Raw genomic sequence first — 144,179 nt, forward strand, 5'->3', positions numbered from 1 at the left:
ACCAACAACGCCAGAGTCGGAGGAGTCTCACAGCAAGCTCTATCAAAGTTCCTCAAACCTCTCCTGGATGCCATCATCAGCTTGGCACCCCAGTACCTATACTTCCCCCACACTGCGCAGGAACAGTTCGGACCAAGCAAGGCTTCTACACCATAGCTGGCTTCCCGCACATGTTGAGGGCAATTGACTGCACACATGTCGTACGTGTGCCCCTTGCTGACACTGCACACAATTACCGCAACAGAAAGCACAAGCATTCCATCAATGTGCAAGCAATAGTGGACAACCGGGGAATCTTCACCAACGTCGTCACCAACTATCCAGGCAGTGTGCATGATTCCTACATCTTCCGACAGTCCATCATCAACCAACGCTTCCGGGCTAGCATCTACGGAAATGCACTGCTTGTTTGTAAGAACTAAATGAACACACCACACATCTCAAATCCACAATCATGCAAATCACAACTCTGGGAATGCACACGTCATAAAGTCACATACAACATGCCAAACAACATGCCAACCCACCAGACACAACAGCACAACTTACTGTGGGAACCTGGGCTAGCCATGTACATAAGCCATCAACGGCATAGCACCTCAGATACACAATCGCAGAATGTGGGGAGAGGTGGGAACCAGACATTTGCGAAGGAGGCAAGTGACCAATGAATGAGAATGTACACAATGCCAAGTGAGGCGTGAATGTGCTGGACAGACTGCAGTATGCAGACAACAGACATATCCATATCTACATACACCGCTGGTGTATGGAGTGTAGTGGACAGTGGACGCAACCATTTCACCCCAGCCAGTGGGGGAGATCCCAGAAACGTAGCTTTTTACGTCCCTCCTGTAAGCGTGTGCGGAATGGGCTAGCCCCTCATACGACAGGCTAGCGTAGGGGTGTGAATAAAAAGCACGTAGCCCTGGGCGAGGTCCTCTTCCAGAATTGCTAACATCCTTGCCAGGTAGGCGCCTCTCACTCCACGGCCGACACATTGAGCGGTGGTGCCTGCGATCCTGTGCGACTGCTACACCCCGTGCTGCTGGTCCTCGAAGCTGTCTTGCCCGCCCCTGCGCATCCAGGCATCACTGCTCACCTGCTGATGCCGGCGTGTGTCACAGAGGGCCCACCACGCGCTGCTGCAAGCTCCAAGCCCAAGGCCCCTGACCTTGGCAGCCCCCTGACCATCACCGACACCGCAACACTGGCCCGCAGTACTCCTTTCTCGTTCACATACTTCACCGGCTGACACAGCGGACCAGTAGGTCACACATTTGGAACTGAGTCTTGATTACACTATGGACGGGGACATTTTATTATGGCTGAGTTTATATCACTATACTCCTTTCGATGTAGTGCCACCAACGCCATGCATAGCATTCCAACCACATGTGTCTGTGAGCCCATGCTGACTTCGGCCTTCGGCCTACACTGCGGTCATGCAGGCCTCAGACCGATACAATGCAGTCTGTATCTGGCAGGACACGGCATCATCACCGGCTGCACACCCGCTCAGCTCTGATGATACTACCTCCGTCAGCCAAATATCTCCTCCACATGCCATTCTAACATAGCGTGTTAGAAATCAAGAAGGAGATGGCTGGACAGCGGTTGACCCGCGCTGACCGCTGCCTCTGGCCTACACTGCGGTCAACTAGGTCACACATTTGAAACTGAGACTTGATTTCTTCAAGACATTGTGCATGTCACAGTGCGCAAGGAGAGGAGTAAGAGGAAGGCGAGCTTCAGTCCGGAGGAGAAAAGGGTCTTCATTACGGAGGTGATGGGACACTAGCAGCAACTGCACTGGTGCCACTAACTCTGTGCATCGCAGGCCTACGACACGTGGCTGTGGGTCACTGCTGACTGTTGCCTCTGGCACGCAAAGCGGAGAAATAGGTCACACAATTAGAACTGAGTCCTGCTTCCTTCATGGCAGAGTTCATGTCATTGTACAGGCCTCATCGCAGACTGCATCCCCTTACTGCTCTGGTGCCACTAAGTATGTGCCCCGTAATTCATGAGCACTCTCTGGTTGAACTTTTGTGGTGTCTGAGTCCATAGGCTGGGGGTTGGCTTCATCATCACGTAGCTGATACTGACATGTTGGTAAAGAGGAGTCTGTAGCATTCAACTTCGCCATTTGCCTGTTTCTGCTTGCTTCTGCCCTCTCCATCATGCCCTGGAAGGACACCGTCCCGTGGCGGTGTGCCTGTGGCGGCCGCAGTGCATCCGGGGCCACTAACTCCGTGCAGCTCAAGTAATGGACCCTTGCTGTTTGAACTTGTACTGCTGATTGTCTGATAACTGTTGTGGTTGTTGCCACCACCAACCAACCCCTGAGGGGTGGCTTACACTACCCAACACCCATCCAGCACCGGCGTCAATGGAAAAGTGACCCTGGCAATAAAAGGGACTGGGCGCATGAGCCCAAAGCCAGTTCCACAAACTCACTCAGTATGTCCGTGTTGTCATTGTGCATGCATGAGGGCCCGGGCCATACCACATTACATTGTGCTGTGAACAGCTGGCACAACTATGTCACCACAGGCAGGGGGGTAGACCTGGGACTTGTCGCCTTTTTGTACCTTCCTGTGAGCATCAGCGGAGTGGACAGGTGTACAACAGTACAGAGTAGGGGCGTGGCTCTTCCACATGTGGATCTCAGTGTGGTTAAGTTTAGGCCTTGCCAAGAAAGTGACTAATGCTTGTGTCTCTGTTGTAGTGTCTGCGCCACCCGTCCTGCAATGGACGGTGTTGCTTTGTAGCATGCCCCCGGACTGCGGGCTCTGTCGAAGGGGTACATGAGCCCGCTCGGGGTCAGGGATTACACATGCCAACTGTTGTGTTTGTCGCTATTAGCACAGCATGCACCAAATGTCTACCATCAACCGCATGGGGCATATCAGCCAGGCAGGTGCTCTACATCTGTGTCAGCCCAGTCCTTACAATGGGCCTACACACACGTGGCCGGCTACTTTCAGCGCACACCATCACTGTGTCGTAGTCAGGCTTGTGGACATGCGCAGTCAGGACAATGGTGTGCCATAGGGGTGCAAGTGATGTAACCGAGCGGCGCACGCTAGTGACTATGATCGGGGGAGGGAGGAGCAGCAGTGAGGCTATGTAATACACAGTGATGCCGCTCATTTGCAACAGGCAGGTCATGTCATACAGGAATCACTTAGTCACACATATCACACACCAATGGAACAGTGAGCCTGCCAATACATCATGCAGTGCGTAGCCTTGACTTATGTTTCTCTGCACTGTAACAGGTGACCAAGGATACGCACTCTGCGCTTGGATGATGCCCTGAACACACAGGCCCAGAGGCAGTACAATTTGACACACAAACAACGTGGAGTGCACACTTGGCGTGTTAAAGTCACCTTTCAGATGCCTGGACGTCACAGGTGGAAGGTTCATGTACAGCCCAGACATCGTGTGCAAGATGCATGTTGTGTGTTGCACAACATATGTGTACGCAGCAATGCCCCATGGATACGAGTGCCAGATGCACCGGACGATGATGATGTAGAGGAGGCAGGTAGACCACACCCCACTGCAGACGCAGCAGGAATTGCCCGTAGGAACACAATCATTGACAATTTCTTCTCATGTTGACTTCACATTGTGACGGTCCTTAGCAATCATGGGACAGGACGATAAATGACCACAGGTACAGCATGTGCAAGTAAATGCCTTCCAAGACACATTCCCTGCGTGCATGTCAAACATATGTACAGGCACATCACTCAGACAAGTGTGGGTGCAACATGTAGTGCTAGCAATTTTCGAATTTGTTAATGGATGGTGGGTTTGTCACCTCTGTGCAGTGAGGCTGTTTAGGGTGTCACGTATTCAAACTGCCAGTTCTGTGTGTTTCAGTTGGTACGGTATCCCACTCTTCGACGTTTCACATGTGTCCCAATTCATTCCATTTTGGCTGTCATTTGTGGTCTACAAGTGACAACAGAGGTTCTTTTGGGCTCTGATATGTGCCGCCATGATACAGGGATACACCCTGTGACCCAAGTCCCACGACATGGGCAACATGTACGTAAGGGGGAGTCACTGCCCCTACATTAGTCCATGCTTTCATTATTATTTGATAATGGACATGGCACGTCTGTGTGCAGGGGGTGGTGATTGTCCCTCTGCAATGTGAAGAGGAGATGCGGTTTCACAGTGTGTTTCATGTATGCTTCCGCATTGGCGCAGGTTACAAACAGATTGCATGGTTTGTGAGGAGATGCCTGTCTGTTGCTGGACAATGGTCATTTGTTGTATATCACAGCTGTGTGGTTGTGCTCGTTTGTTGTCATCTCACCGTATTTTTTACTCTGCTTTTATGGAGCATTTTCCCGCATGACGCGTGGGAATTGCAGGCCTGTCGCTGGTTATCACGGATGTTTGTATAGCGATTGGCCTCATCACTACTATTTACGGGTTGGTGTTTCGCATTTTTTCGGCATTGTGTTGGTTTTTAACACGGACATTTGGGGCCCGATGTAGGTGCCCTAATACCGGTCGGAAACGGCCGAATTCGGCCGTTTCCGACCGGTATTACGGTTTCCAGATGTAGGGCATGCATTTACAGAATCGGTATTTTACCGATTCGGTAAAATTACCGAATCGGTAAATACAGACTCGGTAAAATACCGATTCTGTAAATGCAGATGTAGCTGGCACATGTCAGAGTGCCACAGGGCTTTAAGAATTGGTATTTTACCACCCAATCCTATTGGGTGGTAAAATACCAAATACAGGTGTGCATGCACATGTGTGCATGCACACCAGTGCCACGTAACACACAGACATGCCCTTAGGGCATGTCTGTGTGCCACATGGCACACGTGCCTGAATTCAGGGTGCTAGAGGGTGTCAAAGTGACACCCCCTGCACCCTTGCAAAAATCGGTATTTACCGAATCAGTAAATACCGATTCTGTAATGACCATTGATTCCTATGGGCTGCAATGCCCATGGAATCAATGGGCTTTACCGATTCCGTATTTACAGAATCGGTAAATACCAAATCTTAACGATTCGGTATTTACCGAATCTGAAATACCTACATTTCCCCCCTTCTAATTTACCACTTCTTAAATACCGAATCGGTATGATTCGGTATTTAAGAAGTGGTAATTTAGAATTACCTACATCGGGCCCTTGATGCGTTATTGTGAGCCTATTGCATGGTACCGCTGTGTTGTGAATACGCCGTTAACATGGCGTTATTTTCCAGAGATAGACTGTGCAATGTTGCATTATGCTTATTTTGCACTGATTATCACACGTACTTGAGAATATCCCCCAAATTCTTTTAACACTCCCTTCACAGTAGTATAGCTTTGGATTTGTAAAATTCCATCCAAGCCAACCTGGAATTAATAAAAGCAAAAGGCTTTGTTACTGTCTAGCTCGGTGTGTATGACACTTTGCTAATCCTTAAAAAGTCTGCCAGAGAACCAGTCATTTGAGGTGAGCAGATTCAGGGGATATGTACGATGGAAGTGGGGAAGTGACATGTTAGCCTTCATGACTTAACCCTTCACTTCTGCACTTCAGAAACACAAGGCTGTACCATATTTACAAGAATATGGTGCAGTCTTGCATTTCCCCCTGCACTGGTGCTACACTTAGCAGCCAAGCGCCAATGCAGGCACCCTTGCACTGTATTGCAAGGGTGTCTGCATGCAGGCGAAGATTGTTTATCACAAAAAGTGCACATCGGCGGCGCAAATGAGTTCGAAGGCCTCATAAATAAGGCTCGTAGTGTGTCTGAAATTTCTTTGTTCTGCATGGGAGTAATTCTTATTTCACTGGTTAATGTGTTCGACCTCCTGGAGAATCTTACAAGAAATGGAAGTCCTCGAAGGGCATTAAAACAAGATGCTATAAATAAGTCACTGTGGTGGGGAAACCACATTATTGTCACTCGGTTTTCTTTTATAGTTATGTTCTCTCATAATTCTTACCCTTGCAGTACTTCCGCATCACTCACATTCTCTTTGCAGCCCTGCAGACTTGCCAGAGGTTGACTATACAGCCAGATATAGGTAATTTTTTTTTCACAGCACAGCTAGTGAGCATGGCAAGCTGTGCACTATTTAACTCTAAGTCCGCTCACCTACACACCATGAGAAATGAAATCCCTGAAACTAAATCCGACCAAAACCCCTAGTTTCTCCTCCTCCTCTCCTCATGGAAATATCCCCTCCTATCCAAGCATGCCTTCTGCAACTCGGATACCTCTTCACTTCCAAACTGGTCCAGTCTGCTAAAGCGCTTGGTTTAACTTTCATACACCTTTTCATAATGACACCTCATATTGTGAAACATGCGAATACTGCGTTCTTCCTAAGAGTCCAACAAAACAAAGTGTGGGGCATATGTACAAGTCCCTATCACCATGGGAACGTAACTTTTTGTGATGTTCCCATGACGATAGGTGCCTTGCCTTATTTACAAAGCAGAGTTAAGTCACTGAAAGTGACTTAACGCTGCCTTGTAAATAAGGCCCCCTTTCACTATTCATAGCGTGAAAGGGGTGGGCAGTGGGTGTTGCGGTGGGCGTTCCACCACAACACCTATTGATTTTGACGCTGCCCTCTATTGACAAGGGCAGCGTAAATAGGAGGCAGTGCCAAAATTAAGACCAGGAAAAATCTGGCCTCAATTTAGCGAAATGAGGAGAAATGCTTTATTTCTCCTTGTTTTTGCTTTTTCCATGTGTGCTGCCTTGTGCAGCACACATGGAAAAATCAAAAAGCCTTGGATTGTTTATGTGCCGGAAGGGCCACCTTCCTACACATAAACAATCCTTAAAAAATGCCTTTTTGTAACTTCCACAAACGCTGCATTAAGCAGCGCACATAATAGTGACAAAATGGCATTTCAGGATTGTTTATGTGCAGGAAGGGACAAATGTTCCATTTGGACCATTTCCGATCCCATTTCTTCGGACACCCACATGCAATAAACACTTCTTTCTCAGCTATCATGCATTTATCCAACTCCCTCATCCATATTGCTACTCCTGGCGGCCTGGCACCCCCCATCCCCTCGCAATTTCTCTCGTAAATATTGTGAAGCCCAGCGTTGCAAACTGTTATTCCATCTCCGTAAGATCCGTAACCTCACATATGTTTAGCAGACCCAGTCTGGGCGCCAAAGTAATTGTCTTACCTAGGGCAGATCGCATATACGTCACAATCCTGTCCCATCGGTTCTGCACCAACGGGCATTCCCAGATCATATGATAGAAACTAGCTGTCTGCATCCCTTGAAATATAGATCGTCTGGCCTCGACCCAATCTTTGCCAGGGTGATCCCAGTCAAGTATGAACGATGTGGAATACGGAGCTGAATAAGGCGGTATCTAAGTGTGATGGCAGCCTCTCAGGGAGACATCAACGTTTGCCTCCAATCCTCCTCTTCTATAGCCCCTCAGTCTCTTTCCCATTTCTCCTTGAGCTGTACGAAGGAATCCGGCATTTTGTTGCTAAGCTTCCTATATGTGAGGGAGATCGCCTTGGTGTGCAGTTATCCATCTAATAGACGATCTTCTAAGGGAGAGTACTCTGGTATATCTGCACAATCAGGAAACACCGCCATCAAAGCATGCCTGATTTGCAAATATCGAAAGGCTTCACTGGGTGCCAATTGATACGCTTTCTGTAGCTCTTCGAATCACAGAATCCCACCTTTTTTAATCAGATCTCCTACCACTGAGATACCAATCATGTCTCATTTGTCGAACCCGGGATGGTGACAGAGCATACCCAGCTTTTGTGCAGACCATAAAGGCGTCATAGTAGTGAGCCTATTTGTCCAACCCAGGCGGGAGTTAGCCAGCCTACATATTTGAAGCGTGTGCTGGGTGGGGCCTACAAACTGCTTTCTCCGTGGATTTATTATTTTTTTTCAAGAGTTTTATATAGCGAAGGTATCAGAGTGCTTTACATGAGAATCAACAATGTAACAGAAAAAAGTTCAACAATTTCACAATACATCAAAAAATAGGCAATACAATTAGGAGAGCAGAGAAAGGAGAGAGAAAAGTAGTGGAGGGGGCAGGGGAGTTGAAAAAGGGAGGATAAGGGATGAGACAACAAGGAGAGATGAAAGGAAGTCTTGTCTAAAGACCGACTGAGTAGGTGACGACCAAGGAGGGAATCCACAGCCCATCTCCCCTATAGCTAAACCAGGTAGCTCCATCGGGCATCAGACAAAATAGTTCAGTCACAATACATTGATAGAGGAGAGAAGGAGCGACATAAATAGATGGAGGATGCGGGAGGAGACGACAGGAGCGACGAAAGGAAGTGCAACAATGTGGTTCAACAATATAACAGAAAAAGATCTACAATTACACATTACATCAAACAATCAGCAATACATTAGGAGAGGAGAGAAAGGAGAGAGAAAAGTATTGGGGGGTAGGGGAGGTGAGAAAGTGAGGATAAGGGAAGAGACAACAGTAGAGACGAAAGAAAGTCTGTCTAAAGACCGACTGGGTAGGTGACGATCAAGGAGGGAATCCACGGCCCATCTCCCCTATAGCTAAACCAGGTAGCTCCATCGGGCATCAGACAAAATAGTTCGGTCTCAAGTGGCGAGGGAAGAGGTTCACAGAAAACAGGGTGGGTACAAAGGGCAAGGGCAGGTGAGGGCAGAGGACAGAAGCTGGAAAGAGTAGGAGCGGAGAGGAGTGAGGGTTGGAGGAAGGGAGAGGGGGTAGATACGGTCAGGAGAGACGCAGAAGCGTTTGCCCGAAGTCCGGCTGGGTAGGTGATAGTCAAAGGAGGAAGTCCAAAGTCCATCTCCCCTCTAGCTCGCGAGGTAGCACCACCGCACATAATACAAAAGTAGCTAGGTCTCAGCTGTCTAGGGAAGTAAGCAGGGAACAGGACCAGGTGGGTGGGCTGGGACAGGGACAACGAAGGCTGGTTGAGGTCCTGGGGAGATCAATGATTAAAGACCAGGGGAGGAACGAAAACATCACTGAGGGTCTCACTGAGTCGGCCATCTAGAACTCAGGCAGGGGGTACACACTTGAGCGCAATAGGCAATTGATAAAATACACTACAAAGCCAAAGGCGCAGTTTGTCATTGTTTCCCATGGTTTCCGCAGGAAAAGATTTAGGGCCCGATGTAGGTAATTAAATGTTAGCACTTCTTAAATACCGAATGATACTGAATCAGCATTTAAGAAGTGGTAAAATAGAGGGTGGGGGTGTAGGTAATACAGATTCGGTAAATACCGAATCGTTAAGATTCGGTATTTACCGATTCTGTAAATACCGATTTGGTAATGCCCATTGTTTCCTATGGGCATTGAAGCCCATAGGAATCAATGGGCTTTACCGAATCGGTATTTACCGATTCGGTAAATACCGATTTCAGCAAGGGTGCAGGGGGTGTCACTTTGACACCCTCTGGCAACCCAATTCCGGACTTGTGTGCCATGTGGCACACATACATGCCCTAAGGGCATGTCTGTGTGTCACATTGCACAGGTGTGCATGCACACCTGAATTCGGTATTTTACCACCCAATATGATTGGGTGGTAAAATACCGATTCTTAAGGGCCTGTGGCACTCTTAGGAGTGCCACCTACATGTGGATTTACTGAATCGGTAAATATACCGATTCGGTATTTTACCAATTCTGTAAATTTACCGATTCGGTAAATTTACAGAATCTGTAAAATATAGGCCCCCTACATCTGAAAACCCATTTACCGGTCGGTAACGGCCGAATTCGGCTATTACCGGCCGGTAAACGGCCACCTACATCGGGCCCCTAGTCTCTTTGAAGGCCTTTTGTATCTGCTTATTCAATGTGAACCTTAAAGAAAGTGTTGTTGCACTCTAGGTAGACCACAAAAGATACACAGTAGCTTCAGGTTTGGGATTTTTGAATCTGCAGTGGGCTTACTCATTTCTCAGACTCTGCCCAACAGTGGACGTGTCACATATTCTACTCTCTCAGTCCTGGATAGACCAGGGATATTTTGCACTTTTTCATAGAGTAAGTGATCTGGTGTGCTTTTCTTTCTAATATGTCTCATGGCAGGCCACAATTTATTTTGTGGTCATATTTGTTCCTGTTTGGTTGTATTTTCTAGTCATCAGCTTTCTGGTGAGGTGGCCAGCTTGTTCCTCAAACGTCTTATGGTGAGTACAATGACACCTTATTCTAACGTATTGTCCATAGAGTAGGTTCTCTTTCATTACTTTTTGGCTGGTAGCTGTCAAACTTAGTAAGCAGTTCTTGTCAGGGTCCCTACATTGTCAATGATGCACGGATACAACAAGATTGCCTCGGTTACATGCAGGATTTACCCCTGGGTCACGAGGGGTAGGCACACTGATTAAAAACTGATTGCCCCTTACTATACAGGCCACGTGGATTGACAAGCGAGGTAGATATGTAGGGATTTCGGGCCAATGGGAAGGGAAAACAGTTACTTTTGTCTCAGTGTTTGTCCCACCTGGCCTGCAGACAGATACGTTCAAAGACCTGAGTTAGATTTTCTTGACACTGCCACTGGGACTCTTAGCGCTGGGTGGTGATTGGTTGGTCTATGTCCCCAATAATGGATGGGGACATAGACCAACATCCGCCTCGTACACTTAGGCTCGCACAAAAGTGGCTCTCTGACTTTTTTGACACAATGGGACTGGTAGATTGCTGGTGAGCGCACAACCCACGCAGACAACATCACACGTGCATATCATGCGCACACCAAAGTTTATCGAGAATAGTATTTATATTAGTCCCGGCTGCCTAGGCCCATGCTCTGTGGGAGGTACGTCACCTGGGTTGGGGTGTCTCAGATCACTCCCCTGTATGGCTCAAGATGGAATTTGATCATGTAAACTCCCGTATGGTCTCCCCCATTAACCCATGGTATTTGAAAGACCCCAGTACAAAGAAGAAAATTGCTACGGTCACGGATAGATACTTCCAGGAAAACGGGGTACGGTTGAGGCAGCACAGACCCTGTGTGAGGCATACCCTGTGGGTGAGGCACTCTCCTTGATTACAGGGAAAAAGAGGGAACAACAAGCTGAGCTTGAGAAAGCAGAAGAGGACGTGTTAAAATCAGAAGAGGAGATGGCTCGAGCGGTAATTCCTGAAGATCTTCACCTTTTGAGGCTACGACAGGATGAATTCAATGGCATTGCCAGAGATAGAGCTAAGGTGCAAAGTAAAGAAGTTCAGAGTAGATTATATGAGCACGGAGATAAAGCGGGAAAGTTGATAGCTTAGTTGGATAAAAGGGAATGGGCATCGAGACTGGTGCCTGAAGTGCAAAGGGAAGATTCCAGAGCCATTACAGACCCGCAGGCCACAGCAGATACGTTTGCAGATCATTATCATGAGGTGTATATTACGTCGGCCAGGTTCATAGAAATAGAAAATGGGGAGATGATTAGGGATATTAAGCTACCCACATTATCAAGCGAAAACCGTGATTATTTGAAATCCCCACTGACAGACGATGAAGTGGCCCAGGCCATCAGAGGCGTACATTCGGGGAAAGCTTCAGGACCCAACGGAATCCTTATTGAACTTTATAAATTGAGGTCTAATACGCTTGCCCCACACCTCCGTTCCATGTTTGGAGAAAGCAAGGAGAAGGGGCAGCTCCCATACGACAACGAGTAGCCAACATCATGGTTATATATAAGGAGGGCAAACCTAGAACCAGTTGTGCGTCCAATTGGCCTATATCGTTGCTTAATGTGGAGCCCAAAGTCCTTGCGAAATTGCTGGCGACACGGCTGGCAAAAGTCATCACCACCCTGATCAATCGCGCTTTATGCCCCACCGCAATACGGCCCTCAATTTGCGTCGCTTGCATGGGGTGCTGTGCAGGACTCCCACAATAATGGAACCGGGAGCCCTGGAATTCTTAGACATGGTTGAGTGGCCGTATCTGTTTGCGGTATTAGACAAACTGGGCTTTGGTCCGGAATTTATGGGCTGGATACGCCTCCTGTATTCGAATCTAATGGCTCGGGTGGTGTTGAATGATCGCAAATCCCCTGATTTCCACCTGAGCAGGGGCACCCCGCAGGGTTGTCCCTTATCTCCGCTTCTCTTTGCACTGGCCCTGGAGCTGCTCGCAGCCTGGATCAGGCAGGATCGGTCCATACGTGGAATGAGGTGGTCATTGGAGTGGGAAGATAAGATCTCCCTGTATGCAGATGACATTCTGCTCTATCTCACCAATCCGAGAGTGTCATTGATCTGCCTCCTGGACGTGCTGGCAATCTTTGGCAGATACTTTGGTTTTGCGATAAATTGGTCCAAATCAGTGCTAAAGTTCTCTGGGGCGATCCACCGGTTATCCCAAATGCCTGCCCGATCCAAATTGCTTGGGCAGGTTTTAGATACCTCGGTATCTACATAACATTAGATTCGAAACTCTGTTACACTAACCCTCCCTTATAGAGACTTAGGAGAGATGTCACTCACTGTTAATTGCTTCCGCTATGCTGGGTAGAGCAGTGCTTTTTGAAATGATGGCTCTGCCTCGGTTCTTGTATGCACTTCCTAACACAATGGATCCAGTCCCAGCGTCCTATTTCAGAGAAATCAAGGGTCTCCAGAGACAGCTCTTTTGGGATGGTAAACCCCGTATGGCATTTTTAAAGTTAACTCTCAATTGGTATAATGGAGGAATCGGGTTGCCTGACCTTAAAAAATATTACTGGGTGTCCCAGCTTGCGGCTATTAATCACAGTGTCTACGGTCGGCCAAATGATCTGGGATTTGCCATGGATAGGTGGCAGCTTCCCGGGGGAGAATATCCCAGACCGTTATATGCTGGGCCCTGTAGGTTTCCGCTGACTGGACCCACGGCACACGCCGTACAGATATGGCATGCAGTCAATAAGCACCTAAAGTGGGAAAACAAGCTTACACTAGCCACCCCACTCTGGAATTCGGAGAAACTAGGGAGCCTCTGGAAATCCAAAGGTTTTCACAAGTGGAACCTTATCGGTATCTCGCAAATATAAGACATCTGGGGAGGGTGAACGGTCCATACGTTTGAAGCACTTAAGCAACAGTTCAGTTTGCATGACAGTGAATACTTCCGTTACCTTCAAGTTCGGCACGCGCTACTTTCCCAAATTCCCAGGGACACGGCATTTCCGACGCCTCTCCCCTACGAACGGACACCTTCAAGAAAAGACTATCTCTCTGATCTATCGGAAATTAATAAATACTATGGAAGATCCATTACTAAATCTCAAAAGAATTTGGAACGAAGATGGCCTGGAGCTAGACGATGAAAAATGGCAGGAGTCGGTTTCTCCCCCACGAGTAGTTGCAATCCAGGCCAGGCTGCGATTAGTGCAGCTTAAAATACTGCATAGGACATATGTCACGGGTCCCAACCTTGTTCGAATGGGCTGTTCAGAGGATGGTGAGTGTAGAAGCAGCTGTGGGGAACGGGGGACTTTTATCCATATCTTGTGGCACTGCCAACACATACAATCATATTGGAGGGAGGTTCACCACACGATGGGGGCGGTTCTCTGGATTGAATTGCAGCTGGGGGCTGGTAGATGCATATTGAATGTCTGGGAACCCACGGATGTCAACACTTACACAACGCAGTGGGCAACATTGGCATTTATGGTAGCGAAGCGGAACCGGTCAACTGTGGGGAGCTAGCCAAACGCCTCAGGTTGGGAAATGGATGGAAGACCTGGATTGGTGCATGTTCAGGGAGAAGTCAGTCTATGTCGCCAGGGGATGCCCGGGGAAATGGAATAAGGTATGGGAGGCTTGGAACCGCCATAGAGGGGATATCTGTACCCCACCAGACCGCATGAGGGAGGCGGATACGCTTGAGTCCCTGTGATCCCCCTATCACAATAATTCTGTATAATTGTGTAATGTGTAAAATGTTATTGAGAAATTATGGAGACACCTGATTGTAATCTTTTTTTATTGTGTTTTGGTCGAACTGTTTAATAAAAAGAAATATAAAAAAAAGATTGCCTCGGTTTTAGTCATGGTGGCTATGAACTGATGATTTTATCTTGGCTGTTAATCCTCTTGAGGACGTACAGAGTGGATTTATTATTCTGATTCTGGACTAGCAGGATGTTGTCCATGTAATGACAGAAAATGTCAGTCTTCTGGAAGGGAATCTGGGCATTGAAGCCGTTAGTAGTTTAAATAGAGTGCATATAAAGTTTCACAAGGCTACCAACAAAGGCGGAGCCCCTCAAAGGGCCTACTGTCTGGAGGTTAAATATCTTTGAATTGGAACAAGTTTTGGTTAAGGCTATTTTGCCACATTCTATCATAAAGTAGATGTCCTACATTACCTTCACGGGGTTCCTTCTTATATGCTCCTATAATATACTTGATATTGGGGCTCATCAACATCAGATGTCTTGGTTGCACCTGGTCATTTGATAGTAGGTACTTCAGGCTGTTCCTGAGCATATAAGGATATGCCTTCACATTTGAGACCGTGCATATGCATGTAGTGGTTTTGCCTGGCCATATGACAGCCATATGAGAGCTGTAACCTGATGTTTGATGTTGTGCTTGCACATCTGTGGATCTACCAGGGTATATGGAGATATGATTCAGTATTTGAAGCCAGGGATGTGAAGTTTATGCAGTAATGTGACACTTGCCTTATGCATTCCAGAGGTGGTTATGCCTGGACATGTCAGGCTCTTCCCTGCAATTTGAGACCGTGCCTGGTAAGTGAGTTTTGACGCGGTGTGTGCCTGGGAATTCGAAGCTATGCCTGGCAAACGATGTATGTGGTGTTCATGAAATAATGTACGCGGGCATGCAGGTAACTGTCTCTGGTAATAAAAGACTGTATTTGTGCATTTGTAATGTAAGTGTGCATTTGATGTTATATATGGGCGCATAATTGACAGTACCTGTGTGTGATAGCAAAATCCCTGGCATATTGAGGCTGTGCCCTCAGTATTCAATAGGTGCACCATGAAAAATCAAGGTTGCGAAACCAAACATGAGATTCTAACTTTCACTGCGTGTTGAAGTAATATATAGCACCCCTGGAAGGGCGTTAATTAATAAAGGTTTTAGCTGAAGCCTTAAATGTGCTGCAGTAAAATGAATGCAGCGATGTGCCTGTAGACAGTTTAACTATGTGGCTTATTATTTCAACACCCAGATAATATATGGGTGGTAGTAAAAATACATAGCTCCTAGAATGTTGTTTGTTACCTTTTTGATCTTAAACTTACTGTATTTTTTCATTCTAGTGATATCACTTTGGGTAATGTGAACAAGGTTAAATTTAACATGACATAGCGTCGTGTGATGTCATCAGGGCAAACGTCATGTGATGTTGCTCCTAAAATGGGTGGGGGGTGGAGTAGGGATGCTCGTGAGTGTGGAAGGCGCATGCGCACTGCAGGGATTTATGGCACGCCCTATCTTCATCTGTCCGTGCTATTTTGCTGAACTCCCACTTGCGCTTATAAAGATATAAACATCAAAGATATTTTGATGGATATGGGCCCACGCAATGCAAAGGTGAAGTTTTAGAGCTCAACATGGAAAAAATGTCTGTAATGAGCTTTTTGGAAGAGGGTGGATATTCGGAGCGAGTTATGAGTTACTGGGAGGCGTGAGGAAATCCTCCAGCTTGGACGCCTGTCACGGTTAGAAGCATTTATGATTTCTTCAGGAGGAAAGTGTGGTTAATTATCCTTAGCCTCCGCCATTAACCTCGGCAAATAAGTCTAATTATCGCAGATTAATGAACATAGCTCTGGAGCCTAGCTCGCGCCGAAGAGGCTCCGGCCGTATCCTCGCGCGCCTCGTTTCATTCTCCTCTTGAGTGCTTCTGCTGCTGACCCCGGCAGTCTCGGGTCACCTCTTGTTGTTATTAGTGTTTATTATTGCAGCCATGCCACGCACAGCGGGTTCAGAGCATTGTTCGGTTTTACAGGGCACGCCAAAGAGTATGCCTAAAACGCAGTTTATTGCGAGTTCTGCAGCAGCGTGCTTCTAAATTATGTCACAACAAACACTTCACTGCACAACTGAAAGACAGAAAGTAGCCCGCAAGAATTATTTTAACAGGCCCAGAGGCAGCGACTCCTTCGTTAGGGTGGAGGAGCGTCGCCCCACTATTGAGAGCATTTGCAATGCAATATGTCTCGCATTTACGAGAGTTTGAGCTATTGGCATTGTAAAAGACCTTGGGGCATATTATCAAGGGGGTTGAACTGCGCTTTTTTGGATTTAAAAGCCAAGAAAGCGGAGATAAAATTATCTCCCTATTACCTAGCTGTCGCTAACACCAGTTAGCGACAGCTAGTAGGAGATAGCGACCATCTTGGGCCCCACTTTGCATGTCAGTGATATTTATCACTAATGACATGCAAAGTGGGCGTGCCAAGATGTTAGCGACTGAAAACAGTTGCTAACATCGCTATCTCCTATTACCAACTTTTGGAGATATTCGCGCTAAGCGCAAATATCTCCAAAAGCTAACACCTGCCCTGAGCAATGGGAGGTGGGTAACATGGCTAAGAGCATTAGCTCGGTAATGCATGAATATCGCTGACTTTTCAGCGATATTCATGCATTGCGGCGATTTTTATCGCATTTGCGATAAACCTTGGTAATACCAAGGTTTATTTGCGGTAAAAATCGCCGCAGCTCAGTGGTAAATTTTTGTCTCTAACCAAGCAATAGCGATATTTATCGCTATTGCTTGGTAATATTCCCCCATGCTTTTTATTTATGTTTAAAAGAAAAAAAATAATGAAACGCATTGTCATTTACAATGCAAATACTTTGAACCGACAATCATAACAATTGCCGACCGGCGGAAAAGCGGCAGACGGACTTTCCTTCTGCCGCGATACCCATCGCCATTGTAATCTGGCGGTGGGTAAATCACGTTACAATGTCGTGACGGTCTCCACCGCTGGCACGGCGGTGGCAATAGTTACGCCATCCTAATCACCGACCTAGTCTCCAGAATCTTTTTACTCAGGCACATCCTGGGCCCATGTGATGCTTAGAAGGAGAAGTTTAGCGTGGTTTGTAGGGAGGGGCGCTGCTGGGGCTGGGAAAGCAGGGAATGCTCCGAGTGAGGGTTGGTTTGTCCGGAGAAAAGAAAATATACTCAAAGTGCCCAAAGAATGGCGTCTGTGTTGTTTGGAGCTAGAGTTAATGTCATGAGATGTTGAAACGGTCTGCTGTGACCAAGAACTGTGGACCGTTCCACTGCCTCCAACCCAGGTGGTTAGTTAAAAAAAAGGCACTGCTCACCAATCTCTTTTTTCAATCCTTAATGCTTTTAGTATGCAGCGCAGCATGCCACCTAAGCCGCACAGCTTATTAAGAGCATAAAATATTGTAAAGATAGAGTTTAGCAAGCTGCACCTTTTGTTGGACTGGGGCGAGGAGGGGCTTGCAGAATGCCCAACAGAGTTTGTCGAGCGGGGCGGAGTAAAAAGAAAGTCGCGGCTTGAGAAGCACATTTTTAAATATTTTATGCTTTCAGTGAGCAGCTCAGCATGCCGCAAATAAAAAAATGTAAACAAAGCGCAGAGCTCCCTGAAGCAGGCACCGCACTCAGCAATGAAGTTAAAAATATATATATTTGCAATACAATAGGTCTCATATTTAAATGCAAGACCTATTGCATTGGAAAAAAGTGTCCGCCATTGTTCCGGCTGCTTGAAAATAGAAAGCGTGCATGGCGCGCTGCATATAAGCAAAGCCCGTCATGCCTGCAGTAAGAGAAACTCAATAAAGAAAATAGTGCTTACAGACTAAATAAGGCATACAGTGTAACAACTGAAGTAAAAAGGACCACTCGCCATGGGAGGTTACAAATGACGACATGGCAGTACCAAGGACAGACTAACAAGCCTATTTATAATCAGAAGCAAGCATTTATGATGGACAATTACACAAGCCAGTGCCAAATATGGGTCGAGAGTGGGCGGGGTTTCTAGTCCATAATCCAGTACAAGTCTTGCAGAGCAGCGAATGCACGCTGACTCTAGGTTGGACCTAAAAATAAAATGAGGATAAAACAGTTTTAGTATCATTTTTTTTTTCATCGCTGTTTCTGAGCTGTGTCTTGGGGGCAGGCCAGCCTGACGGACAACAGCAGGGATGTGACGTTGTAGGCACTGCAAGTGCACATGTCGGTTTGGCTAGCTGTTTTTTGACAGCCAAACCGAAATGCGCATTTACATTTCTCCAATCCGAGCTATGTTGCACAGCCGGGTGGAGAACAAGCACAAGCTCCTGTCCCTGAGTGAGTGCCAAACCAACCAGCTCAAACCAGTCCCAGCGCTGAGTAATAGTATTACCAGCATGAAAGCAGCAACTGGATTGGCGTAGGGGAGTCTGGGAGCCTGTGCACTAGCCCAAGGACTGTTGAGTCAGGAGCAGAGGAGCAGAAGAGCACTGAGGCAGCAGGCAACAGGTAAGTTCTAATTTTTTTGTTTTGTTATTTTCACCAGTGCAGCCCCTCCAATTTTCATTGAAAGCAGCTGCCACAGAGGCCCAATGCTAACGTTTGTTCATGTGAGAAAATAACAATGAAGAAATTAGAATACGTACAACTAAAACCACACACAGAAACAAGCAACTAACACCTTACTACAAACTGGAAGAACTAAGGGGGTGATGGCATGCTAATGACTTGTGCATGTTAAATGGGTGTGTACCTTTTCATGACAAGCACAACTGCATTGAAAACCAGTATCATGACTTTTATTTTGGCTCTAGAGTCTTTATAAGCAAGAGTGTGATCAGAGGTTTAGGTTGTCCATGGAAATGAAAAGTGCAGAATCTGTTCTGTGACGTGGAAGCATGTAGCATTGGCCGGACATTGTACTGCTTTCCATGCCCTGGGTGTATTCTATAATGCAGTTGTTCCAGAATATTGTGATTCACTAGTGTCACAAGACATTTTTCTCTGTGTCAAAGGGAGGCACACCTGCTGGTTCCTCTCATGTAAATCCCTGCTAGTATGTGAGACCCAGAACCTATTCCTGACATCATGCATTTATGCTAAGTGTGTAATTTTAGGAAACAAAAAGGGTCTTGGCTCCTAAACTCAGCAAGGCTGAGCCAATATAAACTTAACAAAACAACACACTAGCCAGTGCTGAGGAATTAATTAAAGAAACTCTTTAACTGGTGTGCATGACATTGACATGGACACATGCTTTACAAATTGCAACTTTTTTAATTGTTCTTTTTTGTATTGTATCTATTCAATTATGCATCTTTTTGCATGGGAATACAAAGCATTTTATGTACAAATATTTACACACAACCATGAAATGAAAAGACCAACTAACAAATAATACGATATATACAATGGGTTAACAACTTACATGCAACACATTCGTGGCCATCCATTCATCCAAAAACATATAAACACACACACTGTGGTCCCAGTGTCAAAGATAAACTTTTTTGCAAATTAATGAATTTTTCGTTTTTGCTTTTTCTAACTTTCAATGGTTCAGATTGTGAAAAAAGCAAGACTGTCTTTGCGTTAGTTCATCATAATTATTGTAACGCAATCAAGGAAATGACCCGGGACCTGGTCGACGCGTTTCGAACCCTATAGTTGGTAGGGTTCTCTTCAGGACCAAATTACAACTTTAACTTTGGGTCATGGCTCCAAATTGTACTGGTATTCCCCATAGTCTCAACGTGTCTGCGCTGGCGGGGAAACATCCTCCGTGTGCGCGGTTATAAATCCAATTAACTGTATCTACTCTGGTTGTGATCAGTAACAGTCGTCCGTGTGAACTGCTTCTGGCACCGGGCGCTCCAACCCTTTCGGTCTGTTGTGGGTCACCGCGCACACGGAGGATGTTTCCCCGCCAGCGCAGACACGCATGAAATCACATTACGGACGTGTAGCTCTACTTCAAGAAACAGAATAGCATCCCAGGCACCCCCGGAACTGCCCCAGCTTTCACCAGCGCAGTTCCACTTACTTTGAATCAGTTTTGAGACTATGGGGAATACCAGTACAATTTGGAGCCATGACCCAACGAAACGCGTCGACCAGGTCCCGGGTCATTTCCAAAAAAGTTTATCTTTGACACTGGGACCACAGTGTGTGTGTTTATATGTTTTTGGATGAATGGATGGCCACGAATGTGTTGCATGTAAGTTGTTAACCCATTGTATATATCGTATTATTTGTTAGTTGGTCTTTTCATTTCATGGTTGTGTGTAAATATTTGTACATAAAATGCTTTGTATTCCCATGCAAAAAGATGCATAATTGAATAGATACAATACAAAAAAGAACAATTAAAAAAGTTGCAATTTGTAAAGCATGTGTCCATGTCAATGTCATGCACACCAGTTAAAGAGTTTCTTTAATTAATTCCTCAGCACTGGCTAGTGTGTTGTTTTGTTAAGTGTGTAATTTTTGCAGTGAGTGCATAGCACATGTGCAGTAGTAAGAATCTGTATGCTGTGTAAGCCTGAGTACCGGGATCCTCCCTCACCGCAACTTACCATTGTCAATGCTTGCCTCACACAAGGCATCTTCCCAGAAGCTCTCAAGACAAGGCAGATGCTTCCACGCCTAATGAAGCCAACACTACAACCTGATGACATCACCAACTACATGCCCAGCACTTTCCTAGTATTCATTGGCAAGATCAATGGAAAAGCAGTCTATGTTCATCTCCAAGATCATATCAGTGCTAATGATCTCCTGCACGACTACCAGTCTGGTTTGAGATCACGCTTGACCACAAATGAAGATGACCACTGTTGCCTGATACTGCTGGATCTCTCAGCTGCCTGCGGCACAGTCGCACATTCCACCCTTATATGCACCCTGGAGTTTCAAACTGGATTTACTAGCAATGCCCTTCACTAGTTCACCTCCTATCTTTCCTAACAACACCAGTTTGATCACATGGGCACCCCAAGGTCATAAAAGATTCCTATGACTTGTGGAGTCTCAATGGGTTCCATACTGTCTCCTATCAGCTTCATTCTTTAAATGGAGCCGATTGGTGATCTACCCACAGATAACAGCATCACGATTCCCCACTATGCCCATGATACACCACTCTACATGAAAGTCTTCTCTGCTACATATATCTAATGCTTGCTCATCATCCAGACCTGGATGTCAAGCATCTATCGTAAGCTCAACCCAACCAAGACAAAGTTCCTGTTATTTGCCAAGAACAACAAAAAAGATACAATACAAACCTGACTCAATGGCATTACCTACGACGGTTTTGAACCACAACTTTCACAGAATGCCAAGTCACTTGTTTTCACCCTGGGCACCAACCTCACCCTCAATGAACACACTGTAAAAAACAAAGATGGCCTGGTGCCAGCACTCTCTTCGAAAGAACGTCAAACTGTTTCTTCTAGAAAGTGGCTTCCGAACTACTTTCAAGCCCACGTCCTCTCACATCTGGATTGTGGTAACGCCCTACTCCATGGCCTTCCAGACTCCACACTGGCACCTCTTAAAAGCATCATACACTCTGCATCCTTCATCTCAACCAGGGCCTGACGAAATAGGATCACAAAACCCCTATTCTGATGGAAGTCCATTGGTTCCCCTTGACAGCACACACCATTTTCAACACCAACTGCATCATTTACAAAGCCAACACGACCAGCATCCCCGCTTATCACCATCTCTAGTGGTTCTCAGCACACCCGCAGCCAGGACACCATCAGATTGCAGACTAAGAAGTGTTAAAATTAAAAAAGACAGCATGCCTTTTCTATTGATGCACCCAGCATCTGGGAAAATATACCCATATCCCCTCTGCACCAACACTGTTCTAATTTTGGAAAGAGTTGAAGGCTCACCTCTTTAGAGAACACTAGAACACAGTGCATTATGTATTCACAGCCTGCTACCTTTCCTATTGCTTGTTTCCCTTATGCTTGCTTTGGACGATGTATGCTGCTTTGTAGCTAGGTTTATGCTATAGACTTTCCAAATACATAGATGCACATATACATACAACCTTGGCCATGTGGGATCCCTTCTGAGTATCCCAAGTTTAGCATGGCACAAGAAGAGGAGGATGAGGACAGCTTTCCCAGATAATGGAATTGTACTGCCTGCTTTACTGTGGCTGAGAAATGGTGACTCAGAAGGTAGATGGTGACAGGGCTACCATCAGATTTTCAGTGAAAACTTTGTCAGCAAAGGGCTGGTAATCAGTCCATGATACAAATTGGTTCAGAATCCTTCAACAGTAGATCCGCATTCCCATCTGAAAAATGGGTATACAGTGGGATTTAAAATGTTCCACTTTGTTAGTTAAGCTAGGGTCTGCTTGACAGCCAGTCTCCCAAAAATGAGGAGACCACTTGAAATTTGCACTTTCTGTTGGAGGAGCTGGATGTTCAAGTTCAAGTTCAAGTTCGGGCATTTATATAGCGCACTACTCACCCAGAGGGTCTCAAGGCGCTTGGGAAGGGGTTCATTATTTTTCGAATAGCCAGGTTTTAAGTTCTTTTCTGAAGGAGATGTGGTTTTGAGTAAGGCGGAGGCGAGTGGGGAGTGAGTTCCAGGCCTTGGCCGCCAGGAAGGAGAAGGATCTTCCTCCCATGGTGGATTTTCGGATGCGCGGGACTGCGGCGAGGGCTTGATTGGACGATCTTAGTTGGCGGGTGGGTTTGTAGAAGGACAGTCGAGTGTTGAGGCATTGGGGTCCTAGATTGTAGAGGGCCTTGTGTGCGTGGGTGAGGAGACGGAATGTAATTCTTTTGTTGACGGGAAGCCCGTGGAGGTCTTTTAGGTGTCCGGTGATGTGATCTTGGCGGGGGATGTCCAATATGAGTCTCGCTGATGCGTTTTGGATGCGTTAGAGTTTTTTCTGTAATTTTGCTGTGATTCCGGCTTATAGTGTGTTACCATAATCCAGTCGTCTTGTGACCAGTGCGTGGGTGACAGTCTTTCTTGTCTCGAGGGGGATCCAGTGGAAGATCTTTTTGAGAGTGCGAAGTACGTTGAAGCAGGAGGATGAGACTGTGTTGACTTGTCTGGACATCGAGAGAGAGGAGTCTAGGATGAATCCAAGGTTACGTGCATGGTCTGTGGATGTGGGTGCTTTGCCCAAGGCGGAAGGCCACCAGGAGTCGTCCCAGGCAGAGGGGGAAGATCCTAGGATGAGCACCTCCGTTTTGTCTGAGTTGAGTTTTAGGCGGCTGTGTTTCATCCATTCGGCTACTTCTTTCATGCCTTCGTGAAGATTGGTTTTGGCGGTGTTGGGGTCTTTGGTGAGGGAAAGGATTAATTGGGTGTCGTCGGCGTAAGAGATGATGTTGAGGTTGTGTTGGCGCGCGATGGATGCGAGTGGGCTCATGTAGACGTTGAAGAGGGTGGGACTGAGTGTTGATCCTTGTGGTACTCCACAGATTACTTCAGTGGCCGTAGAGTTGAATGGGGGAAGTCGGACTCTCTGAGTTCTCCCAGCTAGGAGCGAGGTGATCCAGTCCAAGGTTTTTCCTTGTATGCCGATGTTGCTGAGGCGTTGTATAAGGGTGCTGTGGCAGACTCCGTCGAAGGCGGCGGAGAGGTCGAGTAGTATGAGGGCCACTGTTTCTCCGTTGTCCAGTAGTGTTCTGATGTTGTCTGTTGCTGCAATGAGGGCGGTTTCGGTGCTGTGTTTGGCTCGAAATCCGGACTGAGAGGGGTCGAGGGAGTTGTTGGATTCAAGGAAGGCAGCGAGCTGGCTGTTGACGGCTTTCTCAATGACTTTGGCCGGGAATGGGAGGAGGGATATGGGTCGGTAGTTTTTAAGTTCAGAGGGGTCTGCTGTGGGTTTCTTCAAAAGGGCGCTGAGTTCTGCGTGTTTCCAGCTTTCTGGGAAGGTGGCAGAGTTGAACGAGCAGTTGATGACATCACGGAGATGGGGTGCGATGATGGAGTCAGCTTTGTTGAAGATGTGGTGGGGGCAGGGGTCGGTTGGCGAGCCAGAGTGGATTGAGTTCATTAGGCGGATGGTGTCTTCAGTGGTGATTGGGTTCCAGGCGCTAAGGTTGTTAGTTGGTGGAGTAGGATCTGAGGGCGTTGGGGAGGGTTGGTCGCTGGGAGTATTCTCGAAGCTGTTGTGGATGTCGGCAATTTTGTTGTGGAAGAAGGAGGATAACGCATCGCAGAGGTCTTGGGAGGGGGTGATGTCGTTAGAAGCTGCAGTGGGGTTGGTGAATTCTTTGACGATGTTGAAAAGTTCCTTGCTGTTGTGAGTGTTGTTGTCGAGACGATCCTTGAGTGCTGATTTCTTGGCGGATCGAATCAGTTGGTGGTGTTTGCGGGTGGCTGCCTTAAGGGTGGCCATGTTGTCAGTGGTTGGGTTTTTTCTCCATGTTTTTTCCAAGGTGCGGCATAGCTTCTTGGATTTTTTAAGGCCATCATTGAACCAGGGGGCCTTTTTGTTGGCTGATTTGATCTGGTGCTTTTTCAGGGGTGCTAATTCATCAGCTCTGTGGGTGATCCATTGCTTGAGATTGGTGGCCGCTTGGTTAAGGTCCAGTGAGAGGGAGGGAGGGTTTTGGTTGAGTGATGTGAGGAGTTGGTCGGAGGTGATTTTGTTCCAGTTTCTCCGAGGAATAGGTTGTGGGCGGTTGTGGGTCAGGGTGGTTTTGTAGCTGAAGTGAACACAGCTGTGGTCCGTCCAGTGGAGAGCTGTGGTGCGGTCGAAGGAGATGTGCTTGCTGGAGATGAAGATAGGGTGGAGCGTGTGTCCGGCTACATGGGTGGGGGTGTCAACAAGTTGTTTGAGTCCGAGGTTGGCCAGGTTGTCCAGAAGGGTGGAGGTGTTGCTGTCGTGTTTGTTTTCAAGGTGGTAGTTGAGGTCTCCCAATAGAATGTAGTTCTCGGAGACGAGGGCGTGATGTCATCGCTGAATTGAGTGTGGGTACCTGGAGGCCTGTAGATGAGGGTGCCTCTAAGTGTGGTCCTAGGGTCGGTGTGGATCTGAAAGTGGAGATGTTCGGCGGTTGCAAGCTTATCGTCGGAGCTGGTCGTGATTTTGATGGTGTTCCTATGGATGATGGCGATGCCTCCTCCTGTTTGATTGGTGCGGTCTTTTCGGATAATCTTGTAAGCGTCCGGTATGGCTATGGCGATGTCAGGTGCTGATGATGTGTTCATCCATGTTTGTGTAAGGAAGGCGATGTCCTGTGACGCAGTGTCGAGTAGGTCCCAGAGTTCAGTTGCGTGTCTGTGGACCGAGCGGGTGTTAAGCAGGATGCACTTCAGGCGGTTAGAGTTGGAGCTGTGAATGGAGGAAGTGGAGTTGGTGAGGGTTCTGAAGCAGTAGAACTTGCAGGAGAGGCAGGCGAATGGGCCGTGGGTACGTCCTGGGATGGCTTCGCAGCATTGTGGTGTGCGTCCGGGGTTGAGTGCAAGGAGAGTTGCGGCATCATATGTGACTCTAGTGGATTGGGTGCGGCGGGGACCAGGGGGACAGGCGCTGGGCGCGGTCCGGGCACGGACGGGCGTAGACGGGCTTACCTATGGTGCACCTTCGGCGCGCATGGGGCGCTACCGCTGCGTGTGAACGCTGCGCGAAGACGCCTCTGTCATAAATGGGTGGTGAGGGGGGAGGGGCGAGCGAGGAGCAGCTGGGAGGCGGGTGCATGGTGGAGGGGGCGGGCTCCGGGCACAACAACAACAATAAAGGCGGCTAAAACGGAAGCACCGACCGGGTTGGGGAAATTGATTAAATATTTACGCGGTGATCAGCGAGGCGGCTGAGGAGCGGAGCACACAAGCAATGGGTATCAGCAGCAGATAAACAAGCGATCAGTCAATGCGAGCAAGCACAGGCACTCGAAATCAATGCAAACAATACAGGCACTTAGAAATAATAAAATAATGCAGGCAAGGTCAAGCGCTATGAATATCAGCAGAGCAGCGCTAACGATACCCTGAAATAATGCAGGCACGAGCACTCGAAATCAATGCAAACAATACAGGCACTTAGAAATAATAAAATAATGCAGGCACAGGCACTCGAAATCAATGCAAACAATACAGGCACTTAGAAATAATAATATAATGCAGGCACGGTCAACCGCTATGAATATCAGCAGAGCAGCGCTAACGATACCCAGGTGGAATAGGCAGGAGAGAGCTGCCTATTCCATTGTCTGCTGAAGTGCCTAGAAGTATGCCTGTCAGATAAGACAGTAGTGGCAAGGCAGTAGTAGAGTGTCTAAAAAGAGAAACACAGCTTGTTGCCCATATGTGGAGCACCTACATAAACCTGACTGTTCCAGAGGGTCACGCCAGGAATGTCTTGTGCCCTGAATGGGTCCCTTAAGTCTCCTTGCCTAGTTTCTGTGTGAGCCACACTAAGATGGATACAGATCATGTATCACTGTCATGCATGGTAGTTTGAGGAGGGCAATAACTACTGCTGCTCCAGACCTGAGAGAGAGTAAAGTAGTGGCACCGAAGAAGTGGGAAGCCATGATCGGCCAGGAGGTTCCAATTGCCAAAAGGCCCATCACTGCAGATGAATGTAACAAGCTACATTAAAAATTCTAAAATTACGCAAATTATGCTGTCATTATTTTTATTTTACCCAGGCCTAGATTATTTGTTTTACATATAAGATAAGCACTGTCCTGGGCATTCCAGTATTGTCCCTGTTAGTTGACTATTGGGTTGTGAGCTCTTGTCCCCCACACTCCCTCCTTGAGAGCCTTGGACTGCTCAAGCTAGCTTATCTGAAAGCCAAGTGTGGAAAAGTTGTACTTGGCCCAGTTTGCAGAGCCTGAACACATTGTCTGCCCTGAGATCTTCGGAATGTGGTAAGAAATGGGGTAATTTAGAGTTTGCTGCAAAAGAACAATCATAGATTATGTCAACTCATCCCTTCCAACCACATTTTCCTAGCCCATATCTGTGATGCAAGGCATAGTAGACTAGTGCAGTAAAAATTATCAAAAATACACCTGCACAGGGAAAAGAAAATACAGCATGTCAGGGAAATTGATTATTCTACAACAGGTAATCCCCCTTTGGAGTTTGGTTTCTGCAGACCTGAGAGCAAAAAATATCAGTACACCCACTATTATAGTTTTGAAAGATAGTGCTACTTCTATATCGATGGAAGTGTTGCAGGGATTCTGCATATATACAGAACTATGCACAGGAAAACAGGACCTCAGTGAATAGGGGTGCACCAACCTACCACATTAGTACCCAAAATCTCAAACTGACAAGCTATAGTGTCTCATTCGTTCTCCATCTACAATGAAGCTACCAATGATTATAAGACCTAGAACACTTCACTCTATCTTGGGAACCGCAGGAGCCAGACACTCTTTTGCTCACTCACTCGTACTTGTCCACAATGCGAGTGATCTGAGACGTGGTTTAGTTTAAAATGTTTATTTCAACTAACACGCGCTATGGTGCAGTACACCTGCCAATACTAGCAGCTAAATGATTAAACACAATATAGTCAGCATTGTTACAATACCATAGAATACAAACGGGGATATCATTTTATAAAAATCATTGTAAAAGGACTAAACAACATAACCACCCTCCCCGTGGTAAGAGATAGTTTATTATGACTTTGTCAGCAGACCCACATACCTCAAGACCTAGATGCAATGTTCATATCGCAGGACAAGCACAGCTCTTCTCTTCGGAAAGGAGTCTCTCCAAGTGCGTTCAAAACATGTTGCGCTTGCAATAATACAGCATATGATTTCCAGTAGTGCAGCTGTGTGTAGCATGTTATGTCTAGGTGCAAGGGACTGCCCAGAACGGAATAACAAGGGGCATTGTTGTTTAACCTTGAACATCATGTGCAGACTCAACCTCAGAGCACAGCAGAGAACGTGTAAGTTAGACAGTTCTCATGTGAAAGGGGCATAAACAGGGTCTTGTGAAATATATTCATGCAGTGTCGTGCCCAAAAGCAGCCTCATGGCAGCGAAGCTCATGCTAAATTAGCAAATGTCGACAATGGACCTATAAGCCATACTACACCCTCCCCCTGGTAAGTCCATTGTATGTAGGCATAGGAAGAAAACAGAGTTTAAAATGCGTGAGCAGATATCAATAGGCGTGTCCATAAATTTGGAAAAAGCAAAGACGAAAGTCTATATAAAAAAACAAGTTCTGGAAGATGCAGAATAAATATGTAGTGGGAAAAAGGTGTCTGAAACCCAAATGATGCCAGCTGGCCATGTTCCTGACTAATCCATGAAGGTGTTGGTGCATAAGAATGCAAAACCCTTCAAAAGGTCAACATTTTGGTCTGTGGAAAAAAGAGCTGCCATTCAATTTAGCAAGCTGAAGGAACAAGAGTGTTCTTCATAGTCTGGTGCCTCCGTTAGCATTGCAGGATAACTTGCATGATATTCAATGTAACTATGTAATAGGAGATTCTGTGCAGCTTCACAGATATCCCATTGTGCCAAAATTCCAAGTGCAGCAGCACGCGCCATTAAGCCAATCCCAGAACAGCCCTGCTCATGAGCAACCAAGGAGCTCATCAGCTGGTCGAAATCCGGGTGCGGACATGACGTATAGGAAAGGCATATATCCAATGCCCACGTAAATTGACAGCAGAGGCATGAATATACAGGCTTCTGCTACTCCAGCTTCCGAGCAACTTTGCGAACACCGCCGAGACTTTGGGTCTCCTCTGCCTTTCGCATTCTGACCGCATTCCGGTATCTTTGAGGTCACATGACCATTGCTTTGTAACATGATCATCACCTCAAAGGACTTATCCGTCCTTCTTGACCCATTTTGGCACCTATTTACTCGTCCTCAGCTCGCCATTGAGTGAAGTACTTTCGACGTTGGAATTTTCATTGACTGGATACACTCATCCCATCGTCCTTTGTAATTCGGATATAGCCCATATCAGCAGCTATATCAGTGAAGATTTCTGATTTTTATCTTGTATATGGTCCATTTCCTGTTATCTCAGACCCTGACCGGGTTGGAATTATCACTGGCAAGGGGATCACTGATTCCCTCTATTACGACGAGGCCCTGAAGAGTCAAAGAGGGATGTGCTTTGACGAAACACGTGTCGGCTAGCTGGTCTTTATGCAAACATTGCATTAAAAGAAACAAGAATAACTCGTGGCGAACTTCTATTGTCCAATTGTATTGAATATGAATAGACACTGTTTTTGATTTATGTGTGCACAGGTCTTTGGCTTTCATGAGATGGGTTTGGTGTTCCAAGCACTAGTTAAGCGGTTATTAGGGTCACCCCTTTCCTGTTAGCACCATATTCCCTAGTCCTATGTCCACTTGACAACCGCTTATCCTGCAGAGCGCAATTGTTCCCTTTGCACTAAAATCCTTCCTACAGATATCATGATTATATAGGTTGCATGCAAGGGAAACACGCAAAACGGAAGGATATTCCATAGAACACACTGAGTGTTGCAAGTGGCAGTGTACCGAAGCATTCATGCATACGGTCACAAAGCAATTGCAGCCGACCCGGTCTGTGCAGCACCACAAGAGGAGTAGCCATTGCTTAGCAGGCATAGCAGAAGCAGGATTCCAGCGGCTAATACCAATGTTAAGGGAAAACCGCCAAAGATGCAGGAAGAGATAGAATGAATTAATGCAGGTATTACACCAAATGTATTCTGAGAAGAAGACACAAGGCCAGAACACACAGCTTTAAAAAAATGTGCTAGGCCTTGAGTAGTCGACGCATTGAAAATGCGATGTGTTAACTCCCAAAATGTATTGGAGGTTTGTATTTAAACGTGTTTGAATTTCAGTGGCGGTGCTAGCCACCTGGAGGGTGAAGGTTTCTAATGCCGAAGTCAGTGCAACTTCTTCTTGTGTTAAAAGCGCTTTTAATCTGCTCAGCTTGTTGAAGTCTGCTTTCAAAGTTGGTATCGAAGGCCAAACTGAACTATCTAGCGGCCCAGACGGGGGTGGAAAAAGCACATTATTGCAACAAGTTAAGTGCTGGGAAACCGTTACGATGTATGGTATGCCAGCAAGCAAGCCGCAGCATTCCTGGTTATTTAAAATAAGATAGCTACTGTTAGCAAGCAGAGTGAACATGGGAATGAGAGCGGCACTGATTTACCTTTCAAAACACATGCCAGGTCTGGAGCTGACAGATAACATGGTCCATGCAATTGTATGTTTTTTCATACTAGGGAATGGCCTACTGTGGAATCACAATCCTCCCCGCTAAGGTAAACTTCTGTATCTTCCCTTAAACATCGATAAGTGAAAGGCAAGGACCAAAGTTTATATAGAAAAGCAAATCAGATGGCAAAGAAAGTAAAATAGCAGAATGTTCTGGTATCCAGATGGCTTTTGAAAACATAGGTTGTATCAAGGCATAAAGCGGCTTGATACGCTGGGCATATTCGGGAATATAAGAATGTGCAAAATTGAAAAATCCCAAAGAAGACTGAAGTTTTTTCAAGGTAGTTGGAGACTGCAAACTTGCGCATTATTCCAGAAAGTGGGGAGCCAAGCCCCGACCCTCATTGTTGAGCTCATAGCCCAAAAAGAGCACCGCATAACAAACAATGTGAGATTTGGCAAAATTAAATTTGTAGCATTAGTCTGCAAATTCCAGAATTATGAGGTCAACACGGCACAGATGCGGCCATAATTTGTCGTCTGTGAGATAGATTTCATCCACATACGAGTATGCATCTGGGTCTATGCTGTCCAATAGAGAGACAACACTTGTGGCGAAAACCCCAGGGTTATTTTATACCCCATAGACAAACGTCAATATTTTTTCTGTTTTCCACCGGCCTTGAATTCGCTACATTGACTGCATTCAGGGGACAGGTTATGGATGGAAAAACCATTGGAAAAACCAAGCGTTGTTTTATATCTTTTACGAACTATGCTGTATACTAAAGCAGAGCAATGGGTATTCTCTACCGCAAAGGTCCGACAATGAGAATTCAAATGCCGGTAATCAAAAACTATGTGCTAAGACCCATCGGGTTTAGATACATTAAAAAGTGGATTATTCATTGGTGTCACACATGTTTCAATCACTCCTTGATACTCCAACTGGGTGAGAATTTCAGCAATGGGACCTTTGGCTTCCCGCTGTATGGGACATTAGGGTTGTCGTTGAGGCAAAGACCGCAATGGAATATCATGTGGCAGTGAATCTTTATCCCAGCCAACTTGATTACGGTACAGAGCTGGTGCCAAGGCTAAAGCCCACTCAGCTGCAAAAGCCTCTGCATGCTCTTTGGGGAGTAACGCGGAAAGCTCGTAAAGTATCCCTTCCTCCCCACAAGCCGTGGCTAGAACAAAATGTGGGGCCAATCTGCCTACGCTAGCAAAATGTCATAAAAAGCTGTGAGATTCTCTCAAAAAATCCCTGTGATTACATGCTCAATGTCACCCTCTATACGAAAAACCATATTGTACAGTCAATCCATGGGGCAACCCGGGTGTCAGCTGTTTCCACAGTAATGAAAGTCTCCAGACAAGACGCAGTGCCTCCCGCACTATGGTAACTTCTGCTGCTCAGCATCTAAGAAGTTACTCTTTTCTTTTGAAAAGGGGCACGGAAGCGTTGTTATTCCTCCTGCTTCCCCTTGCCGTCAAACTGGCAAGGCTGATCACGTCCCAGTGGAACAGGATGGCTCGTGCTATGATTCTGGCATTCCTCACCACCGACCTGTGAGCCTGATGAGTCCTGTGAAGAACGAGGAGAACGCTGATCAGGGAGCTGAAATCTATCAGGAGTCTTAATTTGTGTGCAGTCGTGCAAGTCATAAGTACGCTCAGAAGTATCTTGTGTCGGTGAACCAGCACCCGACCCTTGCTTCTGTTATTGTTGCTGCCCTCTTTTTTTGTTCCTCCAGTTCTTTTTAGAAAAGACTGGGCATCCATCTATGTCAGATGGAATTTTCAGCTGTGTTTGAGACTGAGTTTGCGTTTGAGTAAAAGGTTTAACCCCCAAACTATTGAGGCCAATGGTTTTATAAGCCTCTGCAAAAATTGTTGGTAATTTCCGTGGTTTGTCCACATCGGTACTACTGCCAAGCCGTTAGCGACTTGAAAGCTTACTGCATTGCCCTTGACATTGGCAAGGATCATATCAGACACCACGTCGAACACTCCCATCAGAAGCATCCCTAGTTCCACAGCCGCTTCTGCACCATGCTCATCTAGAACACGCTTAGTCATGGAGGGGGGGACTGTCATAGAGGGAGTGCCGAAACACTTCAAATACACAGCTGCAAACACCTTGCCCCAGGTGTTATAATTAGCTAACTCCGGAATCAAGTCTTTAGGCAAACTAAACTCAAAATTCAGTGTTTTTCTACAGGAGAGGTTTTAAGAAAAACAGCTTCAAGCTGTCCAAATATCTCGGTAAGCCAATAAGGTAATTCATCCTTATTTGTTGGACACTTGCCCATTACCGAATTAACCATAACGGGACATGATAGCCACACCACCAGTCCCCGTAGGTTGTGCAACAACTCCAGGTGGAGCCACAAGGAAAGTATGCAACACAAACTGAATTACAGCTCTATGTACTTGAATCAGAGAAGTATGCAACACGCGTAGCTCTTGCAGCGTAACTGTCGTTAACCCACGGGCAGTGAGGTGCATACCCAGCCAACAACGGCCATGTGGCCCCTTCAATCGATAAAGAACCTAAGTGGACCGGTGTGAAAGTGTGAGGAAGGACACCATTAAACCAAATTTGGTGCTGCCAAGCTGTTAATGGAACCTTAAGGGTCTGATAGGGTTGATTTGCAATTGAAACAGCAGTGGCGGTGTATTCATGAAACAGATTGCCGTCTCCGTTCACTGCTGGAACGGTGACCCAAGTTAAATACCTCAAACGGGTACTACGCAGGATCTCCTTCCACTACAAAAATCAGATACACAGCAGCATCAGGGGCACCATAATTTCTCCAGATGTTCCCTGAGTGGAGCCCGATTGTAAATAGCAATATTATGCCTCATCACTAAAGAATATAGGACACCTTAAAAGTCGGCAGTACAACAAGGGCAAAGAAGAGAGAGAGAAACTTTTTTTTAAAACATCAAGATTGAAGGAACCTATTAAAACATCAGTATAGGAGGTTGCACCGTCACAGCTGCCTCCAGAGACAGAAGTGAGGGTATTGTGGACAAGCACTACTCAAGCATTTCACAGTATAGAACCAGACCAAACGTTGGGCGACATGTTGCAGGGATTCTGCACATATACAGAACTATGCACAGAAAAACAGGACCTCAGTGAATAGGGGTATAACCAACCTACCACATTAGTGCCCATAATCCCAAACTGACTAGCTATAGTGTATCATTCGTTCTCCATCTACAGCGCAGTTACCAATGATTAGACAACCCAGAACACGTCACTCTATCTTGGGAATCGCAGGGCCGGACACTCTTTCGCTCTCTCACTCGTACTTCTCCACAATGTGAGTAATCTGAGACACGGTATAGTTTAAAATGTTTATTTCAACTAACGCACTCTAAAGTGCAGTACACATGCCAATACTAGCAGTAAAATGCATAAAGACAATATAGTCAGCATTGTTAGAATACCAATAGAATACAAACAGGGATATCTTTTATAAAAATCAGTGGAAAAGAACTAAACGACCTAACCACCCTCCCCGTGGTAAGAGATAGATTATTATAAAAATGAAGACCTCTGGGCATTGTCAGCAGACCCCATACCTCAAGGCCTAGATGCAATGTTCAACTTTCAGCACAAGCACAGCTCTTCTCTTCGTAAAGGATTCTCTACAGGTGCGTTCAAAACATGTTGCGCTTGCAATAATAAAGCACATGATTTCCAGTAGTGCAGCTGCTTGTAGCATGTTATGTCTAGGAGCAAGGTACTGACGAGAACGGAATAACAAGGGGCATTGTTGTTTAACCTTGAACATTATGTGTAGACTAAACCTCAGAGCACAGCACAGAACGTGTAAGGTAGACAGTTCTCATGTGAAAGGGGCACAAACAGGGTCTTGCAAAATATATTCATGCAGTGTTTTGCGCAAAAGCAGCCTCATGGCAGTGGAACTCATGTTAAAGTTGCAAATGTCGACAATGGACCTTTAAGCCATACTACAGAAGCATCGTATTCAAACTGTTAGATATGGGGGTCTCTAGTTGGCAAGGGCTTGCACCTCTGTCCAAGTAGGGACCCTTCTTCCTTGTCAGGATAAGGTAGTTACACTCCTAAAATAACCCCTGCTCACCCCCTTGGTAGCTTAGCACGAGCAGTCAGGCTTATCTTAGAGGCAGTGTGTAAAACATTTGCACATAACCAAGAGAAATACAGTGTAAACACTACAAAAGGACACCACACCAGTTTAGAAAAATATCCAACATTTTTATATACTCAAGACAAGACCAAAAATGATAACAATCCTCAATGCAATACTTAGAAATCCTCAGTTATTAAAATAGCCTTGAAAAACAATCGACATCGCAGGCCAGCTATGGTTTCGGGAAGACCCGCAAACAGTTCCTTTTAGAAATGCAGGACGTCGTGACCTCTCGTTGAGCTTCCCAAAGCACGGTGTCCGCACGTGTCAGTTCCGGAGATCGGTGCAGGAGTTGTAGGGGCCAAAGATCGAACTCCTCTTTTTTGAAGTCAGGAGCGCTGGTATCAGCAGGCTTCGGGTGCTGCGGTGCAAAGTGCAGGGGTGTGGCGTGCGGTGCCTTCAGGTCGCGGTGCGAGCAGCGGCTTGGTGATGGCGTCAGATGGCATTGTCTGTGAGTCCAGAGTTGTGGTGTGAAGCGAATGCGGTGCTCGTTGCGGTGCTGGCAGATCGCGGTGCAAGCTGCGCATCGTTGTTGAAGAGCTATTGTCAATTGAAGAACTGGAGTCAATGGCACCAGCATCGGTAGGCAATGGCTGCTGTGTGGGATGACGGCGGTGCGTCGTGTAACTTTACAAGCGGTGCCCTCCAACCATGGTGCAAGCAGTGTCATCGATTCCGACGTGGAGTGGCTTGGTTGGGGAAGCCAAGGTGTCGTCGTGAAGTGAGGCGATGCAGTGTGCAGTGCTCACAGGTCATGGTACGAGCAGTGGCTCAGTGGCGGCATCAGCAGGTGGCGTCAGTGAGACCAGGGTCACGGTGTGGCGTTGCTGCGGTGTACTCTGAGGTGCCTCAGGACACCGAGTCGGCAGCAGTGTTGTAGAGGTCGTCGGGTTGCTTTCTTTTCTGTTGCAGCACAAAAACACAGTCCCCAGTGCTGAGGGCAGAAGAACTTGAAGTATTTGCTGTTCCTCAGACGTCTTGAACAGGCGGCAAGCTCTACCTCAAGCCCTTGGAGAAACTCACAAACGTAGATTGCAGAAATTTCAGTCCAGTCCTTTCACTGCCCAAGACAGAAGCAGCCACTGCAGGCCAACCCAGCAAAGCACACAGCAAAGTGGTAGTTCCTCCTCACAGCTTCTCCAGCTCTTCTCTTCTTCTTGGCATTCTTCTTGGTCCAAAAGAGTTCTAAAGTTCAGGGGTTTGGGCCCCAATATTTATACCACAAAATCCTTTGATCTCTGGAGGCAGAGAGTGTCTGTACCCGGCCAAAACCTGTTCTGCCCTCTCTAGTGTGGCTTTCTGGCAGGAGGTGGAGACAGCATTGTCAGAGGCAGACTAGGCTCATGCAGATGCAAGGTAATCTTCACCCCCTACTCTAAATGCAGCCCAAGTCTATTCAGCCATTCCCTGACCCACCTAGACTATCCGGAGCCACTCCTGCTCCCCAGCCCCTGTCATCAAAAACCCAGACAGACAATCCACAAACCATGCAGAGGCACACTGAATGGTTGGGCAAGAAAATACCTACTTTGTAAAAGTGTTATTTTCAAACATAGAATGTAAAAATCACCTTTACTAAAAGATGCATCTTTAGATTCTGAGTCCAGGCGTACTATGCTTGGTTTTCCTACTTAGTTCCCAGGGCCAGTTATGTTTATAAGATGTTATAAACAAACTTCCCATTCTGTGTTAAGCGGAACCGGTAGTCTTGCAATAGTGAAAAACTAAATGGGCTGTAATTCACTATCAGGACACACCACACACAGTAGGGCATGTCCTACCTTTCACATACACTGAAACCTACCCACAGGGGTACCTTGGGCCAACCTTAGTGAGGACTGACATTTAAGAAAAGGGAAGGTTAGTGACTGGCAAGTGTGTGCACTTGCCAAGTCAACATGGTCATCCCAGACTGCACACAGGCATGGCAATGCCAAACAAGAGTTACATTTTACGGGCTGTTGGTGTGGGTGGCACAATTCAGTGCCGCAAGCCCACTAACAGCGTTTGATTTACAGGCCCTGGCACATGCAGAGCACTTTACTAGAGACTGATACATAATTCATACAGGCCAATTATGGAAACACCAATCCAAAACACATTTTACCACAGAAGCACTTGCAATGTACTACTGGTCAGCAGTGGGAAAGTGCGCAGAAACACTACGCCAGCAAAAACAGAGTAAAAACTGGGAGGTCAGAGAGTAAAAACTCAGGGGAAACACATCAAAAGATGCCAAGTCTAACACAAACATTCCCCATGAGAGCAGAGGAGAGCTGTAAATATACAATGCAGGCTGCTGGTGGGGTGGGAACAGTTGGAGGAAGGGCTCCCGCAACATCAGCGGGTAAGTAGCCCATCTGCCATATTCTAAATCTGCCCCTGAAATCCCTTTGGACTAAATAACTGCATTTGCGTAAGGCCAAATATTTTTTGTAGACACAGATCAACATGATGAGTACCTAACCAGACCTATCTTTACAGGTCACAAAACATTTGATCATGATCCTTAGATGTTGACAACAATCAACATTTGTAAAGCTTGAACATCCCAAAGGATTTATTTGTATTCACTGGACTGAATGCATAACAACTCCCTGACACAGAAAGTCAAAATCCTTGTACTTATAATAAGAAACAACCAAAACTTTCACTGTTTCCTAAAAGCCCAAGGAGGGTAATCAGTAGGTGGTCATGAGGAGCCCGAAAGGATATTGGGTTGCTTGTGTTCTGGTTCAGAGAGGCCCTGGCTTGGCAACTTGGGCTAGACTATTCCTACTGGAGCAGGACCAAGACGCAATCGCTCAATTAATCAAGCAAGGGTTTTAGAACACACTACTCACCCCTGAGGGTCTCAAGGTGAGGGGGGAGAGGTGCGAGCAGCTTCATTGGTCATTCGAAGAGCCAGGTCTTGAGGTCCTTTCTGAATTGGTGCAGTGTTGGGCTTCAGCGGATACAGTGCTATCTGTTCACTAAAATGATGTTAAGTTTTTAATCTGAGGGTTCCTTCCCAGGTAGGCCTATATTTTGTATGCCTTTTGGACAGGGCAGGGTAATACCGTCTTGAAAAAAATAGACCAAAGTTTAATAACAGTTTTGTTTATATACAGTAGTACAGGAAGGAAAAAAGAAGCTTTGCTTGATAAGGAACAAAGAGAGACCTCATTAACGACTTAAAAAGAATTTGTTACAACAAAATATGCGCAGGAGCATGTGGTCGATGTATACCACATTTAGAGGTGTGGGGCAGACTTTGGTTTCCCTCTCAAGATTTTTTCAGTAAGGTTAACATCTCACCCTTCAACAATGAGGAGGCTAGCATTTTGCGCTGTTCCATGCCAGAAAATGTAGGACACCAGCACCGTGATTTTCTATTATTGTTTAGTGAACTTTTCAGACCAAAATAGATTTGTCAACAGGTCTGTGCCAATGTTGGTATTTTATTTGCGTGTGCAGTATCAGGAACCATAGCTGACAAGTTTCAGATGAGGTTCCGTGACAATTGTAAGTGGTGTTTTCGACTCGCACGAATATGGTCGAGTCTGGTATCTATGAACCGCAAATGACGAGTTTAGTGGGTGTATGCAGTTTCGCTGTGCTAACCTAAACCGTTCGTCTGTTACGTGGGTTATTCTATCTGTACCCACGGGTTCCATCTTAGATATGGCATCCATTTTGTCTCTTGCCCTCAAGTAGCCAGCGAACGGACGTTGTCCGCTTCGCGACCCTGGGATTCCCAAGATATCTACGGAAGACACATGTCCTTTGAAAATGTCTTTATGACGAGGGGGATGATACTGTAAGGCAAATGGCCCCGCTCGAGGCTCATCTTGCCGTGCCGGTTTATTGTCTCAACCGTGCATCTCATTAGGCACGTCCCTTTGATGCCTGTAGCTCGTGTTTCCCCGACACCTCCTCTTTTACACTCTTTCCAATTCCCCACTGTCTCCATCTTCCTCCGCACCTGTCCTTGTTCCTTATTCGATCTGTTTTATTGCTGAATGGAATGTACTAATGGTGGGAAGATGGGTTTTTGCAGTTGGGAACCGCCAAATGTTTCCGCACTTATGTTCCGGACCTTGAATGTATCAAAGTGACCAAAGCGACCCCTCTCGGGGATAACTATGGGAACCAAGCCATAAACCTTTGTGTGCCATGTAACCCTATGGAAGAAACTTGTATAAAAGGAGCGACCCATTTGTAGCAATTTGAAGCAGTCTCCACAAGTAGCACGCGTTGTACTTGCCGTGACTTCTGTGTTCCCTGCAGTAAATAAAGCTCGAATCTTTGACGCCGAAGGAAGTGTCCCGTGTCTCTGTCACTTGTACGCCGGAGCAGGTTACCCACGAAGGTTTCAGGTGTTGTCCCCTGGCACCGCTGGGTCTTAAATAACCCAGTCCTTCAGTTGGCGCCCAACGTGGGGCTGCATCAGTGGTACCGGTCCAAGCCCGACAATCGTGAGGAACTTCGTGTGAAATCTCCGAGGGAAGGTGCACTCCGCTTCATCGATCCTGTTGTCGAAATAAGTGGCCCGAAGACTTTTCCCGCGAAGATTCCCGCCTCCTGACGACTGCGACGGACTGCTGCCCTGACTGTAGACCTGTTTTGGCGCCTGGCATAGACCTTGGTATAGCGAGACGATTGACGGGCCTTCCTGGTGACGCCATCGATCTTTGAGTTAAGTATTTGTGGGTCGCTCCCAGAGTTCTTGGTTGTGGTTACTTAGTTGTTGCATGGTTCCATTTCATTTGTGGTTCTTGGTACTTTGTTGTGATATTTGACGACTGCAGACGCCAAAAACCGAGGGTTTTTGCTCTTTGCTGGGACTTGGTAAATCCCGTAACCCTTGAAGTTTGTGAAACACGGCTAGTGTGCAAGATGCCTGGTCGTTGTACTTTGTTTAGTTGTTTCAGACGTTGTGGTACGGATTCCCGACTGGAGGACTCGTGTCCGAAACCTCCGGTTGGAACTCCCACTTATGAGCTCTACAGTAAGCATGGGCTAGGCCCGATTACTTTTAATGACTATTGGATTCGGTATACTAAGAAGGATGGTGTCCTTAGTTGGCCACCTCATGGTAGCTTTGAGACTCCAATCTTAGATCATCTTGAGGCTAAATTGTTTGCGAAAAAGTCAAGGCCGGCCATGTTTGATGCCTTTCGGTTGTGGCGTAAAGAAGCCCGACAGAAAGAGATCAGACAGACTAAACGTAATCAGAGAGATGGTGTTGCTACCATTGTAAAGAAAGCAGAGCAGTTTCAGCGTGATAAGGAGGATAAGGAAAAGGAAGTGTTTGATAGGCTACAGCGTATGTCCATAGATAAATGCTATCCTGCTTTGCCTACGGAGTCGGATAAGAAGGAAGAACCAGTTGAGGATCCTCTAATGTCTTATCTTCTGAAATCGCCACCTCCGTATGTACAGGGTACCGCCGCTCCAGTGGTTCCCCCTGTACCTGTTCCTCCACCTGTTCTTCAGCCTGTTTCTCAACCTGCACCTGTTCTTCCGACTGTTCCTGCTTCTTTGCCTACTGCTATTCCCACTGCTCCTCCACTTCCGCATACTCCTGCTCCCGCTACTGTTCCTGCTCTACTAACTCCTGTTGTCGCTTCTGTTTCTACTCCTTCTCTTGTTAGTCCCTTGTGCTATACTTCTTCAGCTACTCGTAGTCGTACTTCTCCTGTTGCGGCTAACTTCTTTCATTCTCTTGGACCTGTCTTTGGGTCCGCCGGTTCAGATGGTCCTCAGAGACGTAGTCAGCTTCCCGGTAATAGGGAACGCGTTTCGCTATATAACATGGCGATGGGTTGGATGACGCATCCTCTTAGAAATCCTCCACGTGTTGTACTTGATACGTTCTGTCAATTTAATGTACCGACACAAAGATTTGTTTTCGAAGAAATGTGCAAAGTTTTGCGTGATCAGATATCGGCCGATGCACCTGACGAGGTGTTGACCGCTTTGTCTGATCTACAACTTCAGTTCTCGAATGGACTGATAGTGGATACCAACGTTCGACGTGCTGTTGAGCGGTTGTTATCTTTCCGTCCCACTGCTATACCTCAAGCCCTGTTTGTTGAGGATGTTCAGAGGCAGTTCGATGCGTCTGGTCAGTTTCCCATGCGGGAAGTTCCACCAGTGTGGATGCCAGGCGATCCTAATGCTAACCCCATTGTTCCACCCTATTTCCAGAGAGTATGGATACATCTCCCATGGAAACGGTCGGAAGTGTTACAGGTGAAGCAATCTTTGCCTGACCCTCGCAAAAATCCTGCAGGGTACTATAAGGAATTGTCGCAGCTTGTAGATGCTACGATAATGAATCTTGCCGATATCGATATGCTGTTTGGCAATGTTGTACCGCAACCGGTATGGTCAGGAAAATCACGCAAACGAACTAGGTGGTGATTGGGCGGCCATTATAGTGGCGGATGGGTTGCAAACTGGTGGTGCTAAACCCGAACAGTTGATTACTGCTCTCCCTCAGAGAATAATTACACTAATGAAAACTCTTATGCCGGCTATGAGGGTGAATTGGGACAAATTGTCAGCTTGTAAGCAGAAAAAGGACGAGAGTGTCTCCGACTTCTTTACGAGATTTGAGGAGGAATTCATCGATCATAGTGGGCAGGATATGAGCACTGAGGGTGGTCAACGGTTGTTCGTGGACAAATTTGTCTCTAACTTATTGCCTGACTTGAGCAATAAGTTGAAAAATTCTGAAAGTGCGTGGGCCGTTTCTACCTCGGCTCAAATATTGGCTACAGCACAGTATTATGAGAATAGAGAGAAAGAGGAGAACGACCGCGCTGATAAAAAGACGAAAGAACTTAAAACTAAAGTGTTGTTACAGCAAGCGTATCCTCCGCGTTCGAACCAGAATGCTTCACAGCAAAATAGATCACAGTCACAGTCTACTCGATCACAATCTCAAAATGACTCCTCTTCTCAAAGATCTTCGTTAGGGTACAATCAGTGTGCCTATTGTAGACAGGAGGGTCATTTAAAATTCAATTGTCCTGTCCTAAACGATCGTAATAGTGGCAACTCATCTAGAGGAGGTCGTGGTGGTTCTCAGCAGACATCACGTGGTAGAGGTCGTGGTGATCAAAATGACCGCTCAGGCAATTCATCAACTTCTAATAATTGTTTCGATCAACGTGGATCATCGCAAGGACGATCTGCGCAGTACAATGTAGACGATTATTACGTCGATCAGGGAACTGACGACAGTAATTACTAGGACAGCCATAGACAAGGAGAGGGAGTGGTATCAGTTCCGGTTGATCAGAGAGGGCCTTACGTCGCAGTTGCTACATCGGGCGTCGTTGAGCCTTTTCTGTTGGACACTGGTGCAGCGAAAAGTTCCATTATGCATTCGAAACTCCCTGGCGCACCTTTGTCTGGCTTAACAAATGTTTCCGTTGGATTCTCTGGCGCCCCCGTTAGCAATCCAGTTTCACGCCCTTTGCCTCTTACAATTGGGCCACGTGAGCTTGAAGCTCCGTTGATTTTGACTACTGGTTGTGGTGAAAATCTCTTGGGTCTGGATTTGCTAAAACGTTTGTACGCAACTCTGTATTGTTCTCCTGCGGGTGTAAAGCTTACGTTAGGAGAGAGGGTTGTCTCTCCTATGTACTTGTCTCTCGACAAGCTTCCACCGGAATTGAGTTCTCTTCCTGCATCTCTATGGGCAACAGGTCCCAATGATGTGGGCCTGCTTGACATCTCTCCTTATGTTGTTCAGTTGAAATCTAATGTGCGATTGCCACGTATTCCCCAGTACTGTATCTCTCTTGATGGTGAACGAGCACTGTTAGCGATCATCTATGATTTGATCGACAAAGACGTTATTGAAGAGACTAGGGGAAACGTGTGCAACAGCCCCGTACTGCCTATTTTAAAACGTACTGATCCTTTGAAACCACCTGTTTATCGTTTTGTTATCGATTTACGGGAGGTAAATAAAATTGTGATTCCTCAGTTTCCTGTTGTGCCTGACATCACGGCGCTACTAACTCTGATTCCAGCCTCTGCGTCTTGGTTTTCGGTGATCGATCTAAAGAATGCGTTCTTCAGTATTCCGATTGCTGAAGAGAGCAGAGACCTTTTCGGTTTCTCTCTTGGTGGACGCAGCTTCCGGTTTAAACGCGCTCCTCAAGGCTACTGTGAGAGTCCATCGATTTACAGTCAAGCCTTGAAGGGTCAACTGGATGCGTTTATGTTGCCGGCTGGTGCGGCCTTAATCCAATATGTCGATGACTTATTGGTAGCTGCGGATACTCAGGACATTTGCAAAATTGCTACGGTGTCTTTGCTGCAACATCTCTTTGACTTACATCACAAGGTGTCACCTTCTAAACTCCAATATTGTTGTCAAGAAGTAACCTATCTAGGTCACTTATTGTCAAAGGAGGGAAGGCGGTTGACCCCAGAGAGAATTGCAGCAATTGCACGAATGACTGTGCCAATAACACAAAGAGATGTGCGTGCCTTTCTAGGTATCACGTCGTACTGCAGGCAATGGATTCCAAATTTTTCATTACTAGCGAAACCATTGGTGGCTCTTACGTGCAAGGATGTTTCAACTCCTTTACCATGGACGGAGGAATGTCAGAAGAGTTTTTCTGAATTACGTGATTCATTGTGTTCGGCTCCTGTCTTAGGTACTCCTGACTATAGTAAGCCGTTCACATTATATGTTCACGAGAGGGAAGGTTGTGCTTTGAGCGTCTTAACGCAACCTTTTGGTGGTAAGCAACGTCCATGTGCACATTTTTCCTCGACCTTGGACCCGGTAGCCAGAGCATTGCCGAGTTGCCTGAGAGCAACAGCGGCAGCTGCGGTGTCCATCCGACAATCAGCAGGATTGGTCATGGATAATATGCTTACGGTGATGGTTCCGCATGCAGTCGATACTCTTTTGAATCGTACGAAAACTCAGCACTTGACGAGTGCGAGGTTGTCTGGGTACGAGTTGACGCTGCTGGCAAGTCATATTCAGATAAAACGTTGTAATGTTCTGAACCCGGCAACTTTGTTACCAATTAGCACAGAATCAGATGAAATAACAGAACATGACTGTTATTTGAGGACCGAAGAGGAAACAAAAGGTCGAGTGGACCTTAAAAACACCCCTTTAGAAGATCCAGATGGAACGTTGTATGTGGATGGCTCATGTTTTAAATTGCCGAATGGCGATGTCACCACTGCGTATGCTGTTGTGACGTTGAATACTGTTGTTGAAGCTGCAAGATTGAATCAGAATTCTGCCCAGGCTGCGGAACTGATTGCGCTTACTAGAGCGTGTGTGTTAGCAAAAGGGAAACGTGTGAATGTGTTTACCGACAGTCAATATGCGTTTGGCGTCGCCCATAGTTTTGGACGATTGTGGAGAGAGAGAGGTTTTATGACGTCGCATGGTACGAAGATTCAGCATGGCCAGCTTGTGAATGATCTTTTGGATGCACTCACGTTGCCTAAGCAGGTAGCGATTGTTAAATGTAGTGCGCATCGTAAGGTGACGGATGATGTTGGACGCGGTAATGCGTTTGCAGACGAGACTGCTAAGGAGACTGCCCGGAACCTTAGCACTCGAATGTATGTGGCAAGTTCGGTTAGGTGGCCTGCGGAGACTAGTATGTGTGAGGACACTATCGAGAGTGTGAAGGCGATACAAAATGAAGCCACCGAGACTGAAAAGAAGAAGTGGAATGAAAGTACGGGAAAGTTGGATGCGAATGGTTGTTGGGTAGACTTGTCGGAACATAAGAGATGGATGTTGCCAGATGCGTATGTGCTGGCTATTGTGACAATGGCACATGGGTTAGCACATATTAGCGTGAAAGGTATTTGTAAGTTGCTGTCCCCTGTGTGGAAGAATGATGGTATCACGAAATGTGCTGAGCGTTTGGTTAAGAATTGTATGGTATGTATGTTGTACAATCCTGGTAAGGGAACCCCAACTCCTCCTGGTAGTTTTGCTCCCCCTTCGTGTCCCTTTGAGGTGATTCAATTAGACTTCATCCATATGGAGCGATGCAATAACCTGAAATAGGTTTTAGTTGTGGTTTGCGCGTTCTCCCGATGGATTGAAGCCTATCCTCTCAAGGACAACACTGCTTTGTCAACGGCAAAAATCCTACTGAAGGAATACTTTCCTCGGTACGGAATGCCTCGGGTTGTATGGTCTGATAACGGAAGTGAGTTTGTGGGGAGTGTGATGAAGAGTGTGTGCAAAGGCCTTGGGATTAATCAAAAATTCCACAGCGCCAATCACCCCCAGTCAGCTGGTTTGGTTGAAGGGTATAACGGCACCCTTAAACTAAAACTAGCGAAGATTCAGGCTACGACTGGTCTTTCGTGGCCTGACGCTTTACCCTTAGCTTTACTGTCAACAAGGGCAACCGTACACTCCCGAGTAGGGCTTAGTCCCTATGAAATAGTGTTCGGTCGCCCTGCGAATGTGTGGGGGGTCCCTAGACCGGGTGTGTTCCGCGATCTTGAGTACCCAATGTTGATTGATTATCTTCATGATCTGACTGCTAAACTGAGGTTAATTCACCAACAGGTTTACGAAGCATTGCCGACGCAGACGGAGGGTCCAGGCCACCAGCTCCAGCCCGGAGACTGGGTGGTCACCAGAAATTTTGCTCGTAAGAAGAACTTGGAGCCCAGGTTCACCGGACCCTACCAGGTCCTCCTTGCCACGAGAACTGCCGTTCGTTTAGAGGGCCGGAAAAATTGGGTACATGCCACCCATACGAAGAAAGTTCCTATTCCGTTACCGGCAGACTCGTGGGTGAGGAGGGGCATTGCTTCAGCTGAATCCGAAGGATTGCCGGCGTTTGTACCTTTCAGCGACGCACAACCTGTCAGAGAATCCCCAGTGCAGCAGAAGGATACTGTTGAACATTTGTCATCAAAAGACTCGAGACCAGAACATTCGACTGATCAACAAAACTCTGTTTCTTCAACGGATCCTTTGTTTGACGAACAGACACGTCCTGGGAAAACTCGATACTTTTTGCGATCCAGCACTAAGGACAAATAAAGTTTTGTTTTGCCCCTTGGCAATTGCATTATCCCGTTTTCCACGATCAGTCTGAACACCTGTATCATTGCAATTATTCTTGTATATATTGAAGGTTCTTTTTCTATGTATTTTTGCTTCCACAGCTGAGAGACATTTGCATATATATTGTAAATAAAGGCCGTAGGGCCGCGCGCGTACTTCCTTCTGGTTAGTAGGTCTTGACGCTAGGTTAAAGACCGTCGGTTCCTGGGAACTCCTAGGGATTGACTATTGCTACACAGAACGAAGTGCGTCAAGAAACGTTGCGGACGGTCATAGGGGATGGCGTTTTCAAAGCTGATGGACGTGGAAAAAGCACAGGCACAAAGATTTGAGCTACAACAACTTAGCCGCACGAAATGTTTTATGTTTCAGATATCTGTATTGCTTTTGACTGTTTCTGCATTATTGGCGGGTGGGGTGTACTATATGATGTCGTACTTTTCACCTTCTGCCATACCTACTCCTACTTCTGACCCTAAACTTACCTTCACTGCATCCCCTCATTCTTTTCATATCTTACCTGAACACGAGCAGGCTAGACGTGTAGAATTCCGTAATAATTCCTTTATTCAGCTCCTTCATCAGCACCAGTTAGTGGTTAACACTACTAATTGTTGAGTGTGTGGGTTGATGCCACATACCACGGATAGGGGAATTCCATATCTGGTTTTACCGTACAGTTCCCAGGGTTCCGCTCAAGCATTTCAAACAATGTTTCGAAGCGCACTAGATTCTTACCCCAGTCGAGAGCCACGTTCTCCCTACTCTGGCCCTGGCTCGTATCACAAGCCTTTGTCTATAGCGATAGAAGACTTAGATAGAGATATCTATGAGCCGTCGCTCATTCCGGAGGAAGAGGTCCAAGCCTATAGGGTCCTGAGCAGGGTTGAATATAGTTCGCTCACGAGTGATAAACAGCTTAAAAGCTCACCTCCGATATGGGTCGTACCCCACATTGGTAATTTTTGTTTAATGGGTCGTGGTCGAAGATCGAAAGCTCGACTCGGAGCAAGTGCCTGCACTGAGAATTACATTCTGCCGATGATCTCATCCCCTGTGTTTCTGGCTGCCAAGGGTACATACTTTGTCTGCCATGATCGTGCGTATGCATGGTTGCCCTCCGACTTTGCGGGCTCATGTTTTATCGCAAATCTGTTGCCGCCGACGTTTACTGTAGATGCAGACTATCACAAGACTAGAGTTGTGAGAGGCGTAATTAGCGAAGAGGATACTGCCGGTCAAGAGGCAGGAGACTTTTTCAAGGGTTTCCTCCCGTTTTGGGGGCCTATGGTTAATGGTAGGAACCTGAGACAATTGACTCGAGTGGTGGAATCGACAGCTAACATTACTGCCAGTGCCCTTGGTAATATCACCACAGAACTTCAGGTGGATAGACTTATGACGTTACAAAACCGTATGGTTTTAGACGTGATCTTAGCAGATCGAGGTGGGGTATGCAAGGTGATCCATTCGAGCTGCTGTATTTTCATTCCAGATAACGCTCCGACCGTTTATCAAGCCATCTCAAAGTTGCATAAGATCTCTGAGTCCATACACGTGGACGTAGGGGATTGGACGCTACTTGGGTGGTTTTGGGGCCTGATGTCGACTTGGGGTTGGAAGATTCTGATGATTATCGGAGTTGTTGTGGCATTCCTGTTCACGTGTTGCCTTTGCGTGCAGTGTGGTCCTGCCTTATGTGGCCTCTGTGCTACAACGTGTATAAGACAGCCGCCTGTTACCAAAGAAGCTCGATTGGACAGAGCTATGTTACAGCAACATCTAGATGGTCTGATGAATATCGAGTATGATTCCGACTAGTGCTTGCCTACATGAGGGCAAAAGGAGCGTCTGAGGTTCCGTGACAATTGTAAGTGGTTTTTTCGACTCGCACGAATATGGTCGAGTCTGGTATCTATGAACCGCAAATGACGAGTTTAGTGGGTGTATGCAGTTTCGCTGTGCTAACCTAAACCGTTCGTCTGTTACGTGGGTTATTCTATCTGTACCCACGGGTTCCATCTTAGATATGGCATCCATTTTGTCTCTTGCCCTCAAGTAGCCAGCGAACGGACGTTGTCCGCTTCACGACCCTGGGATTCCCAAGATATCTACGGAAGACACATGTCCTTTGAAAATGTCTTTATGACGAGGGGGATGATACTGTAAGGCAAATGGCCCCGCTCGAGGCTCATCTTGCCGTGCCTCAACCGTGCATCTCATTAGGCACGTCCCTTTGATGCCTGTAGCTCGTGTTTCCCCGACACCTCCTCTTTTACACTCTTTCCAATTCCCCACTGTCTCCATCTTCCTCCGCACCTGTCCTTGTTCCTTCTTCGATCTGTTTTATTGCTGAATGGAATGTACTAATGGTGGGAAGATGGGTTTTTGCAGTTGGGAACCGCCAAATGTTTCCGCACTTATGTTCCGGACCTTGAATGTATCAAAGTGACCAAAGCGACCCCTCTCGGGGATAACTATGGGAACCAAGCCATAAACCTTTGTGTGCCATGTAACCCTATGGAAGAAACTTGTATAAAAGGAGCGACCCATTTGTAGCAATTTGAAGCAGTCTCCACAAGTAGCACGCGTTGTACTTGCCGTGACTTCTGTGTTACCTGCAGTAAATAAAGCTCGAATCTTTGACGCCGAAGGAAGTGTCCCGTGTCTCTGTCACTTGTACGCCGGAGCAGGTTACCCACGAAGGTTTCAGGTGTTGTCCCCTGGCACCGCTGGGTCTTAAATAACCCAGTCCTTCACAGACAGGCCTTCAATATGCCCCGGGAGTTTTTTTAAGGCAAAACGATGAAAGGATCTAGATAATACACGTCAAGTGTGTCTAATGTGTCATCCTTACTGCGCTGGGGGAATGCTTGTGTCAGTTGTGGGCATACTTGTTTCCAAATCTATTTTTATTTCATAAGTTAAAAACAGAATGATAGAAATTTAAATGGAAGGTCTTTAGTTCAAATAAGAACTGGAGACCATAACATTAGAACACAAAACAAATTAAGATTATCATGAGCAATTCCAGGGGAAGCTTGTTTAAAGACCTCAGCAATCGTTTAAAGATTTCTCAACCATGGGCCATCAATCATCCCACTGGCACCACCAGCGTCCTCAACACATGGGCTAATGTAAGTGTTTCTACTAGTCCATCCTGGAACTTGACAAAGATCACAGCATCAAGGTTCCTGGGACTATAGTGGAGAATTAGCGAGCCAGCCTATTGCACCTGGTAAAAAAAATGGGGGCATATTCTCAAGGATTTATCGCTGAGTTATCTGCACTTTATCACAGCCAAATTGGCGATAAATTCATTGCCCCATTCACAAGCTGGTGGTAACAGCTGATATCACCAATTTTCCTACGATAGCAGCCGCCAAAAACATCAGCACAAATGACCACGGCAACTATCACTAATGAGATGCAGAGTAGGTGTTCCTTTGCCAGATCGGCGGCAAGATCCTAAAACTGGTGATAATGCGTGTTAGCAGCAGGAAATTACCACCTGGTCTGACTTGGTGTAAAGTCAGACGACAACCTGCACCCGAAAATGGAGCCTAGGACAGAGCCACACCTGAAGAACAGCATATGCCATGGAGCTACTGATCATGCAGCCCGGAGCCCCATGAGGGCAACAACACCCACTGCCACCACACCCAGGCCCGTCACCCCCCAGAACCCTCTTCCCTACCCCCGGGCAGCACAGATAAAGACAGCAGATTTTCAGAAAACGCACCAGCCTAACAGACCCAACACAAGAGGATGTCATTGCCCACTACAGGCTCAAAAGGACAACCATCCACCGCAACCTGAACATCATTGCCTGCAGATTGACGGTACCCACCCAACGGACAACCAACAACCCTCAGCAGACAAAGCTTCTGACTGTGCTGCATCTTTTGGCCTCTGGTACCTTCAAATCCAACAACTGCGAGAGTCAGAGGAGTCTCACAATCAGCCCTATCAAAGTTCCTCACAACTGTCTTGGATGCCATCCTCAGCCTGATACCCTAGCACCTTTGCGTACCCCACACTGCGCAGGAACAGATGGAAACCAAGCAAAGCTTCTATGGCACTTGTTGGGGGCAATTGGCTGCCTACATGTCCTACTTGTGCAGGCAATATTGAACACAATTGACAAACAGAAAGCACACGATTTCCATCAATGTGCAGGCAATATTGGACCACAGGGGACTCTTCACCAATGTCGTCGCCAACTACCCAGGCAGTATGCATAATTCCTACATCTTCCAACAGTCCAACATCAACCAGCGCTTCCCGGATGGCATCTACGGAAATGCTCTGCTAATTGGTAAGTACCAAATTAGCCCCCCCCCCAACCCCACAATCATGTAACTCACAGCTCTGGGAATGCACATGTTACAAACTCACACACAACATGCCAAACAACATGCCCACCCACCAGAAATGACAGGCACAACTTACTGTGGTAACCTGTGCTAGCCATGTACATGAGCCAACAACGGCATGGCACCCCAACCTCACAATAGCAGAATGTGGGGAGAGGTGGGAACTAGGCATGTCCGAAGGAGGCAAGTGACCCATGAATGAGAATGTACACAATGCCAAGTATGGCATGTGTGTGCTGGACAGGATGCAGTATGCAGACCACAGACATATGCATGTTGACATACACTGCTGCTGTTTGGAGTGTAGTGGACAGTGGCAGAAACCATGTCATCGCAGCCAGTGGGGAAGTTCGCGGAAATGTAGCTTGTTACGTCCCCCCCTGTAAGCATGAGCGGAGTGGGCTGGCCTGGCTTATGCCAGGCTAGCTTAGGGGTGTGACTAAAAAGCATGTAGCTCTGGGTGCGTTCTCTTCCAGAATACCCAACGTGTCTGCCAGGCCGGCGCCTCTCACCTCGCTACAAGGTCGATGCCATCCCCATGAGCGGTGTTGCCTGCGATCCTGTGCGCCTGCTGCACCCCGTGCCGCTGGTCCCTGAACCCGTCTTGGCAGCCCCTGCGTACCCAGGCCTCACTGCTCACCAGCCGACACCAGCGTGTGTCAAAGAGGGCCCACCATGTGCCAGTGCAAACTCCAAGCCCGAGGCCCACAACCTTGACAGCCTCCTCTGACTATCAAGGCCTCCCCAACACAGGCCCACAGTACTCCTGTCTCGTTGACCTACTCCACCGCTGCCTCCGGCCTACACTACAGTCAAGTAGGTCACAATTTTGAAACTGAATCTTGATATCCTGATGGCTGAGTTCATATGTACATGAGCTGCTTGATATCACTGCTCTCTCTTTGATGTGGTGCCACCAGGTCTCTGTATAGCATTCCAACCACGTGTCTGTGATCCCTTGCTGACTACTTCCTTCGGCCCACGCAGCGGTCGAGTAGGTCTCACATTTGGAACTGAGTCTTGATTTCTCATTAGCAGAGTTCATATCATTGCACGCTAGGAGAGGTGTAGGAGGAAGACGCGTTTCAGTCTGGAGGATAAAAGGATCATCTTTATGCAGGTGTTCAAATACTACCAACACCTTCTCTGTGCATCGTGGCTGTGGGCCCCTGCTGACTGCTGTCTCTGGCCTACACTGCGGTCAAGTAGGTCACACATTTGGAACTGAGCCTTGATTTATTTATGGCAGAGTTTATATCATTGTACAGGCCTCATTACAGACTGCATCCCCTCTCAGCTCCAGTGCCACTAAGTCTGTGCCCTGAGATTCATGGACAGCCTCTGGTTGAACTTTGGTGGCGTCTGAGTCTATGGACTGTGGGCCCTACCTCAGTGCACCGCAAGTCACCATCCTGTGGCGGTGTGCCTATTCTGGCTGCAGTGCATCCAGGGCCATTAACTCTGTGCAGCTCAAGTCATGGACCCTGTTGTATTGAATATTGATTGGTCTCTGGGTCGATGGCCTGGCGGTCATCAACGCCATGTGTCTGTGGCCCTGCACTGTCCGCTGCCTTCGTCCTTAACTGAGGTCCACCTGGGCTCACACATCAAATCGAGTCCTGACCTGCCCGCAAGAGGCACACGCACCCACCGCCAGGACCACCTCCAAAACAACAAATGCCAGATTCTGAAGAGTCTTGCTGCCAGACTACCAGAGTTGCTCACACCTGTCGTGGGTGCCATCATCAGCTTGATACCCTGCTCAGCTCTTCAGGTGCCACTAACTCAGTGCACCACAACTCATGGACTCTTTCTGATTGAGTTCTGTGCTGTGGACAGCTCATGCAGCAATGTAACCTCAGGCAGTGTGGAAGACCTGGGACGATGATGAGGAAGAAGATACAGGTGTAACACACCCCACTGCAGCTGCAGCAGGAATATCCCGAAAGGACACAATGCTAGACAATTTGTTCCCATGAGCACGCTCTGCTCTGGTGCCCTAAACTTAGTGCACTGCAACTCACAGACCCTTCTGATTGCATATTGTGTGACCTCTGTACTTGCTCCGGCTACCACCATGATGCTTCACAGTTGTTTCTGTTATGCTGGTGTTTTCTGTTTCCACTTTGATTGTGATCACTGTTCAAGTTGTTGCCAGCACCAACCACTCCATGAGGGCTGGCTTACACTCACCCCACACACATCAGCACAGGCGTCACAGTACATGTGACCCTGGCAATAAAGGTGCCGGGAGCACGTGCCCGTAGCCAGTTACACAAAATATCTGATTGTTTCCATGTGGTCATATGTATGTATGAGGGCCTGGCCCCTACAACAGTACATTGTGCTGTGTACAGTAGACCCAAACATGTCACTGCATGCAGCAGGTAAGACTTTGGACATGCAGCTTTGTCTTCCCCCACTCAGTACATAGGAGGAGTAGACTGGGCCTGCATACACAAGTTCAGCATGGGGAATGTGAACGATTATACTGGGGATGTAGGCATGATTCAGTGCTGGAAATGTGCAAATGCATGTGTCTCTGTCACAGTGTAGGTCTCCATTGGGGAGTGTAAGTGGTCCCTGATTGGACTTAGACACCCATGTATGTGATCTAGTTCATGTTCCATTAGGCCAAACCCCACTTGCACCCTTTCCGCCACCTCCTTCTGGCAGTCTGACACCTGGCCTTGGAATGCGATGTGTGCTTCAGTGGGGTGCTCGGAGCCATCTGTGGTGGTGGGTGCTTCCAGCTGTGTGGTCTGTGCAGGGAGTGGGGTCTCCTCGATGCAGCTGGGCTGCCCTGCTCCTGGAGGTGGATTGCCTATGATGTCCAAGAACTGCTTTAGGGCATCGGTGTCAAAAGGGTGGAGGTCTTCTTCAGCATCACAAATTAATTGTCTGGTCTGCTCTGCTGGAGGTGTTGTTTGTCCCTCTGCAATGTGAAGGGAAGATGCATTTTGACATTGTGTTGACATGTATGTTGATGCATTGTTCACGTTTACATACAGACTGCATGACAATGTACATTGTGACTGTTTGGGAGGAGCAGACTATTTGATACGGGACAGTGGACATTTGGACTACATCACAGATGTGAGGTTGTACACGTACATTTTCATCTCACAGTTTCCTTCTGTGTCTGGTGTGATTGGTCAGTTTCAATGCACAAGCAGGCCCAGTTGTGACCTCTGTTCTGCAGTGTAAGTGTTGCACTTTGTACCACATTGTCATCAATGTGGATGTGCTGTTTTCCTATGGTTGTGTGCTGCATTGTGGGTGATTCGCCCCCGCAGCAGTGATTTTGCTGCCCCTTATCCCTTTGAGGCAGTGTGCCTTTGACTTTTGTGCTTTTACGGTGCTGAGATGTTGGCTACTTGGGTCAATTGTGCTCTTGGACGGTTTTTGTTCTCTTGTGCATTGTTTGTCTGCAGATGTATTGTTGACGTTTAGGGTTGTTTGTGCATGTGGATGTGTCAGAGTGTGACCTGCTCCTTTCCAGATGTGGTCCACACCAAGAGTTGTGGCGTGCAGAATATCATGATGGTTGAACTGCAGCAATGCTGATCGTCATGTAGTGTCACTTGCATTGTTAGTGTGTCTCACAAATACACATTTAGCGCATGTGCATGTATTGGTTGTGAGATTGGTGATGTGTGGGGTGGGACCCCTTTGGACACATGGTGGACGGGGGCATACTTGGTGTTGGAAAAGGTGCTTCAGTGTGCCACGGGAATCAGGGACATGATCCAGGGTCATTATGGGTGTGCAGTTTGCTACACATGATTGTGCATGTGTGCCATTGTGCCCATCTCCCCACGTCACCTGGTCATTACTCACCCTGTTGATGTTGTGTCAGGTCATATAGAGCTGTATTCGTACTCCCAACTCCTTGCACCGTCTCCACACTGATGACTGTGGCCACCAATTCCTCCAGCTCCTCCTCTGGCGCAGGACTCCCACCTCCAGTCGTCGTGGCTGCCTTCCGGTTAGCAGTGGGTTTCTGCTTAGTTTTACTTTTTACATCATTCCAGCGCCTCTTGACCTCCTCCATTGACCTCCTTGACACTCTAACTGCATTCGCGTTGTCCACGATGGACCACCATGTTTCCATTTGTGTTGCCGATGACACAGTTGAGGTGACAAACAGTTGTTGTTAGTGTTCTATCTCCTCTGCGGCGAATATCAGGTTTTCCTGTGGACTGAACCCCGTCTTCCTCTTCCTCTTCTCCTTGGCCTTCCCCGACCCCGGGGTTCCCTGCTAGTGGTCTGTGGGACTTGTGGGGTTCCTGTTGGCCTCAGCACTTGGTCCGGGTGCATCCATGGTGCTACGCTGTTTTTTTTGTTCTGCTTTTATGGTGCATTTTCCCGCATGATGCGTGGGAATTGCAGGCCTGTCGCTGGTTATTGCTGATTTTTGTATCACAATCAGCCTCATCACTACTATTTTCGCATTCGTGGTTCGCGTTTTTTTAGCGTCACGTTAATTTTATAGCAGTCATTTGACGCGTTATAGTGAGACTATCACATGGTACCACCGTGTTGAGAATACCATGTTAACATGGCGTTATTTTCCCGCAATGTGAAGGTGAAGAGTTGCGTTAAGCTAATTTTGCAATAATTATCACATGTTCTTGAGAATATCCCCCTTAAGGCTTGTACAACAATTGTGACCCTGGTTTCAACCTGAAATAAGGAATGTGTTTTATAATGTTCATTTGCACATTGGTGCAAACTTTCTGGCAGACAGTATGCGTTGATTTGTTAGTGTCAACTTTTAATATCATAAAGTTCATTGTGGCGTACATACCTCTGTTCACACCGGCATTCTCAGTTTTAATTTTCAGTATTTCTACAACATTCTAAGCAGATTCGTTCAAATCAGTTTTACTTTTGATTACCAACCTAAAATAGTAATATGAGCAATAATTAAGTTCTGCTCAGTTCTACTTTATATCATAGTGCAGTTATGACACACAGGACAGTACTTCCGTCCATTCTGACCTTTTTGGGCCTACTGTGCAGAGAGCATATACCTTCCTCAACATCATCGAGTGCCCCATCTTGTACAGGACTTTGTCTGTGGCAAGGAAAAAAATACATGCTAGTCTCTGACGGCTGACGCTGCAAGACGGAATTATTTTTGCAGATTCTCTTTCTTCTGCAGGGTCATTTACGAACGAAGCACCGAGCTGGTAGAGTTGCTCTGATGGAGGTTCAGCTTGAAGCAAATGTGGAGGTCGGGACGTCAAGCCCCTCCACCCCACCCTGTGAGCATGAGATTAAGTCATACAATTCCCCTGAGGCACTGCACTCTGCGGGGTTAGAAAAGGAGGAAGCACAGATACTATTGCAACATGGATATTCTCAGTTTTGCGGGTTGTGTGAGATGTGGGGGTAGAGAAAGGAATTTCATGAGTACTGGAGTTTTTTGAGACTACATCATATATATTTTTAATTATTCCCTTTGAGGATTCCTGCTCAAATTAGTTCTGGTGTTGCTGAGATGACTAAGGAAGGGGTTCTTCTCAGCAGGGCTGTAGGTTAGCCAGCAAGATTCAGGAGGTGTGAATCTCAATTTTCCTCACTAAAAAAGTAGTGGGCTGCAGGGTGGATGGGGGATATGACCAAGGTTTGGGATGGACTGTTTCCACGAGGTACAGGGTCAGTACTGATTTGCATTTTGTGGGCCTCTGTTGATAGTGGGACAGTGAATGAAAAATGTAGGGTTGGAATGCTATCAATAGCCATTGCTTAGAATATTTGCAAACATTCATACCATCACCTTTTGGGTGTATGATTGGCAGTAGTAAGCCTGGAAACCTTAGATTTGTGCAGCTTTCGAAGCCTACTGCTGGCAATGTTTGTGAACTCCAAAAAGTAGTAATTTGCACCCATTCAAGGAGTACTACTTCTATGGGTGCAGAATTACCATTTCTTTTGTAAACCATACGAGCTTGTTTCACAAAGGTAACTTTCACTTTTGAGTAATTTACACGTTTGATTAAATTTGATTAAACTTACTGGTGGCCCCATGTAGTAAGCCCTAGTTACAAATACTACTGGGTGTGCCAGCAAATTAATAGGGTGATGTGAGCCAGAGCCGAGACAAGGGTCTGGCTTGGCTCTAAGAGAACATCCATGAGCAAAACATGAAAATGGTTGACAAGTATATCATACAACAAACATAATGTAAAAATATGATAAATCTCTTCAAAATTACAAAAAAACAAAGTGTATTTCTTTAACATGCAAAAGTGTTTTGCCTTAGTACATCAGATTATATCACTGCATACATTTCAAACGAGAAACCGTTTCAGAGACAGAGGGACAGGGAGCTAGTTTAGGAGGTCCAGAAGTCCATGCTCCTAGTGATCAGTGCAAAAGATTATCAAAGGGCTTGGTTTCCTTGGTGAAATTGAGGAGTAAGAAGGGCACAAATTCTCAAAATTGTAGAGTTTGCCTGTACTGGGTTATGGGAGTGGAAAGTCAACAAGACTGTTCATGTTGCCCTCACACCTCCCCTAGAGAACGTAATGCTTCATTATTGGACGTTGCTTCTCGTTGGGAAGGCGTTGTAATGCCCAATGGGTCCCCCGAAGGGTCGCTTTTGCAGAGATCTTTTTGTAGTTGCCGTATGGATGAATGCAAGTGAGGGGGGTTATTTTTGGCGTGGGGTATTGTGTGTGGAGTTTAAAATGGTAAGGGGGTTTTTCATTACCACACTTTATTCGTGAGAATGCCCTCCCAGAGATAATAAAAAATCCTATTCAAGGTTGTGGTTGCCTCAGGTTTTGAAAGAACCAGGTAGTCAATCAGGAGTGAAGACAGGTAAGGGAACTGCCCTTCCTGTCTGGTGAGTGAGACCTAATCGTGGTCACCCCTCAGAAAAATTGTTGTTGTCGACATGTTTTGCGCTTATGATGGTCTTTGGGATCAGGTTCACTTCATCAGGACAAAAAACATTTAAATATATAATGGATACACTACCCCACACTCAGCAGTGCCAGTTTGTACTACCTACTGACAGTTTTTTCTCCTGATGAAGCGCACATTTATGGCTCACTCATCAACAACATTGCCATTAGTGAACTAAGAGGCAAGTGAGTAGTCATGTGAACCCTAAAATTGGCCTAGATTCTTATTGTAGATTGAATAATATAATGTATTAAATAATCCATAAGAGGTGATTGTACAGAGCACATCTCAAACTCAAGTATTTAAAAGTGCTCTCATATGTGATAATAAAATAAAAGGAGGCCCTGAGAAATAAAATGTTTGACAGAGAGGTCAGTATTGAGTATAGGCTATCTGTTTTAACACTAAGGGCCTCATTACAATGTCGAGCGAAAGGCATTGGTGGCGTTCCACCCTACATCTAAGGCATCGGTCCGACTGCCGTATTATGATATGGGCGGTCTGACCCATGCCTGTGGCGGGAATCTACTCTGCCTCTGACATGCTCAAGGAGCCCATTGGGGCAGAGGGTGAATCGTAATCCCCAAAATGTAGGCAGTGCCTGCTGAGGCCCTACCAGGGGGATTACGATGCACGTTTCCTACAGCCTTTCTATGACGGTCCAAACTTCCATGTATTGTGTCTAAACATCCATGCATTGTGTCCGGCCACATGGTGCATGAATGGTAAAAGGTATATATTTCCTATTGTGGCTTGTGCTGCAGCCCGCAGCACAAGCCACAGTAGGAAATATATACTTTCTGGCCGCCGTGAAGGATACCTAATTTGGGAAAGGGGACCTCGGACTCTATGTCGGGCAGTCCCGTTTCCAACACGATGCCGGTCTGATGCTCGTCTGAACGGCATTGCAATGGAGCTATATATCTGTGTCTCTCCCTCTCTTCTGTTTTACATCAAAGGTCATTGCGTTGTTTTTTATTCTGGTGCACAATGAGAAAATTGAACATAAACATTGCAGACCTGAATAAAGGGGCCTGTGACCCAACTAATGCAACAAATGTATTTATTGCACAGGAACCACACCCCAAACACCAACCCCGGTAGGCACGTCCCTGCTTCTCAGGTTGCTAATAATTGTGCCTGAATGGATTATTCAATTGAACTTAGTGCCACTGACAAGCCCAGAGCTGTTCATAATCTTCTCCAGGTTAAATATTTGATTTTGGAGCTCAAGAAGCTAGTGTTGAAGTGTCTAGTGATTTCCTCATCTGCAACAGCTTGTGTAAAAGAATAAAACAGGTATTCAACTAAAATAGTCTTGCTTGTTCTTAAACTATTGCTTGGTGTCAGGGGAAGCAATTTAATTGTCCCCACAACGATAAATTCACTAATGCCTTAGAAAGTTTCAGGCAATTCCACGCGGGAAATGGCAGTCAATGCAGGGGGTGCCTCCCCGGTGAAATTGTGTGAGGCAGAGGATTGGCTGCCCCATCTACATTTTTTTAATCTCACAACAGGTTGTAGGCAGGTGAATAGGGAGAATGGATTTATCAACAAAGGTGTTGTCCCTGTGTGATTGTTCACTAGTGGTTTGGTGTGTGTGTGTGAAGCCAACTGCTTATAGTTTCACCTGCAGTTTGGGTTTTTTCTGTTAATGTGTTGGTTGGATCAAAAGCATGTGTTGTGGTGTGTGGCAGCCGAGCTATTTTCCTTGCCCCAAGCTGCTCACGCAACACAGTTCCCTGCTCGCAATGTGTGAGGCTCACTCCGTCTGCTCGATGGGTCTGTTATGACGGTCAGTCGATTAGCTGAAGGAGTTTGGCATCAGATGGCAGCGAGATTGGAACACCAGGAAACCTCTCTCCCTAGGGTTGGAATTCTTGCCAAATAACTTTACTTTTAACATACCTATTTCCTGTTGCCTGTGAATTGCGACTCAGCAATTTGGCGACAATTGGCAGCCCTGGAGTCTTTTCACCATGTGTGCATCATCTCAGTTGGCCATGCTTCTTTACAGGAAGGATTTACAAAAAGGGCGTGGAAGGGTATTCTCAGATGTGAGACCCTTGCTCATTGCACCATCAGGATTCAAGCAAACCGGGCCGAAGACGGCTGTAATGCCAGAAACCGGTCCCCGGGAGCTTGTTTCCTTCCCAGTGTAAGAATTGGCTTTTGTAGTTTGGTTTGCCCTGTTCCCATCATGCACTGGGACAGGAACAGACTAATTTGCATACAGCCAGGTTCTGAAACTGGGATGGTGCAGTGAGCTAAAAAACGGTGTTGGATCTAGCCCTGATCTCTTGACTGGGTGAGAGCTTTCTGCTTAATTCAGAGACTCTGTCCCTCACCACCCCTTGTTGTAAATATATTTACAGGAAGGAGCAATTCTCTATCAAGTCTGTAGTGGTGTGAGGAATCAAAACATATCACAAAGTGGTTGGATTACAGAAATAAGGTGCTCAACAGAAGGTACTGTGAAGTTAATTCTTACAACATTTGTGTCTAGTACTGCAGCGGTGATGAGCATACTTGATGTGCACACCTGTATTTAGAAGAAATAGAATGGCACATTTACACATATTCTTGTGATTTCTTGAGGCTCAGACAGTTTTGCTATTATTTTAAAAGAAAACTATCATCATGCAAGTGGTGCATCCTCCTCCTCCCTTTCTAGAGTTGATTGATGAACCTGTTATTGCTTGGAAAGACTGGTATGGGACATTTTTCATATATATATATATATATATATATATATATATATATATATATATATATATATATATATATATATATATATATATATATATATTTATACATATATATATATTACCTACTAGCGGTCGCCAGTAGGTAGTCATAGTTAGGATTATTTTCTATAGGGAAACCTCAGCATTCTATTGGGAATCACTTTGGCGTCGATTGAGGGATCTGCCTGTAATTTTCCTGACATTTGCCTCACTGCGCTCCGCTCCTTCCCTTAAAGTTTGGGGGGGATTCATCAAGCGGGGGCCGAGATAAAAGGTGGGCCCCAAAACGTGTTTTTCCCATGTTAATTTCCATAGGGCGGTTGGACTCACTTTTAGCACTCAAACTCAAAACTTGGCAAAATTGTAGGGACTGGTAGCCCGATGTGCCTTTGCTATGTCTCAAGATATGTGCTCCAGTGGATTTAGAGTGATTTAGGTTAAAAAAAATATATATAGCTATAAGCGCGCCCCGGTACGCACACCGGAGCGCGCTCCAGCGGGCTACGCGAGTTCGCGAGCGGAAAGCTGATTGGCTCTCCGGTGTCTGTCAACATTCTAAACAGTCCGGAGCGGCCGCCATCGTGTGTCTCCGTAGGATCGAGACACAAGAGGTGGCAAAAACAAAGGGGGAAATGACCAAAAGTGGGCAGGGTAGACCCCCCCCTGACCCCATAGGTTTGATGTGGGGGGCCATGAAAGGGCCCCGCGGGGCAAAACAAATGTTTTTTTTTCCCGATTTGCGAGTGGGGAGCGCCTGGTACGCGCACCGCGGAGCGTACCGGGGAGCGTACCATGGGGAAAAAAGAATGACAGATTTCTTTAAAAATGTAAAATTTTTTTATAAATTGGAGGTAGTTCTAAAAAGAACTGTTTTTTTATTCTTTTTGTTGTTTTATTTTTTTATTGTTTTTTGGAACATGTTTTACTTTTTTTGCTTTTATGAACAATTTTATATATTTTTTTAAATTTTTATGGGGACAAAGAAAAAACAGGGAATTGTTAACGGATCAAGTGGAGCAAAAAAAACCAGGAAAAAATGAAGGTTTCTTTTTACAGTTGTGGTTGTCTCCAGCACAGTTGATGAGTTTAATACTTTGCTCTCCATAGCAAATTGTAGTCCCGCAAAATTTACAAACTATTTTAAAATCTACAAACTGGGGTTGGATGTTTGGGACCATCTCCCTTGTTTCTGGACCCGATGGAGTGGGTTGTTTACTTTGGGAGGTGCAGGGAGAAGATTGGGGAGGGTTTCTGGTAAGTTCTCTGACCTCTGCCGCAGCATAGTTGTTTGGGTGCCGGCGTTGCATGTGGCGAATCATAGTGTTGTTGCCAAAAGAATACTTTTTGGCAGGGTTCCCCCTGGAAAGTACAGTGCCACAGATCAGACAAGTAACCTTTGGCGCATTAACTTTTTTTGAGGCCCCTTGGGATTTTAAAAAACGCCCAGACAATGTGCTCCTTTGGCTTATAGGGGGTAGTATCTTCAGGCAGGCACCACCTCTCCTCCTCCTCCTCCTCCTCCTCTTCTTCTTCTCCACCACTGTGGTTTTGTGGTGGTCCTTGTGGTGGTGGTGGTGGTGGTTGCGATGCTCCTGCTGCTGCTACTGTAGCCATTTCTCAGTACAAATAGGTACAAATAGGTCTGCAAACAGGTCTTCCTCAGTGAAATGACAAAGTGAGAATGAGGAAATAAGGTGGGGGCTTTCATCATTTGGAAAACAAAACTGTCCTGAACCAATGAAAAGTGTTATTTTCAGGTCACATGACCCGACGCGCTTACGCTGCACGCCCCGGGTCGCTTACGTAGCGCGATCGTATGCGCTCGGGTGCTTCTGGGTGCGCTTACGCCGTGCGTATCACGCGGACGTGGCTACGCAATACGTCACGATGATGTTTTCGTTCGCGGCAATAGCGCAAATGGGACGCTCACCGGTACATGCACCGGGGCGTGCCGCAAAACTGCGCTTTCAGGTGCGCACACCGGTAGGCGCACCGGAGCGCTCCAGGGCAAAAAAAATAAAAATAAGAATATACATATAAAAATAGTATTACATAAATATACAATATAGTATTCATTATAAAAAATATTATATTTGATAGCGATAGAAATTTGCTAATAAAAAAACCTTTGAAATTCACTGAAAAAAACGTAGGTTTGAGGCCCTATATATAGTTAGGAATTGGCATTTAAAAAACCTATGAAATTCACTGAAAAAACTATAGGTTTCACACCAGTTATAGTTAGGAATTAGCATTTAAAAAACCTATTAAATTCACTGAAAAAACCATAGGTTTGACACCAGTTATAGTTAGCTGGAAATTTTACTGACATAAAACCATTGAAATTCCCACGTTATAGTTAGTTGGACTCACTATAACTTGCGCGCCTGCAATGCACTGCTGATGACGTCACATATTACATCACTCATGACATGGTTAGTGACATCACTCATGACATCACTGATGACACCATCCTTGTGACAGAGTGACAGACCTCCTTTCAGTGTAATGTAACCCTTGCAACACATATTCAAAAATAGAAACTAACATTTTCAAAAAAATGGAGATACCCATACCAGTTACAACAAAAAAATTCAGTAATTCCACCATCTATATACACATCCACTCATTCACCAACAGTTCTATATAGTCACTCATACATATCCTCACTCATCATATGTAGTCATCCAAAAGTTACTCACACACATACTCACACATGCAAATAAACTATTGAACATCCATTTATTTGCATATACAGCTATACACACACTACCACCTTACATCTAAGGAAACTTACACATACATACTCTCTTAAAAAATCCCATATAAAAAACACATGCTGATTTCAACAGGAACTCTTACAATCTCTCACTCTCACATATACTCACTTATATGCATCAATACTCACATATACTAGATTAAAACATATGTAGTTACTGATAAAGACACTAGTGAGACAGTCATTCACTCACTAACACACACATATACACACTCATTCACCCATACAGTCCTGCACATATGCTGTCTTCAAAACACATACAAACAGTGAGTCAGTCATTGATGCATCTATGTGCTAAGTAATACCCCCACCAAACCATACAGACACTCATACTGATACTAAAAAAACATCTAATAACCCATATACACACACATGTAGCTACTCACCAACCCATGCAGCCACTTATACACAAAGTGAAACACTGATACATATATTTAAATATTTAAACATTACTCACTAATATATGTATTCACTAAGATACACTTAATAAGCCAGTTAACCAATCAATTTGTTTTTAAAAAAAACATCCATTTAGACACTTATTTAAACATTTATTCTTCCATCGACCTTTACATATACATAAATAAAACATATTTATTTTTCAGTAAGACACACATTCACTGGATGGTGTCATCAGTGATGTCATGAGTGATGTCACTGACCATGTCATGAGTGATGTAATATGTGACTTCATCAGCAGTGCATTGCAGGCTCGCAAGTTATAGTGAGTCCAACTAACTATAACGTGGGAATTTCAATGGTTTTATGTCAGTAAAATTTCCAGCTAACTATAACTGGTGTCAAACCTATGTTTTTTTCAGTGAATTTATATATATATATATATATATATATATATATATATATATATATATATATATATATATATATAGGCAATTGATTGGCTGTGATTTCATGCAGAAAGGAGTTTTTTTATTTTAGAACACTGTTTGGGCAGAGAAGGTCAACATATCTTTGAACACTTATCTATTTGTACGCCACCTGAGGAAGAAGAATTTGTTAAATTTCAGGAAGCTGTTCTAAGATTACAGAAAAGATTTGACACTCAAAAAAGTACTGTTGTCAGACTCTTAAAATACTTTTCAAGAGTACAAAAAGCAGGATAAATCAGTAGAATCGTATCTGACTGCATTAAGAATGTTAGTAGCTAATTGCAAATTTGAGAAATTTACTGTGCAACTTATACGTGACCAATTAGTAGTCAGGTGTCAAAATAAGACTATCCAAGAGAAATTGCTATAGTTTAAAAAGCTATTGCTCTCAGAAGCGATCGATGTTGCTTCTATGATTGAGTCTTCACAAGCTGAAATAAAGATTTTAAGGAAAAACACGGAAGAGTCAATTTTGGCAGTAAAGGAGCAATAGCAGGAGGGCAAAGTTATGGCCACTGAGGCTAATTCCAAAGAGGGTCTAACATCCAACATTAAATTTTGTGCTTGTTTTTATTGTGGATCCATCCATCATGAAGCTTACTTCAAGTTATATACTGCAATTAAAAAAATATGCAGCTTTTGTTGTTCAATAGGACATTTTGTAAAAGTATGCATGAAAAGAAGAATTCAAGTAAATGAAATAGTTGACTGTTAAGAAGAGGACGCATTGTAAACAAGCTTGTCAGATCTGGTGCTAAATATCACTTCTACAGATAATGATGCCTCTGAAAATCACACGGCTGACACAGGAATAGGGAATACATATGTTAGATCATTAAAGGATTCAGGAGCCAGAGTGGCTGTTATCACTTATGATACGTTTGAACAGCTATGGAAAGATGAGCCACTGGAAGATCCTGATTTCAAAACAGATTCTTTTCAAGGATCAAAATTGATCTTATTGGTTACTTTTTATCCCCGATTAGTTTTCAGAATGTGTATTTCTCTGGTAAAGTCTATGTTACTGTCAAAGGAAAGAAAATCTTAGGTCGGGTACATCAAGCCATGCTAGATATCATTTTTTTGCCAAGCAAAAGTAGACAAAGAATGTCATTTTCTGAACTCCATTCATGACATTATACAGCAACAAACAAATAGTAATGTTAATTCCATGCAGCTGTTGCTTACCTTCAACAGCTGCTTAAAAAATATGATTTTCTGTTTGAAAATATGCTAACTGAACTAAACAATTTTGAATTGAATATTACACTTAAGGAAAATGTCATACCTGTTAGGTATAAGCTAAGGAACATTCCTTTAAGTATTATAGTGAACTATGCAAGGCTTTACACGATTTGCAGGATCATGGTGTAAAGAAACTAGTGGATAGTTCACCATGGCTTTCGACCATTGTCATAACAAAGAGTTGCCCATTTGTACTGATCTTAAATCTTTAAATAAGAACATTTGAATGGATGCCCACCCGCTAACCAGAATTGAAGAGTTGATGGTAAAACTTAATGGTGCAAAAACGTCCTCAAAATTAGATTTAAAGTCTGCTTACCATCAGATTGTCTTAGCTGAGTCTTCAAAACACCTTACAGCTTTTGTCACTCCATATGATGTCTTTCAATTCCAAAAGATGCCATTTAGTTTGGCATCTGCTGCCTGTCTTTCAAAGATTTATAGAACAAATATTGGGTTATATAGAAGGCATTCTTGTATTTCAAGATGATGTATTTATTTATTTATTTATTTGCTGGTTGTATAGCGCTTGAATCGACTCCTATTGGAGTATCTCTGCGCTTTTGGAGCCGGTTGAAACAGAGGTCTGAATGAGTGGAAGCTAGATCTCATTTCTGAACAGTACAGTTTTCAGGTGTTTCCTGAATGTGAGATGTTCTTTACATTGTCTCAGAGACAGAGGGAGTTTGTTCCATAGAGTGGGTCCTGTGATTGACAGTGCTTTGCTCCCATGTCTGGCTTTTTTTGCACGGGGGACCACTAAAAGAAGATTGCTGCTGGACCTGAGTGATCGAGTTGGAATATAGGGAACACATTTCTTTTCAAGGTAGGCGGGCCCTTGTCCATTTAGACACTTATGAATCAGACAACATATTTTAAATTTAGTTCTCTGCCCGATTGAGAGCCAATGCAGTTGCTCAAGGAGGGGCTTAGATGCAGTTCTCGGGGGGACATTGAGAACAAGGCGAGCATCCGTGTTCTGAATGACCTGAAGCTTGGCCAACACGCCTTCGTTGGCAGAAAGCAACAGTCCATTACAATAGTCAATCTGACTTAAAACCAATGCCTGAACAAGAGTTTTCCTAACGGAGTCTGGTAGTAGAGGGAAAAGTTTGCGTAACAGGCTAATGGTATGGAAGCATATTCCTGAAATATAGTTAATATGTTGTTTAAGTGACAGATCTTGGTCAAATCAGATCCCCAGATTCTTCACGACCTGTTTGGGTTCTGGAACTGCTCCCAGGTTGTGCGGCCACCAATCTGGGGTCCATAGCATTTTAGCTTTTCCAAACAGCATTACCTCAGTTTTACTGACGTTGCACTGAAGGCAATTGGAAGACATCCAATTTTCCACTGCTTTCATGCCTGATGAGAAAGAGTTTCTTGCATCAGCGGAGAGAGTCTTAAAGGGGAAGAGGAGCTGCGTATCATCCGCGTATGATACTGGAATGAAACCGTACCTGCGCATCACTCTTGCCAGGGGTGCCACATAGATGTTGAAAAGGGTTGGGCTTAAACAGGAGCCCTGTGGCACCCCTTTTGAGATCTCTACTTCTGCTGAGCAATACAAATCCATGGTGACTCTCTGGGTGCGATCGGATAAGAAGCTCTTCAACCAGTCATGGGCTTTGTTCTTGATGCCAGCGTTCGACAACCGATCGGTCAGGATGGTGTGTGACACGGTGTCGAACGCTGCCGGCAGATCTAATAGAACTAGGATCACTGAGAGGCCCTTGTCCTGGTACATATGCAGATCATCAGTGACAGACAGAAGGGTGGACTCCGTGCTGTGTTTTGGCCTGAACCCTGACTGAGAGTAGTCCAGGGCGCCAGCAAGTTCGATATATCTGGGCAGATGGTGGTTTACATGCTTTTCAATCAGTTTCCCTAGTTCGGTCCATGGGATGGCAGTATTGTTCCTAATGGGTCTGACAAGGGCTTGTTTCCATTCTCTGGGGACGTTATCTGAGCTGAGTGAGAGATTCACCAGTTTTTCAATCTTGGGGGAAAGTTGTTCCGTCAGGGCAGGCATTATCCTAGCTGGGATGGTATCATCTGGACTACCACTTTTGATCTGTAATATTAATGAGGAAGTTTCTTGTAAGGAGATGGGAGGGAAGGTATCTAATGAGTATGTATCCTGCTTCAGTTCGGTATCCACCTGAGGGAGCGCCGTATCTATGGTATTGCCCTATTAGCGCAGACTATTTTATCGTAAATTATATTGATTTTGTTTATATTGATTTTAGTTACAAGTGCGAATCAAGTTGAACATATTTACAAGTTTAATGCAGTATTTGAGAAAATCAAGGTCAATAGTTTGCGGGTAAGACAAGACAAATGTCATTTTTTGCAAGATCAAATGGAGTATCTGGGTCTCATAATCAGTACAAATAGCATTAGTCCTAAACCAGACTTAGTTTAGGGCATTGAATCTGTTCGAGAGCCTTGTAACAGAGAGCACGTTATGACCCTTATTTGATTATGCACATTTTATGCAATATTCATTCCAAATTTTGCGTCGGATGCTGAACCTATTACTCTACTTCTCAAACAGAGGGTGGATTTTACATGGGAAAATGAACAAAAGGATGCTTTTACTCAGATAAAGAAGGAGTTATTGCAAGCCCCTCTACAACAACCCTATGTCCCAGGCCTCCCTGTAAGTATAACTGTTGATGCCAGTGACAGAGGTTTGGGAACTGTTATTACACAAAGATTTAACAATGTGGTTCGCATTGTGGCATTTGCATCCAGAGTGTTGAAAGATGTTGAAAAACCTTACTCTGTAATAGACAAGGAAATGCTAGCTTGTACTTGAGCAATACATAAGTTCAGAAACCTATTATGGAGAACACATTTAGATCTTGAAACAAATCACAAACCTTTAGTGTACATTTTGAACAGATCATCAGACAATTCTGAAAAGTTAACTGCAAGGCTCACTACACTTGCTATGAAGTTGATAGAATATGATTTTTCAGTGGTTCATGGTCAAAGTTTTTCCAACAAAAGGCCAGATTTTCTTTCTTTTTTTCCCAGTACTGATGATAATGCAGAATGCAAAGATAAATTGGAAGAGTGTATACAGCTTCAGTAGACTTTGGAAATCAATCATGTATTTCCATATTTGATTGGAGTACCGCATTACTATCGGATCCTGTTATGCGTAAAGTTTTGAACTTCATAACTGATGGTTGGCAGAAAAAAAGGAACCTCACAGGTGAATTAAAATGTTTTACTAAGCTCACACCAGAATATACTGTCAATTATGGTATCATCTATAGAGATGAAAATCTTGTTCCTTCAGTGTCTGTAATAAGCAAATTATTAAAGTTAGCGCATTCAGGACATGTGGGAATGACTTTAAACAAGAAAAGGTTATGTGAGCAGAATGTAAGGAATTGTGAGCTATGCTGTAGACAGATACGTATTTAGCTGTGGATTTTCTGGAGAATTTTGCATTAGATTTCTTAGGTCCTTTTTCTCGTTGCAACTGTCAGGACCCCAACTCAAGTTCTGGCAACAGTCCACATAAACGCCACAAAAACGAGTGGAGCCTTGCCAAGAAATCAGTCCTGGACAATTCTCATTGGAAATCGGCATTCCAAGATGGCCGCCGATTTCGACATTCAAGCTGCGGTCTAGTCTTTTGACCGCAGCTGCTTGGCAATCTATGTGGAGCGTGAGCGCGATGAAAATTGTGCCCTTCACTGGAGCTTTCAGCCAAAAAGCAGCCGTTTAGCGCCATTCCTAGAATTTAGTGGTAAAGAACCCAGTATTGAGTCTTAGCGACCGCGGAGGTCATTCAAGGTGTTAGAGAAGGAAAACGAGTGTTTTCTATCATCGAGAGAGAACTTACCTGAGAAACTCGCCAGTCAGTCAGCCGCTCATTCCGTTCACTGTGAGTCTTCAAACACAGCTGGTAACAAGAACGTCCTGAGGATCTAATAACTAGATATCACAGGAAAGAAAATAGAAGAGAAGCTTAGATCTTGGAAAACCAGGGTAGGTAAAATAAGATAGTACAAGAGTAGAATAGAAGAAAGATTAGAAAACAATTGATAGTTCATTGACTATTTGTTTCACAGATTCCATTGAAGTAAGAAGTCTGCGGGACAGACTAGGAACTAAAGGAACCACCAGGACCAATCTCTTCTTTGTTTGTTATTTTATCCAATTCCCCCTTCCCCCAAAATAATAGTTCAGAGGCTCAGTATAAGTTGACCTCAGGATATTCCTGAGGGTGCCTAGCATCTCTGTTCCTGTGCAAGTCAAGGTAAGAATCCGAACAACGGTTCTGATAAGATTTTGAAGGTCTTACAGAGTGAAAGGCCCACGTTACACTTAGCACCCGAACAGAGATGGCGGAAGGAATAAATTTACAAACGTTAGGAGCGGTCTTAGATACTATACAAAAGGAATTAGTCGCGGTTAGAGAAGGAAACCAAAATCTTAGGCAAGAAGTAGTGAACTTGCGAAAGGAGACAGCAGAACTAGCGCAGAGGTTGAGGCAACCATTTAGTTCTGGACGAGATACATTAAACCCAACGTTAGAAGGTACTAATAGGATGACCAAACAAGTAATCCATTCTTTGTCCCCAGTAATCCCCTTAGCTCCCCCATAACGCTTTAGTGGAGATCTGCAGAAGGCACAAATATTCATTACACAATGTTCCTTACATTACATGTGTCGCCCTTCAATTTTCCCTGACGCACAATCAAGAGTGGCCTTTGTGTTGTCCTATTTAAGTGGGGATGCAGCTTCATGGGCAATGCCTTTGATCGCCAGAGATGACTCCTTGTTGCAAAATTATGAAGAGTTTAAGCAAGAATTTCTTCGGATTTTTGACCGGAGAAGAATCTCTCAAGCAGTCGACAATGAACTGCTTGATCTACGACAAGGGAACCAAGAGTTAGTAGCCTACTTAGCGCAGTTTAATAAACTAGTGGTGGAGACATACTGGCCGGAGAGTAAGAGAGAAGCAGTCTTTTACCGAGGATTGAAGGACGAGTTAAAAGATGTGTTGGCTCAGATACCAAACAGACCTACGGAAATTTCTGCATTGGTGGATCTAGTTCTAGAGAACGATTTTCGTCAAGGAGAAAGGAAGGGCGAGAAGAGAAAAGAATTCAGACCAGTGGTACCAAAATTCGATAGAGCCCGATCGGACAGTAGTGGGAGTACAGATGGACAACCAGGTTTAGAGCCCATGCAAATTGGGGCGATAAGAGGCCCTTTGTCGTAAGAAGAAAAGGAGAAAAGGCGAACAAGCAATTTATGCATGTACTGCGGTTCCATAGGGCATTTTGTTAGGAACTGTCCAAAAAAGCCAAAGACAAATTTCAAGCTGAAGGAAAACTTATGGCACCACCTGTGTAAGGAGTTGAACAGGTGGGTAGGACTCCAAAGACAACTCCAGGAGAGCATCAAATAGCCAACACCTTGCAATCTTCAACCCCACATCTAATCTTGTCCATGCAAGTAAAGTTCCGGCACATAACCCTAACGGAAGTTTCTGTGATGATTGACTCAGGAGCCACTGGGAAATTTTGCGACATGAAATTTGCGGATAAAGTAGGAATACAAGCAATAAGGAAGATTAAGAGCGAACCGGTTCGAGCCGTGGACAGCATCAACTTATCTTCTGGGCCAATCGTGAGTCATACGGAATAAATACAATTGATTTCAAATGATGGGCATGAAGAAAAAATTCAATTTAATCTAATAGATGCACCTCAGTTTCAGTTGATACTGGGGTTTCCATGGCTTACAGAACACAATCCAACAATCAATTGGAGTACTAGAACTATTGCCATGGATTCGAATTACTTCCAAGAAAACTGTTTTGCTGAAAATGAAAAGAGTCAAGAGGGCAATCCAGCCCATTCCTTGTGTCTGGCTGAAGCTTCCTTGTGTATCATCAATGCACAAGCAATACCTGAGGATTACAAGGACTTTGAGGACGTGTTCAATGAGATAGAAACTGAACAGCTTCCCCCTCATAGGGTATATGATTGTAAGATCGATATTGAACCTGGCTCAAATTTACTGTGTAGTCGAGTATTCGCGTTGACGGAAAAGGAACACCATCATTTAAAGGAGTATCTGGATAAATACTTGGCCAACAGGTTTATTCGACCCTCACAATCCCCTGTATCCCCGCCCTTGTTCTTCGTGCTGAAGAAAGAAGGGGACTTGAGAATGTGTATCGATTATCGTGTGATTAACAAGACCACAAAGAAGAATCGATATCCGTTGGCCCTTATCTCTGTCCTATTTGACCAAGTAAAAGGGGCCCAAATCTACACCAAGTTAGACTTGAGTGGGGCGTATCACCTGGTGCGGATGCGTGAAGGTGATGAGCGGAAAACGGCCATCAGGACGTGATTTGGGTGATTTGAGTATCAAGTCATGCCCTAAAGTCTCTGTAACGCCCCAGCTGCCTTCCAGGATTTTTTCAACGACGTGCTGAAGGAATACATAGATCAATGTGCAATTGTGTACATTGATGACATCTTGATTTATTCCTCAGATAAGAGCAAACACCAAGGACAAGTCAGAGGGGTCTTGCAGAAGTTGAGAGAGAATCGGCTATTTGTAAAATTGGAGAAGTGCGCCTTTAATGTTCAACAAGTAGAATTCTTAGGATTTGTGCTTTCACCAACTGGAATACATATGAATAAGCAAAAAATTGAAGCAATTCTGATTGGAAATCCCCTGCAAGCGTGAAAGAAGTCCAAAGTTTCATTGGATTTGCAAACTTCTATCGAAGATTCATTAGTGAATTCTCCAAAAAGATTCTTCCTCTCACACGATTGTTAAGAAAAGGAATAAAATTCGAATGGACGGAAGAATCGGAAGTGGCCTTTAGATCTCTAAAGAAAGACTTCACCACGGCACCAATCCTTCAACTTGCTGACCCTTCAGAACCATTTTATGTGGAGTCGAATGCCTCAGATCAAGCTGTTGGAGGTGTATTGTCCCAACGACATAAGGTGACTGGCCAGCTACATCCAGTAGCTTACCGATCAAGGAAACTGACTCCCGCTGAAGTGAATTACACCATCTCCGAGAAAGAATTGTTAGCAATAAAGGATGCATTCAAAGAGTGGCGGCATTACCTAATGGGAGCTCAACATCAAGTAACAGTGTTCACAGACCATCGTAATTTAAAGTTTTTGAAGACAGCCAGAACGCTTACACCAAGACAGTTGCGGTGGTCATTGTACTTCGCAGATCATGATTTTGTGATCACTTATCGACCGGGAGCACAAAATGGGAAGGATGAATGCGCTATCCAGAATAGGCACAGAAAATCAAAAGACGTACACAGAGACTCAGACCATTATTCCAAGTGCTAAAATTATTGGTGTTACAACCTCGATCAATCTGGAGGAATACATTTCGGAAGCCATGAGTCCAGAGACTATGCAAGATTGGGTTAAGGAAAAGCCAGGAAGGAAAATTGTTAATCAACTACCATACTTTAAAGAGGCCTTGTACCTACCTACCAAAGAGTTGCAACAGCAAATAATGCACGAATGTCATGACGGTGTGTTGGCAGGACATAAGGAAGAAGCTAAAACAGAAGAAATAATCAAGATACATTATTGGTAGCCACACATGACCAAGGACATAGAAAAGTATGTGAAGTCGTGTGAGATTTGCGCTCAGGGAAAATCTGAACGGCAGGCTCAAAAAGGGCTACTCCAACCATTACCAACGCCTCCCTACCATTGGCACACCATTACACTAGACCTCATTGTAGACTTACCACTTAGTCAGGGGTTTAATACTATAATATTAGTGGTTGTTGACACTTTTTAAAAAATGGCACATTTCACGGCCTTGAAGGGAGTTCCCTCTGCAAAGGAACTAGCCAATATTTTTAGCACACAAATAGTGAAGATACACTGAATTCCTAAGATTGTTATCTCAGATAGGGGACCCCAGTTCATTTCGCATTTCTGGAAGGCCTTCATGGAAGGGTTGGGTACTAAGGTTAGATTTTCTACCAGTTATCACCCAGAAACTGATGGTCAAACAGAGAGGGTTAGTCAGGAGTTAGAACAGTACTTGAGACTTTTCCTTTTGAAACAAGATGGACATTGGTTGGACTATTTGTGGGCAGCAGAGTTTGCCCACAATAATGCGATAAATGTCTCCACTGGTTATTACCCATTTTACATGAACTATTGTAGACATCCGAATTCGACAATTCAACAAACTGATCTTACGGTTCCAGCAGTCAAAAAGGTTGTCTCCCACTTAGAACAAATTCACCAAAATGCCATAAAGAATCTGCAACAGGCAAAGAAGAAATATAAACACTATGCTGATAAAAAGAGAAGCGAGGGCCCTTTCTTAGAAAAAGGAGATCAAGTTTGGTTGAACACAAAGAACCCTAGGTTAAAAGGAAATAGGAAGTTCCAACCCAGGTTTATTGGATGATATCCAATCGAAGATAAAATGTCTCAAGAAACTTATCGATTAAAACTGCCTGCCAAGTTGAAAATTCATCCAATTTTCCATGTCTCATTGCTAAAAAATGCTTCAACAGAATTGCGAAAGAACTTGCCTCCAAAACCAATCTATCTAGAAACTGGAACGGAATTTGAGGTCAAGGAGATTCTAGATTCTAAAAGATCAAAAGGAAAACTCTACTATTTGGTAGATTGGAAAGGTTACGGACCAGAAGAGCGGTCTTGGGAAGTAGACACTGATGTGCATGCTCCCAGGTTGGTATGGTCCTTTCATCAACAATTCCCTACAAAACCAAGAGCGACAGGACCTTCCTTGTTGGGGGGTACTGTCAGGACCCCTACTCAAGTTCTGGCAACAGTCCACGTAAACACCACTAAAACGAGTGGAGCCCTGCCAAGAAATCAGTCCTGAACAAATCTCGTGGTTGCCGATTTTGACATTCAAGCTGCGGTCTAGTATTTTGACCGCAGCTGCTTGGCAATCTATGTGGAGCGTGAGCGCGAGGAGAATTGTGCACTGGATTCAAGCAAGCCGGGCTGAAGACGGCTGGAATGCCAGAAAACGGTCCTCGGAAGCTTGTTTCCGGTCCAGGGAAGACATGGCTTGGCAGTTCGGGCTGGACTGTTCCCATGAGGCACAGGATCAGACCTATTTGCATATAGCCATGTCTGAACTGGGGTGGCAGAGTGGGCTAAAGAACGGTGATGGATTAAACCCAGATCTTTTGACTGGGTGTGAGTGTTTGATTGATTCAGATGCTCCGTCCATCACCACCCCCTTCTGTACCGCTTTTGGCCGCCATAAGTGTGGCAGGGTATGCTCAGACGTGAGTCCCTTGCTCACTTTGCCACTGGATTCAAGCAAGCCGGGATGAAGACGGCTGGAATGCCAGAAACCGATCCTCGGAAGCTTGTTTCCGGTCCAGAGAAGACATGGTTTGTTAGTTCAGGCTGGACTGTTCCCATGAGGCACAGGGTCAGACTGGTTTGCATATAGCCATGTCTTAACTGGGGTGGCAGAGTGGGCTAAAGAAGGGTGATGGATTAAACCCAGATGTTTTGACTGGGTGTAAGGGTTTGATTGATTCAGATGCTCCGTCCATCACCACCCCCTTTTTTACCGCTTTTGGCCGCCATAAGTGTGGCATGGTATGCTCAGACGTGAGTCCCTTGCTCACTTTGCCACTGGATTCAAGCAAGCCGGGCTAAAGACGGCTGGAATGCCAGAAAGCGGTCTGAACTGGGGTGGCAGAGTGGGCTAAAGAACGGTGATGGATTAAACCCAGATCTTTTGACTGGGTGTGAGTGTTTGATTGATTCAGATGCTCCGTCCATACCGTAGTCTTTTGACCGCAGCTGCTTCGCAATCTATGTGGAGCGCCAGCGCGAAGAGAATTGTGCACTTCACTGGAGCTTTCAGCCGAGAAGCAGCCGTTTAGCGCCGTTCCTAGAATTTAGTGGTAAAGAACCCAGTATTTAGTCTTAGCGACCTCGGAGATCCTTCACGGTGTTAGAGAAGGAAAACAAGTGTTTTCTATAATAGAGAGAGAACTTACCTGAGAAACTCGCCAGTCAGTCAGCCGTTCATTCCGTTCACTGTCAGTCTTCAAACACAGCTGGTAACAAGAAAGTCCTGAGGGAAGGGAGACGACCGAAGAGAAAATGAGCTAAGTGACTTGGGAGAATTGGTTATAATAAAATGAACTTCACAGTTAATGTATAAGAGACTAAATACTTACCAAAGATATCAAGAAGAGCGAGAATATCCTTATTTCTTCAGACAGCATTGTATAGAGACCTGTAAAACCAGAGTAGGAGATTAACTTCCATAGGACAAGAGGAACAGATATCAAATAGGAGAGGAGAAGTTAAGAACCATCAAGACATATATGAGAGTAAGTTAAAACATAAAAATGAGATAAGCTTTTAGTCAAGTCTAGTCAGGGAATTAACAAATCTTATGTATTTATAAATAGGAGCGAACAAGTACAGAAAATTGGAAAAAAGATATCTAGAACAGAGAAAAAAAGAAGAACAATAAATGAAAAGACAACAAGTTAGTGAAGTAAGTAGAATAGAGAGAAGAGTATAGATAGGAAGTAGACAAAAGAAATAAGATTTAATAGAAATGATTTATCATTCCAGATACCACTAATTTGGCATACAGATCTGATAACTAGATATAACAGGAAAGAAAATAGAAGAGAAGCTTAGATCTCGGAAAACCAGGGTAGGTGAAATAAGATAGTACAAGAGTAGAATAGAAGAAAGATTAGAATAGAATTGATAGTTAATTGACTATTTGTTTCACAGGTTCCATTGAAGTAAGAAGTCTGCGGGACAGACTAGGAACTAGAGGAACCACCAGAACCAGTCTCTTCTTTGTTTGTTATTTTATCCAATTCCCCCTTCCCCCAAAAGAATAGTTCAGAGGCTCAGTATAAGTTGACCTCAGGATATTCTTGAGGGGGCATTGGGACCTAGCATCTCTGTTCCTGTGCAAGTCAAGGTAAGAATCGGAACAACGGTTCTGATAAGATTTTGAAGGTCTGACAGCAACAATCAGAATGCTTTGGTTCTTACTGATTATAGATCAAAATGAATTTAAGTTGGATTTGTAAAACACCTAACATGCTGTCTGTCATAAATTTTCTAAAGAAAGGTTTTGCCTGTGAGGGCATAACCAAGGTTTTAATCACAGACAATGGTGTGCAATTTACATCTGATGCTATGATTACATTTCTTAAACAAATCAGACATTCAGCACAAACACACCAGTCTTTATCATCTTTAAGTAATTGGTCTTGTGGAAATGGCAAATAGGCTAATTGGTAACACTTTTAGATTAGCCTTATCCAACAATTTCGACCCTTTGGTGGCAATTCACGATATGTTGAAATTTTATCAAGCAACACTTCACTCTACTACAGGGATTTCTCATTTTCAGGCATTAAAGGGTTGCACTCTTTTAACATTAGTAGAGCCGTATTGGGTTACGAAAAATATTGTTCCTTATAATTGTGAAAGGTGTAAAGCAAAGGTCCATGAGGTGGTTAAACGTGAACAAATGCAAATGTGTTCACCATATAATTGTTTAAATAGAGTTCAGTTTTATGACTATAAAGTTGGTGACATTGTTAGAATCAAAATTCTCAGACTGGTTAGGTTAGGTTAGGTCATTTAAAAGTTAGCAAGCCCAAAAGATTAATTGCAGTGTCCAAATCTGTTGTTTTTGCTGACAGGGGTAAATGTTGGACAGTCCTCAGTTGCTCCTGACGTTTCTGTATACAAGAGAATGAGGCAAAGAAAGATAATTTGAAATCTGTTAATCCAGTTTTCCATGTAAACAAGGAAAATGTGATAAAAAAATGATTTAAAATGTGTGGAACATGATAATACACAAGCCAAACTGTTGAAATCTAGCATTCCTGTTAATCAAAAAGAAGCAAGAAAGTGTCATCGCGAACGAACCTCACCATCGTGGTTGAAAGATTTTGTTAACCTTATTGCTTAATGAGCCTCTGGGCCTAATTACGATGTCGGATGGGACACTGTTGCGAAATCAGGACCGACCGACCTTCGTTCAGCGATCCCAACGGCCGCATTACACAATGCGACCGCATATGGTACAACGGAACTTACCCCTAGCAACAACAACAACTCGCAGTATGATGCAACCTCCAGTACAACCAGGGAGCAGTCACGAACACAGTTGATTGTGAATCTGAGTGAACGTCGGCTGAGACTGAAACATCTGTCTTACAGAAAGGTCTTGGATTTGTACCAACCTATAAAGGAGATGCTTTCCAAATTCGCCAAGAATTGGCGGGATCTTTTCACAAAATCTGCATGCATTCTTTTTTCAAAAACAAAGAAACCCTTGATATGGGAGAAGACACTAGGAATACAGGATTGAGACCACCCTCAATATTTAATCCATCTACACACTTGGTGCCGGCACAAGTGATTGCATATGAAGAAGCTGTGTTACATGATGTCAACAACAGAATAGAACAAGATGTTGTACAGCATCAGAACTTGACGAAGCACAGAAACAGGCACTAGAAGGATTGACCCGAGACGAGACCATCACAGTGAAACCCGCCGACAAGAGGGGTGTCACTGTGGTGAAGGATACCGAGACATACAGGACAGAGTGTCTTCGGCAATTGGACGACAGGAAATCATACAAAATACTCAGTATGGATCCCTCGAGACATCTATCAGATGAGATCAAGAGGATGATAGAGGAAGGAAAAGAAAATCATTGGCTAACGTAACATGAAGCGTCGTACTTGTCAACACCTTTTCCCATTACTGATTACTTCTATGTATTACCCAAAATACATAAGGAGATACGACCTCCTCCTGGAAGACCCATTATTGCAGGAATAGGGTCATTATTAGAACCATTGACCACTTTTGTGGATTTCTTTTTAAGACCAATGGTATCAAGATGCCAACTTTTCTGTTGGACACTAAGGACCTCCTACACATTCTTACAGAGGCTCCATATGACAGAGATCAGGATCTCTTGCTATCATTCGATGTGGAGTCTCTGTATACGTGTATACCTCAAGAGGAGACATAAGCAACTATACAATCAATGCCTGAAGAACATCCTCCGGAGAGCATAACAACGGTGCAGTTCATTAAGTCCTGTGCTAAAAAAGTTATGAAAGACAACTTTTTTAAGTTCGAGGACACCCTGTACCTGCAAGTCTCAGGGACATCAATGGGCATTGTTTGTGCGCCGAGACTTGCCAACTTGTATGTCCATCATTTTGAGCAAATAACTATCCTCCTTGAAAGCAACCCCTTCTTAAGACACATATGTGTCTGGAAATGCTATATAGACGACATCTTTGTAGTCTGGAGGAGTGACATCTCTACAATCAAGGCTTTTCACCTATGGATGAATGAGAGAAATGCCTATGAGTGCTTCACTCTTGAATGTTCTCAACATAGTCTTGCCTTCCTTGATGTCCGGATTTTTCTAGAGAATGATGGCCTGGCAACAGAGCTGTATAAGAAGCCCATGGCCTGCAATTCTCTATTACCTTACCAAAGCTATCATCCTGAACCTCTTTGAGAAAATGTGCCTTTCGGGCAATTTCTCAGAATAAGGCGTAATTGTACGACAAAATAAAAGTACTATGAACATGCAAGACCATTGACAACAGACTTGAGGATAAAAAACTATCCCATATCTACAATACGAAATTCAAGGGAGAGTGCATTTAATAACAATTGAGACGCCCTACTAGTGTTCCAATGCCGACCAGCCCAACACCGCAGGAGTGAAGAACATCCCAATCCTCTACCCTCATCGTGACCCCCAACATCCAATCAAAACGGATGGTGTAGAACACGACACCGGGAGAAGGTGGGTAACAAATCAAGGGAACCCAAGGTCTTGGGGAACACAGCTCGTCTCCTCTGGCTTCTTGGCAGCTGACAGCATGACACAGACGAGACCGCTAAAATGAAAAAAGAGGACAAGATTAAACACACCCCTACTAATATTACCAGTGCCAAGTACACACACGAACTACCGACCTCCCTGCTTACCCCAGTTAACAAACGGGAGTGGATTGATACGAAACAGGAATTCTTCCACTGCAATCATATTGGTTGTTTCTTGTGTAACCCCAGACCAACCACGCCCCCTCGGGATACCCCGAGAATGTCAAAGGGGGTGGAATTCACAATCATAAAACAAAAAAGGGACAGGGGAAAAAAGGCATCAAGGGAATACGAAAGACACCCAAAAAAAACCTGGAATCTAAAAAAGAACACGAAGGTAGCACAAAAAATGGCCGTTATTCAGCTCCTTCGTGAAACCACCCAAACACAACGTACAACAAGATGGTTTGGATACAAAAAAGGGGTAATAACGGGACACCAGAACTCATAGGAAACGCAGCTGCGAATCCCAGAACGTCACCGAAGATCAAAAACAGGTCCCCAATAAGGGTTCAGTAATGCACAAAGGAATAAGAAACAGGGTAACAGGGAAAAAGGGGGATCAAAACCCAGCACTAGAAAAGATCGCTGGAACAGAGCTCAAAGGACGGGGAACAAGGTAGAACCACAGGACCAGGAAACACACGGCAAGGGACCAATAAAGAAACCAAGCACCTGTTTTCTGTTGGCAGCCCCCTTTTAAAGCGAGCCCTAGGGAGCATCCATAAATTCTCATATGCACTTGGCACTTTAAGAAAAAACGGGGAACTAGACAGAGGGCACCAGGCCCCCTTGAGCCCCAACAGTACCCCCTCCCGAAAGCCTTCCTACAGGCCTAGGTTTCCCAGGGTGCAGGCGATGAAACAGACGAACCAACCGGGCAGCATGTACCCTACTCGCCGGAACCCAAGAACGGTCCTCTGGGGGATAACCCTTCCAGTCAATAAGGTAATACAGCCATCCCTTCATCCGCTTGGAATTCAAAACAGTTTTAACCTCATACTCAACGTTATCATCAATCAAAGCAGGAGGAGGAGGTGGCAACTCTTGAGAAGTGGTGACATATGGCTTCATCAAAGAGGTATGAAATACAGGATGAATATTATACTCAGCCGGTAAAGTCAACCTGATCACTACTGGATTCAGCACCTTCTGGACAGGAAAGGGACCCACAAACTGAGGCTGTAATTTTCTTGGTCCCAGAAGCTTCAGATTCTTCGTTGCTAGCCAAACCCTATCCCCAACTACATACAGAGGAGCTGGCCGTCTGTGCCTGTCTGCCTGTACCTTCATGGCTTTCTTGGACTCAAATAATTGCTGTTGGGCTTTCTTCCAGATTTCAATCAAACCCCTACTCAGGGAATCCACTGCTGGCACCCTCTCAGATGGCTAAATAGGAATTGTCTTGGGATGGAACCCCATCGAGCAATAAAACGGTGACACGCTTAGAGCTGAGTGCATGCTGTTATTATATACGAACTCAGCCAGAGGAAGGGCTTGTACCCAACTGCCCGTCAGTGACGTTAGCAAACAGCGCAAATACTGCTCCATGGTTTGATTGGTGCGTTCTGTTTGCCCGTCGCTTTGTGGATGGTAAGCTGTTGACAAACGTACTTCCATCTTTAATGACCGACACAGGGCAGTCCAAAAATGTAAAACAAACTGTGCCCCTCTATCTGAAACGATGGCAGTAGGCACCCCATGCAATCGGATCACTTGGGCCATAAACACATCAGCCAATTCTCTAGACGTAGGTAACCCTGGCAAGGGAATGAAGTGTGCCATTTTAGTGAATAAATCCACTACGACTAAAATGGCCGTAAACCCTGAATCAAGCGGCAAATCGGTCACAAAGTCCTTACTGACCATATGCCAGGGGGAGGGAGGCACTGGCAAAGGGTGCAACAACCCAGATGGAGACATATGCGAGGACTTACTAACAGCACACACCGGGCATGAGGCCACATATACCTGTACATCCTTAACACATGTGGGTATGGGCCAGTTAACAATAGCTTCAATCTTCCGGGGATCCATCTTAATACCATCCGCAGAAATCAAGAATCCCAAAAACTCAACATGTGTCGCACCAAATGTGAATTTATCCAGCTTGACAAATAAACGGTGTTCCAACAACTTAGACAAAACCTGAGAAAAATGAGCATCATGTTCCTCAAAGGACGGGGAAAAAACCAAAATGTCATCAATGTAAACAATCACACTGACATCCAAAAACTCACGCAAAACCTCATTTATAAAAAACTGAAAAGCGGCAGGGGCGTTACACAAACCAAAAGGCATAACAAAATATTCAAACAAACCAAACTTGGTACGGAACGCCGTTTTCCATTCGTCGCCCTCTCGGACGCGAACGAGATGGTAAGCACCTCTTAAATCAAGCTTTGTGAACACCTTGGCATGTCGCAGCTGATCTAACAACACCGGTATGAGAGGTAATGGGTACTTGTTCTTTATTGTGACTTTATTCAACGCTCTGTAGTCCATGCAAGCGCGAAGATCACCCTCCTTCTTCGGTATAAAAAATATGGAGGATGATACAGGCGAAGAAGAAGGTTGAATAAACCCATTCTTTAACATCTCATCCAAATACTGCCGTAGATGTTTCTCCTCCGGCTCCGACAACGCATAAACCCTACTACAGGGCAAAATGGCTCCCGGAACCAAATCAATACAGCAATCAAAAGCCCTGCGTGGTGGCAATACACACGCCTGATCCTTATCAAACACCTCCTTGTATGCCACAACCTTATTCACCGGTATCCGGGACGGTTTCACTGGACACTCTCGAGCAAAGTGCCCATCCCTCCCACAATACAAACACAACTGCAACAAGTGCCTCCGCTCCTTTTCCTCCTTGGATAAGGGGCCCGCACCCCACCCAAAGGCATAGGTTTGGGATCTGTTTTTACTCCCCCATTCTCGGATGTTTCTCTCTTGGTTACAGTTGTCTTTGGGGGTTGAAACCTGATCTTTTCCCCTTTTCTTTCACTCCTTCGATGGTTGAGTTTTACAACCAAATCGATGAACTCAACACAATCTTCGGGGGGTCTACAACCTATGAGACTATATCTTTTAAGTCCTTGCACAAGCCCTGATAAAATAAAGAGGTTCTTTTTGCCATGGGCCATTGTGTCTCTGCTATTAGGCGATTAAAAGTAGCCACATAACCCAGAAGATCCCTCTTACCCTGCCGTAGCTTTAACAATTCAACATTGCTTGCCTGCATGAACGCATGCTTAGCAAACAGACTATGCATCTGGATCTTAAAGGCCAGGAAACTACTTAACACAGCATCATTGTTTTCGACTAAGGGGACCGCCCGACCAGCAGCAGTACCCGAGAGATATGAGATCACGAACGCTACATTAGTAGTATCGTCAGGAAAAGCAGTTGGTCGACACATGAAGTGCAAATGGCACTGGTTCATAAATATAGCATATCTGCTACTATTCCCGGAAAACCTCTCTGGAGCTGCTAGAGGCACCGGCACAGGAGTGTTCACTGTAACAGACAAAGGAGAAGGAGACCCACTCTGCCCCCCACTCCTCTCATATTTAAATGTGGCTGGTTGAATCAAGGGGGGCCTAGCCTTTACTGAGGGATCCCTCCCTCTTCTCTTAGTACTTTCCTTCACCTCACTCAGTGTCCCCCGTAACTCCTGATTCTCCTGACGCAGGGATTGGACTTCACCCTGCATGTGTGCTAAAGCCTGCATAAATTCCTGCATCGAAGAAGCCCCCCCCCGCTGCCTCCTCAACCATTCTTCACTCGGGCGGTGTATTAATTTGTGGGCATGGTTTTCTGTTCTGATGCCGACCAGCCCAACACCGCAGGAGTGAAGAACATCCCAATCCTCTACCCTCACCGTGACCCCCAACACCCGCAATCAAAACGGATGGTGGAGAACACGACACCGGGAGAAGGTGGGTAACAAAACAAGGGAACCCAAGGTCTTGGGGAACACAGCTCGTCTCCTCTGGCTTCTTGGCAGCTGACAGCTTGACACAGACGAGACCGCTAAAATGAAAAAAAGGGACAAGATTAAACACACCCCTACTAATATTACCAGTGCCAAGTACACACACGAACTACCGACCTCCCTGCTTACCCCAGTTAACAAACGGGAGTGGCTTGATACGAAACAGGAATTCTTCCACTGCAATCGTATTGGTTGTTTCTTGTATAACCCCAGACCAACCGGGAATGTCAAAGGGGATGGAATTCACAAACATAAGACAAAAAAGGGACAGGGGAAAAAAGGCATCAAGGGAATACGAAAGACACCCAAAAAAAACCCTGGGATCTAAAAAAGAACACGAAGGTAGCACAAAAAACGGCCGTTATTCAGCTCCTTTGTGAAACCACCCAAACACAACGTACAACAAGATGGTTTGGATACAAAAAAGGGGTAATAACATGACGCCAGAACTCACAGGAAACGCAGCCGCGAATCCCAGAACGTCACCGAAGATCAAAAACAGGTCCCCAATAAGGGTTCAGTAATGCACAAAGGAATAAGAAACAGGGTAACAGGGAAAAAGGGGGATCAAAACCCAGCACTAGAAAAGATCGCTGGAACAGAGCTCAAAGGAAGGGGAACAAGGTAGAACCACAGGAATAGGAAACACACGGCAAGGGACCAATAAAGAAACCAAGCACCTGTTTCCTGTTGGCCGCCCCCTTTTAAAGCGAGCCCTAGGGAGCATCCATAAATTCGCATATGCACTTGGCACTTTAAGAAAAAAATGCTGACCGGGGAACTAGACAGAAGGCACCAGGCCCCTTTGAACCCCAACAACTAGAAATCCAGATGCCCAAGGAGAAGAACTCCAGATTGACTTTTGTCAATACATTCTCAAGCTACTCGAATGGCATCAAAAAAATTGACAACCATCTTTGGAAGATTTTGAATTCTGGGAATGAGAAACTCCCTTTGTCTATGGTAGCGTACAAAAGAAGTACTAACTTAAGAGATCGTCTAGTACATACTCGACCAAGAGAGAAAAAGAAGAATGAAGGTCCAGCCCCACTGTGGAACCTACCTCCAGTGAAGGGTCACTTTCTATGCGGTACATGTGCGGTATGCCCACAAACAGAAAAGACAACTGAAATAGATATAGGTACTGGACGACCCTGGATACTTCAGAAACACACAAACTGTAATAGTGAGAAACTCATCTATTTGATTTGGTGCCCTTGTAAGTTCTGATATGTCGGTATGACATCACGAAAAATCTAAACAAGAATATCGGAACACAAGAGCACCATTAGATGTAAAAAGCGATCAACAAAATTGACGAACCATATTTTGGATGAAAATCATACAGAGACAGAGCTTTGATGGGTGGTATTACAACAGCCCTGGGTACCATCACACATTATAGACATTTCTAAGTTCTTATTCAAACGTGAACAGCGCTGGGTGTTCAAACTTAAAAGTGACCTTAATGGGCTAAATGACGAAATACCCTGGTTATCTGTACACTAAATTACATTTATATGTATACCACTGCACGACATTTACCAATAATCAGAACAAAATGATTCTCTTCATATCCTAAGTAGAATTGTTATCATACTACTATAGGTTGATGATATTGGTACTAGGTCAGATCATGATTCCAACATAAAACCGGTGTTGCCCAGACATCACTAGTTATAAGTGAAGGGAAGACACTGGGGAGATTACATTTGAACGAATACGGTCTCCTGTCACTCTTATACTTTGTTTTTAATAGGTATGATATCCTATTTCAACAAGCAATAAAGGTCCGTTGCCAAAGATCAATTGATATAGTCTGAACCAGGTTGGACACATCGCGTAAAGTTTCCCACAGGAAATAAATACATTTGTTTGCTTTTTAGGGAACACACCCCCTACTTTGACGTAAATGCGTAGGCAGTGCTCCTATGCACAATAAAGCGATGAGCGCCATATATAATTTTTTTACTAGATAATAACACTCTTTACAAGGGTAGGATCGACAATACAAATCTCACTTTGACTATTTCTGATAAGAGACTACATTACACGCGGCCTCTTCAGAGAGTAGTGTCTTTTTCTTACACATGCGCATGTGGCTTTTCTACGCGCTACAAAACGAGGTGTGTCTTTCTCTTACACATGCGCGCAATCCCATTTCTTGCGCTATAAAACGATGCGACTCTCAGTGACAGATAGGTTACTAAGCACATCAACAACTCACTTTGTATTCTTTCAAATTGAGCATTTATAATTTGGTATTTCTTTGTAAAAATGTAAAAATACAAGACACTGAGTGATTGGGTTGCTCATTGCATATAGAGACGGTTTATCGGCGCATGCGTGAATATGATCATCATTTTCTATGAGGACATGCGCATAGAATTCCGCAATGAGGTCTTTCAGGCAGCAGAAAGGGGTCACTAACGCTTGCACCTGAGAGGACTTTGCAATTAACTCGATTATATAAACAGAGCCCTCCTGCCCGTTCGATACCTCCCAGAGCAGCTCTGTTCAGTGACGAGGTACCGACGGACAGGTAAGGAGCCTCCTGCAGCCTGTGGTCTATTTACGTCTCGCAATTTAGAGTTTTAGAGCTTGTAGTAACTCTGTGAATAGTCTCCGTACTAACGTTGGTCTTTTCTTTACTATGTTAAGTTAAAGGCCATTACAAGGCTGAGCTATCCTTTAAAATAAAGAATATGTTTACTTCCTTCCCAAAAACACTAGTGTCCACTTTACAGAGAGAGCCACACAAGTTATACAAGGACTTCATGGCACTCTGAGACAAATGTCATAAACTCCCTCCCAGTCTAATTCCATAACTTGTTGTGCACCCGATGCCTTTTTGAGATCTGCATCCTTAGGGGTGACTCCATGCTGCCTCTGTGCTTTTGAATACACCTTGAGCACTTTTAAATGTATAGCCATTCCACTTCAAAATTCAAATAGGAGTGATTAAGCAACCTTTGTAGCCAGGTGGAGGAGAGGTGACTCATCCTACATTGAAGGGTAAGTGGATCTACAGGCAATGTTAATTACACTGTCACTATTGAGGATAGAATGTATTACAAGATGTGATTGAGTCAAGCACGATGCATTGACTATGTGTGTTATTTTTGTTTTTTCTCTCTTCACAGATTGTCCCAGTAAATCCTGACACATCTGCATAGGATTACTGGTGTTGTATTTATCTGTTTATTGTATATATAATTTGAGCACTTCATTACATTAACAGCAGCGAATATCACTATCCTATCTGGTCCTGAAGAAAGCCACCGATACATCAAGTTTCAAGTTTCAAGTTTTTATTAATTTAGAACAGTTACTTAAAACCATTGCTATAAAAAATCTACTTTAGCACAAGTATAAAATTTAGCTTTTAGCACATTTCTCAAGTAAAACAAGGCTAAAGAACAGTTTTCAAGGCTTATAGAGCAATATGCTTATTGAAGAGCAGCATTATAGTTCCTTATGTGAGCGTTTTGCTATGCTTGGCCGGATAAAATAGTTAAGACAGAGAGTACTGGGCCAAAGGATGAAGAAAGTCTGTAATGAGTCTTTGGAGGGGAGGGGGAGGGGGAAGAAGCATGGCAACCAGGGGAGGTAATAGAAGATTGTCAAAAGTCTCACAAATTTTCCAAACCTAGCGAGCACTTGAATGTCAGTAGATGTAAAACACAAGGCCGAGGCCTCCCAGCACGTCCTGGCGCCCCATTTTATGAACAAGGGTTTCAAAAGGGACCTTCTGGGGGCTGCTAGTGCCGGGCAGCAGCACAGGAGATGCAGCCATGATTCGGAGTGGTATTTACATAGCCTGCAAACCCCCCCTCGCTTGTTGGGGCCCATTTGTTGAAGGCCGTCGAGCGCAAGCCTAGAAGTCGCATAAACGTTATGTTCTTCAGAGCCACTTTGCTTAAGTTTTCCTGGCAGTATGCTTGTGGACGCCCAAAAAGATACTAAGAGTTCAAGAGGAGCAGAATGGTTGATGTCTTTAGAGCCTGCAGATCCATGGACTGAGAAATAAGTTTGACTTGCTTATTGATGGTGCCTTTCCAGGCCGAGTATGGGATAGTGACTGAGGGGAGAGATGGCTCGTCAATATCTAACACTCTTATGGCCTTTATAATCTGGGTATTCCAGGGATTGCCAGGGCTAGACAGGATTCCTTTTAGCTGGAATTTAAGAGTGTTATCATCTGCTTTTAGGGTCCTAATAAAATATTTCAGGATATCGGCCTCGTAGTAAAGAGATTGTCTTTGTAGGCCCAGCTCCAATCGTAGTCTTGCCCGCTGAATAAAACTTGACAGATGGAAAAGTTTTTTGTAGGTGGACATTTGGGCGAGCTCAAGACTGGAGGAGCATGCTCCAGGAAAGGCCTGGTGTCCGTAAGTTAATGCAGGAAGTAAAGTAGCTTTAGCCACCTTCAGGCTGGCTTCTGCAGAGGGGATGCTCAAAGTTTGGTTCAACCGGGTCAGGGAGTATGTAATTGCGCCTGCTCTCTTTTGCAAAGCTGCTAGGTGAGCTGTAGGCCTGAACGTCTCGTTGAACCAGACTCCCAGGTAATTATATTTTACTGTTATGTTAATCCTGGCGGGCCCGATGTTCCATGCCAGCCATTTCTTGTTCCTACATCTGCCAAATACCAGTACCTTCGTCTTTGCCTGGTTGATTTTCAGGGCATTGGCGGAGTTATATGTATGAAGCATACGTAATGCCCGTTGGAGACCCGATTTTGCTTGGTCCATTATTACAATATCATCTGCATATTGTAATATCAGAAGAGGCTTTTTAGCGGGTCCCAGTTTTTGCGGGAGAAGGTTACTATTCTCCAAGAATGTACCGAGGTCGGCTGTGTAGAGATTGAACAGCAGCGGGGCAAGAACACAGCCTTGCTTTAGCCCATCTTCGACGGCAATTCTTGAAGAAAGTGTCTTTGTGCTGGTTTTAATTCGCACCCATGTGTTCTTATGCAGGGAAATTAGTGCACCTAGTAGGTCATGCGGAATCCCCCATTTGTTCAGCTTCCTCCACAAGATGTTCAGCGACACTTTATCAAAAGCTGCACTGTAGTGTAAAAAGTAGCAATATAGTGGAAGATGTTTTTTTTGTGCTGCTTTTTGACTCAGAGCGGCTAGAGTAATGATGTTGTCTATTGTGGAGGCCGATGCCCGGAACCCAGTTTGGTGGTATGGTATTATGTTATTTTCTTTGACCCATTTTTCAAGCAACTGGAGAAGGCATCGAGCGTATGCCTTTGCCTCCAGGTCAAATAGGGCAACAAGGCGATAGTTAGCCGGTGACGCAGGGTCACCTTTCTTGTATATGGGGCATAGAGTCAAACCTAACCAAGAGTCTGGGAGCTGGCCTGTCGCGAAAGCGTTGTTAAATAGGGGAGTCAGAAGGTCCGCCCACTCTTCCGGGGTGCATTTAAATAACCCGGCTGGGAGACCGTTGGGCCCTGGAGCTCCATCTTTTTTCATGGCTCGCAAATACTTGGTGACCTCGGCTGCAGTGGTCAGTTCTAAAGTTTCTATTTGAATGGAAGCAGCACGATCTTTTAGTTCTATCACCGCGCGGTCGCCAGGGTCACTGCGATACAGATCGGACACATGCAGGGCCCAGGCGTCTTCACAGACTGCATTTGTCGACCGTACTCAGTGAGCAGTTTTAAATCCATACTGCTCTATGCACTGCATTTTTAACTCTGCCAGTGAGAGCAACCTAATAAAGAAAAGAATCCTGCATCTTCCTAGGCAGTTTTAAGTTTGCTATTAGACCCACCCTTATATTAATTTTTGCCCTGTGCCCTCACTACACTACACGTTCACATATGGGATTCAAGCATCCTAGTAACACTAGGTAACATCTTGAAAAACATCCCTGAGCTCCCTCCTCAAAGTGAGAGGGTTGTAGCCCTCAGCAGGACTAGGTTTTTCCTGCTGGGAGGAGGAACCCATATGATGAAGCATGTCACCTACGGGTGAGTGAGGGTTCTAGTCCTTAATGGATAATTCCCCTTATTGATCGTATCTCTTTTATATTAGTTTGTGAGGGTACCTACATCTATATCACACATAATTCACGTGCCTAATATATAGACCCGAGGTAGTATAGTGTTTATGATTACGTTTTGGGTAATCTCTCCTCGCTGGTCTTTACAATTGATTCCCTAGGACCCTACTCCACCTTTTGCGCTGTTACAGAGGTCGCCTACTCCCATATCTCTATGGAAGCTTTCTGCTGTGGCCGTAAACCGGCTGTAGCACAAGCTCCCATAGAGAAATGGGAGAATCTGTTCATCCCTGCACCGCGTGTAGGGATTAACAGGGGGGCACCATAAGTTCCCCCTCGCCCCCCAACCAGAGGCTGCAAGGTGAAGGTTGCCCTGCTAGGGACCCCTAATGTCGCTTTCTGACAGGCTATGCATGTCGGAAAACCCAAAATGGAAAGCCTGTGGGAAACCGACATCGTAATACCTATGGCGGAAACAACGTCCATAGGTATTAGGGGCAGGCCTCCGACTGGCCGACGGGCTCCTTGAGCTCGTCAGAATGCAACCGGAATGACCATCCGGTTTCATTTTTGACCGCCTGCATCTAAAAGCGGCGTTCAAAACTGAAACCGCGAAAGCTTCAGATCTGCAGTCAGAGGCTTTCCAAGTCTTACCGTAATTAGGGCGTCTATGTGAATAATATTTGTTGATTTACATTAGATAAATATTTGTTGTTTTTCCTATCATTATCTAATGCAGGAATACTGTTTTTGTTCTGAAGCATTTCTATGTATGCATTTTTTCACTGTTATTGATTTATTTAAAAAAGGGAGAAGTGTTGTGGCGTGTGGAAGCCGGGTGATTTTCCTTGCCCCGTGCTGCTCACATGACAGTTACCTGTTTGCGCTGTGTATGGCTCGCTCCTTCGGCTTGATTGAGTCCATTGATATACGGTTCGGTGATCAGCTGATGGAGTGAGGCGTCGGATGGCAGTGGGGGTGGAACAGCAGTAAACCCCTTTCCCTAGGGCTGCAATTCCCGCCAAATCTACTTTTGAACTTGCCTGTTCCCTGTCAATTGTGCCTCTTCATTATATCCTCAAAACGTAAGTGACTAATTTTAAGGCCGGACGCCTGCTCAAACAGTGTGAGGGCTTCGTGCACCGCTGGAAGGGAGACCCGAGGGTTCGTGAGAGTAAGAATCAAATCGTCCGCGAACAGCGCCACCTTGTTGGAGCGTCCCCCGTGGGGGATACCGTGAACGTCAGGGGCGCGCCTAATCAGCTCCGCCAGCGGCTCAACCGCCAAGGCGAACAGGAGCGGCGAGAGCGGGCACCCCTGCCGCGTGCCCCTGTGGATGGAAAGCGGCGACGTCAGTTGGCCGTTGACTCGAATTCTGGCCTGCGGCCCTAGGTAAGGGGCCATGCACCTGGATATCATGTTAGGACCAAGACCAAGTTTCTTAAGAACCGCACGGAGGAAGGTCCAATCGACCCGGTCGAAGGCCTTTTCCGCGTCCAGTGAGAGGAGGCAGGCCGGGATTTTCCAGTGGTGCACTTTCCCCACGAGGTGTGCCAGTCTGCGAACATTGTCAGCCCCCTGGCGATCCCGTATAAAGCCCACCTGGTCCGGGTTCACCAATCCCGGCATGAGCGGGTCCAGCCGTTTGGCCAGGATCTTAGTGTAGATCTTGAGATCGGTATTAAGAAGGGCGATGGGGCGATATGAGGCACAGAGGTCGGGAGCCTTCCCTGGCTTGGGGATCAGGGCGATTTCCGCCAGACCCATATCGGGGGACGGGCCAGTGGCATCGGAGAAGGAGCTGTAGAGCCGCAGCAGATGCGGGCGGAGCTGGGTCAGGAACAGGCGATAGAAGGCCAACGGCAGGCCGTCCGGCCCCGGGGTTTTCCCCACGGGGAGGTCTTTGACAGCCTCCGTCACTTCCTCCTCCAGCAGCGGACCCTCCAACGCGGCAGCACACGCCGGGGACAGTGGGGATCCCTCGAAATCCGCGAGGACGGCCTCCCGTGCCTCCGCAGAGGTGGGCTCTTCGGCGTATAGAGAGGTGTAATAATCGACGAATGCAGCCTGCTTGGCCTTTTCAGAGGTGGCACTGGTGCCATCCTGCCTCTTAACAGTGGCGATGTGGGCCCTAGCGGCGCGTGCCCGCAGCCTGCCGGCCAGCAGGCGGCCAACCTTGTCCCCTCCCTCGTAATACCGCTGTTTTAGCGCCAGCAGGGAGTGCTCCGCCTTGTTAGTTCGCAGAGTGCGGAGTTGCCCCCTGAGAGTGGCGAGAGTCCTCTTTGACGCCCTCGAAGGAGAGTCCCGGTCTCGGGCCTCCGCTAATTTGATCTCAGCCGCCAGGTCGGCTTCTATCTTGAACGCTTCCTTCCTCCGCGCCGCCGCCAGGGAGGTGATGTGGCCCCAAATGGTGGCCTTGAAGGCATCCCAGACCGTGTGGAAGGGCACGTCAGGGGTGTCATTGACAGCGAAATACGAGTCTATGGCGTCACGGATGCTGGCAACGTCGTCCGGGTCCCGAAGGATCCTCGGCGGGAGCGCCCACCTGCGTTCACGAGCGGCGCGGGTCAGGGGATCCTGCAGTAAAAGCTCCACGTGAGCGTGGTCCGACAGGGAAATGTCGGACATAGCGGCAGCTAAGGAGTCTCGGGCCAGTTCAAGGGAGGCGAAGAGATAGTCGATCCGGGTGTATGTCCGATGGGAATGCGAGTAGAAGGAGTAGTCTCGGGTCCCCGGGTTGTGGTAGCGCCACATATCTACGAGCCCCAGGTCAGTAAGTTGCGTTCTAAGGGTAGAGGACATTGCTCCCGCACCATTGAAGGGGGCTCCCGCACGATCTAACTCGGGGTCCCAAACAAGATTGAAGTCGCCGCCCAGGATCACATTGGCGCCGCCCGGTGGGAGCTGATCCCGAATAAGCGCCTGGAGGTATTTGTCCTGTGACTGGTTGGGCGCATACACACATCCTAGAGTGAACTGTGTACTGCCCATCTGTACCGTGGCTCGGAGGAATCGCCCATCCGCACTCTTGAAGGGTTTCACGGTTCCCCGCCTAATGCCAGCCCTGCAAAGGATTGCCACCCCCGCTGTCTTGGTGTCAGAGGATGCCCAGTATTGTGTGGGGTATCTAGGGTGTGCCATGCGTGTGGTGTCCCCCCTGAGAAGGTGCGTCTCCTGGAGGAAGATAATGTCAGGAGAGTGATGTAGGAGGTAGCGCCATACTTGCCTCCGCTTGTTAGGGGAGTTGAGCCCTTTGACGTTGAGGGACAGGACCTTCAGGGGCGCAGGGATGTTCGCTGTCATAGCACTAAGGGGGACGGGAGTCGCGCAGGACCCAGCGCAGCAGACCCCCCCGCAGGGAGGACAGTGGCAGCCTCGTCTAGCCGCCGGCGCGCCAACCCCCGCCGGGCCCACCATGCCACCCCTCCGCAAGCGCAGGGAGGGAGTAGGTAGAGAGGAGAGCGTGAGAGAGAAGTAGGAAGAGGAAAGAGAGGAAAAAGAGAAGAGGAGCAGAGAAGAAACAAAACCAAAACAGGCCAACAGGGCCGGTGCACAATGTCCCAGGTACCGGGCATCCTCTACCCGAGGGTTTGGATGGACTCAGGAATGTCACTTCCTACGGGACAAAGGGAGGGAGCAGAGAGTCGGGTAGGAGAAATGGAATCAGGTTGTCTCGGAGTTCGCACACCCCGCTGCCTCCAGGTAGTCCGGGGGTGTGTCGATCTGTGGGGTCCACTTAGTCCATGCAAGTGTCTGTATGGCGCTGGGGCTCCGTGATGCGGCACATGGCCTGGCAAAGGCAAAGGGTGTTGTCCAGTCCCTCTGACCCCCACCAATGAGAGAGGGGGGGACCCCATCCCCGAGAACAGTGGGGCGAGTTACCATGGTGCATGGGGACGGTTCGAAGTGCCCAGAGGGCTAGCGTGCATGCAGGGCAGCTTGAGTCACAGCGGTAATGGTCAGCAGCCGTCCGGGGTCGAGGGGCGATCCCCACCCTCCGAGCCGGAGGCGATGGGCTGGACATTACACCCCACCTTGACTCGTGGTCCTCCAGAAACTGGGCCTCTTGCCGCAAGGACGTCCTGGCAGACCTGCGGAAATGGAAGCCCTTGATGATATCCTGGCTGGGGCGGCTCAATGCGGTCAAGATGTCGGTCCTCCCCCGCATCCTCTATGTCTTCCAGTGCCTCCCCACTCCGATCCCGATCCACTGCATCAGAAACCTTCAACGCGACCTCACGTCCTTCATATGGGGGGGTAAACAACCCCGGTTCTCGCAGAAAGTCCTCATGGAACCGAGAGACAGGGGTGGCCTCGCCTGCCCGAATCTCCTCCATTACTACTGGGCGGCACACCTACGGTTCGTGATCGAGTGGGGTGCGCGCGAGAGCGACAAACACTGGTTCCATATGGACCGAGTGGTCACGGGGCGCACCATATGGGACCTGCCTTGGTTACCGCGGGTGGCGCGTTCCAGAAGCGCATATATGGCAGTCCCCACGAGGACGGTGCTTGAGGTATGGGACCGAGTGGCAGTGTCTAAGGGATTAACCACGTTCCCCTCTCCGCATACCCCCATTGCGGGCAACCCACACTTTCCCCCGGCTGCCCGGACCCGCGCTTTTGAGAACTGGACACAAGGAGACTGCAGGGCTGCAGGAGACCTCTTTCTCGGTGGGTCACCTAAGTCATGGACGGACTGCAGGGAAGAATTTGGCCTCCCTTTAACCGCTAGCTTACAGTATGCACAGCTGCGCCACTGGATCTCGGGAGACGACATGTACCAAGCTGCTTCCAGGGCATATACCCCTTTTGAGAAGTTGGCACGCTCCCTAGGGGGTCTGAAACGACTCATCTCCCAAATCTACGACATCTTGCAGCATCCCTCCACTCCGCCCGCACATCCCTACCAGAGGCAGTGGCAGGCGGCGACTGGCACCGACATCACACCCTCCCAGTGGACTAGGCTCTGGAACGACATCCCCAAAACCTACCGCAACAACCCGCAGAGGGAAAACGCGTATAAGCTGCTAACGCAATGGTACTACACCCCCCTGCGGCTTAGCAAAATGTTCCCCGCTTCCTCGCCGCTGTGTTGGAGATGTGGTACTGCGACTGGCGACTTCATACATATCTGGTGGTCGTGTCCTGCCCTGGCTGTTTTTTGGAAGGAGGTCCTCAGCCACATTAAGAAGGTGTTGGGTTTTCCCATCCCCGAAGAGGTTTGCACACTCCTGCTGGGCATTCGACCCCCCACACTTCGAGCCCTCACGCGCAGCGACTCGATCCTCACCCTTCACATGCTAGGAGCTGCCAAGCAACTCATTGCTCTGTATTGGAAGCGGGCTGAGGCTCCGCCGATAGCTTCCTGGTTCGTGCGCCTCTGGCAGGTCCTGACCATGGAGCTGCTCACGGCGCGGATACAATTGAGGGGGGTACGCTTCAAGGCGGTGTGGGAACCTCTTGTGCGTCACCTGTGCTCCATTACCTATGCCCGCCAAATGCCTCCCAGGCTCCGCGCTCTGCAGTTGTTCGAGGACGCCCTCCTCCCTGCGGATCCACGCAGACTAGGCTCTTAATCGCTTCCCCCTGTGCTACCCTGCGTTTTGACCCCCCTATAGGCGCCCTCAGACACTCCTTCCTAGCCCCTCTCCACCTCGCCCTTGCTCCTCCTCTTCCGACTTTTTCTTCTTTCCTACTTGCCACTCTGGCTTTCGCCCCTTTTTGGGACAGTTTGGTCCCTCTTGGACCTTTGAAAATGTGACACCACTACTCCCTTTCCCTTGCGCGCCTCCCCCGTACAGCGACACATTGTCAGCATATGGCCTCCTTTTGCTATATCTTTCCCCTAAGTCACGCAGCCGGCCCCCTTCGGGGGTTGTGGGCAGTACGCTGTGTTAAAGACTCCACCTCCCCTAGTTGCCTATGCCTGCTGACTTTTCTCTGCGCGGCCGGCCGCGATCAGGGGTTGTAGGCTTATTGCTGTGTTCACAATAAAAACAGATTTGAACAAAACGTAAGTGACAAGAAGGGGGTTGAGCTGCTACTCCCTGGATTATTTTAATAGCGGCTTCCTGGAGCACCGCCAGGAAGTCCAGCCGTCCATAGAGTAGTTAGGGGGTTGCCATCTCAGAGAGCAATTTGAAACAAACATTGACAAAGACAACAGTTTTGGCATTTATTCAACAAACAATGTTTTCTAAAGTGTCACAACTACACACGTACATCATGCTACCTTAATAAACCCACCCAGTAAGGCATGTGCATGAGCAGTATAACATTCCCCGAACCACACAGACCTGGTACAGCAGTGCAACCTTTACATGTGTGTGCATACCTACACACACACACACACACACACACACAACCACACACACACACACACATACATACACATACTCTACACATTACATAGTACACCAAGCCATAAGTATGCGGTGTTATCATAACACCGCATACTTCACTCACAGAATAGATACTGAATAAACCGAAGGATTGTTGTGTATGCAGTCAATCATCAATCAATCAGGCATTTGTTAAGCGTGACTACTCACCCGTAAGGGTCTCAAGGGGCTGGGTTAGCAGGCTCCAGTCCAGGTTTTGAGGTTTCTTGCGAAGATGGGGAATGATGTTGTCTGTCTGAGGTGGAGCGGCAGGGCATTCCAGGCTCGGGCCGCGAGGAAGGAGAAAGAATGGCCTCCCGATCTGGTCGTTCTGGAGCAGGGGACCCCAGCGTAGGAGAGCTGGGCAGATCGTAGGGTCCTCTGGGGTGCGTGGAATTTGATTTGGCTGTTCAGGAATGCTGGTCCGGTGTCCTGGAACGCCTTTTGGGCGTTGGTGAGCTTCTTGAAGGTGACTCTAGCTTCAATGGGGAGCCAGTGGAGTGTGCGCAGATGCTGGGAGATGTGGCAGTGTCTTGGCAGGTTGAGGACCAGTCTTGCAGCGGCGTTCTGGATGTTCTGTAGCTTGCAGGTGAGGTTTCTGTTTATTCCGGTGTAGAGTGCATTGCCGTAGTCGAGTCTGCTGGTGACCAGGGCGTGAGTGATGGTCTTTCTGTGTTCGAGAGGGATCCTTTTGAAGGTCTTACGTCGGAGGCGGAAGGTGTGGAAGCAGGAGGGCGAGATGGAGTTGATCTGGCTGTCCATTTTGAGCTCGGAGACCAGGATGATTCCCTACTTGTGTGCGTGGTCCGTGGGGGTGGGCGGGCTTCCGAGGGCGAGGTGCCACCAGGTGTCCTTTTTCAATGCATCTGGGTTTGTGCCCATCAATCAAGTAATTTGAAAAGCGCGCTACCTACCGCTCGGGTCTCAAGGCACTGGAGGGGGGGGGAGCTGCAGTCAGTGGTCGAAGAGCCAGGTCTTGAGCAGTCTTCTGAATGCCGGAAGGTCAGTAGTCTGTCGTAGGTGGAGGGGGAGGGCATTCCAGGTCTTGGCGGCGTGGTGGGAGAAGGATCTGCCTCCGGAGGTGGTTCTGTGGATGCGCCGGACGGTGGCCAGGGAAAGGTCGGCAGAGCGGAGTTTCCTGTTGGGTGCGTGGAAGGAGAGTCTGCTGTTGCGGTGGGCTGGGCCGGTCTTGTGGAGTGCTTTGTGTGCGTGGATCATGAGTTTGAAGGTGATTATTTTGTCGACGGGGAGCCAATGCAGGTCTCTCAGGTGGGGGGTGATGTGGTCTCTGTGAGGGACGTCTAGTACCAGGCATGCGGAGGCGTTCTGGATTCTTTGGAGTCTGCTGATGAGTTTGGCCGGGGCTCCGGCGTAGAGGGCGTTTCCGTAGTCGAGTCGGCTGCTGATCAGTGCGTGGAGACTGTTTTCCGAGTGTTCGTTGGGATCCATCTGTAGATTTTGCGGAGCATACGGAGGGTGCGGAAGCATGCGTAGGAGACTGCGTTGACTTGGTTGGTCATGCTGAGCGTGGAATCGAGGATTATCCCTAGGTTGCCCATGATGAGTACTTCTGTTTTGCTGGTGTTTAGTTGTAGGTAGCAGTTTGTCATCCATTTGGCGACAGCTTCCATGCCTTCTCAAAAATTGTGTTTGGTGATATTGGGTCGTTGGATAGAGAGAGGATGAGTTGGGTGTCGTCTGCGTATGACACAATGTTGAGTCGGTAGGTTCTGACGATGGGGGCGAGCGGAGCCATTTAGACGTTGAAGAGTGTAGGGCTGAGGGGGGACTCCACAAGTGGTAGTTGTAGGGTCGGAGAGGAAAGGGGGGAGTCTGACCCGCTGCATTCTGCTAGAGAGGAAGGAGTAGATACAGTAGAGGGCCTGAAGTCAGATTGGGAGGAGTCGAGGATGTTGTGCTCTTCGATGAATGTGGCCAGTTGGATGTTGATGGCTTTCTCGATGACTTTCGCTGGGAACGGGAGCAGGGAGATGGGTCTGTAGTTTTTGAGTTCGGTGGGGTGCGCCAAGGGTTTCTTCAGGAGGGGGTGGACCTCATCGTATTTCCAGTCGTTGGGGAACGTGGCGCTTGCCATGGAGGGCTTGATGGTGTGTTAGAGCACTCATGCTTGCCTTGCGCATCTATTTTTTTAACTCCACTTTTAAATACTTTGTCTATAACTTTACTTCCATTCACTGTTTCAATGCTTGTGAACACTCCATGCAAAATCTCTGAGCTCTAAAATAAAACATCATCATAAATAGTTTGACTGTATGCACGGGGTCATATTACATACATTGCCACAGGGGCGCAACAGGCTTTTGCTCACACTTTGTCCACCTCCGGGGCACTTTGGTATTACAGAATGGGCTACAGACTGTTGTGCTGGCCCTTCTTTAATACAGATAGCTCTGGTGCACATAAAGCACCAGCGCTATTTGCAGGGGGCGTTCCCTCATTTGCATGGGAGTGTGTCCCATGTAAATGAAGGAATCCCTTTGACTCTGTGCCTGCACCGTATTACAGTCGTGGGCGCAGAGGCAAAGAAGCCCTCAGGAGGTGCACTCACAGTGCGCCTGAGTGTGTCTCCTGATGGCAGCCCTCTGCCGGGGGTAATGGGGGTCCCATGGACACCCCAGACATTCCATTGCAGGCAGGTGTAGTCACTGACTGCACCCGCCTGCAAGGGGATCTCTAATCTCTTTCAAAAGTGCAGGCGGGTGTCACCTGCACAATGCAAACACAGAGCAGCTGTAAAGCAGCTGCTCCAGTTTTCACCTGAATGCGCTGCGCGAGTTCGCACTGCACGAGTTTGTGGCTGCCCTGGGGTCAGCGCATTCATGGTAATAGTGAGCATTTTCACTGTTTGCGCTCGGCGCAAACAATGAAAATGCACTTTTACCATAATACTGCCCCAGATGTTACTAAGTGGATTAATTCCGTGAAGAATCACAAATCTTTTGGACCTCTAGTTCTGCCTGTAGACAGCTGGAGTAAAAGGCTCTGAATAGATTGTAGGCTGATTGAGAAATACAATTTTTTGACTAACCTGCCATCTGAGTACAAATAGTTTGGTTACAGATACGCTCAGTCTAAATTATAATTCATACCATTCGTAGTGATTCTAAGGCCTCCTATTTCATTACATTAGGATATTGAAAGGAATGTTATTTTCCTTTTGGACAAAGGGTATGATCTTTGAAGATTTCACAATTGTGCACTTGAGTCCTCATTAAATTGATATACTAGAATGGCCTAAGTTAACGCCTTGTGTACAATTTCCAGGGCCCTACGTTCATATCTAAGATCAGAGTTACCCTTTTGTGTATAAAGCTTGATTTCCCGAGTCTCCCATTATTGAAATTCATCATTTCAGTGAATGAGAAACTGTGGGAAATTTCTGTTTTTGCTGTTTTGGGCTCTGTCTGACCCAGATTGAATAAAATGCTAGTGAAATGCCCTGCAGAAGAAGAACTCCACATTATACACAGGGAGGAAAGCAGAGGAAGAAGAATTTGTATGCCATCCAGCATTGTCAGTGGCCAGACAATGTAATTTCCTTAGCAGTAATTACATTAAGTTATTTTCACTGGCTGCTCCAGTGCTCTTCAAAGCAGCTTTCCCATTAGAGTAGCTTGTGTGTGGCGCCTGCCCGCTTGAGAGCCAGGAGACATGCATGGCACCTCCTTGGGAAGTTGCTTTGAAGAGTTCTGTCAGGGGTGGAATGAAGGAAAACCTTTAATCACTTAGGGCCTTATTTACAAGCCCCTTGCGCCACCCGTACGTCACTATTCTCATGTTAAAAATGATGCAAAAGTGGCGCATTTGGTTTGTAAATAAGCCCCTTAGAATTTAGCTAAATACATTGCCCAGCCCCTCAGAGCTTCTAAAAGCAACTACAACCATGCTTTTGTCTTTGGACTTTTTCTTCTGCTAATGTACCTGCAGATCAGCCCCAATTATGCTCCTTGGGCAGAAACAAATTAAAAAGTGGTGTTTGTTTCAAAATTCTACTGAAATGTTTGCCCACCTCTACCACCAACTGCCTATTCCAGGAAAAATTAGATTTTGCTACCTGAGGAAGAGGTGATGAATGTCATTGGATGTAAGCATCAATTTCCTGTTAAATAGTGCTGGGGAATTTCCAAACCTGAACAATAGGGAAAGGGCAGACCTCAGTGACCGGTGTTCAGCAGGAGGCACCTTTGATATTCTGGAGGGAATTGGAAGGCCTGGGTGGTGCAAACTGACAGGGCTCTGATTGTGGAAGATTTCCCACATTCAATCTTTCCCAGCATGCAATGCAGGGTTGGGGGAGTCCGTAGGCTGGTTTCTGTAATATCCTAAGTGGAAGGATGGTGTGGTATCCCCTTCAAACGAGTCTTGGAAGAAGTTGAAAGGACCATTACAGCTGTCGACACCGGGAGTCTGGTAGCACACCCACTTCTGGATTTTATTCCTGTACTCTCTAGAGTTCTCTGTACTGGGCTGGTAGTATCAGCTCAATGATTTTCCTCCCAGGCCTAATGCGGGCTGGACCTTCAGTAGAGCCCAGAAAGAGACAGCACTGCAGACTCTGGCTGTTGCACACAGTCACCTCACAAGAGGCTGAAGGCTTGTGTGGCTGGAGGGTGCAGGCACAAAGTGTGATTTGCCATGGTGGACCTTTAGAGACTGCTGAGGAACTGAAGTACCCTTAGAAAGAAGATTACCATGACTGGGCTGGAAAGCCCTTACTGTGAAGCTCCTGGTGCAGGATGAAGAAGCAGTGGTGTAGAGCCAGCGAAGGGCTTCAGAGTCTCAATCTTTCGTAACCCCACCACAACACCATCTATACCCCCTCAGACCACCATATCACTCAAACACAGTGTGAGAAAACTAACAAATTATGTTTGTCCTAACAAAGGACACATTAAGAGTTAGTTTCCACCAAAAAGCTGCATCAACATAATTTTTAGGACCATCTCATCAGTACTCTCTCTCATATATTAAACAAAAAATAGTAGATGTGATAATATTGAGAGGTGTGTGATGTGTGAATATTGTGTGTATGGAATGAATGCTAACTTCGAATGGAATACGGTGGCTGCCATTTATGGACGTCTGTAGAGGTGAGTGGCAACTTAGTTATCTCAGCTTCAATATGGAGTGGGGTTTTCAGACTGTCCAAATGTCCTGGCGTGCAAGGCAGGGGGTCAGGAAGTTAGAGTCATCCTAGAAGACTGAGTTCTTGTGGTCATACCTGGCCACAAGAAAAGGAGGTGGTCTTTGAGGAGACTGGGCAGTGGAGAGGGGTAAATGTGTCAATGATGAATGGGGGTGGGGGTAGGAGTAGACCTTTGAGTGCCTTTTCTTTACCAGCATTTTGGACACTACTTGTTAAGACTGAGACTTGTCATTGTGAGGGCTGATCAGAGGAGGATTTATGGGCTTGGATGCACCTGGCTCTCCCCCATCACTCCCACCCTCCCGCCAGGGTTCACAATTGTCTTTTTTCCTGGGAGGTGATTGAAGGCTGGATTAGGAATGTTGTAGGAGTCTTGACGCAGTTGGAGTCATAAATCAGCCAGTATAAATACTGATGGGGCAGGTATGGTCAGAGTTGGTGTAGCAGATCCAATCGCGGGGGAGCGTCAAGCCACTGGCTTAAAGCCAGCATCTGCAAAATAATGTCATTGTTTTATTTTTCAGTTGCTGGCTTAGCTAGCATGTAGTAGGGAGGGTTGGGCCAGTGGACTTGGGAGGGGGAGGAGGAGTGCTATGTGTACTTCTAAGTGAACATGTGTGTTTTGCAGGCCGTCTAAGGTCGGCCAAACAGACATGCACACTTAGGTTTCTCCAAACTGGTTGCATTGAACAGCCAGGCTGGAGAACCCCCACAGAATCACTGATCTGAGTGGGCCGCTGAGGACAATCCCTGCGCTGCTCTCATGTTATGAGAGCAGCGCTCGCATTGCAAAGGGAGTCTGGGACATAGCATCAGTGTCTACTGGGACCAAGAAGACAGAGATGCAAAGCGGGAGGCGGCTGGCAGCTGCAGGTAAGTTTTTCTCATTTTAAAATTATTATTAAACTCCCCCCCCACGCTCCCTCTTCCACGCTCCCCCCACATCCCTGCCCAACCAACTTTTCTGTGTGGTGACTATCACTGGAAGTAGGTTGCTGTATCTCCCTTCTTCTCAATCTCCCACTCCCCCAGCGGTGTGCCGTAGATCAGAGGAATTTTGCATTGCCCGCCAAACGGGTCCCCTTAGGATTTCTAATTCAGTGAGCCCTCTGCCTCTATGGTTTTCCGGATTCCGGAGGACGCCCTTTAATCACACCAATTTGCGTTGAATGAACCTTTATTAGTAGAGGTCTACGGAAAAGACAGACGGGACGCCACAATTGTGGTGTCTCCACCGCTATCCTCAAGTCATCGGTTCAGTCCAAGCCTCATTTGGGAACTAGGCCCACGGACGTGTGGCCATAGCGACCTTCACAACTCAATATTAACTGCTCTCTCAATCCTAATCAAACTTCATCATTGACAGGCTACCTCTCAGGCATATAATTTGTGTGTTCTAATGATGATCCTCAATTGTAGTAGGGATCGAAACGTCATTGACTCTCGCATCTTAAGTCCAATCTTGCTTGTTTGAATTTTTGGGGAGCATAAGCATAAAATGCCTTTTTTCTACTGTGACTGACTGAAAATGTATCACTGACGAAGTCACCATGTATATAAATTCCAATGTCTGAAGTCACCGTCTATAAAAGTGCCTGAGGTTTGGAAATCTGTTGGCTTCCAACCTTTGACCCTTGAAACCTTTTGTATGTTCGTGCTTTATGCTTTTCAAATAATTTGTATTTAATAAATGTATTTTTTCTCCATCCTGGAGAATATCAACACAGGTCCGATTGCGCTTCTGTGTCCCATTGCTCCTTACTCCTTTTGAAGGGACCAATGTCTCTTACAATGTGCCTTCTCCTCAAGGCGCTGCTCTAAGATTTTGTGTACTGTGGTCATGACTATTTCCTAATAGAAGTAGGGCAGTTGATGGGCCACATAGTTCCTCCCTAGCAACTCCGGATGACATAGTCTGTCAGTTTTATTCTCTTCCTCAATGACAATTTAATGGCTGTACCTTTAGTCAAATCTGAATGGCATTATAATACAGGTTTTGGAGTGGTCAGGTGAGGCAAAAGGATTGGGCAAATCCACGGGAAGAAGGGAGATTGGAAAGTGACACATTCTTTACAAGTTACATTCTTCAACAAACCTTAAGATTATTCCTACTGAATGTATATAACTATAATCGGCTAAAAAGATTTACTTGAGATTTTTCTCTTGATGGATTGTATGTCTTGGTTTCTAGGGTTTTTTCTATGACTGTGTCAACGTAAAGCACTGGTTATCTCTGACCACATTGAAAATATCTATTTTTAACAGGGAGTGGGTAGAATGTGCTCCTATAAAAGAGAGTGAAAGGATTCTCCGTTAGCTCAAGAACTTCCCTTCTTTACTACATGAACACTTTAATTTTCCACATGATTCTAAGGGGCTGATTACGAGTTTGGTGCAGTTACTCCGACTCTGTGTCGGCACAGCTCCGCCAAACCCGGGCAAGGACCACCCATTGTATTACGAGATGAACTCATGTACGGCAAATGGTATTTGCCTTTCCCATGGCAGTGCCTGAAAAAACAGGGACTGCAATGGGAATGGCAAAAATGTTTCCGCGCGGATGTTATAGTCACAAGTTGTCCTTGTTTCTTTAAGGACAACTTGTCAGTTCCGCGCGCCTGCCCTCGTGCGCTATTGTTATTTGCCATGTCACTCATCCTGGAGTTCTCGTTCGAACCCTGCTGCTCTGTTGGTTTGGCAGTTATGGCGGGGATACCAGGATGAGCGGTCGTGGGTTGTGCTTATCACGGATGTAACCAATAAAGGTTTTCAAACTAAACCTTTGTTCAAGGATCCTCATTTCAACACAAGAACCCTCTTTCAACAACGGCATGGATGGAGACGTTCATACGGTGCTGGAACTTTGGGGGGATACAGATGGTGGGGGCACATATTGTGCCACTTACAATGTATCCCAATGGCAGGGGGGCCATGGGACCATGTAGATCCCCCTTTGTTCTTTCTCTGTGAAATGGCTGGTGTTAGCGGAAATTGTAATGTGGTCAGCGGGACGGCGCCAGTCCCACTGAGCATCTAACATTGTGGTGCAGTTGCGCCACTACCAGGGGAAAACGGTTCCCTGGAGCAGCCGTGGTCCTCCACCACAATGACTTTCAAAGTAGTAATGCAGCGAATGATGGACCGCCACTGCGAGTCTGCCGGTCAGACGACATCCAGAATCAAAATCAGCCCCCACATTTTTGACAGTTAGTTAAATGTTGAAATTTTTGTTTAGGTTTGGATGTGTCCCCTCTTTGCAGCAGTATAGTCATTGACCATTTCGCCATTTGAAATCTTTTTCTTCTTCGGGTCAAAGAGAATGCACTCACTTAATTTCATGGTTCACCAGCAGAGTCTGTGGTAACAGTAATAATTTTAGTTTGATCAATGCATGGACCCATTCCGCCACTTTTTTTCTTATCGCCTTTTCTTAGTGCTAACCGATGATCCAGACATAAGGTTAAATGGATTAGCTTAGTACAAATGGGGAGAGTTATATAGCTTATCTCTTCTCCTCAATGCCAAGAATCTTCAGCAATTAGACAATTAAAAAAGTTTTAGGTATGTTACTAAATCTTAGTTACCTTGCCGTAGTTCTAACAGTTCCTTATCATCTGACAAGGTGACAGTCCTTCTGTGAAATTATTTTTCTAATTATTTCACAAACTGTTTTCCTATTGTAAAAATTGTATTTTCCTTTCTCACTAAATCTACCTTCCGGGCGACAGCATCTTCCTCCAAGTACGAAATTAAAAAAGCTATTCTGTGTGGGTATCTGGAAAGGCAGTGTGTCTATATGTGAAGTGGAATGTTATTGATTAAGATAGATCTGTACTTTTGTCAAATCCCCTGATAATCGTTAGGGCACCACCAGCCCTGGTCAGTGCTGGTAAGCGCGGTGGGGTAGGGTAGGGTGATGGGGTTGACAGAAGATGGAATAGAGAAAGTAAAACAAATAAATAAATCCTATTCCATTGTTTATCGACTACCCACGCACCCCGCCCAATCGTGCTTACCTGCAGCAGCCGCGGCTGGGCACCACCAATGGGATTTCTGTGGGTACATTTACCAAAATAGTAGTAGGTGCAAATATCAATGAAGTCAGAGTGTCCCCTACCACTGCATTTTGGACTACAATTGGGAATCTACCCAAGGCAATGTCGAAAGAATTTCGATAAGTAGTGAACCCTACTCTAGACTACTGAAGTTGTCATACATTATCTGCTAGGACTATTCTAATAGCCTTGGAATCAACTAATTTCTTATGCATTTGAGTAAAAACCTTCACAATATCGTCCAAGGTGGGCATGATGGAGAATTTCAAAGAAACCGAGCGGAATCTAAGTTGTGGCTCACTATTTTGTACGTTTTGTGCTTTTCCTCAGTTCTTGCATGAAGATCTCAAGGGTCCACCTTCAGGCACCATCAAATCTTATTTTCTTTTGATTGGGTGGCCAGCTAAAAGAAATGGTTTGGGAACAGGAACTGCGGGGAGTGAGAGCTGAAAGAGGAACTGAGGCCTATTGGGTTATGTTCTCCAACATAGATTATTCCTACTGAACTGTATATTTATAATCACCTGGAAAGGAAATTAATTATTAGATTCTTCTCCTGATCGATTCTTTCTATTGTCTTCTAGGGGTTTCCTCTTCTACTGTGTCAACATAAAACACTGGTTAAATCTCTGATCACACTTTTCTTAAAGAACTCTTTTGCATACTACAAAAGGCGATTTTGTGCTCTTCTTCTACTCCTCCGAAATGCAGCAGTTACAGCGCCCTTCTCATGAGAGACAATAAGCTATCCAAAAGCATTATTCATTTCCCCAATCTTTAGCACTTAAACAGGTTTTTCTACAACTATAAATTTTTCATCAAGTATGTTCTCTCCCTTTGCAACTTAAGTCTTAAATTCCAATTGATTAAACTTCAGTCTCTCTTTTCTACTGGAAAGTTTCTTTGAAGGGTGCTCAGTATTTATGTTACGAAATGAGCTCCAAATTAAGCACAGTTTCAGAGGCTAACTACAACATCACATCCCCTTCACATCAGTGATCCTTTGTAATGTCTGGGATCAATACTTGAATACAAAATCCAGTTGGACCCTTTACACTATGGGCTTAATTTTGTGAAAAAACAAAAGAAGTACAGAGGTGGTCTTAACATCAGAGACCTGATCAGCAACTTAAAGATCTTAGATATTGGGTGAGCTCAGCACCCACACCTTATCTGTGCCAGGAGATTGCTGCCTTCTCCAGAAACATTCTGATGGCTTTTGTGTGGTTTGCGGAGTGTGTACACAAAGGCCCTCATTACGATGGCGGTCGGCCAGACTGCTGACTGCCATCGTATTGGCAGGTGATTGTCCGACAATGAGTCCCACCTGCTCTATTATGATAGGACCACTGTGCAGGCGGTCGGAAAGTGCTCTTTTCTACTCCGGCTTGAGCTGAAGCTTAGGAAAGGAGGAGCAGCACAAGCCACAGTAGAAAAAGGCACTTTGTGGACATCCATGCACTGTGTGCCAGGCACTTTGTGGTGCAATGGTAGTGGCCTGCCATGAACAGGCAGCCAAAAAGGTATATCCTGATCCCCAAGGCAGTGCCTTCACAGGGCTGGCCTTTATTGTAGGGTTAGGAATCCGACCCCCGTCCCGATGGGATCGTTGATCCTGTCGAAGTCAGCGGTCCTACCCGCTGACCTCTGTGGTCCGACTGGCTGCATTGTAATGCAGCGGTCGGACCGATGCCCGAGATGGCGGTGGAATGCCAACAAAGGCCTGTTGGTGGAGGTCCGCCCACCATCAGAAGGAGGACCATAGTTTGGATCAGTTTGGATCAGGTGGTCGATGAAGTTTCGACAGATCACTGACACAATATTGTGGTAAAAAATATTGTTGTAAACAATATTGTGTCACAAATATTCTTTGCCTCAATTTGGCGTTCCTATACTTATAATGGTAGGTACAAAAATATCGGGGGAAATATTGTTGACATTAATATGGTCTAAAAATAGAGAAAATATTGATTTATAAAATATAACACTTTTCAAAACACAAGCAGCTAGGGATGATTAAAGCAGCACAGCACAGATAGTCACTTAAATTAACGTAGAAACAGAATATTCACATGTAACGCTGTTGCCCACTGCTAAGGCCTGCTGCTTCTAGACCATACAATTAAGTTATACAAAACAAAAAAAAGAGAGGCAACAGAAATAGGGTAGTGAAAGAAATGTTGTTGAGTCTTCCTTAAAAAGATTTCTTCTTTATGGGTTTAAACCCAGTGCAAGAATTTCTTTTACTGAAGACTCAATAACATTTCTTCGACTACTTAACTGCCTATTTCTGTTGCCTCTCTCTTTTTGTTTTGTTTATAAAACATAAGTAGAGTTTAAAGTAGTAAATGTTAATGTAATATAAATGAAATATATTCCACAAACATTTAATACTGTATATAAATATATAGTGATATAAACAAATATATATATATATATATATATGTATATATATATATATATATATTTATATATATATATATATATATATTCACTGAAAAAAACATAGGTTTCCCACACGTTATAGTTAGGAATTAGCATTTTAAAAACCTTTGAAATTCACTGAACAAACCATAGGTTTCACACCAGTTATAGTTAGCTGGTCATTTTACTCATACAAAACCTTTGAAATTCCCCCGGTATAGTTAGTTCAGCTAACTATAACTCGCGTGCCTGCAATGCACTGCTGATGACGTCACACATTACATCACTCATGACATGGTCAGTGACATCACTCATGACATCACTGATGATATCTCAAATGACATCACTGATGACATCATCCTTGTGAAAGAGTGGCAGACCTCCTCTCACTCTAATATAACCTTTGAGACACACATTCAAAAATAGAAACAACAATTTTCAAGAAAATGGAGATACCAATACCAGTTACAGCAACCTATTCCAACATCTTCTTCTACATCCACTCATTCACCAACAGTTCTATATAGTCACTCATACATGTACTCAATCATCATATGTACTCATACACCTATACATCCTGTAACACACCGATACTCATCCATAGAGTCACTCACACATGCAAATAAATCAAACATCCATTTACTCGCATATACAGCTATACACACAAACATACACGTACTGACTCTCTTAAACGATCACTTATAGAAACACATACTTAGTTATACAGGAACTCTTCAAATCTCTAACTCTCATGTATACTCACTTATATGCACCAATACTCACATATAGTAGTTTAACACATATGTACTTAGTCATAAAGACAGTATTGAGACAGTCATTCACTCACTAACACACCTATACACACACTCATCCACCCATACAGTCCTGCACACATGCTGTCTTCAAAACACATATAAGCAGTGAGTCACTCAATATTACATCTATTTGCTAAGTAATATCCCCCACCAAACCATGTAAACACTCAGACACTCATACTGGTACTCAAAAAACCAACTAATAACCTATATAGACACTCATGTGGCTACTCACCAACCCATGCAGCCACTTATTCAAAAAATGTGTGAGACTGATACAGATATTTACATATTTAAACACTACTCACTACCCCATGTATTCACTAACATACAATTAATCAGTCAGTTATACAATCAATTTTACAAAAAGGTCATCCATTTATACACTTACTTACCAATTTATTCTTCCATCGACCTTTAGATATACATATATAAAAAATATTTATTTTTCAGAAAAACACACATCCACTGGATGATGTCATCAGTGATGTCATTTGAGATGTCATCAGTGATGTCATGAGTGATGTCACTGACCATGTCATGAGTGATGTAATATGTGACATCATCAGCAGTGCATTGCGGGCGCGTGAGTTATAGTTAGCTGAACTAACTATAACGGGGGAATTTCAAAGGTTTTGTATGAATAAAATGGCCAGCTATCTATAACTGGTGTGAAACCTATGCTTTTTTCAGTGAATTTCAAAGGTTTTTAAAATGCTAATTTCTAATTATAACGTGTGTGAAACCTATGGTTTTTTCTGTGAATTTGCAAGGTTTTTTAAATGCTAATTCCTAACTATAACGTGGCTGAAACCTATGGTTGTTTCAGTGAATATTGAAGGTTTTTTAAATGGTCATTCCTAACTATAACGTGGCTGAAACCTATGGTTTTTTCAGTCAATTTCAATGGTTTTGTGAAGGATAATTTTTAAATGTAATAATTGTTATATTTTTTATACTGATTTACTACATTATTATAAATTATTTATTTTTAGACATATTATTTTTTAAATTACATTACACATTTTTAATCTAAATTGAAAAAAAAATGTTTGTGCACCTCTCTGCAACGCAGCCCCCTGGTGTGTTTGCAGAGGGGGAACTAATTCCCCTTGCATACTGGGGGTCCCTGGGGGCCAACTAGCCCACCTGGAACCTCCAGTATGCGCCAGGAGGCTGCATTGTTGAGAGGTTTAATGAGGCCACACCCTTTTTTACACCTCTCTGCAACGCAGCCCCTGGGCGCGTTTCCAGAGGGTCAACTAATTCCCCTTTGCATACTGGGGGTCCCTGGGGGCCAACTTTCCCACCTGGAACCTCCAGTATGCGCCAGGGGGCTGCATTGCAGCGAGGTGTAATGAGGCGATACTCTTTTTTACACCTCTCAGCAATGCAGCCCCCGGGCGCGTTTCTAGAGGGGGAACTAATTCCCCTTGCATACTGGGGGTCCCTGGGGGCCAACTAGCCCACCTGAAACCTCTACTATGCGCCAGAGGACTGCATTGCAGAGAGGTGTAATGAGGCCACACCCTTTTTTACACCTCTCTGCAACGCAGCCCCGGGGCGCGTTTGCAGAGGGGGAACTAATAACCTTTGCATACTAGAGGTCCCTGGGGGCCAACTAGCCCACCTGGAACCTACCGTATGCGCTAGGGGGCTGCATTGCAGAGAGGTGTAATGAGGCTATGGCTCTTTTTACACCTCTCTGCAACGCAGCCCCCTGGCACGTTTGCAGAGGGGTCTAATTCCCTTGCATACTGGGGGTCCCTGGGGGCCAACTAGCCCACCAGGAGCCTCCAGTATGCGCCAGGGGGCTGTGTTGCTTTGTCCCGGGGGCGGCGGTCCCCGGGGCAGTGTGGGGGGGATTGGGCACCCCCGCACTTCTTTATCACTATGCCCCCGCGATTTGGTCCCCCGGGGGGGTAAAAAAAAAATTGGACCTTGGGGGTCCTAGTGGGACCACCTGGGCAGGCCTAGGGGGTCAGGGTGTTTCTACCCTGCCCCTTTTTTGTGTTCTACATGTTTGTTTTTCTGCTTTCTTGTGCCTCGGTCTACTGAGCACAAGATGGCTGCTAACACTTCCTGGTTTGGAGTGTTGACAGCCAATGAGCCTGCAGCTTTCTCAAAAAGGTATGCGCACGGTACGCGTACCGCACGCGTACATACGCGGACCCGTGCGCGCACGCTACACGCACCCCGCGATTTTCCGAAAAAATTAAAATAATTGGGGCCTTGGGGTTCTTTGTGGGACCCCCTGAGCAGGCCTAGTGGGTCAGGGTGCTTCTACCCTGCCCCCTTTTTGAGTTCTACACGTTTGTTTTTCTGCTTTCTTGTGCCTCAGTCTACCGAGGCACAAGATGGCTTCCAACAATTTCTGTTTTGGAGTGTTGACAGACATTGGCAGCCAATCTGCATACAGCTCGGGCACCCGAAGGTCCGGGTACCGTACTCGTACGGTGCGCACACGGTACGCGGACCCGTGCGTATACATTTTTTTCTTTTGATTTTCTCGATTACTACTGAAGGGATTTACACAATTTAAGCAAAAGGGCGATCTGCGAATCAGACTCTACCATTTTGCCAAATTTCTAGTAATTCCGTTCAGCCGTTCGGGTTGTAGCCTTGTCTAATCGTCCTATGGACCATAACATGGGGAAAACACGTTTTAGGACCCCCTTTTTTCTCAGCCCCCACTTCACGAATCCCCCCAAAACTTTTAGGGAAGGAGCGGAGCGGAGTGGGCCATCTTCTTTGAGAAATTCGGGAAGATTCATCAACCGGCGCCAAAGATATTCCCTATAGAATGTTGCGGATTTCCTATGGAAACTAGGTCCTAACTATAACTACCTACTGGCAACAGCCAGGCAACAGCCAGTAGGTAAAAAAAAAAAAATATATATATATATATATATATATATATATATATATATATATAATACAAATATTTATTACACTATATATATATAGTGTTATATAATTAATAAAAATATTTATTTCATATGAAATACATTTTCTATATTGGACCTTTATAACTACAAAATATGTATATATGACAATTCCTAAAAAAAAATGTTTATATTATATTACATTTTTCAGATATTTTAAATGTATCAATATGAATATCCATATATATACATATACATATATACACAGCTATATACATATGTATATATAGATATATATTTGTAGTAATACATTTAAAATAATTAAATTAATATAATGTAAACAAATGTTTTATTAAGTATGTTACACTCAATCGATCTATCGATCTATCTTTATATATACATGTATAACATACATACACTATAAAATCAATACTATGAACAATTAAATAATAAAATAAGTATTAAATAATGTAGACAATAAATAAAATATAAAAAATTGAAAAATCTCAAAAACACATTTACAGAATTTACTCTAAACATTAACCCCTTTGGCGCCGCCGCGATTCTGCGCCTGTGCGGCGTTTTTCGGAGTGGCCGGGTTCATAACGGCCCCCAGCCGTCATCAGCACACGCCCACCGCATTGCATGACGGCCGGGGGCCATCATCAGCATAGAAGGGGTTAAAATACGTTAAAGAAAAACAATGTAAAGTATAAAAAAAGACAATTAATGTTATATACTATACTTAACCAATGGAGGCGTGGCTTGGAAGCCGATGAAGAAGGCTGCGTGAGCACTGAGCTCCACTTGAAGGCCCGAACTAATCCTGACTAAATGACGCTTAGGATCCCCTGATGCCACCGGACACTCGGAAAGCGAAGAGGGCCAGCACTGGCATGATTCCGCTACTGTACTGAGCGGAAATCAGGAGATTTTGACGATTTGTCGACCCGAGAAGGCCGAGGGTGGCACCCACAAAATGGCGGCGGTGCAGAGCTGAGAGATTCCGGAGCCCGGCTGGAGGAACGATGCTGCTGACTTATTGAGGACCCGACTGATCAACAGACCGGGCGACTGAGGCGGCGGAGGTCCCCTAGTGCACTGGACTCGAGTCGCGGCAGAGAGGTAACCGGAAGGCCTTGCCCTGTGCTGGGAGGGCCCTGCAAGGAGTCAGCCGGCAGTGAGGAGGGCGCGACGGCTGGAGCTGAGTGTGTGAAGGCCCCTGCGCATCCCGGAGAGGAGCCGGAATAGTGAACGATGGAGCGGCTGAAGGCGACGGCCGGGGGGTACTGGATGGAGCAGCAAAATCCGGTGAGTGGGGTGTGGCGAGAACTGGAGCTGCGGACCGCGGAGGCAGATGCAGCGTCCCGGGGACGCTGTGGCCTGCGAGCCGGGGCGAGATTGGGAGCGCAAGCGGGAGAGCATTGGCTGGCCCCTGGCGGGAGACCCGGGCAGGAAAGGAGTTCGGCCCTTGGTGCGGCGAGGACTAGTGCAGCCACGGCCTGAGTCCCAGAGCGACTACGGTGGGGCGCTAGAGGAGCAGTGGACAGGTGCAGGATCCAGGGGACGACAGAGTGGGTGCCCCACGGCCCTGATTAAAATAACATAAGCAGCGGAGGGCCTGAGAGACTGGGGGCTCGGGTGTGCCTAGGGAAACGGATGTGCGCTATGGGCACTGGTGCTAAGGGCGCTGCACAGCGGCTAGTTCCAGACCCGTGATCCAACTGTCGGTATAAGCAAGTCCTGGCTGGGATCACGGGTGGTGACAAATCACCGTTTGGACCCCTGGTGTGGGTCGCGACTCTGGGTCATTGTGGAAGGTAATGGGCAAGGAGGCAGTGGCGAGCCAATGGGTGCCGGACTGAGAGGGGGTGACTACGACCCTCTGATTGGAGCTCTTGCATGAACACAGCTGAGTTATAGGGGTATCCTGAGGCCCTGAGTTAGGCCAAATTGACGGCTGTGAGGGGAGTCACTTGGAAGATCGGACTCCTGGTGCTGCACAGTCTAGATGCCGGCTCTGGCGCTCTTTAGGCGTGCAAGACTGATCAAACCTTTGTAGTTCCTTGGTTGAGAGCTGGAGGACTTCGCCATGGGGAAGTTAAAGGGGAAGAAGGATGGGACACAGCAGCTCTCGGACACTGAGGCCCCTGGTCAAGCGGAACCAGAGGTGCAGGGGGCACCTCGGGAACCTGGAATGCAACAGCAATTTGATAAAATCCAGGCAGCAATTGCAGACTCCCGCACTGCCCTGCAACAAGATATAGCACAGGTGGCGACGGGCCTTGGCCTATTGAGGGCAGATCATTCTAAGCTGGCGGACCGAGTAAAGCAACTGGAAGGGGTACTCCAAGATGCGGAGCCGGCACAAACTGCGCTAAACGCAAAAGTGACGGAGGACTTGGACTGTATCATTGCGTTGGAGAGGCTAGCTGAGGATGCTGAAAGTAGAAATCGGGGGAACAACATCCGCGTAGTGGGCCTGCCTGAAAAAGCGTAAGGATCAGACATGGTGCGGCATCTGGAGAACTGGTTGAAAACAGTGGTGGCCCCTGAGGGATTGTCATCTTTCTACACTCTGGAGAGGGCACATAGAGTACCTGAAAAGCCACCGCAGCAGGGGCGACCCCCTCGCCCGGTGGTAGCGCGCCTGTTGCACTTTAGGGATTGCGATCTGTTGCTCCAGAGGTCGCGCACTGATGGCCCATTTCACGTTGGAAATAGCAAGGTTAATCTATTTCCGGATTATACTTTTGAGATCCAACGGCGCCATAGGAGGAGGCTCTTCAGTATTCCTTGTTGTTCTAGCTAAATTGAGAATCATAATAGATGGCAAGACCTGCCTCCATGAAACTTCAGAGGAAGCATTGACATGGCTAGAATCCTACAGAGCCGGAAATGATGGTCAGGAACGACAGACCCAAGAACTCTCAGGAGAACTTCAGGTACGCAAATCGCAGTGACTTTGGCGCCGGCAGCGGGGACTACAGGGGCCATCGACGTTGCAATCTGAGATGGAGCAGCGAGAGGTGCTGGAGGCGGTGTCTGCTTTGTCGGGTGCCCAGGTGGGGCACTCACCGGAGGGCACAGATTCGGAAAAGGACAGGGAGCATTCAGAAACTGAGGCCTCAGAAACAGACAGTATACGATTACCGCCAATCATACCGGCGACGGCGGATGGACTGCTGGACGAGTAACGGTTTTGAGACTGGGAGGCTATTGAGAGACTGTTGAGACCGGAGAAGGGGCCTGCGGACACTGTTGCTATGAAGGGAACACGGTGCTTGATGCTGTAGGGGGGGTCCTCTTATTTCTATTATGCAACGACAAGCTTGAACAGTTCATGGGTTCTCAATAGGAACTAAAAAGGTATGCGGCTGCCCGTTGGCACTGAGCACCCCCCATTGCCCTAAGGCATACCCTCAGTGACTGCTGGTGGGCTTAGTTGTGTGTTGAGTGTCACAGTAGTTTGGATGGAGGCTAGCAGTTTGGTTCTAGGTCCTGTTCTTGGGGGGGTGGGGGAGCAGGGGAGTTGGGGGAAGAGGTGGGGTTGGGGGTCACCGGTGTGTTTACTGTGGAACAAAGTGGATTATTGGCATTACTCAACTGTGATGGGGAGGTCCCTGATTTATGTTGTGTCACTTGGAATGTAAGGGGTCTCCATACAATGACAAGGCGCCACAAGATCTATGCATACTTAGTCAGGAGAGGAATACATGTAGCACTTCTTCAGGAAACGCACCTCACTAAAGCGGAGGGTCTGGCATTGCAACGAAGGTGGAGAGGGCAGGTTTTTAGCACCACATATTCCGCATTTGCACGGGGGGCACTGATCTGGATAAGGGCGGGGGTCCCATTTCAGGTCAGGAAGCAAACAATTGATCCTGAAGGTAGATTTGTAGCAGTGGAGGGGCGACTGCGAGGTAGGGATATAGCGCTGTGTAGTGTATACGCACCAAATATTGACCAGGCATGCTTCTAAGAACAATTGTTCAGGCACATTAGCTCATTACTTTTCAGGTTCGGTCAAAATGGGAGGGGATTTCAACTCCATAATGGATGTGTCACTGAATAGGTCGCACCCCCCTCTGGCGGACTCCCCTGTCCATAGATTAGCTAAATGCAGGCGGGACTGGCAAAATAGAGGAGCTTAATGGATGTATGGCGGACACACCACCCACGACTATGAGATTACTCATACTTTTCTGCGATGCATGATCTGTATGTTCGATTGGGTGCAGTTCTATGCTCCACATCGATAGTGACTTCCATCATGCACACTGAATATCTCACTAGAGCTCTGTCTGGCCATAATCTATTGATGTTTACCATGCACTGGATGGTGGCAAAGTCTGACATCCCCACTTGGAGGCTACGTCCTGAAACATTGGACGACCCGGTTTTTCAAAGGAAGGTAGGAGAGGGTATAACGCATTATTTTAACAAGAATGCAGGTACAGCGACTACAGGGGCAATGGAATGGGATGCCTTTAAGGTGGTGATACGAGGGCTCTGCATTGGTAAACATGTAGGAGTAAGGAGGGTGTTACTACAGGACGTGGATCGGGCCGAAGGCAGATTGAGGGAGGCCGAATTAGCAAGACCTGGGCACCCTGAAGTGCAGGCTGAAGTAGCTGCAGCTAAGGAAGCAGTGGCAGTGGAGATAGAAAGTCTACGTAGTTTTGATTACAAGACTTATACTACGAAAGCACATGCTGAGGGAGACAAGGCAGGTTCATTATTAGCTTGGCTGGCCAACCCCGCGGCATGAGGTTCGCCAATCCTGGCACTGGAGGACCGGGACGGTAGTGCTGTGTTCACCCAGCGGGAGATCATGGGTCGTTTCTTGAAGTACGATGAGGCATTGTATGAAAGCTCATTGGTGGCCGGAGACTCTGAAATTGACTCCTTTCTGGATGGGTTACTCCTTCCTAGGTTCGGAGGAGGAACAAGCGAAAAGCCTGGGGTCGAGATATCATGTAGGAAGAAATTAGGGTCGCTATCAAGCACATGGCCTGAAATAAGACGCCGGGCGTCGATGGATTGCCTGTAGAGTTCTATTTTCAGTATATGGACGTATTGGCCCGAGGTTGCTAGAGGTATATAGAGAGGCGAAGGAGCTAGGTCAACTTCCCGGATCAATGAGAGAGGCGCCTGTTATTCAATGGTTAAAACCTGGGCGGGAGGGTACAGACACGGCCGCCTACCGTCCACTATCAATGTTGACTACTGACTACAAGATTTTGAGTAGGATATTGGCGACTCGGCTCTTGCAGCACATGACTAGATTGATCCATGACGATCAGGCTGGGTTTATCCCAACTAGGAACACAGCCACCAATGTGAGGAGCGTAGTGAGAATTTTAGAAGAGGACCACACTGGCGCGCTGAAACCCACAGTGCTTTCAGTGGAAATCGAGAAAGCCTTTGATAGTTTGGAATGGTTGTACTTATAAAAGGCCCTATGTTGTTTTGGATTGGGAGATGACTTTGTGGATTGGACCAGGGTGCTGTATACGTCCGCGGTGGCCAGGGTGAAGGTAGGAGCGTTAATATCACCCCAATATCGAGTGGCCCGTGGGACGAGACAGGGATGTTTGCTCTCCCCACTATTGTTCGCCCTGGCAGTAGAGCCGTTGGCTGCAAAGGCTAGATTGGGTCAGAGCTACGAGGGCTTAGATTACAGAGGAGTTAGGTAGCATATTTCGCTATACGCGGATGATCTGCTGATGTTCCTAGTAGATACAGGAGGTGCACTGGAGGCAGCGGCGAACCTGTTGTCAGAGTTTGGAGATGTTTCAGGCCTACGGGTGAACTGGGCTAAAACTTGTCAGTTCACAGTGAAACCCGGTGAGTTGCAGCCCATTGTGTCCAGGGAAGTGCGCTGGAAGCCGACCTGCTTGGCATATCTCGGAGTGCATATTTATCATGAAGCCAATGACATGCTGGAAGGGAACGTGGGGAGATGTATGAGAGCTTTGAAGGGTAGCATGGCCTTTTGGGTTACTCTCCCGTGATTAGTGATGGGACGCATAGCGTTGTTAAAAATGTTGGCACTGCCTAGGTTGTTATATGTTTTTAGAACGTTACCTGTTTGGATCCCGTGCTCGATCTCTAAGTCTTTGAAATCCTTGATTGTAGGGTTCCTATGGGGAACTGGCAGAAGGAGAGTGGCCCAGGCGACATTAATGAGACCAAAGGCGGAGGGGGGACTAGCGGGCCCCGATTTTTAGCTGTACTATTTGGCCGCTCAATTACAGGTATTGACACAAGCAGTAGTAAGGGAATTCAGAGGCCCAGAGAATCTGAGAGGCAAGGGGATTCCACGGCACGTTTTATCCTTTAAAGTTATGCAACAAAAGCTGGATCTTAAGGATCTTTCCATGGAAGAAAAGACGTTGAGACTGTGCTTGAATCGTACTCAACGTAGGGCAGGAGTGCTGCATCCCTATACACCCGAAATCCCGTTGGGGATGGCCACAGCATTGCCTCACGGAGGGGATTGGGCACCCTTGATGGATTGAGAGCAGACGGGGATCCAGGTCCTTGGGGATCTATATGAGGACGGGGAGTTATTGTCTTATCAGGCACTACAGGAGAGGTATGATTTACCCAGGGGGGGGATTCCTGTTACACTCCGTACTAGTTCGTGCATTGTGGGCACAGTGGAAGGCAGGGCTCACGGAACCCAAAACGACAATGGTATGCCAATATGTGGTGATGGCGGCTGGGACCTTTAGGGCGGTCACGTGTTGTATTCCAGAATGCTGAATGAAGGGTTGGCGCCGCTGGACACCTTGAGGTTAAAATGGGAAACGGGCATTAGGAAGCCTATACCGGATACAGCATGGGAACAGATAATGCGTAGGGCTTGGAAAAGCACGTATAATGCAAGATTTCAATTGGTGCATTTTTTTATATGACAAAGGGCATATTTGACACCGGGTAGGATGAGGAAGTATTTAAAGTGGACCATGCAGTATGCCCTCGGTGTACAGGTGAGGGTGTAGAGTTGGAACATATGCTGTGGGAGTGCCCTAAGTTGAGGGACTATTGGGCAGATGTAGGAAACGTATTGAATGCGGTAACTGAGCAAAACTTAACTTTTGATATAGCAACGTGCATACTGCATTGGTTCCCTCATACATCCAAGACCAAGGTGACAAGCAAAATTGTGGATATGCGGTTACTGCTAGTGAAAAGGTAAATAACAATACATTGGAAATCGAAAGAGGGCCCTAACAGCAAGAGTGGAAGGCCGAGCTATTGAAATGGGCTGGTTGCGAGAGTGTTCTTAGATAGCAGCAGGCACGTCGTTTGAATAATGAGAAGGCACTAGACTCAGCAAACGCATGGGGGACACTAGTACAATCTATCTCTGATCACCAAGTAGAGGAAGAGTAGGAGGTGGAAATTAGGAAAGGAAGAGACCCCTTCTGGATACATTTTGGGAGATTCTGAATAGTAGCCACATCACAAAATGAGATTGGGGAAAGTTGCATGAAGTAATACATACCGGTGGGGAGGGATGGGGAGGGAGCGGTAATGGGGGTGAGAGTACTGTTAGCAAAAGGATTATAGTTAGTAGTATTAAGTTTAATAGCAAGATTGCATGTGGATTGCCAGGCCCTGGATATATTGAATGTGGAATATCATTGGATGCTATGTGTAGATACACTGAGTAGAGGAGGGGCACTGGGAGGTCTGATGCACGAAGACTGTGAATGTTTAAGAATTGTGCAATTTGTGGTAAAAAAAACTACTAATAAAATATGTTTAAAAAATATATATACTTAACCAATATATTCAAAACTATTGGAGTCTAAGAATATTAAATATACTATTCCTACTCAAAAAGTAGGAAAAGTGTTGGAATTCACAGGGGTTAGATTTACTGTTTCTACTCCAGTCATCACAATAATAGAGAAAGTGTTGGACTTAGGAGTAGTTAGATTTACTACTCCTATGCCAGTCAGTGAAACCGCAGGAAAAGTGGACTTTGGGGGAGGTGAAATGTACTATTGTCACTCCAGTCTAAGCAACAGTAGAGAAAGATCATTGAAAAAACACTATTCCACAACTGACATATTTAAAATTAATTAAACAATTAATTAAAAATTAAAACCGAATTGTTAATGTAATATTACTCAATTACCTTCCTACCATAGACCGCTACAACCTTAGCATCCTGCAATCAAAATAAAATTCAATTCAATAATTGATTCACAAATAATAATTAATAGTTAATTATTACTTTATTAACTTCCAACCTTAGTCCCCTACAAACCTAACATCCAGCAACTAAAATATTAGTAAAAAAAGCAGTATTCCTTAGTTTATATAATTTTAAATCAATTAAATAATTAATTTACAATTAATAATAGATTGTTAATAGATAATTACTTTATAAACTTCGCACCATGCACCTATACAAACCTAATAGCCTGAAAATAACATATAATGAAATACATTAGTATTACATTAATTACATAATAAGTATTAATCATATAATTAAATAAAATGTATTAAATAATTCGTAATTATTACCTAATTACCTTTCTAACCCATCCCCAGACAAAACCAACAACCTGCTATTGAACTATAAATGACTATTAAAAAGTAATGAGAAACCGAAATCACTTAAAATTACAAGCTATCTTTTAAAAGCAATTAATAACGTTTATATAAACAATACTAACATAATCAATATATTAAACAAAACACATGAAAATAATTGAAAACCAATATTTTAACCACTATATTAGTGAAAGCCTTATTAAAAACATCGATATTATTTACAATATTCCCATCCTCAAATAACAATATTCTTGTCAACAATATTTGCATGTCACAATATTTCATTTCCGATCTTTGTCTCCCGATATCATTAAATCGATATTTTTTTCCAAACATTGTTTCGAATGGATTTGCTTAGTAGGTGCTGTTGATGGAGTGGATGCCAAGATCCTGATAATTGTGTTTTAGGAGTAATGGAGGTGTGGTTGTACGAGGATGGTGCATACAGAATGAGTGGACACTGGGTGCTGTGGTGGGTGCCTGGGAGGTGGTATTAAATAGGGAATTAGGAAGTCGTCTCTGGTTTTCTTTGCCCCATGGTTCAATTATGCCTCAACTCAGAGTGCCAGGTGAGGAGAATCAGAAGGCGTGGAAACTCTTAATTCACTCCTGGAATGAAAGTCAAGGAGTATGGGGATAGGGTAGTAGGGGTAGGGAAGTTTGGGTGAAGATAACAGGGGGAGTGAAGTTTGGAGAGAGGGTGACAGGGTAGAGTGAAGGCGGCCTGAGAAGGATTCCACTCCAATGGCAGGCAGTCGCACCAGTCTTGATGCCGCCAATTAGTGTCCTAGTGATGCTGAAGATCTCTGATTTATGCGAGGCAGAAGATGGGTGAAGTGGTGCTAAGGGTTTGTGTGACAAATTTCATGGGGCCTCATTTATGACTTTTTGCCGTAGGGAAGCGCAGCAGGCCTTCCTGCTGCGCTTCCCTACGGCAAAAGAAAAGGGCAGGAATGCGCCGTATCTATACGGCGCATTCCTGTCCTTTTCCCCTGCGCCGGCGCACAATGGGCTGCCTGCGCCAGCGCAGACACCCTTGCACAATGGTGCAAGGGTGCCTGCGTTGCGGGGAAGATTATTTTTGTACAGGAAGGGAAACCTTTCTGTACAAAAATAATCACAAGAGGCTTTTCCTCTTTCCAGTGGCGTCACTAGGGGGGTGCGGGGGGGTGCGGACCGCACCGGGTGACACCATTAAAAGGGGTGACACCATGGTCCATGTCAACAATAATCTTGGCCGGCGGCTGGGTAAGGTTCGACAGACAGTAATATTGTTTTGCATTTTGGTGTCACTGACTCTGTGACACCAAAATGCAAAACAATATTTCTGTCTGTCGATTCTTACCCGGCCGCCGGCCAAGATTATTGTCCCAATTAGGCTACGACTTTGGCATCCGGACGTCAATGACGTTCGAAACGTCACTCACGTCGTGACGTGGCTCCCAGACCGGGCGTTTTAAAAATCCATTTGCTTCTTTACAAGTGTAAACAGCGCGGGCTGATAATGCTCTCCAGAAGCCCGGCCTCCTGCCTCATCGTGCCAGGCAACAAGGGCTCCTGTTTCCTGCCCTTGGCAGTCGGAGCACACAGCAGCCTATTGGTCTGGGAGGCGGAATGCAGAAGCAGAGGAATGGTGTACCTGAGCAGAACTGTGAGCCTATTTTTCAGACTCTACAGTCTACACTGTATCGAGCGCAGACACTTAACTTGAAAAATCTCCTATTCATTATATTCGTTACAGATAGCAAATCTGGAAAATAGGGAAAGGCAACCATCGCTCCATTTCCAAATAGTGCTGTCTATAGGTCATGCACTAAAAGTGAGACTGTATGAGTCTAGTGTACGCGCGCAATTACACTGTGACGTCTTAAAAGCAGGAGAACATCGGCACTCGAAGCCAGTATCCTAGGGCCTGACTGGCATTTTATCTGGTTAGACGTTTTAACAGGGAGCTGAAGGAGGCTGATTCTGAAGGTTGAGGTCCGCTGCCTGTCTCCAGCTACACGAGAGGTATGGAAGTAAGCACAGTGGGGGGGCCTGAAGACAGTGAGAAAAGAGAAAATGGATGGAAAGAAAGAGTGTAAAAGATTGAGCCTCTTAAGATACTGTCCCTGGACTGTTGGACTCACCCTCCTAATCCATCGGATAAAATTAACAATGTGAACCACTTTTGGTATGAGCTTGTCTGCAGGGCCTGCTTGAGGGTCTTGCACAATGGGACGGGTCGAGTAAGCGTGGATCAGGGTCAAAGGCGTGGGTAAAAAAAGGGGGCTTCTTTACAAGTCGCTTGCGCCACCGGTACATCACTATCCCATTTTAAAAGTGAGGCACTGGTGGCGCAACGGGCTTTTAAATAAACCCCCAAATATTCCATAACTTTTTTTTTGAAACCTCTATTAGAGGTCCGAGTCTGTAACTGGAGGGCCACAGGATTGAATCCTGGTTGAAGGTATAGAGAATATTTAGGGACGTAACACAGGCCCTAGCAGCACCTTCGGGGCTAGTGCAGGAGTCTGGATGCTGCTGCCCACTAGTGCTGGAGTCTGCCCATGCCTGTCTCCACAGTGATGGATGGCTTTCTCCTGCCTCTCCTAACGCTCCAGGGGGAGACATTCAGAGGGCCCCTCCCCCAGCCCTTCCTGCAGTTACCGGTCCTCGAGCCCCAACAGTTTATTTATGCATTTTTATATAGCGCAGACTGTACCCAAAGGCTTCAGAGTGCTTCACAATAGGAACTGTAATGATACATGAGGAGAAAATAACAAGTGAACAAATTACAAAAGCAAACGTTAAGTTACATGTGGCAAAAGTGACAATTGTGAGCAAACAAAATATATGAGGTAGCAAACGGTGCAATACAGGAGGAAAATGTGACGTGTGCAGGTTACAAGAGAAAACAAATTACAATTAGAGGTATAATACTGCACAATATGGCAGACACTCAAGCACAAGAACAAACGTTACATAGGCAATGGTGGCACTTGTGGAAGTATCTTAAGCAAACAAAATGAGAGAGGTAGCAAACAGTGTGCTACAAGAGAAAAGTGGCGTACTAAACACTCCAAGGCCTCAAAAATCTTACCCGACCCAACACCAAGAAAGGGGAGGATAGATTCCGCCCCTGAGATTCATGCGATGCAGGCAAGAGGAATCATTTCAGGAAAACCAAAGGAAAAAGAAGTCCCTGCAGGCTGAACTCTGGCTAACCGACCTGGGGAAGTGAACCAGGGTTTTGCAGCACCAGGTGCACGCTTGTCTTCCTCTACAGCTGGTAAGTGGCACCCCCATTCTTCCCTTCGCTGTGTTTGAAAGTATGCCCTTTGGTGATTACAACCTGTGCTCCTTGTGTCTGAGCGTGCGATATACCCAGTAAACTGCTTTAGTCTGTAGTTGCGCTATTGTGTGCAAGTGTAACGTACTGCCCACTGACTGTGAGTTGCACCTGGGTGACATGTTTCCATAAGTTACTGTGCGCATCTTTCTGAGTCCGTGCAGACGTAACATGCTATGCCCGGAAACAGTGTAGCCCTGAACCGGCATGTAGGGTTCTTGTGCTGCCAGTAAACCTGTCTCTAACTGGGCATGGGTAGACTGGTGCCATGCGTAGTGTGTGTGTCCTGTACTGTCCAGGACATGTGTGTAGCTGCACATGAAACGCGGGTGCCATGTGCATTTTAGTCCCGGTGTAAAGCTGTGTAAGGGTATCTGGGGGGGGCTATCATGGATTCATGATGTAAGTCGTGAGGGGGTGACACCATGAGTTACCCGCACTGGGTGACACCGACCCTAGTGACGCCACTGCCTCTTTCTATGTGTGCTGCAGAATGCAGCACACATAGAAAAAGGAAATACGAGGAGAAATAAAGACATTTCTCCCTGTTGCGCCTCCCTTACGCCTCCCCTGGGGAGGCGTAAGCTTTTGGCACTGCTTCAGAGTTACGATTTCTGGTAAATCTGGGGCAGTGTCAAAAGGCCATGGATGTTGCTGGGAACGCCCCCAGCAACACCCATTGCACGCCCCTTTAACTCAGAACACTGCGTTAAAGGGACTGATATTTATCAGGCAGCAGTACGCCACAAAAACTGGCGTACTGCTGCCTGATAAATACCACGCAGGCTTCTGCGCCACGGAAATTCATGAAAAGTGAAGTTCCGATGGCGCAAGGGGCCTCATAAATGAGGCCCATGGTTTCTTGCTGTGATTGAGTCAATCACCTTGCACTCTCCTGCTGCTCCTGTGTATGCTTACCTGACTGGACTCCCCTTCCCTCACTCCTACCCAGTCCTCCCTGGTCGTGTTACCCACCACCCTAGAAAGCCTGAACCTTATGATTTACTAATCCTACCTGCTAACTGTCCGACTTTATGTTTTTCCACTTTCAACTATCCCTTCTGGACCACTGGACTGGACATCTCTGGCCTCCTCAATGTTTCTCATGACAGGCCTTTGCGGTCTCTCGTCTCAGTGCGATGTCCTCTGTCCCACCCTTATGTTGCTCGTATGTGCTCTCCTCTTCTGTCTTTCTAGTTGTATCCCCTGTTACCCCCGTCCCCTGTTAGGCCCCCCAAAGAGACTAATATACAATTATACAGCATGGGATCAAAATATTGATGTGACTGTAATTTCTGTGCAGAAGTATGGAGTATTTTCTCTGTGTTGAACTAAACCATTCACGAGGCTTTGTGCGTGTTACAAGTCAGTACTCTTAATATTGCATGTTGATTAATAACTGGATAGAAGAAATGGGATGTAACCAAGAAACTTGAATAACAATTTTATAAATTAGCCACTTTGAAGGTTGTTTTGCATTAACATTTGTATTATTGATTTAATTCTCTTTTTTGCAGGGGCTAATCTGTTTTCGTATAACTGGGTGTTTACCCGTTAATGGGTGGGTTTTGAATGTATTCTTAAAGTTCTTTAAATCTGGATTGGTCTGATTGATCCACTAGGCATTTTTTTTAAATGAGAGCACAGAAACTTCATAGCTGTTTTTTTTTCATCGGAGTCGCCAAAATCACAGATAAACTCTATGTGGTGGCCACACCAATTTTGTTTAAGCATGCCATGATATATAGGCAGAAAACACTTGTGAATATCTTGCACAGGATGACCTTTTACATCGTTTAGAGATGGAGTGCTATACCCAGGCCCTTTAGTGTGTATGAGACATATTTTAGGCCACTACATCAATGGGCTCCTGTTGATTTAGGGGTCCTGAAGACTGCTAGTGTGGCACAACAGATTTTGGCCGTCATAAATATAATTTACCACTAATATGATAGGAGTTAGATAAAATGTACACAAGAGTTAGGTCTACTCTTCTAATTGGTCCCCTGGCAGATCCTGAAACACATTCAGCCTCTATGAAAAGAATCTGCAGGTGAAGCTGTAGGAACTTTGAGTTGTAGCCCATACTAGACGCTTTGAGGCTAGTTCTGAAAAACTAGGTGACTAATGATGGCCCCCGCAGAAGACAAACTACTGCAAGGCCACTTTGTAATAATTTCGGAGTCATGTACGTAATCATAACCGGCCAATTTCAATGGCTTCCCAATTTTTCTTTAGGAAACAACTTTTTAAAGCTGTCTTTTAAGGGAATTTCTGAGGTTTTTTTGTGTATGTCAGGTAGGCTTAAAATGCTACCTGACTTTGCAGCTTAGCCTGCACAAATCTCCGGTCCACTGCAATCGCGCTTTACGATTGATTGAGTGGAGACATCTTGCCATTCAGTTTATCTTGCACACCGCGCGCCATTTGCAGCAGTTAGCGTGCTAGTGGCTAGCCCTCCTGGGCATACAAAATGACTGCTTCAGCGTTCGCGCATCCGAGTAACGGGTACTTAGGTGCAGAAACCCTAAATCCTAGTTTTTAAAATTGCGAGCACCTTTTAAAATAAATTTTTGTTAATGTGGGGAATTGGGTTTTGTATTTTGTTTGAAAGGGCTTAAAATCCTACCTGACTTTGTTTTTTAGCCTGCATAACTCTCCGGTCCACCGCAATCGCGCTTTGCGATTGATTGAGTGGAGAGAGCTTGCCATTCAGTTTCTTTTGCACACCGGGCGCCATTTGCAGTGGTTAGCGCTCTAGTGGCATAAAAACGCCTGCGTCAGCGTTCGCGTGCAGCGGGCGGGCCTCTGGCGTGCCTAAGGCAAGCCCCTTCTGCCCCCGTCTGCGCCTGGAAGCTGCCAGCTGCCTGGTGATGCTGCCCGTTCCTCAGCAGGTACCTCCTGCTCGCAGGATGTAAATGTAAATGTAAATGTGTTGTATTTGTATAGCGCGAACAGTAACCCGTAAGCATCCCGGCGCTTGTACTCCTACCACAAGGGAACCCCTCCTGGCTTTTCCTTGTGAGGTGTCCACTCCTGGGCATCCCATGGTGAAACCAGGCATCCCTTGTGTATCGGGGGCCGTTGTGGAGACTAAGCAAGCTATTGCCCAGAGTTGCAGCGTGGGGCCCATGCTTAGATTCAGCACTGAGGCGAGAATATCCGGTCAGAGGAATTTAAGCCCGATCCCTCCAAGGCGGGAATCGAACCCTGGTCCCTGGCCAGCGCTCTGCATCAAGGTCTGCCGCTCTAACCATTGAGCCACACTTCTCCAGGATAAGTTATCCACGAGAAGCGTTGTTGAGCCTTAGACTTCTCTCTTCATGCCACGGGGGCAACAATAAAATTCAAGCAGAGAATGTTAATCTGCTGGGGGGCCGGCCATGTCGTGGGTTTTGTGGGTGGGCCCTGACTAAACAGCAGCAAGCTCCCCGTAACTCACATTCCCCTCCAGCAACATTCAACCATGTGGGAAGCAGAATGTTAGAACGGAGAAGCAGACTAGGGAAGGACAGAAAGCCTGCCTTTGGGGGCTATATCTCAATGCCAGATCCATCTCAAAATATCTGGCTGAGATTTGGGATCTGCTGGACGTTAAACCTGGCATAATGTCTCTTTACTGAGACCTGGCTGAATAATGACTCCACTCCAGCACTGGAAATGACCTTCCCCGCAGATTACTCGGTTGTTCAGCTGGACAGACCAATAAAGTGCGGCGGCGGGTTAGCTTTCTCCACGTGCCCCCCCTATCATATTAAGACCTTGGACACAGTCTCCTCCCCAAATCTAGAGCTGCTGATATTTAGAGTAGAGTGCGCCCAAACCATTGAGTGGACAGGAGCACTAGTATATCATCCACCTGGAGGCAGCAAGAAAGAGTTTTGCACAGCACTACTTGATAGGTTGGCCCCGTACATTTTAAATGCAAACAAATGTATACTAGTTGGGGATTTCAATCATCATTTAGAGACTCTCTCTAATGCAGAATCTGCTAGCTTAATGGAAGCGATGGAGTCACTTACTTATCGTCAAGAGTCGCCAGTCCCACTCATGTTGCCGGCCATATACTGGACACCATATTCTCAAATATCCCCGAGCTAGTGGTTGAACCCCCTCAAACCTTAGGCTGGACAGACCACACAGCTCTAAACTTCACTATGCTGTTTCCGAAGCCTGCCGCCTGTACACAAAGCGGCAAAGTCCTCCGCAGATCCTGGAAAAAGGTATCTTCTGCTGCCTTCCGCCAAGTATATAGTGCCCCTCATTCAGCACGGGCGAAGACTGCGAGTCAGCCTTGGGAAGGCCTGAGGTCTCAATCTTAAAAGCCCTAGATACCGTAGCTCCACTCAAGAGGGTAACAATTCAGGATAGGGCAGACCCAGACCCCTGGTAGTCAGACACTCTCAAGAGAGAAAGAGCTACTTGCAGGGCCATGGAAAGGAAATGGAGGATATCCAAGGTAGAGCCAGATGAACTGTGCTTTCGAAGGGCTTACAGAGTTTATCTCAACAGCTGTAATGTAGCCAGAAGAGCACATCTTGGCTCTCGTATTATGGAGGCAAAAAACTCCTCGAAGGAACTATTTAAGATCCTGAAGGAATTTACCAACCCAAAGGCCAACAACCCGCTGCCGCCTTCCACCCAGGAGCTCTGTGATGACTTAGCCACTCATTTCACTCACAAGATTGATATAATCTACGGCTCCTTCAAGCTGGAGGAAGCAGACCATCTTGTAGATCCACTGCAGGAAATACTATTCCCTCTTAGGTTGGAATATTTCCCTCATATCACGAGTAAACAAGTGGGCTCCTTATTATGCCTCATGAAATCAGGATCTCCATTAGATCCTGCACCGCCACCGTTATGTCAGAAATACTTCTGCAGTAAAACAGCCATTTCACCAATTCTTGGTTTGTAGTGGTATTCCGGTCTGGGGTGTGGATTCAGCATATACCTCTTTCTAATGAATCTCTAGCACACCTCCAAAGGGACTATTGGACATGGCCTCTGCTGTGTCCTTCTACCTTTTCCTAGGGGACCTCGCTGAACTTCATAAATCTCAGGCAGCACTCCTGCTCCTGTACCCAGATGGTTGCCTCCACCCTAGTGATGCCGACTAACCAATCGGGCAAGACACCACTGGCCTCTCATTCTCTCTAGTCTTCCCCAGCCTCAACTACTGTCTACCAGCAGCATCCTAGTACCTTGAGAGACTCTGCATCCTTGCCAAGGTTCCATCACATTCGTCACCCACACCATTGCAGCTCTTGACTGCATGGCATGAACTGAAACATCACACCCTGAGTCAAGAAGAAAAATAGCTGAAGAATTTCAGACAACATCATAGGACTCACCCATTGACCTCCATCATCTGTCTTTTCTTCATGTGGAAGGATAATTGATTTGCCCTTTGTTTCGTTCAATGTTTGCTATTGTCCTGATCCTAACTAAATGAATGCTTTGCAATCGTTGTATCAATAATCATAAGACTTCACCCCTCCTAATTCTTTTCTGTGCTTTTGTCTATGCTTCTCTCCCACAACGTAAGACAACACCTAAAAGACATACAACATGTTACATTACCAACAATCCACTTTGATCCCGGTCAACAAGAGGTAACTGATCCTCCATATCTGCCTATTCCAAATGTACACTTTAGTAGTGTGGCTCACTGGTTAGAGGCGGCAGACCCGAGAGCAGAGGACGGCCCGGGACCAGGGTTCGATTCCCGGCGCGGCAGGTTTCTGGACCAGGGTCAGCGGACTCGATAATTCTCTCGCCTTGGTGCCCACTCTGATCAGCGATCACACTCGGCAACTCTGGGCATTAGCTTGCCTCATCTTCACTAACGGCCCCACCAGACCGCCGGGGATGCCTGGTCTCACCCTGGAGATACCCATTAAGGGACCATCTCTCAGGGAAGCCAGGAAGGGTTTCGCAGCGGTCGAAGCGCCTTGGGACCCTACGGGTAAGTAGTGCGCTATATAAATGCCTATACATTTACATTTACATTTACACTTTAGGCACAACCCATGCCACCATCATGTGCCAAAAACGGGTTCAGTTCAAATAGTTGTTAGTGTTTTCAACTAAATAAGTAGCACATCCATATGAAGGTATTCTCGTACCTCACCTTACACCAACAATACAATTAGACACAACGCTTGAAACCATAATGCAAACAACATGGCTCCAAGTCATACAATTGGCTAGGCGTTTCCCGCCTCAATCGATAATCTATAAACTCTCAGTGGACATTGACAAAGCCAGAGCGGCGAAACGCGTGTGTCAGCGCTGAGAAGCGATCTGAAATGAAATAAATATATTTTTCACAGACCTGGTTTGAGCGTGCTCCTGCTTGTGTCGGCTGTCACAAAATTTCGTCTGTAACTGTGAAAAGATATATATATTTCCTACTGGGGGTCACCAGTAGGTAGTTATAGTTAGGACCTAGTTTCCATAGGATATCCGGAACATTCTATTGGGAATAACTTTGGCGCCGGTTGATGAATCTTTGCGAATTTCTCAAAGAAGATGGCCTGCGCCGCTCCTTCCCTGAAAGTTTTGGGGGGATTCGTCAAGTGGGGGCTGAGAAAAAAGGGTGGTCCCAAAACGTGTTTTCCCCATGTTATTTTCGGCTGAACGGAATTACAAGAGATTTGGCAATATGGTAGAGTCTGATTCGCAGATCACGCTTTTGCTCAAATGGTGTAAATTCATCCAGTAGTTCCTGAGAAAATAAAAAAAAATATATATATATATATCTATAAGCGTGCACCGTGCGCGCACTGTGCGCGAATCGGGTGTGCGCAAGCGGAATTCTGATTTGCTGTTAGACGTCTGAGAGGAAGTGTTGGCCGCTATTTTGTGTCTCAGAGGCAGAAGAGAGCCCAAAACAAAAGTGGAGAACGTGAAAAGGGGGCAGGGTAGAGACTCCCTGACCCCCTAGGCCTTCTCAGGGGGTCCCTGAAGGACCCCGAAGGCCCAAAAAATATATATTTTATTTTTAAATTGCGGGGTGCGCGCACGTTGCACGCACCCCTGAGGCAGTAGAGAGTCAAAAACAAAAGTGGAGAACGTGTAAAGGGGGCAGGGTAGAGACTCCCTGACCCCCTAGGCCTTCTCATGGTGTCCCTGAAGGACCCCGAATGGCAAAAAAACATTTTTTTTTTAAAAACAAAATCGCGAGGTGCGCGCATGTTGCACGCACCCTCGAGGCAGAAGTGAATCAAAAACAAAAGTGGAGAACGGGAAAAGGGGGCAGGGTAGAGACTCCCTGACCCTCTAGGCCTTCTCAGGGGGTCCCTGAAGGACCCCGAAGGGCGAAAAAATTAAAAAAATTAAATCGCGAAAAAAAAACAACAAAAAAAAAGACAGTTAAATAACAAGTTTGAGTGTTTATATGTTGGTTGGCTCTAAAAACAGTTGTTGTGTTCATTGAGTGTTTTTTGTACGTACAAGTAAGTAACGATGCAGAGTCTAAAGTTCAAGAGGAAGACTCTGTTCCCCATATCTGTGAAATGTACAGCGTCTCCTCTATAAATGCCTTACAAGTTGTAACGCAAGTTGTTGTGGTATATAGAACCCATACCATAGTCTCTGAGGAAAGCAAAAACAGACTTATTCACATGTTTCCTTGCTTTCTCAATCTGTGGACAATATTGGTTGGACCATTTCCATTTTTGCCTTTGGCATATATTACAATTTTTAAAGGCGGTTTGTGTAAAAATAAATGTATAATAAATATAATAATTGATACATTTTAAAATTAGCATTTTAAAAACCTTTGAAATTCACTGAAAAAACAATAGGTTTCACACACGTTATAGTTAAGAATTAGCATTTTAAAAACCTTGCAAATTTACTGAAAAAACCGTAGGTTTCACACACGTTATAGTTAGGAATTAGCATTTAAAAAACCTTGCAAATTCACTGAAAAAACCATAGGTTTCACACATGTTATAGTTAGCTGGACATTTCACTCATACAAAACCTTTGAAATTCCCCCATTATAGTTAGTTCAGCTAACTATAACTCGCGCGACCGCAATGCACTGTTGATGATGTCACATATTACATCACTCATGACATGGTCAGTGACATCACTCATGACATCACTCATGACATCTCAAATGACTGTCCCAAAGAATATGGAAGAAAGTTCCCTCTCCTCTGCAACCCCTCGTACACAGGGGAGGCTGGCACCTGCCCCACGAGAATAAGTGAGTGCGCGGGTAGTACACCTGATGCAAAATTATAACTGGACCAAACGGAACCGTACCCGCACCGCTATCTAATGCGGGCTCTGCAGGGCATCCTGCCAATCATCATCTTCTAGGCTACCGATATCCTCCTCCCATTTCGCCCACAGAGACAGCAGGGGGTCAGGCATAATATTTATTAGTTTGCAATAGATAGTAGCCGTGGGCTTCTCTAAGATGGGGTCAAGCAGGAGCCTGTGCTCCATTGGCGAGTATTCTGAGATTGAAGTTGCTGCTGGGATATGGGAGTGTAGAGCGTGAATAAAACGCAAGTAGTGGTAGTGCTGTGAGGCGTGCATTCGGTATTCTTTTTTTAGGTAGACGAGGACCTGGGGAGAACACCCCCCTTCCAGACATTCCCCAGGTATTCGATTCCAATCAATTTCAAGCCCTTGAAGCCAGTAAGCCTATTCATCCTCCGTCAACTGGTCCCCAAACTAGAGCGGGGTCCTGCCGGTTACAGTGTTTGCCCATCCCAGGAATGTATTGGCCTCTCTCCAGCACTGCAGCACCACCCCTCTGTACGAAGGCAAGTTCCTCCGATGCTTTCGTGAATATAGAAGAGGCTCGCAATTACCTTCCGGCATGGCGTATCTATCCACCCTATAGGCCGGTTCGGAGTACGCCACGTAAACCCAGTCATTAATGACCTGAAGCTGAGACGCCCAGTAATACAACCGAACGTCCAGTAGGACCATCTCCCCATCGTACATCCCCCTCGTGAGTTTACTCAGCCAATTCTCGGGCTGCCCCTGTCCCAAAGCAGCGTCCGCAGGGCCTGGGATAGGCTCCGGAACACCCCTTTGGGCACCGGATATGGAGAATTCTGTAGGGTATACAGGAGGTGCGGCAACGCCAATATTTTGAAGAGTGCAGGGCACACCATCAGAGTGAGAGGCAGGGACCAACAGTGAGCGACATCTGACGCTAATCGTGCCAAATGCGGCTCAAGGTTTTTGGTAAAAAACTCTACCCCTTCCCTAGTGATATACACCTCAAGGTATTTAAATCCCTCAGTGATCACCAAGGCCGGGGTATTGGGACAGGACCTTTGAGGGGGCCCCGAGAGAGGGTAAATCAAGGATTTAGACCAGTTAATCCTGTATCCGGAGTAACTTCCAAATAATTCGAAGAGGTGGAGCGCCTGTGTCATGGAGTGGTAGGGTCTGGCCATGTATAGGACCATATCTTCAGTGTATAAAGATATACGCTCCTCCCAGTCATCCATGAGCACCAAGCGCCAGAATGACCGATCTCTCCAAATCCAATGGGCCAACGGCTCTAGTGCCAGGGAGAATAGGAGAGGGGATAATGGGAACCTGTGTTTTGTACCACGCCACAGGGGGAACACACGGGACATTACTCCGTTTACTCTCACCCTTGCCACCGGTCTCTCATACAACAGATGCACCCAGCTACAGAAGACCGGCCCAACGCCCAGCTGCCGCAGGACCATGAATAAATATGGCCATTCGATGCTGTTGAAGGCCATCAATGCTGTTTGGGTGTCGCCCACGTCCTCAGTCATGTACAGCACTCGGTATAGCCGTTGCAGGTTGAGCCATGTACTCCTATGAGGCATGAATCCTGACTGATCAACATGTACCAAATCAGGCAGGACTGTGAGCAGACACGTCGCCAAAACTTTAGCCAAGACCTTGGCCTCCAAGTTGACCTTGGTCTCCACGTTGATGAGTGAGATAGGTCAGTATAATGAACATTGGTCCGCCGGTTTTCCTGCCCTATGGATGACCACAATCGTGGCCTCACTCTGCTCCGTCGGTAGCATCCCCACTTGCTGCACCTCAAGGAACATGCGTCGCATGGGTTCTGTCACTACATTGGCCTGCCGTTTGTAAATTTCAACTGGGAGCCCCTTGGGCCCCTGCGCCTTCCCAGCTTGAATTTGAATTTGAATTTAAAAACATTTATTGAGCGCTCTTATACCAAGCGGTTTCATGGCGCTTTGGAGATTACGACCAGCAAACAGCAGCAGGAGAGAACATACTAGGTGGCAAAAGCACTAGAAAAAAGAAAAGTTTTCAAGTTTTTCCGGAACTCTAAATAAGAGGATGAAGTTTCGGAGCGCCAGGGGGAGGGAGTTCCAGAACACAGGTGCAAGGGCCGCGAATTTCGCCCCGCCAGCTTTCTTTTTCTTAGAACGGGATATGGCCAGGAGTGCCATGTGAGTAGAGCGGAGTTCTCTGCCTGGTAAACAGGGCCTGACAGCTGAGCAAATAAACTCAGGAGCAGTGCCCATCCTGGTCTGGAAGGTGAGGCAGCCTAGTTTGAATAAGGACCGTTCTCTCCCGGGCAGCCAGTGCAATGCCTTCAGCAATGGGGTGGCTCGATGGAATTTGGGCAGTCCATGAATCAAGCGGGCAGCCTGATTCTGCACTAGCTGCAAGCGGTGTATGGCGTAGGCCGGCGCGCCGTTGTAGATTATGTTTCCATAATCAAGGCGCGAGAGCACCATAGCCATTACAATAACCTTTAGCGCCTGAAGGGAGAAAAAACAGGATATTTTCCTGATTATCCTGAGAGAGAAGAAACAGGAGGATACCACCGAACTGACTTGGGAGTGCACAGAAAGTTGAGAGTTAAGCAGAATCCCAAGGGTTTTGACTTTAGGGACCGGGAGTGGGGGGGCACCAAGTGATGAGGGCCAAAAAGATGGGGACCATGGACTGCAACCACCTCCAGTCAAGACCAGCTCAGTCTTGTCTGGATTAAGCTTGAGGTGGTTGCAGTTCATCCAGTCCTGAATGAATAACGTAACAGTTTGAACATTCTGAGCGGACGAGGGGGAGTGGGAAAGATTGAAGATTAGCTGGAGGTCATCGGCGTAATTGAACACCATGACCTCCAGCTGCTGTAACATAAAAATGAGGGGGTAGATGTATAAATTAAACAGAAGAGGGGAAAGTGAAGAACCCTGAGGGACGCCACACTCCACCTTACGGGAGGCGGCAGTGAAGCCAGCAAGGTGGACCGCTTGAGCCCTGTCGCACAGGAAGGACTCAAGCCATGAGAGGGCTAAGCCCTCTATGCCCGCCGCCTTGACACGGGTGAGGAGGATGGAATGGTCCACCCTGTCAAAGGCGGCGGACAGGTCCAGGAGGATAAGGGCCTGCGGGAGACTGGTGTTAATGCCCTCGCGAAGTTCATCCATTACCGATATCACTACCTTCTCCGTGGAGTGTAGAGGTCGAAAGCCCGCCTGGCGGGGAGAGAGGCAGTGATTTGTCTCCACATGGGTGCTCAGGGTGCTGGTGACGTGGGTTTCCAAAACCTTTCCCAAGTAAGGCAGCAGGGAAATGGGACGATAATTGGAAGGGGATGAGGGATCGGCGCCAGGTTTTTTTAAGATTGGGATAACAACCGCTGCTTTGTGAAAGTTGGGGACGACTCCATTGCTGAGCGAGTCGTTAAGGCAGAGCTTTCCAAACCCTGTGTTGCGACACAGTACTGTGTCGCCTGAAAATGTTGGGTGTGTCGCGGGATGACGCCAGTACTGTGAAGTGTGTATGCCAGACGTAGGCGCAGAAAGGAGAGGGAGACTTTTACGCTAGCGTGTGCGTGTGCGACACAAGCGCAGTTCGGTCTGCAGAGGCATTCCTGGCAGGAGTGTTAGCCGGGGGCGAGGAGGAAACGGCGGGCCCGGAGAACAAACAGGTGGCTGCCATGCTCCGCTGTCTGTAAGTCCCTGCACCATGCGCATCGAGCCTCCGGCTGGCCTAGACTGACCTGCTGCACACTTACTTCTGACACAGTGTGTAGTACTTCCGCTGCAGGTTGGCGGCCACGATGACAAAATTCATGCCAACTTCATGTCATATGGGCCCATGCAGTGAACCAGCAAGAAAGATGAGGACACCGACTCAGAAAGAATACAAGCAAGGACGCGCCGGGGCTGGGTGTGCAGGCAGCGAGAGACCCTTTGCTCCCCTGCAGCATTTCAGAGCCTCGTTGACACGTCCGTCTCTGCCTGCACGCCTCTTCGTGTCTGTCATTACTACTGCAAGACTGCCCCTCGTCAGAATCTACCTCACTTGCCTGGTCTCTGGCCCACCCCGTCTATAAATGTTATGCTAGTATTCTTTTTTATCCTCAACCTTTGAACTTACACTGTGGGGGAAGGGCTGTACCCGACTAGGGCTTGCATTTGCATACTTTAATTTTACAATTTCTAATTACAGAGGCAGTTCCCTGAACCCCGTGGTCCCACCTCCACGTGGTTAAATGATCATAGGCTAGAAGAAAAGGAAAAAGATTTTGACATAGGTGGGGGGGCAGGGGAGGTGCAATGACCAGAGGACGAAAGGTGGGGGTGTTCAATATCCTCTATATGCCCATAGGAAACGGGGTCACACATGCTATTTTATTGTTATAGAGCGTATAAGTCAGAATACAATATGGAACTGCATGAGCCTGTAAACAAAAGTGGTAGTACACCCAAAGATCAATGTAGGGAAGCCTGGAGCTGCACGAAAGGGCAGCAAAGGAAGTTCTGTGAATGGGTCTATAAACATGAGGTGGCAGAAGCAAACCGTCTCATGGCGAGGAAAGGGAAATCATGGACTGAGGGACTAAAGTGCACTCTGGCAGGCGGGGTTAAGGGCTGTACATGTCAGCACGAGGATAAAGACCATGAGGGGGGTAAGAATAACAATTTTACAGGGGCTAAAGTCTGCTTGCATATTAGAGAGCACACTGTTGTGTAGGAGCGAAGGAAAGTTAAAAAAATAGGCCCATGGCGGTACAGACGTGTACAGAAGAACATAGTTTAGTAAGGGCAAAAAGCCTTTATATCGGTTGGGTAAGTAAACGTATGGCGAGAAGAAAAATGGCTAGTTTGGGCAAAGTTTAAAGGTGCGGGCTGCCTCCATTAGCAGAACTAGGCCTATAGCAGGTGGTCAGTAGGCCAGTGGGTGCCGGTCAGGACAGCGCCCCCATCCCATCCCTCCCATACTCACCCTCTTCCTTCGGGGTCGTGACAGGGGGTGTCTGACATCATGCTTAGCAGGGGAGGGGATTCCGGGGGAGGTGTGCATGCAGAGCCAGAAATATTGAGACCTAGATCTCTGACCCCCCACCCTTCCTGTCACTGTCCAGCCCCTGTCTGCCTCTCCTGTCAGTCACATTCCTGACCCCCTCATGTCAGTCAGCCTTCTTCTGTCAGTCCCTCCTCGTTTTAAGACCCCTCACTCCGTGCTGTCATTTCTTCCTGCTATATCACTGATTCCTTCCCTTCTGTCAGTGCTTCCGCCTAGCAGCCTCCTCCTGTCATTCCCTCCAGCCTGCCGAATCTCTAACCCCAGGCAGTCGGTCTGTACTCCTACCTGACAGACTGCCCCCCTCCTTGCCTAACAGGATCTGCTTCCCTTTCATCAAGGTCATGATGGACATACCTCCTTCCGTCCCGTGCTCTCTTTCCAAAATCAAACAATAATGGTTATAGTTGACTATACAGAAATTAAATGGTATCTGCCCTACCTGCACCTGTGAAAGCAATGCTTGGTTATATATTTGCTGTTCTGATTAGGGCTGAACAAAAGTGAAACACACACATACAATTAAATGAAATGTCTCTATTTCTTCGTGCACATACTGACCTTTGTTTGCGTCTCCAGATAGTTTCCAGCAACAGCTTTAGAATTTCCAAAAAGAAAGAACCGTGCTTACAAGAGATTTCAAAGATCAGGGAATAGCATTATACAGGTCAGGAGCAGTCAGCCTGCTTGGCTGTTAAGAAAATATTGCACAGATCTACGTATCTTGAGCTACTCATATTCAGCAAGGCAGCAGGTGGAATTTGTGCAGGGTTGAAAGGGTTGGCAGTGCGTGCACCGGCACTTTTTGTGCCATAAATCACTAGGGCATGTGTCATTGTGTGCATGATAATATTCATGTTTCAGGCACAAACCTAACCTCACACCCAATAAATTGGTTTCTTTTTGCACACCTAGGATGTCAGCAGAACAAGCGATAGACAGTTTTACCAATCACTGTCTTTTTTAAAACAGATGAACAGATTCACAATTGCTTTATTAACCTTCCTGCTTTCTCAAATTTGCTTAAAAATGCACCATTTGCCCACTCTTTTTTCAAAATTTTCACCGGGGAGAACACTAACTTCCCCACCCGAACACCCCGTAGGTGGTTCGAGCTCGCGTGCTCGCTACACTGCATTACCGTGTCACAAAGTGATGCATGTCTAAAAAGTGTGTCACCAACATGAAAAGTTTGGAAAGCTTAGCGTTAAGGAGTGTGAGAGGAGGGGTAGGGCAAGCCAGGAAAATTTCTCTGAGGACGTGGGCGGGGCCGAAGTCCAGGGGGGAGCCCGACTTTACCCGTTGAAGCAACGGAGGAAGTGAGTCCATGGTCAACAGAGGAATACTGGTCAGTTTAGAAGTGGTGGGTGGGGGAGAGGGGTTAACGAATGTTGGTGAAGGGAGGGGTATGTTGATTTTGATATTTGCAACCTTCTCAATGAAGAATTCACTGAGTGAGTTGCATAAATGTTGGGAAGGGGGGATTGTTGCCGTGGCTCTGTCGGATGAGGCTAATTCGTGGACAGTGGCGAAAATTTCTTTGGACTGGGACTCTGCTGCTAATATCCTGTTGGAGTAAAAATCAGTCTTGGCCTCAAGAATGCCTTTTTTATAGGCCTGGAGGGCAGAAAGATATGCAGTTTTCAGTACAGGGCAGTAAGCTCTCCTCCAAGCTCCCTCAGCTCTCCGTGCAGCTAGCTTTTTCGCCTTGAGGTCTGAGTTAAACCATCTATTAGCTGCATGGGCCCTTTTAACCGTAATCCGTCTCAGGGGGGCGAATTCATCGCCCGATTGGGTCAGCCAGTTGTTAATGGTTGCCAGCTGAACTGGGGCTGTGAGGCCTGAGAGGTCAGGGCTGGTCTCGGCCAAGGACGAGCAGAAGGATGGCATATCAGCTTTGCCCCATTTCCTGATCCAGATATTCTTGCGGAGTAGGGGCTTGGCCTCAGGGGCTAGGGCAAGGGAGAATGAAATAACTGAGTGATCAGACCAGGGGCAGGGGGAAACGATGGGAAGTGATGTGGGGACATTTAAAGCCCAGATCTGGTCCAACATATGACCATGGGTGCGAGTGGGACTGTGGATGTGGGGTATGAAATTAAGACTGGTCATAAGGTCAGTAAAGTCCTTGGAGTGGGAGTTTTCAGCGGGGTCATTGGGCCAGAAATTGAGGTCCCCTAGGACTAGAACTGATGAGTTATTTATCGCCAGTGTGGCCAGGAGATCTTGAAAACTGGAATTGAAGGAGGGGGTGAGTTGAGGGGGACGGTAAATAAGAACACAAGTCAAAGGTGTCTGGTATGAGGTCGAGCGTGCTACCAGGTAGTCCACTTCTGGAATAAGGGGGGAGGGAAGGATCTGAAAGTGGAGATCAGTGCGAGCTATCAGGGCCACTCCTCCACCCCTCTTGCCCTCCGGCCGATCAGCTCGGATGGCAGAGTATGAGGGGGGCAATATAGCTAGAATGTTGGGCAGGGAATCAGCCTTGAACCAGGTCTCGGTTAAAAACAAGAGATCGGGCGCGTGCGTGTCAATATAGTCAAATAGCTCGTACTGATGATTGACCGCTGACCTGGTATTAAGTAGTGTGGCCGAGATGTTGAATGCCGGTATTTGGGGAGTGAAGGGATGAGGAAGGGTCGGAGATGGGAAGACAAGCGAGGGTATCATCTGTGACACAATCGCTGGAGGGGAACAGGGAGGGGAAGTAGACAAACCAAGGACACATGAGTAGCTACGGAGGGGGAGATTGTGCCAGGGGTCCAATATGAGCAGAGTTGAGATTAGGAGTATGTAATCAAACAAGCAGAGTGGGGTGCCCCTAGCCCCTGCCAGCCGCGGATGGGCGCAGATGGGCTTAACTCTGGCGCAACTCCAGCGTGCCTTCGTCGCGCCTGCTGCACTCGTCCACTGCACTGACACATGTAAGCCGTTTAAGTAGAGGAGTAGCGTGGGGGGAGTGGCGTGGGTGGAGTTCGCCGGTCCTGCCCAACCAAAGATGGCGGCCGCTGTGAGCCCGCCTAGGACGATCAGCCCACAGCCAGCCACGTGCAGCCCCTGGAATGAAAGATGCAGGTTAGTAACCTGTTAACTTTTTAGGGCAAGGTTAGAAACACAGGTAAAAAGCGCTGAAATTACAGCGTTAAAAAGAGCGTGCCACAGCTCGCAATCAGCGTGACAAAATGCAATTTAGGTTTAAAGTATTTTATTGCAGGAAGAAAAAAAGGGGAACAACATCACAGACAAATAACCACAGGTGCTCCTCAAAGTCAGCGTGCATAATACAATAGATGCGTAAAGGTGAGGTTCCGTGACGATTTGAACCCGTGTTTTCAATGTTGTCGGAAATACATAATATTGGTATCAGCGAACCGCAAATGATCCATTTAGTATATCCTGGTGTTTTCGCTACGATACGAGCAAGAGTACTCCTGTTATGAACACTTTTCTGATCTACCCACGGCATCCATCTTAGATCATGGCAGCCATTTTGTGTTTCTTGCCCTCACATACGCAATAACCTCTGATCACTTCATTTCGATTAAGGACACGTAGCCTTAGCCGGAGATTCACCTCTTTCATGACATGTGCACCTTAAACCAGATCACGCTGTAGCTACATGACTCGACAAAGGCTGCCTCCTCTGCCCGAGGCCAGCCCAACTGAACTGGTTCTCGTGTCCATTGTCCCGATCATGATTAGGCGGCCGAAGCCGGTAGCCTTGCCCATTTACAACCCACAAACATCTCTTATCCCGCTTTTCTATCTTCCACACCTGGCTCCGTTCCTTTCTTTCCAAATCTTTATTAGGGGGAGGTAACGAAATTTACGATGAGGCGGTCCGGCTCTTGAATGCAATATTGACAAGGGATTGTGATGAACTAGTGGGAACCCCTCTTCGTAGATGTTTTGTATCAGATTTTATCAACGGTTCCTGTGTACGCCAAATATTTATTGTTTATGACACAAAGGTTTTGGGAATGTACCAACATGTGAAGAATTCGCCTGAAGGCCAAAATTTAGTATATAAGGAGCAACCCTCTTTGTACAATTTGAACAGGCTCCTAGATACTGCCCATGCGTAGTTTCTGTGACTTCTGTGTCCCTGCAGTAATAAACCTTTGGTCTTTGACGCCACCATCGAGAAGCCCGTGTTTCTGTTTATTTGCGCACCAAGGCAGGTGGAACTCCGGGGTCTTTGGGTGTTGTTCCCTGACACCTCTGGACGGAACCAAAAAGTCCAGAACTCCAATTGGCGCCCAACGTGGGGCGACGTCATTCGGTACCGGTCCAAAAGCCTGAAGAGTTCGAGAAGCTTCGTGTGAAGATTCCTGAGGGAGGCGCCCCACTTCATCGATCCCGGCATATCGCAAAAGTGGCCCGAAGTTCTCTTCCATGAGGGTTCCCGTTCAGGACGGCTGCAGTGGGCCGTTGCCTTGACCGTCGCCCTGTCTTGGACCAGAGGTGCAGTCCTTAGTACAGCGAAACGTGACGGGTTTCTCCTTGGTGACGTCTTCAGTGCCTCAGTTAAGTATTTAGTGGTTGCTAGTTGGTTACTTCGTAAGGGTTGTTAAAATCCTTTTTGGTTCTTGGTTTGGTTTAGTTTCGTAAGATTATCATTGGTTGTTCTGGTTACGATAATCTATTTGGTTCAGTTTGGGTATCGATACATCAGTTCGTTTTGGTAGGCCTAAGTTCTTGGTTCAGGTGCACATATCTGTTTTGTGTTTTGTTTGTTTTGTGTTCCGGACTGAAAAATGGTAAGTCGGAAAAACTGTATGTTGTCTTGTTTCGGTTGCAACAGTGACTCACGATTGGAGGACTCATGTCTGGTTCCTCCGATTGGGACTCCTTTATATGACTTGTATTGTAAACATGGTGTGGGTCCTATATCTTATAATGAGGTGTGGGTCCGCTACACCGAGAAAGATGGTGTCCTTAGTTGGCCACTGCATGGTAGTTTTGAACCCGAAATTCTTGATAATTTAGAAGCGAAATTATTTAGGAAGAAAGCCCGGCCGGCAATGTTTGATTCTTTCCGTTACTGGCGAAAAGAATCCAAACAGAGAGAAATTAAGAGGTTAAAGAAAGAACAGAAAGAGAAAGAAGAGTTGACTCTAGAGCAAGCAACTAAACAGTTGCAAGATAACGAGTGTGAGAAGGCCATAGAGGTGGCCATTAGAGAGCATAATTTAGCGATCGACAAGTGCTATCCTGCCTTGCCATCGAAAACAGCTAAGATACTAGAGGACCCCGAAAACGATCCTCTGTTGTCTTATCTGTTACGGTCACCTCCACCGTATGCACAAGGTGCTACGGCTCCACTTGTACCAAATGTTCAATTGCCGGTTGCTGGACAACCTGGTATTCCTGCTCCTGCCCCTCAGAATCAAGCTCCTGTACCTCCTGTGATTAATGTGAATGTTCCTACGGCTCCTCCTCCTCCTGGATTGCCGACTTCTATACCTGTATCTGTCTCACTTACACCTACTGTTCCACAAACCATTTTTCTCGATACTCCTACTGTTCCGCTATCTGTTCCTACTTCCACTGTGTTCTCTACGTCCGCGAGTGTGTTGACTCCACTTTCTGTTCGTCGAAGAATCACTGATTCTGTGTCTAATATGCTGTCTCCTTTCTATAAAACTTTAATCAAGACTCCTACTTCCGACTCTGTTCAGAGACGTAGTCAGCATCCAAGCACTGAGGAACGGGGAATTTTAGATTCCACGGCTCTCAGATGGATTTCGAAGAGTAGGAGATATAGTACGAGAGATGTGTTAGATACATTTATGCAGTGGAAGGAACCAACGCAACGGTATGTCTTTGATGAGATGTGTTCGTTGTTACGTGAGGAGATAGAAGAAGATGATGTCGAATCGAATTTAGAAGACTTAATTAAGGTTCAGAAAGAGTTTGCTGCTGGTATGATAGTAGGTGAAAATATAGAAGAAGCGATGGAACTGATCTTAAGTTTTAGAAATGATCCATCTCTTCGTTCACCGAGAGATTTAGACAAAGGTAAGACGAAGCTGAGTCGCCAATATCCAATGAGGGAGGTTCCTCCAATTTGGCGCGAAGCTGTGCAAGCTGACAATGTTAATGGTATTGTAGCTGCTCCAGCCAAATTCCAAAGGGTGTGGATACACATTCCGTGGAAGCGAGCCGAAGTGCTAGCAGTGAAACAGGCCTTACCAGATCCGCGTAAGAATCCTGCTGGATATTACAAGGAATTAACGCAGACAGTTGAGGCTTGTATAATGAACTTAGCAGACATTGATATGTTATTTGGAAATGTAGTTCCTCAACCAGTGTGGGCTAAAATTCGTAGAGAGGATCATCAAGTTGCCTTAGGTGGAGATTGGGCAGCTATCACTGCAGCAGATGGTCAGCAAACTGGTGGTGCAAAACCTGAACCCCTAATTGCTAATCTTCCAGGTAGAATAATAGACTTAATGAAGACTCTGATGCCCGCATTACGTGTTAATTGGGACAAGTTATCTGCATGCAGGCAAAAGAAAGACGAAAGTGTCTCCGACTTTTTCACGAGGTTCGAAGAGACTTTTGTAGATCATAGTGGTCAAGATATGAGCACGGAAGGAGGACAGAGACTGTTTGTCGATAAATTTGTGCATAATTTGTTACCTGAGTTATGCAATAAATTAAAGGATTCAGAGAGTGCGTGGGCTGTTTCTACAACTGCGCAAATACTTGCAACTGCACAGTATTACGAAAATAGGGATAAAGAGGAAAAAGAGAAATCAGACAAGAAAACGAAAGATTTAAAGACTAAAGTTCTTTTGCAACAGGCGTATCCGCCTCGCACGAATCAGACTAATATGCAACAGAATTCATATCAAAGGACAGATTATAGTTCACCGAGGCCTCAATATCAGTGGAACCAGTGTGCGTACTGTAAGAAAGAGGGTCACTACAAGAATGAATGTCCGATCTTAGCGCAAAATAATGCAGCAGCAGCTCAGAGAGGTCGTGGTGGTTTTGTGCAGAATTCTAGAGGTCGAGGGCGAGGTGCTATGCCTCCACAGACGAATGATCGTCCTTCCAATCACTTTGATCAGCGAAATGGACAGTCTACTCAGCAAAATAGATCTCAACAATATCTTGTTGAGGACTATTGTGAAGCGGATGAGGGATTTCAGCAAAATGGGTACTAGGACAGCCATGGACAGAGAGAGGGAGTAGTATCAGTTCCAGTGGATCAGAGTGGGCCTTATGTCGCAGTAGCAACATCAGGTGTAGTCGAACCGTTTCTGTTGGATACTGGTGCCGCAAAAAGTTCTATCATTCATGCGAAACTCCCTGGCGCACCTTTGTCCGGCTCAACAAATGTTTCTGTAGGTTTTTCAGGCGCCCCTGTTTACAACCCCATATCTGGCCCTTTGTCTATTTCTGTTGGACCGTGTCAATTGAAAGCACCCCTGATTTTGACGACGGGTTGTAATGAAAATCTGCTTGGTTTAGACTTGTTAAAACGACTATATGCGACATTGTACTGTTCTCCGGAAGGGGTACAGCTTACATTGGGTAAAAGAATCACCTCTCCGATGTACTTGTCAATGGATGCACTCCCGCCAGAGCTGCGTTCACTCCCTGATTCTCTTTGGGCGACTGGTCCTAATGATGTAGGCCTTTTAGAAATACCACCATATGTAGTAACTTTGAAAGCAAATGTGAAGTTTCCAAGAATTCCTCAATACAAAATATCTAGTGAAGGTGAGCGTGCACTTTTACTGATTGTGCAAGATTTGATTAAGAAAGGTGTAGTTGAAGAAACTAGAGGAAATGTTTGTAATAGTCCTGTATTACCGATTTTGAAACGAACTGATCCTACAAAGCCTCCAGTGTATAGGTTTGTCATCGACCTCAGAGAAGTCAATAAGATTGTGGTACCGCAGTTTCCTGTGGTTCCAGACATTACTGCCTTGTTAACATTGATTCCTGCTACAGCTACTTGGTTTTCAGTCATCGACTTGAAAAATGCCCTTTTCAGCATTCCGATAGCCGAGGAAAGCAGAGATATTTTCGGCTTCTGTCTAGGAGGTCGCAGTTTCAGATTTAAACGCGCTCCACAGGGCTACTGTGAGAGCCCATCTATTTACAGTCAAGCATTAAAGAGTCAGTTAGATTCCTTTGTCCTTCCTCCAGGTTCTGCTCTAGTGCAGTATGTAGATGATCTTCTAGTGGCTGCCGATGACAAGGAAACTTGCAAAGCAGCTACGGTTTCGTTATTACATCACTTGTCTAATTTGAATCACAAGGTATCACCTTCAAAAATGCAATACTGCTGCCAAGAAGTGACCTACCTAGGTCATCTCTTGTCAAAGGAGGGAAGGAAGTTGACCCCAGAGAGAATAAAAGCAATTACGCAGATGAGTGTTCCACGCACACAGAGAGAAGTACGTGCCTTTCTAGGTATTACCTCTTACTGTAGGCAGTGGATCCCAAATTTTTCTCTTTTAGCGAAACCATTGGTAGCTTTGACTGGGAAAAATGTTCCGAGTCCGGTGCCATGGTCTGATGAATGTCAGGAGAGTTTTACTGAGTTACGAAAAGCACTGTGTTCAGCTCCTGTATTGGGTACACCCGATTACAGTAAGCCATTCACGCTTTACGTTCACGAGAGAGAAGGTTGCGCGTTGAGTGTTCTGACACAGAAGTTTGGTGATAAACAACGCCCCTGTGCGTATTTCTCATCAACATTGGATTCGGTAGCTAGAGCGTTACCTAGTTGTTTGAGAGCTACAGCGGCAGCTGCGGCTTCCATTCGACAATCTGCTGGTTTGGTGATGAACAACATGCTAGTGGTCATGGTTCCTCATGCGGTGGATACACTCATGAATCGAACGAAGACACAACACCTTACTAGTGC

The sequence above is a fragment of the Lissotriton vulgaris genome, unplaced genomic scaffold (assembly GCF_964263255.1).
Source record: "Lissotriton vulgaris unplaced genomic scaffold, aLisVul1.2 SCAFFOLD_1023, whole genome shotgun sequence".
Lineage (NCBI taxonomy): Eukaryota > Metazoa > Chordata > Amphibia > Caudata > Salamandridae > Lissotriton > Lissotriton vulgaris.